This window comes from Leuresthes tenuis, unplaced genomic scaffold (assembly GCF_036924035.1).
Source record: "Leuresthes tenuis unplaced genomic scaffold, fLeuTen1.0.hap1 SCAF_7, whole genome shotgun sequence".
Lineage (NCBI taxonomy): Eukaryota > Metazoa > Chordata > Actinopteri > Atheriniformes > Atherinopsidae > Leuresthes > Leuresthes tenuis.
The window spans coordinates 4,059,140-4,177,721 of NW_027325361.1; the positions used below are offsets into that span (position 1 = coordinate 4,059,140).

The 118,582-nt window shown below is 42.9% G+C and overlaps 9 protein-coding genes and 1 long non-coding RNA gene across 11 annotated transcripts; 7 read left to right on the forward strand and 3 right to left on the reverse strand.

Moving 5' to 3' along the window:
* Nucleotides 1-1,274: 1,274 nt before the first annotated feature.
* LOC140311545 (PH domain leucine-rich repeat protein phosphatase 1-like) lies at nt 1,275-18,242 on the forward strand. Its single transcript, XM_072388938.1, has 17 exons — nt 1,275-3,213; nt 5,994-6,190; nt 6,457-6,582; nt 7,640-7,788; nt 9,162-9,308; nt 10,761-10,988; nt 11,388-11,590; nt 11,671-11,731; nt 11,812-11,907; nt 12,779-12,934; nt 13,049-13,249; nt 13,450-13,612; nt 13,841-13,971; nt 14,062-14,178; nt 14,463-14,657; nt 14,751-14,988; nt 16,448-18,242. Exons 1-17 carry the CDS (start codon nt 1,623-1,625, stop codon nt 17,606-17,608), a joined length of 5,160 nt encoding a protein of 1,719 aa, XP_072245039.1. The 5' UTR covers nt 1,275-1,622; the 3' UTR covers nt 17,609-18,242.
* A 525-nt stretch (nt 18,243-18,767) lies between these two features.
* Nucleotides 18,768-22,404, reverse strand: LOC140311546 (MARVEL domain-containing protein 3). The gene is made up of 5 exons (XM_072388939.1): nt 22,323-22,404; nt 21,810-21,853; nt 21,613-21,683; nt 20,461-20,579; nt 18,768-20,113 (listed from the first exon to the last, which is right to left on the reverse strand). The coding sequence occupies exons 2-5, from the start codon at nt 21,849-21,851 to the stop codon at nt 19,455-19,457; spliced, it is 891 nt and encodes a 296-aa protein (XP_072245040.1). The 5' UTR covers nt 21,852-21,853; nt 22,323-22,404; the 3' UTR covers nt 18,768-19,454.
* Nucleotides 22,386-27,598, forward strand: cunh8orf82 (chromosome unknown C8orf82 homolog). 2 transcript variants are annotated; one of them, XM_072388940.1, is made up of 4 exons: nt 22,386-22,474; nt 24,052-24,417; nt 24,497-24,545; nt 25,623-27,598. In XM_072388940.1, exons 2-4 carry the CDS (start codon nt 24,253-24,255, stop codon nt 26,099-26,101), a joined length of 693 nt encoding a protein of 230 aa, XP_072245041.1. In that variant the 5' UTR covers nt 22,386-22,474; nt 24,052-24,252; the 3' UTR covers nt 26,102-27,598. The 2 variants fall into 2 exon arrangements, with proteins under 2 accessions (XP_072245041.1, XP_072245042.1); XM_072388941.1 differs by having other exon boundaries at nt 22,441-22,474; nt 24,055-24,417.
* A 1,379-nt stretch (nt 27,599-28,977) lies between these two features.
* Nucleotides 28,978-39,886, forward strand: naprt (nicotinate phosphoribosyltransferase). Its single transcript, XM_072388944.1, has 13 exons — nt 28,978-29,301; nt 31,544-31,671; nt 31,761-31,843; nt 34,372-34,502; nt 34,605-34,720; nt 35,139-35,335; nt 35,866-36,006; nt 36,125-36,209; nt 36,296-36,376; nt 36,468-36,570; nt 36,739-36,896; nt 37,284-37,391; nt 37,502-39,886. The coding sequence occupies exons 1-13, from the start codon at nt 29,055-29,057 to the stop codon at nt 37,586-37,588; spliced, it is 1,665 nt and encodes a 554-aa protein (XP_072245045.1). The 5' UTR covers nt 28,978-29,054; the 3' UTR covers nt 37,589-39,886.
* A 2,755-nt stretch (nt 39,887-42,641) lies between these two features.
* LOC140311549 (1-phosphatidylinositol 4,5-bisphosphate phosphodiesterase gamma-1-like) lies at nt 42,642-77,130 on the forward strand. Its single transcript, XM_072388942.1, has 32 exons — nt 42,642-43,891; nt 53,704-53,853; nt 55,960-56,053; nt 58,965-59,012; nt 62,228-62,312; nt 62,429-62,509; nt 62,973-63,007; nt 63,353-63,425; nt 63,518-63,613; nt 63,695-63,813; nt 65,221-65,306; nt 65,492-65,612; nt 65,753-65,921; nt 66,012-66,131; nt 66,221-66,328; nt 66,568-66,752; nt 67,926-68,126; nt 68,471-68,590; nt 68,702-68,885; nt 70,218-70,295; nt 70,628-70,731; nt 70,805-70,901; nt 70,998-71,064; nt 71,635-71,801; nt 73,262-73,358; nt 73,437-73,661; nt 73,763-73,908; nt 74,000-74,114; nt 74,201-74,362; nt 74,478-74,566; nt 74,785-74,969; nt 75,171-77,130. The coding sequence occupies exons 1-32, from the start codon at nt 43,630-43,632 to the stop codon at nt 75,229-75,231; spliced, it is 3,930 nt and encodes a 1,309-aa protein (XP_072245043.1). The 5' UTR covers nt 42,642-43,629; the 3' UTR covers nt 75,232-77,130.
* Nucleotides 77,131-78,147: 1,017 nt separating this feature from the next.
* On the forward strand, nt 78,148-83,374 carry LOC140311399 (alanine aminotransferase 2-like). The gene is made up of 11 exons (XM_072388774.1): nt 78,148-78,240; nt 79,106-79,195; nt 79,485-79,593; nt 79,694-79,827; nt 80,078-80,327; nt 80,398-80,477; nt 80,552-80,688; nt 82,008-82,182; nt 82,267-82,422; nt 83,030-83,139; nt 83,222-83,374. Exons 1-11 carry the CDS (start codon nt 78,148-78,150, stop codon nt 83,364-83,366), a joined length of 1,479 nt encoding a protein of 492 aa, XP_072244875.1. The 3' UTR covers nt 83,367-83,374.
* Nucleotides 83,375-89,871: 6,497 nt separating this feature from the next.
* Nucleotides 89,872-112,288, reverse strand: LOC140311401 (uncharacterized). Its single transcript, XM_072388775.1, has 11 exons — nt 112,017-112,288; nt 111,259-111,666; nt 110,494-110,907; nt 106,859-109,448; nt 104,193-105,186; nt 102,346-102,438; nt 100,984-101,097; nt 99,023-99,103; nt 95,683-95,763; nt 91,139-91,397; nt 89,872-90,685 (listed from the first exon to the last, which is right to left on the reverse strand). The coding sequence occupies exons 1-11, from the start codon at nt 112,201-112,203 to the stop codon at nt 90,012-90,014; spliced, it is 5,895 nt and encodes a 1,964-aa protein (XP_072244876.1). The 5' UTR covers nt 112,204-112,288; the 3' UTR covers nt 89,872-90,011.
* LOC140311552 (uncharacterized) lies at nt 92,354-95,083 on the reverse strand. Its single transcript, XM_072388945.1, has 2 exons — nt 94,854-95,083; nt 92,354-93,913 (listed from the first exon to the last, which is right to left on the reverse strand). The coding sequence occupies exons 1-2, from the start codon at nt 95,053-95,055 to the stop codon at nt 92,952-92,954; spliced, it is 1,164 nt and encodes a 387-aa protein (XP_072245046.1). The 5' UTR covers nt 95,056-95,083; the 3' UTR covers nt 92,354-92,951.
* LOC140311554 (uncharacterized) lies at nt 95,602-98,212 on the forward strand. Its single transcript, XR_011916908.1, has 6 exons — nt 95,602-95,818; nt 96,279-96,475; nt 96,583-96,823; nt 96,916-97,192; nt 97,275-97,886; nt 97,978-98,212. It is a non-coding gene; the product is annotated as an uncharacterized lncRNA (long non-coding RNA).
* On the forward strand, nt 98,765-101,685 carry LOC140311553 (uncharacterized). The gene is made up of 7 exons (XM_072388946.1): nt 98,765-99,158; nt 99,607-99,803; nt 99,910-100,153; nt 100,246-100,522; nt 100,605-100,751; nt 100,885-101,215; nt 101,307-101,685. The coding sequence occupies exons 2-6, from the start codon at nt 99,635-99,637 to the stop codon at nt 100,915-100,917; spliced, it is 870 nt and encodes a 289-aa protein (XP_072245047.1). The 5' UTR covers nt 98,765-99,158; nt 99,607-99,634; the 3' UTR covers nt 100,918-101,215; nt 101,307-101,685.
* Nucleotides 112,289-118,582: the final 6,294 nt, after the last annotated feature.

Sequence of the window (118,582 nt, forward strand, 5' to 3'; positions counted from 1 at the left end):
TTTTGTTCCGTTCTCTGTCAGATGATCCCAATAATGTTGAGGTCCGGGCTCTGGGGAGGATTCATCCCTCCATAAGACCTGTTGCCACTGATTTTCAGTCCACTTCTTGTGTCATTTGGGATAGCTCAGCCTTTTCTCCCTGTTTTCATTCCTTAAGAATGGCTTCAATGCACATACTGCACACCATGCTAAGATATGTCAAGTTTTCAGCAAATAGCTCTTCTCAAAAATACAATTTTCTGTCTGTCAAACTGTGTTATCTTTGGCATTTTTCATAGATATAACTAAAGAAATGGGAATAAATTATGTGTATTATGACAGACCTCTAGTAATAAAGTGCCTAAAGATACAATTTTTCAGTCCAGGTACAAGGACTGGACTGTTTTATTGCGTTAAACACAATAAAATCAAATACAATACAATAAAAAGCCCAAAAAAATTCAACAATAGATGTAGCGCAATTAAAACATCACATTTGTAAAATTATGATAAATTGTTTATTCGAAACAACTTTCAATAAAACAATACAATGGTTTTTTAAAGTTTTTTAATTCTTATTTTTTATTTAACTAAATGAAAAGTGGTGATACAGTCTCTGTCCCATCAGGTGGCGCCAGAAGACGAGTTACACGTCATCTGTTTCTACTGATAAATAATAATCAAAGGACAATAAACTCATTTGTTTATTTACATGTGTCTGCCTGTGTTGAAATGTTTCAGATAACTGATATCAGGAATCAAAACAATTTGCTCAGTGTTTTAATTTACGACTGTAAAGATTGTAATAGATATACAACCAAGTACTGTAACTGCAGGATATGTTGCGTTCATTAACCCGTTTAAGCTCGTAGATTTCAAATGCGTTTTAAGAAAATAACCGTAAAGAGGGCACTGTTTAAAAAGCTTACCTTGTATAATAATAATTTTATAATTTAGCTAAATACACTCTAATGTGACACAGTCGATTGAATAAAACTATAAACAAAACTAACAGGCTAAAATGTATCTCGCTGATAAATAATTACAGAGACACATAATCTTAAATTCTATGTGTTTGCACTGTAAACAGACTTTAGAAAGGCGTACGCTATTTATGCCGTAATATTTCACGAAGGGATACAGAGTTGTTTTCGTAATTACCAAAACAAGTGGCGTAAAACTCATTGGTACTTTCCCCGTAAAGTCCCGTGAAATAGCCAGTCATGTGATTACAAGAGAAAATCCCGAGCATTCTGGTATCTCATGAATGTGTCATAATTCATATCCAATGAGACCCCGCCCTGTCCACAGTGTACCGTTGACCGTTCGTCTCTTCGGGCGTTACAGTCGCGCCTTCTCGCGTTAGCTTCTATGGTGACCAGCTAGAAAACCGTTCTCTTTACTCCGACCGGCCGGTTAGCTCCCGTTAGAGAGCTAACGGGCGTCCAATGAAATGGGATGATGTAGCGGGATAACTCCAGGGAAGAACTGCGCAGTACCATAGCATGCTAAGCTAACCTGGAGCCAAAAACATTTGCCGGGAGAAACTAACGAGTAACTACACCGAGCTAACGGCTCTAAGCTAACGCAGGCTAGCGTTCACCTGCGGGCTGTTCCTGGCGTTGCTGTTGCTAACTAACAGAATGGAAAGTGTGAAGGAAAACGAGTCTGGAGCGCTTTCGACTTCATCAACACCACAGGGTATACTTGAGTTTAGCAGTGACAGTAACTCCGTGAAGCCAAGTGGATTATCGCCGCTGCCTGCTGGAAAGAGACCCTCCATCGGGGAGGATGAGGGTGGGGGCGCGGAGGCGAAACTCTTTGGGAAGGGACTTGCAGCCACCTCCCTTCTCCAGATTGCGATAAGAAACGGGATATATCAAAACCAAGTTGCCAACGCAATCGGCGGTGCGGCGAAAACTATGAACATGCCCGCAGTCAGCAGCACCACTTCGGTCAACTCTTTGCTGAACAGGAGGCGGCACAGACACAAGAGGAACCTGTCTCTGGGGGCTCCGCCGAGTGCCAGCTCGCCCGGGGCGTCCCCCGCCGAGGCGGCCGGCCCCGCTCCCTCAGCTTCGCCGCTGAGCACTCTCAGTCTGGATAGAAAGACCTTCCTCCGGCAGAAGCAGTCCAAGCAGCTTCAGGCCTCTGATAAATCATGGGTGAGATCGGACCTCCGACGGGGCTGCATTCATGTTCACGACTGGCTCACGCCCTCCTACCCGCGACCCGTGCTGTGCACCGTGGACACCACCGCTAAAGAGGTAGCGAGTAAGCTGGAGGGAAGTAAAGCGGGGGCTGTGCTGAGAATAAACTGCAAACCTAATGCTGTAACCGACTTAAATGGTCTTAGTAAAGATATCAATGGACATTCTGATGACATTAAAAGTCTTGATGACAGTATGGATGTTAAAAATCCCAGCTCAGAGGGGGGTGAACACACAAAACAATGTTATCCTGATGCTAAACTGCCTTCTAACCTGCTGCATGATGATAAAACTGCTAGTGACTCTTCATCTGAGATCTATCTGAATGACATTGGCATGGATTTGAGCCTGAGCGTGGCAGACTGTTACGGGGTGTACTCTGGGTCAGACATGGAGAGCAGCACCTGTGAGGACTTCAGCCCGGGCGGACCCAGAAGCATGGAGCACAGAGACTCGCTCAGCGATGGGCTGGGTTTGGGTACCGACTCCTCAGTACAGAGTGTAAACTGTGACAGTGCCACAGAGGACCCTGACCTGTTTGAGAGCTCCTCAGATGAAGTGGAGCTCGCCTCCTCCCCAGCTCATTCACCTGACAACGCTGCTGCAGACCAGCAATCGCACCTGCCTCCCTCAGACACCAGCAGGGCTTCTCGCCAAGACAGAAGGCCAGATGATGACAGTGAAGCTGGGGCTGGTGATACCACAGATACCACAACATTAATCAAACCTGCCTCTAAGTGCTCCAGCAGCTCTCTGGCTCGGCCCCTGACCAGCCAAGCACCTGCCCAGCCTGACCTGGAGATCCCCGGGGGCAGCAGAGAGCGGTCCGAGCCCATCAATCCCAGTCCAACCCCGGCTCTCTTCATCCAGCTGCACGGGGGAGCTGTGCGGCGGCTGGGAGATGATGAACGGCCTCTACAGATCTTATACAAGTACCTCACTAACCTGGGGTTTGAAGATGCGTGGAGGGTGCAGGAGGAGGGAATGAATCCAGAAATTGGCTGCCTGATACGCTTCTACTTTGGTGAGTACTTTGTAAAAAGTTCACAATACAAATACTGGAGCTGCAGATATGTCTTTAAGGTGTTTCGTGAAGTCTGGTCCGGTGTTTGACTAAATTCATCACAATTCTTGGTTTCACTGAGAGCCACAAGCTGTTGCAGGCCACTTCAGCAGAGCTTGGCTCGTCTCTGCTCAGCCGCTGTTCATCCATTCTCAGCGTACCGTGAGTGCTGTCATTGTGTTTGGTCAGCCGGAGTGTTAAACGAGTGTTTTCAATTGTCATGCATGCACAATACCCGGTGTTGTGCCCGTAAAACCCTCTCCAGCCCCTCTGTGTGGAGGCCAGTAAGACGACACGTCAGGAGGTAGCAGGTGAGCTCTTTCAGCTCCCCCCCGACCCAATCCTGAGGCTTCACAGATTCACTTTCTCCTCTTAAAACTGCTGTTGTTGTTATCGACAGTGATCCTGTTTAGCTGACGAGCAGTTTAAGAGGATGGAAAAACACCCATGCTCTCTTACGGGATTAGTACAACTGGATATTGTTTTTGACCTTGTTTTGTACCCCATCAGCAAAGACAGGAGTGGGGAGGGGGGTAAAGAGTTGGGAGCTAAAGGCTCGGCTTAGATTTATGCTAACATTAAAGCATTTTACACACATTCTCAATCCAGTTTAAAACAACTCAGCTGGGCTTCACAGATCTGTTTTTAAGGGCATCCGAGAACACTTTTTTTTCTTGTTATTTTTATTTTTTGCATCAATAGATAAACCAAAACACTCTTTATTTCTATTTGCTCTAAGCAGGCTTGACTCTCATGGTAAAAACACAGGAACGAAGCATGACGTCCAGCCATGAAACAAGCAGCGAGAGGCTGGTTCATGTGACTGGCATCAGGAGAAGTGCTGCGATTACACGAGGTGACATCCAGTTCATCACTTCTTATCGCGGCCTCTTCTTGGGGCATTTATGTGCTTTCCTGAACGCTTTTAAACCCTGAGGGATTAAAATCCCCCATAGATTCGCAACAAAGATCTCACGGTTTGTACACCAGGAGTTGTTTGATATTGTTAGTGTCTCGCCAAAGGAGTTTGACACAGCAGAAACGCACGCTGCCACGTGCACACATGCTCTGTATTACACAGACTGGCAGTGTGCTGACGGTAAGAGAAAAGTGGAACTCAGATTTCACCTCCTCAGTGGTTCGAGTCTCTTTGAGACGGTCGCCAGCCTGAAACTGCAGCACCCAGAGGTCACTGCCTTGCATTACAAAGTCAGACGCTCGTCGCGTTTAAGGACGCACGTGCGTGTTCGAACAGGATTTAGTTGAAGAATGAGCAGGGCGTGACCATCAGCTGCTCGATGAGACAGGATGTTACCCATTCAGAGAAACTGACGGAAGGAAAGGGCATGTACATTAAGCCACTGCGGCTCCCTGCGCCGCCCAGGGAAGGACGGGTGTCGACAGCACACATTCCACATTATTGTGTAAACTAAAACTGGATCGAGTCAGTCGTGATGCTTCTGTCAAACATTTGGACTACATGTCACTCATCGTTTTAGTTACCTTGGGAAGACTACACCTTGTCCTTTAACCAGCAAATCTTGCTTTAAAGCCAATTTTTGTTCATGTCGCTGCATCGTCAGAGTTGTTGCTCACAGCAGCGTGGCGTCTCCTGCGAGTAACAACAGCGAGGGTTTGCAAAGCGCTCGGGAAAGAGGCTTTCATGTGGGCCCATCTTAAAATGAGCCTCAAATTATAGATGGCCGCCTCCCAAAGGGATTTTAAGCAAAAAGGACGACTGACTGAAGAGTTGTTTGGTGGAAAGGGTTGAAAGGATGACACCTGCTGTCATTGGGATTAACATTTCAAGATTTAAATGTAGTTAAAAAATGGCAGGAATTAGAGGGAGGAGGTCTATTTCAAATGCCTGGACCCAAACAGGAAGAAAAGACATCGCTGTAGTCTGGATTGGGACATTTTTGGGTCATTATTGCGAGTAGAATTAAGTTTTTAAATGGCTGATATATTCATCATTAGCTGAATAACAGGAAATGACTCAACACCTCAAAAAATAGCTTAAAGAATATAACTGTCAGCTGCAGCCTGAGAAAGAATAGTTTGGTTCAGAGGACTCTAATTATGCCTGATTTTGGGAAATATGAACATTATTTTACGTAACAAAAGAAGCCTAAACCCAAAAAGTGACTTTCAGCCTGAAATCTTTTCTAATAACCTGACAAAAAAAGCACTGAAGTTGTTTGAAGGGGTCCCGCTGGGGCTGCCCCCTCCTGAGGCGACGTCAGGGGAAACACAAAGTGAAGTTGTGTGTAAGCCACTGCAGGATGAAGGTGCTGGTGTTGTAAGACGTTACATAACCAGCTAATCTGATTCCAGGCCTCTTTGTGGTTCAGACTCTTCATGTGTCTCCCTTTGGTGGATGTGGGCTGACAGTTTTAGTGGAGAACACACAGTGACTGTAACTTAAAGCCACGGGGCGGTGAAGAGGACGGGGGGAAACGCAGCAGGAGCGCTTTCTGGCCTGGAACTGAACTGCAGTTAATTTTGTGTTAGCGAAGGGTTAATAATGTAACAAATCACGCCTGAATGAGTGCTCGTTTTGGCAGGGCACAGGATACCGCTCACTTACATAACCCCACAGCTCTCACTTTCTGAAAGAGAAACCCATGGAGACGGAGCTGATTCCCAAAGTCCCGCAGAGCTAAAAATAAAGCCGTCAGTTGCCCTCAAGTCCATCATAAAATGCACAGAAATAAAGTGATGCTAATCTGTCTTCCTCACAGGTAAGCCTCGCAGCGTGGGGGGATCTGAGCGCGTGCAGCTCTCCGGGGTGTTCAACGTGCGGAAAGGGAAGCTGGCGCTGCCGGTGAACCGCTGGTCAAAGCGTCAGGTCACACTGAGTGGAACCTGCCTCATTGTCTCCTCTGTGAAACACGCCCACACTGGCAAGATGCACATCCTCCCCCTCATCGGAGGAAAGGTACGTGTGAGGCGTGAAACCCTGTTTGTGTCTGTGAGGAGGTGGAGATCCTCTCTGTGGTTGAGAGGCCGAGCTCCTCCTGCTGCGGGATGCCTCCTGACCTCCAGCTTTACGTCAGGCCTTCAGTGAGACTTGGGCTGAATGTTTTCTTTAACCAGCAGTAAAATATGTAGACCTGTATCAGCCATCTCTAACAGACAGAAAATGACAACTAAAAGCTGTCTTTAGCATAGATGGGGGGAACTAAGATGTCTTTCTGTCTGCAGGTGGAGGAGGTGAAAAGGCACAGCCACTGTCTGGCTTTAAGCTCTGCGGGTCCTCAGAGTCAGACCTACTACATCAGCTACGACTCGTACCCTGAGCACCTCCGCTGGCACAGGATGGCCTCCAAGGTACAAACTGCAGCTTTGGGGCTGTGCACTCGTATCCGAAGCTGTCCTCGGTGTGTGAAGCTACAGTCCGGCTCCCTTATGAGCATTTAAATGGATTAAATGGATCTATTCTTCTCCACTTTTAACACCTCTGACAAACAAATGCTCCAGCCTGGTACTCCACTTTAGTAATAAACAATTTGCAGAAATACCTAAATGTAAATAGTCTTTTAATGATCAAAGTCAGTGTATTTGCATGCTGATTTAGGCTGAATAATTCGCCCACATTGTGCATGAAATTCACCTGAACTTGGCTGATGAGTCGCTTTCTTCCTGTTGTACATTGTTGAGAGTTCCACATTTAAATTTTGTGGTCATGAACTAGTTTTTAACCACAAATTGAAGCCCACACTGAGAGTGAGACATGGGTTTACTTCCTTCCTCTGTGTTGCATTCCAGCCACATCAACATGAAATCACTTCCTCGGTAATCAGGCTCTGAACTGTCACAGGAGAATCTGAAGGATCTCATACTGTGCAAAATGAAATGATACTAAACGGGAGAGAGTCGCCGTTCGCTGCTCGCTGACCTGACACCGATTCAGAAGAGTCCCCACGGTGCCTCTGTTTGCTCCTTCTCTCTTCTGATGTTTCCGGTGTTCCAGTTTAAGCACAAAATATGTCAAAATTGTTGCAGTCCTGTTAATACGCTTCATATTTATAGTTTCTATATTTATAGCTTTCAGTTTAGAGCTCATTACAGAACAGAGACTCTTTATTTTGTCCTGTATCACTTCCATTAAAATGCATCTGAATTTAACTTTTAATTATGTGAGCAACAGAAATATGTTTTTACTGCAATTAAAATGTGCCAATAAGACAAAGTATATCCTGTTTCAGCTTATAGATCTTATACCAAAAGCATTTTAACAGCAGAGTGAGATTTAACTTTATTGTTGAGGTGTTTTTGAAGGGTATAAAAGCCATAGTGTTCGTCCAGGAGTCCTGCCTTTTAAAACGGGGCCGACGTCGACTTGCTGTCGAGGTTTAACCGCTCGTTGTGTTGTCCCGTGTGTCAGATCGCCTCTCAGAGGGTGAACTCGGTGGACCTGTCGTGCTGCAGCCTGGAGGAGCTGCCCGCTCAGCTGTTCTACAGCCAGGACCTCACCCACCTCAACCTCAAAAACAACTTCATGTCCCCTCACAGAGGTGTTCCAGCACTCACCAGGTGAGGTTCTGTCACACACCTCTCCATGTCTGCCGTATTTTCCTGCCTGTGGGTTTAACCGTCTCAGGTAGCTAAAACAGGAAGCAGCTCTGATCAAATTACGGATGAGGTGCATTTGTGGGTGGTCGCGTGTTTTGAATGATTAAACGAGAGCGGTGCTGATGAGAGAATTGACATCACCCGACCTCTGAGGCAGAGGGCTTCTCCAGGTCAGTTTCTTGAATTAGGTGCTGATGTCATGGTCTTGTGATGTCCTAAAGTGGTGTTTTACCACCCAGAAAGAGCTGGATGGCTTAATTTAGAAATATTTCCACAAAAAACGTTCCTACTTCAGACCACGCACTGACTGCGAGGCGCAAGTTTAGTTGTTTTCTGACAGAGGAGGAAAACATTTGCGCTCTGCCCCTCTGTGGCTTTTGCTGTGGTTCTGCTCACATCTCAGACTGAGCAGACACCGTGGGGATGTGGTTTCTGAAACTTCGCTCTGTGGTGTCACAGTTGAGTCATCGATCGCTGGTAATGAGCTGATTAACAGTTTCCTAACCCTGTCGTACTAACGGTAAAATCTGCGTGGTGTTTGGACTTGAAACAAATGTGGGACTGCTCGCCGAGTCGAGCTGCTGACGTCATTCTGCAGTTTGTGTTGACAGCTGCCGAGCTGAGTACAATATGTCCTCAAACACTTGTTTAGTGCAAAACTGAATTCAGCTGAAGGTATTTGCACAGACTCCTCTGGAGATCTGAGGGTCCTGTGTCCTGATCCCCTGCGTGGTCGGCTGTGGTCAGATAAAGTTAAGAGGCTGCACTTGCTTAACTCACAGCACTGTTATCCAAAGACAATATGTACTCTGACTCGGCTAAAAGATCAGCAGCGTTCATCGGACGAGATGTTTGTCAGTCTCTCCGTTTTTCACACAGCATTTCCTTCATATTTCGTAAAGAAAGCCTGACAGCGACGCGATGGAAACGTACACGTATAGGCCGTGTATACACTGCCATTGTTTCTGCATAAACACATGCTTCCCAGGCAGTGTTTTTCCTGTGGTTGCTCTGTGACTTTCCCTCGGAAGGACGTGGCTCAGCCTTTCACCCTGACCGCGCTGTGAACTGGATAAGTTGAGCGTGTCCTCTCACTCAGCTCCCACCTGCATTGTTGCAGCTGTGCTGCTATATTCCGACAGTTTTCCCTGTTTACCAAAGAGGTGTTGTGTCATTCAGAAAGTTTGTTTTTGTTGGTGCCCAATTTAGAAGAAGGCCAGGATCTGATTATAGTACAGAGATGAATATCAGTGTCCGTCTTTGTCTGCCCTCTTCCTGCCGTCCCTCCCTCTGTCACTCTCACTCAAACTGAGCGCCTCTTTCTTTCCTCTTAGGTTCTGTAAGCTGAGAAGCCTCAGTCTGTCGAATAACGCTCTGTCTGAGTTTCCTCTGGCCTTGTGCGACATCACCTCGCTCACAGAGCTGAACCTCTCTGGAAACCGTCTCTCCTGCCTGCCTGTGGAAGTTGGAACTATGCAAAAGTAAGTGGCTTAAGGAAAATGACAGCCCTGCAGGGATTAATGATGATAATGGCAATGATCACTTTTCCAGCATTTGACTGAGAGCAGAATGTGTCCTCCGGAGACCTCCATCAGATTATTATTATCTCTCTGTATTAAATGAGAAACTGGCGGTGTACCAGACTTGTGTCCTGACAATGCAGAGCTTTTTGTCCAGGTGCCCACAGTGCAGAGTCATGCTGACACCGCCCCTGCATGGTGGAGTCAGATGCTCAGCCACTGTCTCCTCCTAAATGTGGGACTTTTATGCACACGAGACATTTTTATAAACGGAATCTGAGAGCATCAGAAATGCACCTGCAGTTTTATCTTATTTCACTTTATTTGTGCTGATAATGTGTCGGCTGTTTAGTAGCTAGACTTAACTCTCAACCAGGTTTATGGTCACAGCATTCACACGTTTTCCTTTTTAATCTGAAGTTTCTTTTTTAGTTGTGTAACGCCCACAAAATACTGATCAACAGAGTGTTTAATTTAGCCTTAGTTTGTCGCGATTATTCATTAAGTTTGTTTACATCGTCCATGTAAAGACTTGAAAGCACAGTATGAGACCAAAAAATACCCCATTTCTGATACAGACATGGTTTCTTATCTAAAAACACCGTTGATGGCTGCTACTAATCCCTTTCTGAGCTCATGGTGCTCATATTTTTCGAACAGAACTTTTTCTGTCACTCTGAATGACTACACCTCCTCAGTGGCTCGGTCCAGTTGTGGTGTACCACAGGGCTCAGTCCTGGGACCCCTTCTGTTCTCTGTTTACATGCTACCTCGTTTTGTTTGGTCCCCCAAACTCTCTTTTTATACTCTGGTATTAATCAGGGCTCCCTCCAATTAATTCAAAGGCTTTGAAAAGCCTTAAATGGCCTTACCCTAAAGTACACATCAGACTTATTGACCTGGTATGTGGCCTCCTGACCACTGAGATCCACTTTATGGAACTATTTACCTGCTGCACTCAGACGTACAACTTCTCTTGAGCTCTTTCAATCCCGCCTTAAAACTTTCCTTTTGCAGAGGACTGTTGGTAAAGTCTGATATATATTGTATTGCTGCCAGATCTGTGTCTGTCCCCACTTTTCTTTTTAATTCTGCTGCTATGTTAAGCACTTTGTAACACTGTTTGGTTCTATTTATTATTTTTTTTACAAGCTTTACTAGTTTGAAATAATTAGTAACTCGCATACAAATTCACTTGATCTGTCTTCTAAAGATATTTTAGTCTCAGCTACGATGTTGTTTTTTAGTTATATTCTGTCAAACGAGGTGGTCAGCCAGGGTTCAGTAGTTCATAGTAAGTGTAGTTCAGAGTTCAGGGTCCTCATAGTTTTGGCTGTTGGAAGGTTTTTTCACACCGTCTGTGTACAGTTGGAAAATTGATTAAGGAGTTCTCATTAAATTCTTTTCCCCCAGCCTGCAGACTCTCCTCCTGGATGGAAACTTTCTGAGTTTGCTGCCTGCTGAGATGGGCTCTCTGGAGGGTCTGACCTACCTTGGTTTATCCTTCAACTGTTTCAGCTGCGTCCCCCCCGTCCTGGAGAAGCTCAGGGGCATGGAGAGGCTGTGTCTGGCAGGGAACCAGCTCTCTGTCCTGGATCTGGCTGGGCTGCAGTGGCTGCCTGCTCGCTACGTAGATCTCAGGTAAGAATATCCACACAAGCTGCGGCATTCTTGGATGTTTTACTGGAACCAAGCTTGCTTGAAATCTAATATTTCCCAAGATGCTGCAGGGAGAATCTTCTTTCTGTCTCTGCGTCACGGCTCTTTGTTGCACCAGGCTGATTTGGGAATCTGTGGAGTAAATGTTCAAATATGCAGCTGTAGAAACTGGACTTTTTCAATTATTCACTTCAGAGGTGAAGCTATTTGGTAATCTATTATGTAATCTGTCATCCTTTTTTTTTTTCATTGGGGACATTTTAATCTTGATAATCCTATGAATTGATATTTGCAGCATTAACTGGTTGCAGCTGTAACTCAGATGTTGAATATATACCACAACTTTTCTGATTTCTCCCCTGTGGCGGCCATCTTGTTCAGGCTGAACCGGCTTCAGACGGTGACGGTGGCAGATACAGAGCAGCTGGTTCACATCAGCCAGCTGGACCTGAGGGACACCGGTCTGCAGGAGCTGGATGTCAGGGCTCTCTGTAACCTGGAGGTGCTCCGCTGTGACAGAAACTCGCTGTCCCTCCTCAGAGTCAGCGGGCACGCCCTCAAGAGCCTGCACGCCTCACGAAACGGTACCGGCAGTTATGACGTGTGGTTTATGGTAAAAAACTGATGAATCCTGACTTTATACATGTTGTGTTTGTGTTTGTAGAGCTGAGGCAGCTGGACGTGCAGCCAGTCCCAGAGAATCTGACCGTTCTGGATCTGTCCAGGTATGAACACTTTATAATCCCAAAGAGCAGAATGTGTCCTTCGACCAAGCTGTATGCTGACTGTGTTTCTTCCCTGAAAGGAACAAGCTGGGATGCGTCCCAGACTGGGTGTGTGAGAGCAGCAGGCTGGAGGTGCTGGACATCAACCATAACTGTGTCACTGAGCTGCCTGTGTGGTGAGCAAATCTTTTCTTTGGTTTCACTTCAGACACCAATGGGAGAGCTGATGTGACGCAACAGCAGCCAGGGGTTCAAGAACAGAAACTCTCTGCTTCACTTTGCTAAAATGAAGAACTGTTGCTTAGATGACCAACTTTGTACTAGTGCTTACATCCTCTTTTTCTTTTTTAAGTTGGGTTGCAGTGCCGTAATTGTTCGTTCAACCAATCATTTTACGCTTAAGTTACATAGTTTTCACCTTCCAGGTGTTTCTCGGACCCCACAAAGCTCACACTCTGAGGCAGGAGCTAAAAAAAGACAACAATCAGCCTCATCCTTTGGTGCAGACACAAAAAAGAAGGGGAACTACCTCCTCACCTTTCTGCACTAAAATCAGGCCTTTTCAGGGCATTGTACAGGCGAGGAGGGATGATTGGATCCGATCTGCCTCACAGGAGGACTTTACAGCAGCAACAGAATATAGAATAAATGAATTCTTATACCAGACCTTGTTGTAACCAAACCGTTCTTTAATGGAGTTAGTTTGGAAGTTCCTACTCCACTCTGGATGTAATAACTGGTCGTTTCACAGGGATTAGACGGAGGATAATCTGAGAGTTGTCTTTAGTTTTTAGACTTTAGAGTTGGATTGTATTTCACCTTTTCATCTGCACCTTTAGCAACATGGACATGCACACATCTGAGCTTCCAGCTGAATGTGAAGCATTTCTCAGTTCTCTCCTGTTCCGTCATGAGTTAAAAGTTGCTCGAACATTCGGTGAACTTACTGAACCTCAGTGAAAAGCAGAGGGCGTTCAGTATGCAGATGTGTGTTTCCGCTGATAGATTAACAGTACACACACTGAGCTGGCTGTGTTTGTGTTGTAGGCTGTTATCCAGTGGGAGCCTGAGAAAGCTGCTGGCAGGCTGGAACGATGTGTGTCGGCTGGCTGAGAGGCTGGAGAGGTCTCAGCTTGAAGTTCTGGACCTGCAACACAACCACCTGACAGAGCTCCCACACAACCTGTTCATCAAAGCACAGAGGTGCACTCCTTTTACTCCTTATTTGTTCTTTCTACCTGTGGTCCTGGCAACTTCCTGCACAAGTCCCTCTCAGTTCTGAAGTATTAAGCTTTCACTCTGTGTATTACATCACAGCTTACGCTACCTGAATGTGTCGGCCAACAAACTGGATGACCTCCCTGCAGCCAGCCTGTCAGAGGACGCCTTCAGCAACCTGGAGGAGCTCTATGTGACCAACAACAGCTTGACAGACAAGTGCACCCCTCTCCTGACTGGACACAGCCACCTCAGGGTGCTCCACCTCGCCTACAACCAGCTGCAGACTTTCACTGCCAGGTGAAACGCACAAACACCTCCAAGTATTTCAGCAAGAACAACAAAATACTGATGAAGTGCTGCAGTGAATGAGAAAATGGACGTGTTGTCCTGCAGAGCTTCACCAAACGTCGTGTTTTTCTTCACGCGTGCAGATCAAAACGACTCATTTCCCTCACATTTCTGAAGGGATTTTGACTTTGTACCTCCTCATCCTGCAGTAAACTGGCTCGGCTGGAGCAGCTGGAGGAGCTGGACCTGAGCGGCAACAGACTGCGAGCTGTGCCCACCACCATCCTCAACTGTCAGCGCCTGCACACGCTGTGCGCCCACTCCAACTGCATCAACACCTTCCCCGAGGTCCTCCAGCTGCCTGAGATTAAGGTCCGTCAGATTTATGCAGACACATTTATGCTCTGTACTTATTCTTGTCCAGCAGATCATTATGAGGTTCTGTCAGAGTGCTTCGGTTCCTTCTTTCAGTGATTCATCTCTTTTGGGCCAAATCAGAAAATCCTTTGCAAATCAAGTCTTAGGAAAAATGAAACCCATCTAGATGTAATTTGTAGTATCGTAAGTGTTGGAGATTCTCAGCTCTCACTCTGTCATCAGTGTGTTGACCTGAGCTGCAACGAGCTGACCGAGGTGACGCTGCCGGAGACGCTTCCTCCCAAACTCCAGGAGCTCGACCTCACAGGAAATCCTCGACTCAACCTGAACCACAAGAGCTTGGAACTCCTCAAGTAGGAACCACAAGCATAAACACACCGCAGTGGAAGCTTTCAAAGAAAAAGGCGGCTGTCTGATCTTTGTTTTCCTCTTTCTCTCTGCAGTAATATCCGCTGTTTCAGGGTGGATCCGTCTCCCTCGGCTCCGTGTGCGAGTGAAGGCCACGGAGCCCCTGCTGTGTGGAGCCACGGCTACACTGAGGCCTCCGGATTCAAAAACAAGTCAGTCTTTCTCCATTGGTCCCATTTTCTACCCACGCTCTGACACTTTTTATGACTGGGGATAGCTATTTACTATCAAAAGTCTTCATTCGGTTGGTATTGAAATTAAAATGTGATTGTTCAGTGTTGATGCAGCTCTGACTGATCCGCTTCTGTGCGTGAAACATTAATAAGGTGTCAGTGTCCGTGATAATCATGTTTTTAGCTGGAGGTCCAAAGCCTTCAGACACGCAGACGCTGCTTGTTCTGGTTCCCAGCTGACGGTTTGTTGCTGATGTTCTCAGGTTGTGCGTGGCGGCTCTGGCCCAGGACAGCTTCTGCGGGATCCGTGAAGCTCTGTACGGGGTTTTTGACGGAGACAGGAACGTCGAGGTGCCTTACCTGCTGCAGTGCACCATGGGAGACGTGTTGGCCGAGGAGCTGCACCGAGGCCAGAGGCAGGAGGACTACATGACCAACACTTTCCTCACCATGCAGAGGTAAACGCACACCTGAACACGACTGCAGATTCAGGAGGAAAACAGCCTCCCACTCTCCCGATCACACAGCATGTCTCTGCTGCTCCGCTGCAGGAAACTGGGCACGGCGGGCCAGAGGATGGGCGGTTCAGCAGCTTTGTGTCACATCAGACACGACCCGGTGGCTGCCGGCGAGCACGGCGGCTGCTTCACTCTGAAGGCCGCCAATGTCGGCAGGTGTCAGGCCGTGTTGTGCAGAGACGGCAGAGCTATGCTGCTCTCCGACATCCACACCGTCAAAGAGGAGTCTGAGTACCAGAGGGTCCGGCAGCACAACGCCATCATCACTGAGGTATCAACACTCATCAGCGCTGAAAGGATCACTGATGAACGAATGATTAATGAATTCTCTGCTTTTAAGCTTTTCAATGTGAGGCTTTGCTGTTGTTTTCTGGTCTTTAAACAGAATATCTTCAGGACTGTTGGCAGAACAAAACAAACAAAACAAATTAAATGACTGTCAGATTCACTTATATGCAGATGACACTGTTATATACTCCTCCAGCTCAGACATTTCACAAATTCAATATTCAATACAATCTGCTTTTAATCTAGTCCAAAAATGGCTCTCTGCCAATAAGCTTCTTTTGAATAAGAATAAATCACATCTTATGTCGTTTTGTACAAGACAAAATTCTTTGCCTTTCATAAAAAACCTGGTATATCAATGACCTGGATGGTACAGCATATAGGCCTTTGGCTAGACTCTCAGTTATCTTTTAAACCTAATCACAAAGAAAATTTATGGTCGTCTTTGGTCACTTTACCGGTCTGTTGAATGTTTTTCTTTGCAAGTCCGAAGAAGAATTGTGACACAGTTGGTGCTGCCAACCCTTGATTATGCTGATGTTATTTAAAGCAACACCCCAGAAACAGATCTTCGTCCTCTAAATACTTTATATAAGTCTTTGTAGATTTGTTCTGAGGTGCCCATACAGGACACTCCACTGTTTAACGTATGAGTCCTTGAATTTGAATTGGCCGTCTCTCAAGGCCAGAAGGAAATTTCATTGGTCATTATTTACTTTTAGATACTGAGGGAGATTAAAGTAGATGCACTTAAAACAATATCTTATATCTTTCTGTTCACAGTACAGCCGAAGGCATACTGATCAAAAAAATATTTCCAATCTGGAAAGAAATTTAAGTTTAAATCTACATCAGACTGGAATAAACTACCACAATCACTCAGATCTATCACCTCTTTTTATAGCTTTAAATCATCTTTATTTACTCATTGACAAACATCCTGCTCTTGTTTTTCTGTTGGACTGAGTCTGTCTGGACCTGTTACTTGTGCTCAAGTACGTGTATATATATATATACATACACAAGTCTATATATAGACTTCCCTTTAATCATGATTTCATACTACTTATGGTTATATTTATGTTTTTTTAAGGACCCCCTCGAAAAGGGGCTATCCTCTAAATAAACAAACAAACAAAAAATTTAAATCATAGAAATTTTCCAGAGTTGGAAAAAAAAAAATCTCCTTAAATTCAAAACTTAAGCCAAATTAAATCTTCATTTTCTCTCTTTAATAAATGAAACTCTTTTCAAAAAGCATTTTAAAGCCTGAGTTTTGAAAGCCTAAATGTTCATGTTTTACTGTAAAATGCTTTGTTCCCAGTTTTATGATCCTTAAACGATGTCATGATGTGAAACATGTTTCAAACACGCCCTCCGATTGATGATCATTATCACAAATGATCAATTTAAAAAACTGTTTCCCTCTTCTTCTTCTGCAGGATAACAAAGTCAGTGGCGTAACAGACTCCACCAGAATTATGGGTTACTCCTTCCTCTGTCCCTCCGTGACGCCCCGCCCCCACGTCTCCATGGTGACGCTAACCCCGCAGGATGAGTTTTTCCTTCTGGGCAGCCGGGGATTGTGGGACCTGTTGTCTCCGAGTGAGGCGATCGAGGCCGTCAGGAACGTTCCGGACGCTCTCGCAGCCGCCAAGAAGCTGGTGACGCTGGCCCAGAGTTACGGCTGCTCCGACAGCCTCAGCGCCGTCGTGGTGCAGCTCAGCATCACCGAAGACTGCTGCTGTTTCTGCGAGCCGCCGCCCCCGCCGCCCAGCCCCGGCCCGGGCGCTCACACCAGCACACATCCCTACTCATCCAGCAGCGACGGTGGGATCCCGCTGCCGCCGGCCTCCTCTGGCACTGCGAGCGAGCTGAGCAGCGAGTTCAGCACGTCCGAGATGAGCAGCGAGGTCGGATCCACGGCGTCCTCTGAGGAGCCGCCACTGCAAACTGAGCCGCTCACTTCCCACCTGAACCCGCAAGGCCGAGCCGGCGTGCGCAGACCAGCCTGTGGGGGGGGCAGCTTCCAGAGACAGTTCTCCGGAGCGCTGTCCGACAACGGGCTCGACAGCGAGGACGAGGAGCCCATCGCCGGCGTGTTCTCCAACGGCAGCCGTGTGGAGGTAGAGGCTGACGTCCACTGTCTGCTCCGCCACAACTGTGCTCACACCAGCACACTGAGTGCAAACCAGCCCCATCCGGTCCCGTCTGCAAACGAGCCCTTAACTCTCGCCATGACCTCCCCATCTGCCTCCCCCGTCGCTCCCTCCTCTCCCTGCCTCAGCGGGGAGGCTCGCTCGGGGACTCTGGGCCGCCGGGCTCGAGCTAACGGCTCCGTAGCCTGCCAGGGCAGGAACCAGGATCTCATCGAGGAGGCCGCGGACGCCCCTGTCAGGAAGCAGGGGGGTTACTTCAACGCTCCAGCCCAGCCAGACCCGGACGACCAGCTCATCATCCCGCCAGAGCTGGAGGAGGAAGTCCGGCAGATCATCCAGCAGCAGCAGCAGCAGCAGCAGCAGCAGCAGCAGCAGATGCAGACACACAACCAGCAAGCACACGCCTACCAGAAACCTGCGGATTATTTCGTCACTCACCTCTGACACTCTGGCAGCTGGGATCAGCCCTGCTCACCAGAACCTCAGAGGACTGGGCGTGATGTCGGATCAGAAACAGTTTTCTTATGGTTTTGTTACTCACTTTATTTTCTACTGTTAACTCATTGAAGCGCAGCGCAGTTTTTATAACACCTTATGTTGCTAAAATCATCACGTGTTATTGATTTTTATCATATCTATCATTTGAAGAAGCACTTTGCTTATTAGACTTTTGAGGCTGATTCTATGTGAAACGGTACTTTAAGATTCGGACCACTCTGTTTTCGTGTTCTAGCGGACATTTCCCCAGTTGGTCGCGGCTGATGGCCTTACAGTTGTCGGAGTTAGTAACTGTTTAACTAACTCCTAGGAGTTTAATACTTTAAAGTGACTTAGTCACTGAGGCGTACTAATATTCTCTGAGAGAAAAGATGATTATTTCTGAAGGCTGATATTCCAGGTTTGTGTTCTCTGGGTGTGCAGAGTCCAGAGTGGTGCTGCAGTGGTGGGTCAATGCTGATCGTAGTTACTACCAGCTCAATGAATGTTCTCAGAACAGTGTTACAGACTTCTTGGCAACAGCAAACCGCACAAGAGAGCTACTTTTGCTATGTAATAAATTAAAGTTTTCAGATAACCGCACTATGTCGACCTGGACTTCTTGATGAGGATGTTTGGAGGAGTGTTTAAAGACCTCCGAGGAGACAGAAAAAGCTATTCTGAGACTCACACTTTCAGCCTAATGTAGAAACTTCAGACTAACTGGAGCTTGTTTCTACTTCAGCTGAATGGAATAAAACAAAATGTTCCACCTTAAGAACGGCACAACAAGCAACAGTCGTCACATTGTGCTGTTTGTGCGACACAATCGCTGCTTTGTGCTCTGAAATGGTCAATTTAGAGGTTGTGTAATTACGTCACTGTGGAAACGGAGAAATTCTTTGGTTTGTAATTAAGTCTTGAGTGAACGGTTACATCACTACTGTACTGTGTGTGTGTGTGTGCGTGTGTGCATGGTCCGCTATGTGACAGCAGTGACGTCATGGCAGGCAGGAAGCCACCAAAACGGGACAGGTCAGTGCTGTAAGAAGCCACGACGCCCCCTACTGGTGGGTCCGTTTATCACAGTAATAATAACAAAAGTGCCTTCAAATGAAATCACAGAATTTTAATTTGAGTTGATAAAAAGTGTCATTATGACATCACATATAAAAACACACTAAATGTACAAGTATACGGTGTTAAAAACAGTCATGGCTGTCATCCCACATACAAAAAAAGGTCACTTGATTCACTAAACCTCCCATCACGGAGGATGATGATCATCATATTAATGGTTCAGATATAATAAAATTATGTGTCATTCAGCAGGATTAAACAAGATAATGCACAGAATTTCAACCCCTAAAATAAAAAAGCCAGGAAATATGCACAAAGGGTCAGAATCACATGAAAATCGAGGCTCTGGAGTGACGGTCAGGACTGAAAAAGAGACAGAAGTTCTGTTTCAATCCCAGAACTAAATCCTGGTTAGAATCTTCTATCATTAACATAATTTCAATGGAACAGAGCTACTTCTATTTCAGCCGTGGTGGTTTCAGATGAGAGCTGCCTGTTCGCTTCGCAGCTCCTGCTGAATCATTGTTAGATGACGGAGCATCAGAGGACCCGGATCTTCTGTGCCCAGCATCCCTGCTGCAGTGAATCACTGAACCGTGGGACCACTGGTGATCAAACTGGGGCTGTGTTGTGAAGGTCAACACTGCGACCTCTGATAACCTGCCCCCTTATTGTTAACAGTACCTGTGCAGAATTCAATTGTCTCTCGACCCACCCGGGTCCTTGGTTCCCCTCACACAGACACGGTTTCGGCCGTAAGCGGGTCTCGGTGCGGGCTGGATCGGGCCTGCTGTTTCGCCATCCTGCGCCGCTTTTGCTCCTTCAGGTAGCCCCTCACCTGTCTGACGGTCTTGACTGTGAGCACCGTGCCGGCGGTGTACAGGATGGCGGTTATGAGCCCAAACAGCGCCACGGCTGCGTCCGCCCCGCCCACATCACAGTTCATCCAGGTGTAGCCGTTTCGAAAGTAAATTCTCTCGCGCTGCTTGCACACGTCTGTGGAGTTGACGCTGATGACGAAGTGCAGGTAAAGGCCGACGGCCACCACATAGACCACCGCTCCCACCGCCTGAAACACCAGCGCCCCCAACAGCAGCTTCTGGGACATCAGGTGGGGGGGTTTGTTCCCCGCAACCACAAACAGCAGAGAGATGACCCCGAAGGTCAGGCTGAAGGAGATGCCGCCGTAGATGCCCGGCGCCCTCATCTGGCTGTACTGCATGTCCAGGTCTCGTGCCTTCTGCAGCTCGGTGCCCTGCAGGTTGAGGTTGGTGTTGATGTTGAAGCCGCCCAACCCCCCCATGGAGGTAATGCCTGACATGACCATCTGAGCTGCGACCACACAGATCAGCACCAGGGCGTTGGTCAGCACGGCGCAGATCAGCACGATGCCTGCAGAGAACGTGGAGCAGGTGAGGAATAAAAGCAGCAAAGTGTGCTGGTTTCTGGATGGGACCAAAACAAACCGTTTAAATTTCCTCTTCTGGCTGCTCTGAGGTGCGACACCAGCTGCACTATTATTAACATTCTTATAAAAATCAGTCCCTAGTCTTTGAGACCAAGATATCAAGTTATCAGCCTCCTCCCCCCTCAGAGGATGACGCTTTTCTGCCTAAACTGAGACCAACAAACAGCAGAGAACTGGTTGGTCCCGTTTATAGCAGGAGGAAGGAATGAACCACTTTGTTGCGACACATTTAAATGAGCTTCTGCTTTATTTCTGAGAGAAGCGGGCCTACCTCTCCTGGAACATATGTTTGTACAACTGGAGTTACTCTGCTCCACCCGAGGGACTTCCCGACTATATTTGGGAGCGGGATCTGCTTCCCTGGGGTAGTATGGGGGCCGAGAGGACGACCTGGAACAGAGGAATATAAAACATGACAGAAAGCACTGATAAGGCATTATTGCTCATTTATTTTTTCAGTTAATCAACTACATAACTGATATTGAGAGCCTATATGAAAGGAAAGCAAATGAGTTTAAACCTCCCACTTTGGAGGAGCAGCGAATGCAGCATCATCTGAGGTTGAAGCTACGTGGAGATAACTAAGAAATGGGCTGGATAACTTTATAAAGTGATGTACCTGCACCCTGCAAATCTGAACAGCTCACTGAATGACGCATTTTCAGATACACGGGGCTGTTTCCTGAGTTTTTGAGTTGATAGTGACTGCAAACAACAAATATAAACTCTCAGGCCTGCAAAAACTGGATTTTGCCATCATATATCCTCTTTAAATACCTAAATGTTACGATTAAGTTAGTTCCTGACTTCTTGAAACGACATTTTTGAGCTTATATTGCTGATATTCATTTGTCATTTGTCAGCTCAGGACACAGAAAGGACATCAGGTTGTAGATTTGATGATATTTGACATACTTGGACCTTTAAATAATATAAATGTATGTTATTACAAAGTCTGATATCAGACATCAGGTTAAAGATGTGAAAACAAAGTTTAAATGACTTCTTATAAAAAGGTATTAACTTATTTATCTTTAATAACCTCATTTGTAAAAGCTTGGATGTGAAAGAGGATGTATTTTCCATTTCTCACATCGTTCTCAATGATTAATAATTATCATCATCACCATAAAATTGAAGAAAATGCAACAAATAATGTTTTGACACAACAGCAACACGTTTTTAAAAATGTCTGAGTGTTAAAATAAGACAAAAATATGTTTAATGCTTAAAAAAATGTTAGATTTAGCTGTATTTAAAACTGTCTATGAAGTAAAACTAAGTAAGTTAAATTAATACCTCTTTAGAGTCACTGTTAAGAGAAATTAGTTAAGAAAACTTATGTAAAGGAGTATTTTTATGTCGCTATTTTGATGTCCTGCTTTTAAATATTGTGAATGTTGCAGGTTTACACAGTGCACACCTATCGGAAGAGGACTGTCGGTCATCCCTGGGAGGCCGGTGATCTCCGTTTCTGGGCCGGTGGTCTCCGTTCCTCTCCCGGTGATCTGCGTTCCTCTCACGGTAGTCTCCGTTCCTCTCCCGGTGATCTGCGTCCCTCTCCCGGTAGTCTGCGTCCCTCCCCCGGTGATCTGCGTCCCTCTCCCGGTAGTCTGCGTCCCTCTCCCGGTGTCCCCGGTTTGAACGGGGCGGTTGGCTCATACCTGCTGACCGAAAGTGACACAGAAACAACCTTTGAACAACATAAAAATTAAACCAGGTCACTGAGATAAAAAAAAACAACTATATCATTATTAAATATTCTACTGTTATTTACGATTAATATTAAACGTATTTAATATTTAAAACATTAAAATAGGATTCGAATGTTTCAGCAACCGTTGACGCATAAAAACGTACCGTTCACGTAGTTTACGTCAAAACGTAGAAAACCTTAATAAACTACACGTATGCTCCTCATATTATCAATTTAAATTTTAAAAACATACACTTAATTATTTAACCAAACATAACGAGGCCTTTTCAACTTTTACGTCACGGAGTGGCAGGTTGAAACCTCGAAACCAAAAAGGAGCGCTTCGCAGGTTGTACGATACTTTAATTTAAAACTTATTTACGTTAGCTAGTTGGCTAAAACATCAGAATAATTAGCACTATCGAAGATAAACTTACCGTAAGGTCGATTAATGCAGTCTAAAATCCAGTTATATTATCATTTCTGAATCCTTGAATCACCAACTTGTTTGTTTTTCCGTGTTCAGGTAGAAATAACTCCACCCTTTTCGGAGAGGGACGGAGAAGGAAGGCGGAAGAGAAACATACAGGTAAGCGGAGCGGCTGCCTTTGGTAACAGCTGGGGCTTCTCTAATGAGGTTTCTGGATGGAGTTCAAATCATTACCAGCGTTTGTGAATCAGCCGCTTTGTGCGACGACAGTCCCGGCTGTGAAGCCAAAGAAGCCTCTGTTTTACACTCAGTTTTAGGGGGTGTTGGCCTTTAAACATGAGCAGCAGTGTCTCAGAGGCATCTTGTTGTTTATGGGCTTCTTTTATTGAAGCTCCCCTCTCTGAAGAGCCTTTTGTGCTCTCCCACAGCTCTCCCACAAGTTAAAGCCTACACTATTAGCCTATACGGTTTATGTTTATGAGTTCATGTTTTCTAAGTCAGGAAAGCCTGGAGCATGTTGGGAACAAATGATTCAATTCTTATGCATATATGTTTAGTAACTGATTAAGTCATTTAGTCATGATCTGAGTGGCTATTTATCTAGTGTGAAGTCTTCATGGTTTTGATTGTCATATTTTAAAGTGAAATAGATGTACAGTGCTGTACAAAAGCATTGAGCCAATCCTCATTTCTTTATATGGTGTCAAGAAAACGATAAATAGGTGCAGCAATGTATTGAAATGCGTTCAAACATAAATGTAAATACAGTTCATGAGGCAAAAACAGAGTTTCAATGGAGCTTGAGAGTCAATATCTGGTCTGAGCTCCTTTATTCTCCAACACAGCCTGAACCCTCTGAGACAAGCTTTCTGTCATTTCTTTAAGGAGTCTTCAGGAATAGTTCTCCAGGCTTCTTGAAGGACATCCCAAAGCTCTTCTTTGGATGTGGGCTGCCTTTTGTTCCGTTCTCTGTCAGATGATCCCACACTGCTTCAATAATGTTGAGGTCCGGGCTCTGGGGAGGATTCATCCCTCCATAAGACCTGTTGCCGCTGATTTTCAGGCCTGACACTTCTTCTTTTGTCCTCCACTTGTCCAGTTTCCTCAAATGTTTTAAGGACACACTGCACACCATGCTGAGATATGCCAAGTTTTCAGCTAATAGCTCTTTGGGAATCACCTTGTTGCTGCAGAAATCCTATTTTCTGTCTGTTAAACTGTGTTATCTTTGCTGTTTTTCATAGATGCAGCTAAAGAAATGGGAACAAATGATGTGTCTTTGTGACAGACTGCTAGTAACAAACTTAACTTGTTCATCCCTTAAGTTAGGAGTTTTTTTTTTATGCTTGAATGATTCATAAGTCAAGTGGCTGTTCAGTGGCTTACCAAACAAGAAACGCACTCAGGTACAAGGACTGGACTGAAAAAGCAGCCAACGTCAGGATAAAAACGTTGAAAGACTTTCAGAAAGCCTGGAGAACTATTGCTTAAGAATAGGCACAAGATTAGGGAAATATAAAGAAGTGAGGGGTGCACAGAGACTTTCTTTTACAGTACTGTATATACAGACAAAATTATCAGTGAATACATTTGTTGAAATATGCCACTTTGATTGTTTAGTTGAACCAAATGGCGTTTTAATTTAGGAATATCTGTCAATTTAGTATGCTAAAATGAATACATAAAAAACGATTTGTTGAATATAAAGCACCTGCTGTATGAAACATTCCGTCCAGCAGGTGGCGACATTTAAAATGTGATGACGTTTTTACAGTGAAACTCTTCCGGGTCGCTTCTCTGTCTTTGTAAACAAAAACATGAGGACACAACCGGAGTTTTGTAACGTCCTCTAACCACTGAAGCTCTCTGGTTTCCATTTGGACGGACCTTCCTCTGTTTTCCGTGTTTAATCCGGAACAGATTTACTCTCCACGGCCATGTTGTTCCTCCGGACTGCGGCTGTCAGCTGCAGAGCTCTGACCGCTTTGCGCTGCCTTCCCGCCGGCTACATCGCCTCCAGAAGCGCCGCTACTTACGTCCAGGGCCAGAGCCCCGAACCTCGCATTCGGGAGTACTTTTACTACATAGACCATCAAGGACAGGTGAGAAAAGCCGGTCATATATACAAATATTATGTAGATTTTTCTGCTAGTAAGACACTGAGCGCTGTGATTTTTGCAGCTTTTCCTCGATGACACTAAAGTGAAAAACTTTGTCACCTGCTTCAAAGGTAAGGTGTTTTTATTTTACTCACATTGACAGTTGTAAACATGTTCGGGCCAAATAGAGAAATTGGTATTGGTCCTATTGGCATATTATGGGGGAATAAATGTGTGTCTAAAGTCACTACTAATTAAAAACAAACGAACAAATTAACAAAAAAATAAAGGAAAGAAAGACAACCATGGCTATTTTTTTGCCTCCTTCCATCTGAAAATGTGCCACTTAGTTTTTATGTGTAATCCAGCCTCCTTTTGTATCTGCCGAATGCGGTTTATAATTGGCGTCATTTCCTATTTATCCTATTTTGGGAGTTAAAAATTCCAATTTACCATTTGTCTTTGAATGCACCTTCAGTACACCAAGCACAGCAACGGTTATAAAAACAAGCTTCGGTAAAATGTTGCATATATGAGCGATATTTCTTTACTTTATCTGATATTGATGCACGTGGCTTCTTGATCTTTTTAATTTTGTGTTTATTTTCTTATGTTTGGTCCTGATTTGCTGCTGAAGCGGTTGTACACTGCTGTTTTCCCACAGATTAGAAAAGCCCTCAATTCTGCTGTTATTCATCACATCAAATATTCAGTGAAGAATATTTATCAATCTTTACTTAAACATAAGAGCTTTTTTTTTTATTATGGGACATTGTCAGGGATGAACAGACTTATTGGGAGTGTAGTTAAAGAGCTCTCTGTGAGGCAGACGTGTTAAATATAAACAGCAGGCAGTGAAATCTCTATTAACTTATGGATTTACATGAAAAAGCGATGTTCTGTAAGCAGTCCTCCCTTACCTCATTTGAAGCAACAGTGTTGCAAACACATTTCCATTTAAAGAGTTATTTTTTTGACTGAATTAAGTAGCCTGAAGTGTTTATCCTCTTCATCTTGCTTTCCACATTTAAGGTTGAACTTTATATGTGCAGACAGACGCACTTTTAGGCAGAATTATCCCACGAGGGTGACTCTAACTTTCATGGTGAGGGAACTGCCGATGCTTTTATTATTGTCACATCTGAATCGTGAGGTTTATTCTTTTATCTTATTGCTCAGCAGCTCTCTTATTTGTTTAATTTTTCCAGACAAACAGTTCCTCGTCTTCTTCTTCAGCCGCCTGCGTTCAAATCACAGCGGGCGGTACGAGGAGGACTTCCCCTTCCTGTCCCTGTGCGGCAGGGAGAGGAACTTCCTGCGCTGCGACGACCGACCTGTGGTCTTCACTCACCTGCTGCCAGTAACCACGGGAGACCAGGAGGTGCTGTCGTACTGCGGCGGCGCGGAGAAGCTCTCTGCCCCGTTCCGCCCGGAGGCGCTGTACATGCATCCTGTCAGCGGGCGGGTTTACCACCCCTGCCACGAGCGCTGGGGGGGGGTCGGCCTGGTCAGGTCGGCTCTGGCCATCGAGTTCAGCTCCTTCTTTGTTTATCCACCAGAGAGCGGCCAATCAGAGCAGCCCACGCACTTTCTCTGGAGAGGACAGAAGCACACGCTGACCAATGAGCTCGCAGGATGCTTCCCAACAGCAGAGGAGGGCAGTGGGCAGCAGGGAGAACTGGGATAATGTCCAGAACTGCTCATGGGTGTATGTTATTTCATGTGTCTGTGAAATGCCCTCAAAACACCATCAGCTTTTTAATGAAAAGGGCTTGAAACAGCAACTTGGATTCAGTCTTGAACAAGCGTGTTTGATGTGCTTAAATTAGGTAAAACCTCAATGATCCTAAACCTTTTCACTTGATCCAAATCAAGCGATTTCTCTCCGTGTCCTTCAGCGTTTAACTCAGTGATTTTGGTCACGGGGACAGTTTTGATTTTAGCACCGAAGAGATACTTTGATCCAGAAAGTCATAGCATTCCTTCTTGCCCTTTTGATTAGTAGTCTCCTAACATACTAGATATGTTATGTGACAAATGGAGGTTGATTTATCACAGAAAAGGGGTGAGAGGCTTTTTTCAAGACAAACTGGAGGGATCAAACACTTACTGTATTAGCTGAGTTAAAGGAAGTCGTGCTGGGTCTCTGCAAGCAGCAAACTGTGTGAAATGACAAGTAAAGCCTGAAATGCATCTCAGTGAGGCGTAAAACGGAGGCATGTTACCATTTAAAAGTTGTTTCTTGTTGGTTAATGACACAGAAAACAGTTTTCTGGTGAACAATGCAGAGATTTGAAACTTCGGCAGCACCACAGCTGGTTTTCTCTTAGAAAGGAGATGGTAGAACAGAGCTCAGAGTCAGGTAAAGTATGTAAAAACTAACTATTCAAGCAATGTAAAATGTTCAAGGTTTACCTTCCTCACGACACCGGATGTCTCGGGGAGATGAATGAACTGTGAATATGGTGGCTAAAAAGATGTCGGTCAGGGATCTAAACCATGTCCAAAGTGCTGTCTCTTATAGCGCATGTGAAGCAGGCAGCACAATATTCTCACTTCAGGATAGTGTTTCTGTGCTCAAACAGTAGTTTTGAGTAGATCTCAGTCCATTACTAATCCTCAAAACCAGATTTTTAAACCCATCTGTTCAGTGCAATTCAAATAAATCGCATATTTAAAGAGCTTCATCATCAAAACACATATCTACTGTCTATGTATTGACTCATAAAATCCACCACTCATGACTATATAATAAAGACATCGCTGAATATATTTGGTAGTATTATCATTTGTTTGCCCTGAGGGTGGAGCAGATTTTGGGGTAAATTCTGCTCAATAATCAGCAGATGTTGCATTCAGGGGTGCGATTCTTTACTCTCAGTGAGGTCCATGTTCTTCCTCCTTTTTTTTTTGTCTTTTTCCATCTTTTCTCCGTTGGATTTGACTGTTTTTACACAAACTGAATAAAAGTCTAACCAGGAAAGAATGTCTTTGAAAGGAGGTAATAGAGGAGGATTCCTCACAAGATGGCGCAAACGTCCCAGCATGCAACACGGCGTGATGAACCTTAACTTTCTCATTTTCACACTCATTTCCTCCCTGCTCTCAGTCTGTTTGTGATCTTTCATTTAGAGATTAAATTGATTGTAATACATTTTATGAAATGGCAATAATCCTCAAACAACATGAACTTTCCAAATAAAAAAGAGAAATAAGTCATTTATAAAATGAGAAGTGTGTTTGTCCAGTCTTATTCTGAATAAATTCAAGTTTTGTTGACAGAAACCATAATTCATCTTCTGCATTTCTGCGGGAAAAATGCTGAATATTCCCTTAAATTCTTGTGTTCAGGTTCTTCTTCAGTTCTGTGCAGCTGCCGTCAGAAAAATGGGAAATGGATGCAGTGATTTACTGTAACTTGTGGAAATTCTAAAGAGCTCTAAAGTGAATATCTGGTCTGAGCTCCTTTATTCTCCAACACAGCCTGAACCCTGTGAGACGAGCTTTCTGTCATTTCTTTAAGGAGTCTTCAGGAATAGTTCTCCAGGCTTCTTGAAGGACATCCCAAAGCTCTTCTTTGGATGTGGGCTGCCTTTTGTTCCGTTCTCTGTCAGATGATCCCACACTGCTTCAATAATGTTGAGGTCCGGGCTCTGGGGAGGATTCATCCCTCCATAAGACCTGTTGCCACTGATTTTCAGTCCACTTCTTGTGTCATTTGGCACAGCTCAGCCTTTTCTCCCTGTTTCCCTTCCTTAAGAACGGCTTCTTGACAGCCACCCTTCCATGGAGACCATTTCTGATGAGGCTTGGGCCAACAGTAGATGGATCAGCTGAAGGTCCAGATGCATCTCTCAGGTCCTGTCAGGTCACAGCTGGATTTTTTCCTCTTTCTTAAGGACATCACTTTCAGATCCTGTTCATCTGCTGTAGATAGTTTTTTAGGCCTGACACTTCTTCTTTTGTCCTCCACTTGTCCAGTTTCCTCAAATGTTTTAAGGACACACTGCACACCATGCTGAGATATGCCAAGTTTTCAGCTAATAGCTCTTTGGGAATCACCTTGTTGCTGCAGAAATCCTATTTTCTGTCTGTCAAACTGTGTTATCTTTGCTGTTTTTCATAGATGCGGCTAAAGAAATGAGAACAAATGATGTGTCTTTGTGACAAAGTGCCTAAAGATCCAGTTTAAAATGGCTTCTTTGCTAAGTTGTCTGTTATGTGTCGACACAACACTGGTTCATCCCTTTAGTTCCGAACCTTTTGGAGTTAAGTGACTCTTAAAATTGTCAGCTACAAGGACTGGACTGAAAATGAGTGAAAAAGTAGTCAAAATTTGAAAGACCTCCAGAAAGCCTAAAGAAAGGAGAACTATTGCTGAAAACCACTTTAAAATGATGATCAGAAAGTCTGGCTGCTTGGAGGGGAGTGAGGGCAGGATCAGGACTGTAGCTCGGTGTCACCACTTTGTCTAGTTTTCTACTCTGCCTTACATCTTTTTCATAGTATTTGTATGTAGATTGCACGGACTGTTTCCACCTCAGTACATGACATGAGGTGGAGGACTCAGCGGGCCTTTAAGGAACTGCAAGTCCCAGAGATCACAGCATCGGTGAACCTGGAACCGCCGCTGGACAAAAATGGCAGCGGCGCCCAGAGACACATGTGGGCTTCTGGAGCGGTCTGTCCGGGAGCGGGTCCCGCCGCTTCTCACCGACCTGTACCAGTTCACCATGGCGTACGCGTACTGGCGGGCCGGCCGGCACCAGGAGCCCGCCGTGTTCGAGCTCTACTTCAGGGACAATCCGTTCGGCGGCGGCTTCTCGCTGTTCGCAGGTCAGCACGACTGCCTGCTGTTCCTGCGCAGTTTTCGCTTCACAGAGGAAGGTGAGAACAACTTGAACTGTATTTTTCGTGTTAATGGCGTTTCCTAAAACCCCTTTAAACTCATGAAAGGCGTTTTTTTGTGGATCAAGGCTTCTCTGCTGTGCATACCAAGCCGGTTGCGCAACACTCCACTAAGCGACCCCGGCGAGGTTGTCAATGAACGTGCAAATGCCAGCGCGGTATTTGACAGTTTTGACCTTTAACTTTGAACTTTAGCACCGAAAATAATCCCAACCGAACTGAGTGCCGTAAAGATCGAGAGGCCCACTTGGAGCAGCATTCCGTTCAAGTCCAGGGAAATGAAACAGATTATCCTGCGCGCAGGAAACTTCTGAAAGCGGTGATTTAAAACAAGACCCACAAAGTGGAAGTGCTCTGCTACACATTAAGGCAGCTCTCACAAATTTACTCAATTCAAATGATTTAATTTAAGTATTACATTTAATGTAATGACTTACTTCCAACTAAAGTTGACAAGTAAAGTAGTGAAGAAAATCATGCTTTGTGGACAAAGTGATACATTGACTCAAAGTATAATGTTTTGCTGAGCTTTAAAGGTCAGATTTGCTCCAGTGTGACAAAGTGCTTAGACATTAGTACAATATTAGCATTAACTGAAGTGAAGGGAATGAAATGTTCTCAAATGCAGTGAAACCTTAAATATGTTGTGTTGGTTTGTTTTAACCTTCGTAAAAGTACAAAGAAATGATTTTCAGCGTCTTGACTGACCAGAAAAAGGAGATTAATGTAAAGTTTGATGTCAGTGATTTTAAAGAAAAAAGAAAAGAAAGATATATTGTTTACACTGTTTTGGAAGTCCAACAATTGGCAAATAAACCGGTGACAGGTGAGGGTGTCAGGATTGGGTATAAAAGGAGCATCCGTCAGATTCAGTCTGTCCAAGTGAGGATGGGTCTTTGCTAACAACTTTCATCACTAAGTCAGCACTGCATGAGAAACCGTCAGGCCACCATGATCAATACAGCCACATGGGCTCAGGAGGAGCTGGGAAAAGCATTTTCACTCAACACAGTCCACGGCTGCATCCAGAAATGTGAGCTGAAGCTGTATCACACCAGGAGGAAGCCATATATCAGCTCTGTGCAGAACCACGGCCCAGTTCTCTGGACTCCAGCTCATCTCAGAGGGACAGAAAGACAGTGGACACGTGTTCTGTGGGCAGATGAGTCCACGTTTCAGCTGCTTCTGGGAAAAACTGATGAGAAAGAGCATCCAGGCTGTTATCAGAGAAAGGTTTAAAGCCAGCGTCTGTGATGCTATGGGGCTGCATCAGAGTCCATGGCATGGATGGCTTCATCTGTGTGAAGGTACCACTGAGGCACAGCTGGATGTTGGAGTTGCTGCCATCAAGGTGACTTCTGTGGTTATTTCAGCAGGACGATGCCAGACCTCATTCTGCAGGACTTCCAGCAGCTTCATACACACAGAGTGTGTGAACTCGGCTGCCTGCCTGCAGTACACATCTGTCTCCTGCTGCAGATGTTGGAGCATCATGAAGAGGAGAACCAGACAACAGCAACCAGGGACTGTTGAGCAGCTGAAATCTGGGATTCAGCAGGAATGGACTCAGATTCCTCTGAAAAACTGCAACTCTTAGTGTCCTCAGTTCCCAAAGTATTACAAAGTGTAAAGGAAGCTGATGGGAAACACGACTCTAATAACTTGTGTGCTGAAAATACGTTTGTTCATTCACTCAAATCGGATATTTAATGCCGGCCTCCTCGTTTATTTTTAGTAGACTTTTTCTGTTTTTGATTATGGACTCGGGGCCTTTAGTGAAGAGAAAAATAGCTCCTCCACCAAGTGGTGAAGTTGAAAGTAGCATGGACGGCTCAGTTAAAGAAAGTTAATACATTCCTGTTAATTTATTGAGTGAATCTATTCCTCACTGAGAATGAGGTCAGTTGGGCTTCAGACATAATTGCCAACATGCTTCTGATGTGCATCACTAATGATGTCTGATTCAAACTGGAGCTTCAAACATGTTTCTCTGAGTTTTATAAGAGTGAGAGCACTGATGCCTGCTGGATTGGATTAGCTGAACATCAGGTTTACTCCTGTTGTTGTAACTGTGTGTGTGTGTGCTGATGGAGGACATGTGAGGCAGCGGGACACATGGAGGACGTGTGTTTGTGTAAGAACACGTGTCTCACGGTGCACTTGCTTGTTGGTCTCATTGACAGAGTTCCAGCTGTTGTGTTAACTCTGTTTGTGGATACAGATGTGGAGTTCCTTCGCTCCGTCCTGCCCTGCACCACCGACCCCGCCTTCTTCCAGTTCCTACGAGGCCTCGACTGTTCGGGCGTGACGCTCCGCTCCGTCCCAGAGGGCACCGTGGTGTTTGCCAGGGTGAGCTGCGGGTTGTCAGGGTGAAACTGTCGGTCTGAGTGTGAAGGGGTCAGAGGGAGTAACGGGTGCAGCATGTCTAACCACTGCAGGTGCCTCTGATGGAGGTGGAGGGTCCGCTGGCTGTGGTGCAGCTGCTGGAGACCAGTTTGCTGTGTCTGGTGAACTACGCAAGGTAACAACTCGCACACAGTTGTGTTTCTGTCATTTCAGAGGAGGAGACGTTGAATGAAACCTCATCTCATACTCACAGAAGCTCAAACCAAGTCCCCTTAAGTTTTATTTAATGACAGCTTTGTTTTTATTGCTGAAAAATATCTTTATTTGTACTGATTTATCTCATTTTACTCCAAACTTTTGTTCCTTTTTGTCCAAGGAGTCAAATACGTGATGTAAGTTGAGGTTTAATCAGGATTCAAACCACTAAAAATCACTTTTAAAGTGCAGCATTCACTGACCTCTAACTGTGTGGGGAAAAAGGCATTTGCCGTTGTTCAGGGGTGACTCAGGGGAGTATAAGAAGAGGAAGCGGCTCTTTTTGGAGTGGAGATTGTACCTTTACCTCAGGTCTTAAAGCACAATGATGGGATATTGAGACCTGTTGTCGCTTGTATTTGTGTGGAACTTATCGGTCTTTGCAGTCAGACCCGTATCCAGCAATGGCACCAGAACTGGTGGCTCCCAAACATCCGCAGTGTGATTACACGATGCAGTGATGTGCAACATGTAAAACTGCTGAAGCAGATTATTAAAGGTTGTTATTCCACATTGTGTGAAGGATCTTTACTCCCAGAAGGAAAAAAGTCTTGTTTTGTTCAGATTGAAAGCAGAGGCAGCTGTTCGGGGTCAGCTGTGGTAACAGAATTGTTTGCCATACTTCACACAGACTACTTTTCTCCCCCTAAACTCTTTCTTTACATAGCTTTAACAAAGGCATTGCAGCACAGTGACCTGACCTTGGTGGGCTGCGTTTCAGCCTCTTCCTCGTGATGACTTTCCTACATGGAACTGTAAGAATCCTGAATATCACCCGGATCCAATCCCAGTAGCTCTAATGTGCTCTCCTGATTTAAGGTGATGTTATGACCAAAAGACACGAGCCTGATTGCGTCATCATTTGAATTTGAGGTGTGATAAAGAAATGTATCGAGGCAGGGATGTCCACATCCGATCCTGCAGCTTTCAGACGCTCCCCTGCTTCAACACACCTGAGTCAGATCAGTGCATCATTAGCAGGTTTGTGCAGAGAAGAGATGCATTTCATCTGAAGCAGGGAAACATCTAAAACCTGCAGGACAGCGTCCCCTCGAGGACCGACTTTGGACATCCCTGTTTTAAGGTCTTCCAGCTGAATTCTCTCCACCTTTTGGAGCAGGTTGAGGATGTCCTGCATGTGCCCATCACCCTCTGACATGTCAGTGTTTGGCTCTTTTTCCCTCTGCAGTTTAACTGACAGCGTGTTACAGCCACTGCATTTTTGCAAGCCCTCATACAGTTTAGCAACAGTTTTACCAGGGATGCACGCCCTTCTACGCAGCATTAAACGGGTCTATAACTTTATTCCCTCCTTGAGAAATTCGAGTTTTTCAAAGGACACGATGCCTTCCATCATTGTGCACACAGCTGTTTTTCTCTCCATCTTATAAAAGTATGATCTGCTTGTCTAGGTTTAAATTTAAATCAGAAGTTTACTGTCTCTCAGGCTACATTTTGAGAGACTGGGAGAATGGATAAAAGCATTCCTGTCTGTGCACTTCGCTTTACAGACTGTTGGGTTTACAGTTAAAGTTTTGACCAAGATAATTACTGCCTGTCAAACATGAGAGTAAATTCAACAAGAAATCACATTTTCCTCAAACAGTACTCCTCCAAGAGTGCTATGATCTGCTGCAGAGTGTGTTAAGGTCATTTAGTTTGCTGGCTGTCATCATCCTCTGCCTGCTGGTGCTCTTTTCATCCTTCCACACATTTCTGGGAGCTGTAACAGATGGTTGGGTCTGATTCGGTCACACAACACACACCCTGACGGGAACAACACACCTGAGGCTGGAAGCAGCAAATTCAAAACAAAAAGCTCTGTTTCTGTAGCGATCCTCACCTTCATGTTGACACTTTAACACTCAGAAAGTTTCAGTAGCAAAGTAAAGAAATGTTATTAGCCATTCATGATTGCCTGAGGTGTTATAATGCTGTTCAGTTCATAACATTTCTCTCATTGTGTGTCAATATTTACACATAAATATGAATAAATCACAAGGAAATGCAAGAGAAAGCTCAAATATTAGTTTAGAAATCACTACAGCTACATGTTTGGTATTTGAGTGTCTTTTGATTTGTGAAATCATGTCTTTATATCATGTTTTTAGCTTTTAGTCACCTTTTTTACTGTCTTATGTTCACCCAGAGGAACTTCACATAAATATATCAATATTATTTTAAGGAATTTCTGTTTGAAATGTCGAGAACTGAATATCTGAGCCTCATGAAACCTGTTTCTTTTAACTAAAACATGCAAAGAAATATTTGTTTTTTTTTACTTAAAATAAGGAAAAGTGATGTATTGATGAACCTAAAGCTGGTACACAATGATTTATCCTCTGGTACATACTCTTCCTCCAGCTTTGGACTGAAACTGTGCTTTTCATGCTGCTGCTGTGTGTGTGAATGCAGTCGAAGTCATGACCTCGCTCTCCCTGTTGTCAGTCTGGTGTGCAGTAACGCCGCTCGTTTCCGCCTGGCGGCCGGGCCTCAGAGGAAGCTGCTGGAAATGGGCCTCCGGAGGGCTCAGGGCCCGGACGGAGGACTCACCGCCTCACGATACACGCACATCGGAGGTGAACGCTGTGTGTCTTTCCAGGATGCACGCTCCCGCACTCATACTTGGATTCTTTTGGATTTCACATAACCACAAGCTCACGGTGGGTTTCTTCCTCCAGGGTTTGATCTCACCAGTAATGTCCAGGCTGGTTTCCTGTTTGGGATCCCCGTCGCAGGGACCATGGCACACTCCTACGTCACCTCCTTCACCTCCCTGGAGGAGGTGTGGCCACAGGTGAGGATGTTTGCAGATGTAGAGAACGTTAATTTCTGTGGGAAATAGGCTCACCTAAGCAGACGTTTAAATGCTTAAAACACATTTTAGCTCAGCTAACCGTGACAGCTATGGAGCTCATTGACTCGTAATGCATGAGTGGTAATTGTTGAGTGAATACAAACAGAAATAGATAAGAGTGAAAGTAAAGGGATGCAGCCGGATAGAAGGAGAGAAGAAGTGGAGGGTAAAACTCTGAAGAAGAAGTTGGTCACAAACGGTTCGACCAGTAAAAAAAAAAGCATTAAAAATGAGTAAATGAATAAACCAAAAGTTCTTGGAATCGATTTATCGAGTCCAGCTGCAGCTCTTCTGTCTCAAGCTATGATGTAGTTGATGATCTGTGTTGTTATGTTCTTCATTTTTTGTCTCCTCTCAGACCCTGGTGGCGGCGAATGGGGATACCAATCACTTCGACATCATTTCCCTCACGAAAGGCTTGCTGAGTCGAGTGTGTGAGCTTCTGGGAGCGAAGCCCGGGAAGATCCGGGAGGGCGAGTTGGCTGCTTTCTTGTCTTACGCCATCGCCTACCCTCACAACTTCCTGCCTGTGATCGACAGCTACAGCGTTGGCTGGTAATCCTCACATGTTCTCTGGAAGTGGAAACAGAATGTGTCTTATTGTTTCTGTGAATCGATTTGATGCCTCCTTCAAGGTTATATTTAGCTGACATTTTAAAAGGTTATATGACATAAACGCCTACTTCTCTGCATCTCTGTCTCTGTTGTTTGTGTGGATTTTGGTACACGAGCATCAGAAACCATGTTTAAACATGTCGAATGTTTTCTACAGTTTATGACATTATCCATCCATCCATTTTCTATACCGTCAATCCGTTAATCGGGTAGCGGGTGGGCTGCTATCCCGGCAGAGTTTATGACATTATGAGCATGTAAAATACTGTGTAACCTTCCTTCAACCTGGATTTAATCACTAGGTGTCACTATTTTACTGTGGATTTGATTAAGAGAGCATGTTTTTCCAGAAAACCCCGGTTATCATCAGTCCTGATGGCTTCACAGATGCGGTCGAGGCGTTTTCCATGAAGCTACAGAGATCTGTCTGGAATCCAGGGTGACGTATGTCTTTGTGTCTGTGATTGCAGTAGCGGCCTGCTGAACTTCTGTGCCGTGGCCTTGGCGCTCTGTGAACTCGGCTACAGACCTGTAGGAGTGCGTCTGGACAGCGGGGACCTCTGCAGGCAGTCCATCGAAGTCCGTCGTGTCTTCAGACTCTGCAGCGAGCAGTGAGTGAGGTGCCATGCTGCATGTGTGCATCACTGTCACTCCTCTGCAGGTGTGGACCTCTAATTTCCCATTGTTCCCTCTCCACTCTCGCTCTTTTTGTTCACTTCACATCTGCAGTTTTTCCGTCTCTGCCTTTGACTCTCTGATCATCGTGGGGACCAATAATATCTCAGAGCAAAGCATGACTGAACTCAACAGGAAGGTAAGTGGAGCAGAATTATTCTTTATGAGACGCTGTTATTTTGAGACTTCCTTATATTCGGGATGCTCTGGTTCTTATTGTCTCAGGAGAATGAGATCAACGTGGTTGGCGTTGGAACACATCTGGTCACCTGCACTAAACAGCCCTCTCTGGGCTGTGTGTATAAGGTGATTTATCAAACAGAAACATACACATTCAGAGGTGTCTCAGTTCATTTGTCATGTTAATATTTGCCTTGTGTTTGTGTTTGTGCACAAGCTGGTGGAGGTGAGAGGAAGGCCCAGGATGAAGATCAGTGAGGACCCTGAGAAAAGCACAGTTCCAGGGAGGAAAGCTGTATACCGGCTATTAGACACCGACGGTGAGAACCACTTTGTTTTACCAGTTTTCACACCCTCATTTCTTGTTTTTTTCTCTTCAGCTGCACCCTCTCACAATCTGTATGTCCTCCAGTAGTGCTAAATCTCTAAGAATAGATCTCATCCCACACTTTGGTTGGCTGATGTGTGCTGCTTGTTCTCCTCTGCAGGTCATCCTTTTCTCGACCTGTTGTGTCTGGAGGTGGAGCCTCCCCCAGAGGCAGGACGCCCACTGAGCTGTTACCCTATGGGCTGCAACAACTCACCTGCCTCAGTTACTCCAGCTGAGATCACCTGCCTGCGCCTGGAAGTGTTCACCAAAGGACAGGTGAGGACGGAGTGTGAAATCACAATGTCTGCTGTCACCCACCTGATTCTGTTTCTGATTCTGTGATTATTCCTTTTAATTCCACACAAAATCACCTGAAATGAACACAGAAACAGCCTCTGTGTGTTTTACAGGAAATACACCCACAGTTTGGATGTATTTACATTAATAAGGTTTTATTGGGCCATTGTAAGCACTTAATAAATGTTTTTCACCTCATGTGTCAGTGGTCATGTTGATCAAAGACTGTTACTGTCTAAAAGACTCACATCTAAAGAAAATACTAGTTTTTCTTTGTGTTCTGGAGGGTTTTGAGCATTACGAAACAAGACATTATGATAAGACTTTACCCTTTGTCTTGATGAATGTGTGTTCGTTTTTTTCTAGGTCACACAACCTCTGTGCAGCGCTGCAGAAACTAGAGCAAAGGTCCAGAGCTCCCTCCAGACTCTGAGCCCTCGACATAAGAGGCTGCAGGAGCCGGACTCGTACATAGTGAGTCCCAAAAGCACAAAACAACTAAGATTTCCTCTAAGACACAAAAACAGATTTATAAACCTTCTTATGTGGAAAAATGTCAAGCCTGTGGTCCTGTCTCCCTCCAGGTGGCGCTGTCAGAGAAACTCCACAACTTGGTCAAAGAGCTCCAAAAATGCAGCAGTGACAGCAACAACTTTCTTTTAGCCAACTAAAGATTATTTTTCATGCATATTTTTTCCCAAGTGCCTCACACTAAAAGAAGAGTTTATGTTTGTGTAGCATGGTCTTAATGAAGCTCCTTGGTGCCCTCCAAACACACAGTGTGTTCCTCAGTCACTCACATTTAATGCCTCTGAAACTGGGTTAAAATAACCACAATGTCTGAGTTTGTCAGCTAGCAATCAGATAGGGATAGACAACAATAACAATAACTCCAATCAAATCATTTTTGCTGTTTTTATGAAGAAAACGTTCAATCAAGCAGCAGAAAACAGGAGTTGTGTGCTGCTAAAAATGCAATCAAGTTGCACCCGGTTTTATTCTCAAATGCGTTAATTTAACGCATTAAATGAACATGAGACAAAAATAAGCTCAAATCTGTCCTGTTTCTGGACTAAATTAAACGTACAATCTTGATTATACAAATCTCTTCAGCAGAGGAAAATAGCTTACATTAAAGAGTCCATATTTTTGAGATTCCTTCGAATCATTTTGAACATGTTTTAATGTTTACTTGCATCCCTTTCCTCTTTTTTCTGTCATGTTTCACTTAAGGTCTTGTCTCTTTAAGGCCCAATCTGCTCTAATTGACCAAAAATGGCTGAGTGGAGGCAGGAGCTCAGTCTTTAGATAAAGTAAATTGCCAAAAGTATTCACTCCCCCATCCAAATAATTAAATTCAGGTGTTCCGTGGCCACAGGCGTATAAATCCAAGCACCTCGACTGCTTCGACAAACATCTGTGAAAGAATGGCTCGCTCTCAGGAGCTCAGAGAATTCCAGCATGGTACCGTGACAGGATGCCACCTGTGCAACAAGTGCAGTTGTGAAATTTCCTCGCTTGGACACGTCAACCAGGAAGTGGTCGGCCTCGTAAAATGACAGCGGGGTCAGCTGATGCTGAGGCGCATAGTGCGCAGAGGTCGCCGACTTTCTGCAGAGTCAGTCGCTGCAGACCTCCAAACTTTATGTGGCCTTCAGATTAGCTCAAGAACTGTGCGGAGAGAGCTTCATGGAATGGGTTTCCATGGTAACTGCATCCAAGCCATGCATCACCAAGTGCAATGCAAAGCGTTGGATGCAGTGGTGTAAAGCTGCCGCCACTGGACTCAAGAGCAGTGGAGACGCGTTCTCTGGAGTGACCAATCACGCTTCTCCATCTGGCAACCTGATGGAGGAGTCTGGGTTTGGCGGTTGCCAGGGGAACAGTACTTATCTAACTGTAAAGTTTGGTGGAGGGAGGATTATGGTGTGGGGCTGTTCTTCAGGAGCTGGGCTTGGCCCCTTAGTTCCAGTGAAATGAACTCTGAATGCTGACGCTGTAAAGAGGTCGTTTCCTTAAATTCAGCTGCTGGCTACCTGCTGAGCCTTAGGGGGGGACATCTGAATCCCAAGTTTGAGGAAACAGTTTGGGGATGGCCCCTTCCTGTTCCAACATGACTGCGCACCTGTGCACAAAGCAAGGTCCATAAAGACATGGATGAGCCAGTTTGGTGTGGAAGAACCTGACTGTCCTGCACAGAGTCCTGACCTGGACCTGATAGAACACCTTTGGGATGAATTAGAGCAGAGACTGAGAGCCTTCTGTCCAACATCAGTGTCTGACCTCACAAATTAGCTTCTGGAAGAATGGTCAAAAATTCCCATAAACACACTCCAAAACCTTGTGGGAAGCTTGCCCAGAAGAGTTGAAGCTGTTCTATTCATATTAAACCCGATGGATTAAGGATGGGATGTTACTTAAACTCAAATGTGTGCAAAGGCAGATGAGCCAATACTTTTGGCAATATGGTGCATGTTCAAGTGCAGCTTTGGCTCACTACGAACAGCTGGGAATGAAAGAGCTGGAGTATAAAAAAGACTGCATTCGAGTTGGACACAGAGGCTAATCTCATCAAATTGTATGATCAAGAAAGTCAGTTCAAAGGATAAAAACATGACCCTCAAAGGTTGGAAATGGAGACTAGTGTTTGGTGTGCATATTTAAGAAGTGAGGACTTTAACTTAACTCCACAGATCTTTTAGATGCACTAAACGCTGAAGGAAATGGAAAACTAAAAAAACATATGAGCTCTTTAAGTTAAAGCTCATTGAAACTCCATCTGCTGAGGAATGGTGATCAGAAACCACGAGATTCTGGTGTCAGACGAGCTCAGATTAGCTTATTTTTTTCCCATCATTACTTAAAAAAACTCAAATTCTGTCTGTGAACGTACTTCAAATATACATGTCTGTGTTGTTTATTTTCATGTTTGTAGTCTATAACATCTATTAAATATGCTCACGACTTTACATCATGTTGTTCTGGACTCGTTTCTGTTTTTAAGCAAATAATTTTTCTGCCTTGGCGCCCTCCAGTGGTGGAAGACGGAACACTGCTTGACTCATGCATGTCAGTCTAATTTATCTGCCTCTACAAATGTTTTCAAAAAGAATAGTTTTAAATATGCTGCTTAGAGCTTCCTATCAGACTTTATTGTTTAAAAAGAACATGTTGCTACAGTGTTGTGTGTCATCTGCTTTTTTCCTGTGTGTGTTTGACTTAGTTTGGATGGAAAATCTGAAGGCTTTAACGTCCCTCCCCCTTCTGCCATGAAGCTCTCCACCTCCCTGGATTTCCACTGCACCACATGTGAGGAGTTTGCTTGAACTTTGATTGGCTGCCTGCTGACCAGTGGTAGTACAAATGCAGATACACCCAGAAGACATATGGAGCTGATTAGACATGGAGAGGCTGTAATATCATCCATGACCGTCTCATCCCTCTGAGGTGGATCAGGCAGCACTCGCATACTACACATGTGGGCTCTTTTACAGCCTCCTCACAACTTGGCAGATGGTCAGTGCAGGGAGGAGTGTTCAGATCCTTTTTTAAAGTTCAAAATGCTGAAAATGGAATATGAAAACTCGCATTTAAAAGCAGAGAAGTATAATTTATGTAATTTGTTGTAGCAACAATACTCTCTTTAAGGTAAAACCACAACTTTTCCGAGTGAATTTATGTGCAACTAGACAGATTTTACAGGATCTTGTTTTTGTCTTGTGGTTTCCAGCGTTGGGTTCTCACTCCTTTCACTAGATTCATTCTAGAGGTTGTCACATTATTTCTGATCCACACATTTATTAAAAAAATCTTATGCACACATTCCAGCAGATGTCCGGTTATAAATAAATATTGATTGTTGTGTGGACCAGGACTGACTCCCAGTCCTTTTGGAGTTAGAGGCTCAAAAGGTTCAAGAGCCACTTGGTTCATAATAATTATAACTTGGGTCATTTTTATTTTGAATGGGAAGTCCTATCTAAATAATTAGATCCTGTTCATGAATGATGGGAAGTTGGAGGGAGAGACAGATGGAGTGGCGCTGCTCCGGTCCGTTGTGTTGAAGAGGGAGCTGAGCCGGAAGGGGAAGCTCTCGGTTTACTGCTCCATCTTTGTTCCAACCCTCACCTGTGGTCACAGATCTGGGTAGTGACCCAAAGAATGAGACTGTGGATACAAGCGGCTGAAATAAGTTTCCTTTCTGAGGGTGGCTGGGCTCAGCCTTAGAGATAGGGGGAGGAGCTCCACCATCCGGAGGGAGCTCGGAGTAGAGCTGCTGGTTTGGATGGTCGCCTCCCTTTGGAGGTTTTTCAAACTTGTCCAACTGGGAGGAGGCCCCAGGCCAGACCCAGAACTTGTTGGAGGATTCTGACCTGGAAACCTCTTGGGATCCCCCAGGAGGAGCTGGAGGGTGTCGCTGGGGAGAGGGATGTCTGGGTTTTCCTCCTGTATCCCACCTTGGATAAGCAGAAGATAATGAATGGATGGATGGGAGGAAGTCTTGTCCCAAGTAAAATGCTCATATCCCTCTGAAGTATAAAGCATCATAAACTGGAAACAGTCAACTCAATGTCTAGTTTGTCAATAAATGTCTTATTGAACTATTTAAAAACAATGTTCCTCAAATAAAGATTGGAAGGGATTTTCATATCATGAAAGCATTCAAGGAATATGGAGCAATTTCAGTGTGTAAAGAACAAGGGAGCAAGCCTAAGATGGACACCCGTGACCTCTGACCCCTCAGACGGCACTGCATCAAGAACCGTCATTCATCAGCAGCTGATAGAAGCACATGGACAAGGGATTACTGTGGAAACCTTTGTCAAGCACCACAATACAGAGTTCCATTCACAAGCTTTACTGTGCAGAAAAGAAGCCTGATGTTAACCTCGTCCAGAGGCGGCGTCCACTTCTCTGGGCTCGGAGGCGTCTGGGATGGACCGTCACACGGTGGAAACGTGTGCTGTGGTCAGACCCATCAGTATTCCACATCTTTGTTGGAAGAAATGGAGCAAAGAGCAAAAGCAGCATCCAGCCTGCTGTCAGCAGCCAGTCCCTGCAGCCAGGCTCTGTGGTGGTATGGGGTTGGATCAGTGGTGGACGCTCATGCATTTTTAAACAAGACAATGTAAAACCACATTCTGCACACATCATAAAGGCATGACTGAGGAAGGAGAGGGTACAGGACTGGCCTGCCTGCATTCCTGACCTGATTGTGGATAAAAAGTGTTGTAATTTCTACATGGTGGAACTGAAATGTATGAAAATGACTTTAATCACGTCTGAACTGTTTGATTTTGATGATAATCTGAGTGCAGCTCAGTCTCCACACAATTTATACCGTTTCTTTTGCTGTATGGTATGAATTACATCTAATAATTATCTGTAACTATGTCTTAATCTGATTAATATTTGACATAAAATATTAATTTACGCCCTGTAAATTTAACTTTGCAGCAAAAGAGAATGAAACATTTTCATGTGAAAAGCAGGACTAACCACAGCAGCCGATAAATGGCTGACATGTGAATGACCTCTGTTATTTGAACCCCACTTGACCTGCTGGCACGAGCAATCACCCGCGGAGGTGAAGGTGCGTGTCGGCCCAGAGGAAGGAAAAATGCTGGCCAACCTTCCCCATGTGAGCTGCAGATCTCCTGCAGGCCCGCGGAGGTCGCTCTGCTCTGCACCTCCTCTCCTTCCCCGGCTTTCCCTCAAACCACTCTCCCTCCACTCCCCTCATCCTCCCTCTGATACACTAAAGAAAAAAATCTGATCAAGCTTTTCCGGTCTGCTAGCCCTAATTTCCTCTCAGACCTCTGGCGTTGGAGCGGAGGGGACGCGCAAGCACTGACAGGGGATCCTGGGCGAGGGGGAACTGGAGCTTTAAAACGCCTCTGCACGGTTACTCCAAGCAGCTCCTAACTGGCTCATCCCGTCGGCGGTGTTGTGCTCGGAGAGGAGGAGCAGATTGTGAGGGGAGAGCAGCAGAATGCTTCAGCCGATGGGAGCGCACACGGTTGTCGCCGCGGCCGCTTCGTGCTCTCCCGTCCGCGCGTCTCTCCGTCTCCCCGAAGCCGCCTCCCGCCGCGGCACATCCCACTCTCCGCCGGCCTGCTGCTCCCACCTCCAGTTGTTTGTCCGATTCTCCGTTATATAACTCGGGGTCTTTGTCGCTCGCACTGACTTCATTCTCCCGACGCCAGGAGGGGATATCTTGTTTACCGCCTCAGCAGCAAGCAGGCGGCGACGCGGCGGTCCAAGAAGGACTGTGCTCCCTTTAGCTGTCGTGGACTTTAGGACGAAGAAAAGCATAAAGGGTGGAAACCCGAATCCAGCGGTGATGAGAGCTCACCCGAGTGGATTTCACTGGTGTTCTGCCAGAAGCATCTGGAAAGGATAACACAGGGATACACTCCCCCTCCAGAGGACCAGAGCATAATTCACATCTCAGACATTTCAGGTTTCAGCTCTGCGGCTGCTGAGTGATGTGTTTTTAGCCAGTGTTTTATTGTTAAATTGTTTAAATTACACTGGCTGCACTGAGTGGCACAGTTTGGACTCTCAACCAGATTTCCTAAAGGCAGCCGTGGCTTTGGACATGTTGGATTACCCTGTTCCTCTGTGCATTGACTGACAGACAAGCATCCTTCTCAAGAAACCACAACAGATTAGTAATCCTGCGAGGTTCACTTGTAATTATGCAGTGAAGATGTGTGCAGCCAGGTTCAGTGGCTGCCTCAATGGCTGCGCCGAGGAGGCCGCCTGTGGTGCCGCTGGTCCGGTCATGGCCTCCAGGATGCTGGACTGGACAGAGGCCGGTCCCCGCATCCTCCACAGCCTGGAGATGGGCACGGTGATGACCATCTTCTATCAGAAGAAGTCCCAGCGGCCTGAGAGGAGAACATTCCAGATAAGGCAGGACACAAGGCAGATAGTGTGGAGCCGAAACCCGGACAAAATAGAGGGAGAAGGTGAGTAGTTTAATCCTGAGCTGGGCTCCAAAGCCACAGAGGCTCCGGACTTGTTTTAGATCCAGTTTTAAAAGTGAAAATCAAACTGGAGATGCCAGATGGGAAATATCCAACCTAACCAGTTTTTATGTTTGAAATCAAACTGACTGTACAGATTAGAATCTGCATTTTAGGCTTGATGGCGGTTCCTTACTCCACTGAGTCCTGTGCCTTCATTCTTGGTGTAAATGATTGTCAGCATGAATGTTCAGATGACCATAAACTGAGCACAGAGACACAAAACGACAGCAAAGACTTGCAAACACATGACAAAGATCCAGATATATCACCTCAGATCAACTAAAAGATTGAATCTGACTATGAGGAAACAGTGCTGCAAAGTGACACAAACAGAGTGTCTGTGAGGCGCGATATGACCACAGAGTGGCTACACACAGACACGAAATGGCTACAGAGACAAATACAAAGAGCGTGTGACAGAAATCCAGAGCAGCCAACAACACAACTAAGAGACACGGTGACAGCAAAGTGGCTATGAGACACAGAGGGACAATAGTGCGGCACATTGTGACTCCAAAGTGACAAGTAGTGATTATAAAGACACAAAGAGGCAAATGGTGACTTCAAAAAGACACAAAGTTCCTGTAAAAAACATACAAATTGAGTTCAAAGAGACAAATAATGGCTACAAAGAGAAAAGGTAACACTTTGTGATTTTGGGTGGTTGGAGGGTTCTTGCATATCTGTCTTTAGGAGTGGATTGTCTCACTCTTTAGGTATGAATCCCAACATACTAATCAGCTCCTGTACATTACGTGACAGTGCTGCTGTGCATCATTTACACTGCAGGTTCAGAATGGCTGAAACATCCGCCGGGGTTAAAGAGGCACAGAGCGTGCTGACAGAATCAGAACACTTTTCTACTCGTGTGTTCACGCTGTAAAGAGGTCGTTTCTGTAAAATCAGCTGCTGGCTACCTGCTGAGCCTGAGGAGGGGACATATTGGCAGGGAAAAGAGCAAATGTCAGAGAAAAATCTCATGTTGTGTGAGGCAAACCTTTTAAAATATGCACATACAGTCAAATAAACTATGTCTCCGTTCATGTGAAGAACTGAAGTTCCACACACGGTGAGATATTGATTTGGTTTTCAAACCCAGCTGGGTAAAACTTGAGCTGGTGGAAAAATATCTGGTTTTGTATTTTGGCCGATCTGTCCCTCTAAAACAACACATTTCCAGGGTTGTCCTTCCTCTGCGTGCATCTGCTGTAAAAGTTGATATTTTGCTGTGGTCGGCTGGTCCCATCCCAACCTAAACACACAGCTGAGGCGCTGTCACGGCCTTCTCAGCGGACAGACGGATCACAACCCCGTGACCTCTGCTTCCTCCAATTTGGCTTTGCAGTAACTCTCCAGACAGAGCGGCGTGCTGCTGCCACACGGATCCTCACAGCTCTGAGCTTCCTGTCTGTCTGAACGACTGTCCGTGCGCTGAGCCGACCGGCAGCAGCGGAGTCCAGTGCTGGCGTTGCACTGCAAGCAGCAGGCGACTGTCGAGCTGCTGGTGCAGCACATGTAGATGTGGAGGCTGTTATCTGCTCCCTGGATTTTGTGGCCCGTGGGAGGATTTGTTGAAGTGTGTGTTAGCACCGAGAAAACTTAGAAAATTCACAACTGGCATGATAAAGTTTCCTTCTGCCTGCCATGTGTCTTTTTAACTTTATGTGAGCCTGATGTGGAAAAAAAGGCCCCTGTGAGACAGAAGTAGTTTTGCTCAGTTCTTTTTTTGCAGGTGATTCAGTACAAAGTCGATAGAAAAACAAGCAAAGAAGTCATGTGTCTGAGATGGAGAGACTCCACATAGCTTCAATCAGTTATTGCTTACGCTGACTGTGGCTTAATTTGGGTTCAGGTAATCAGAAAATGCTGTTTATGTTTACATGCCAGTGTCCTATTCAGAGTAAGGTCTTAATCAGGTTGATGCTGGATTATTATCCATTTAAACACAGCCACTGACTGCTCGTAACTATTCCTTACGACCCCACTACAAATCAAAATCAGAAACACTTGCAGCCACAACAGCTGAGTGAAATTAAAGGAGGACTGTAAGCAGGTTTTAAGCCCTCTCAAACACACCATCGTTTCTATCTTGGACTCACATTGTTGTTTGCACTGATCGTGTCCCATCCAGAAGCTGGATTTAGTAGATTTACTTTGATTTAGTAAGTAAGCACCTTTCAAGGTAAATATCACCAAGTGCTTCACAATAAAGTGACAGAACAAACCAAATTTAACCAAAAGCAAGCTTAAAAAGATGAATTTTTAGCTGTTTTTTAAAAAGAGATCAGTGTTGCCACTGTTGCAAAAGCTCTGTCTCCTTTAGTTCTCAGCCCCGTCTGATGCACAGACAGCAGGTCCTGATCAAATGACTGCAAGGACCTGCGAGGGACGTTTGAATGTACTGCAAATGTGACATGTGAGCACTTACAGGACTGTACAGAGCCTGCAGATGTTCCAGGGAGTTTTACAAAGAATCACAATAATCCAGACGTGATGAAATAAATGTATGAATAGCAATTTCCAGTTCAGAGTGAGCGAACCAGAGATTTGACATGAGCATCCAAAGTGAAAGCTGAGGCGAAAGAAGCAAGAGTTTCTATGACCTTAGACACAAATCTGTCGAGGGCTCAAACAAGGACTTCTGTTTGTTGTTAGCCATCCAACTTTGATTAGAGTGTAAGCACCTATAAAGGATCTGTAGCATAGAAACAACTTGAAAGAGATATACGGCTGAATGTCATCTGCATAGCAGCGATAGGACCTCAAAATGTGCTGGAGAGGGAGCAGATCTAACAGAAACAATCAAGGCCCCAAAGCAGAACCTTGTGGCACACCGTACGCAACGCAAGAGAAGTGGAAGAGGAGTTTTACTTAGAAGCAGCCACAGAAAATGATTGTTCAGATACATATGAGGCGAACCACAGACCCAAATTACGAAGTGTTGGAGCCTGTCGAACACGTATTGGCAGTTGGTTCCATTGCTTTGGGGCCACAACAGCAAAGACCCTGTCTCCTCTGTACGCTAGGCTTGATCATGATTTTAGTTAGGACAACTACTTATTTCATAGATTTTCTCAATTATTTTGGAGAAATGGTGTTCCTCATGGCTTTGTCCTGCACCCTCTCCTGTTTTCTTTAAACTCTTAAACGTGTTGGCTTCATATAATCAGTCCTTTGACTTCCTCTTTGTGACAGGGTGATTTTTTTAAGGCTCTAAATGGTCTGAATAAAACGTATCCAGAGGAACTTTTACATTTTTACAGATAGCAACTCAGGCTGTACTGCCACACTCTGTCGACATCTTTGAAAATGTGTCTATTACATGTTTTTTTCTGCAGATTTGTAAAAGATTACTCCAGATATGCTTCATTAGTGAATGGAAGCCGGAGACATTTCAGGTTTTGTCTGTTTGTGTTCCTGGTGATGCTGCAGTTTCCTCTTCCCCACTTGTGTATGAAGACCAAACGCAGCTGTAGGTGTTGTTTTTAAGGAGCCTCGTCAATTATTAAATGGGGCCTTTTGCTGATCCGGGGGGGGGGGGGGGCTTTCAAATGAGTCTGAGTTAAACCACAGCAAACACCTTCTCAGCTCAGCCATCTTCGCATTCCCAAACTGGTGAACACGATGCTTTTACAGAAACACACACATGCTTTCATAACCCACAAAACGCCCCTTTACAAACAACCTCCCACCGGACGAAGCCTCCAGCAGATTCCTGGAATTCAGCGTGTCTCTCCTTCACTTTATCTCCCACAGCTCTATCTCTCAACTCCCCCTTTTCTTCCTCCTGCTCCATCATCTCTCCGTTTTCCTCCTCCAGCCGTCCTCTCTCATCTTCCTGCTCCCACACATTCACCTAAACAGCCATCTCATTTACAGATTTCCCGGACCTCCCATCTCATTCTCTCTGTTTTCCTTCACTTTCATTTTGAGATTCAAGGTCGTTTATTCATATTAATGGGACTGACCTCGTCTCTGTCTCCTCACCCCCCCCCCCCCCCCCCCCCCCCCCCCCCCCCCGCGCTGCTGCTTTTCCGTCTTTTGTTTTTGTTGCCTGCTACTTTTTTTTCTGCTGTTGCTTTAAAATAGTTTATCCCTGCACGCACATGCTTGGATTCTGTTTTTCTTTATGAGATGAGCACTTTGGCAAACAGTGGAGGTATGAAATCCTGAGGCACGGGAAGTGCTGGGTTATCAGGGAGTGTCTCACTTCCTGTCTCAGATTAAAGGACTGAAAACAAAAGCTCAGTATCTTCTGCAGGAAACGCAGACATCGACCACAAATGAGGCACCAGCTGCCTCAGACCCTCTGAGTGGTTTGACCCAACAAGGAGTAATTTAAGGCACAATTAGGATTAATGAGAGCTTGGTTAAGCTTGTCTAAATATTGAGTAACTGTTGTTGAAAATAGTTTTTTTTATGGGTTTTAAAATAGCTATCAGATGGATGCACAGGGAATATTGCTGCCAATTGACGCCATTTTCCTCTTAATTTCAAACTACTCATTCTTCAAAGCTTTCCGTCCTCTTCCATGAAACTTGGCTCAGAGGTCCTGATCTCACTCTCATGGCATATTTTGTGATTTTAATGAATTTAAACAGATTAGTCTCTCATGTTTTGTCCATGTTTCTTCTCCAGAAGCAGAAACAGCTGATTGTTCGCGTAGTTAATCATTTGAGTGACGTGTTTGTTCTATCAGAAGGGTTTGCAAGGGGTGTTTCCTCTCAATCTTATGTGCTTCACCTTATTTAAGATGGCAAAAGCGAGCAGAAAACTTTTGTCATTGTTTCCCTTCCGATTTGATGCTCAACTCTCCGTGTGCCCAGTTGAGGCAGATGGTTTCTCTTCCTGGTTCTGGTTCTCATGGAAGTTTCTTCCTGTTCAAAAGGATTTTTTCTTTCCACTGTCGTCTCTTGCATGCTCTGGACAGCAGATTGGCTTCGTATGAATAAGAGTTTGTATGAGTTTGATACTTGCTGGATTAAGATGATGAAGCAAGGTATTTTGAATCCACAGTCTTTTCCTAAACCTAACCAAGTAGTTGTAATGCCTGTAAAAGCTGGGGCCGCAAGCAACTGTGAGACAGAATTATCTCTGGTTACTATTAAAGGATGGTCCTGTGTTTTATCTGCTGAAGGTAGAAAATTAAGGAAGAATTGGAGCTCCTTCGCTTTGTATTTAAAGAAGTTAAACAGCTCTCATCATGGCTGCCACTTAGACACTTCCAAGTCATTTCACTCATGAAGGTTCATAAGCAAAATAGGCCATTCAACCAGACCCTAAATGACTGAAAACAGTGGGTCCTGTTTTCCAGCTGCCATCCTCTGTCTGCGTTATGAGGACATTGTCACTTCTTCTTAAGTAAACACTTCAGATTGATTTTTATTTTTTTTTTCTGTTTGCTGTCAGCAAAAAAGCGTCTTGTTGACAAAAGAGGGCTTTGACAGGACAGTATTTCATGTTCTGGGAATGAAAACAGGTTGGCAGATCACATTATAGGAGCCCTTTGAACTGCTTAACCTTTATCAATATCTGCAGTCTAACCCAAAGCATAGCCCCAAACATCGTGTATTGCTTTGTAACACTCACTGGCTGCCAGACAACCACAGACAGTTGAGAAACTCCCTCTTCTGCTGAGACTTTTACTTGATTTGTGTCTCCTCTTGGCTTTGAAGCAGCTGGAGTCTCATGAGATTTGAAAATTTGTAAGAATCCATCTTTCCAAGCTCCATGCTGAAAGTTCAGACCAGTCGGCGTCCAGTGCTGGTAGTTGGAGGGGAGATTAGGTGTGATGGCAATCAACAACTCCTACTCACTAACTGTTTTAACAGGGTTCAGTTTGCTGGTAGGAGTGGAAGGGGTAAAAACTTTAAAATGCATTCAAAGGTGCATTTTAAAAAACCCAAAAAGAATGAGTCTAAAAGTTCAGAATGTTTTGTGAAAGCTTGCAGACACTGATCCCGGTCCAGAACCAGCCCTCCTTTCAGGCTTTCAGTCGGAATCTCCTGCTGTAGCCCGTCCTTCACATTTCTTGGACTTGCTGTAAACTGCCTGTGCCATTTGGCAGGGAGTGATGTCACCAGCTGTACCAGGAACAGTTTGTTTCACTGGAAGCACACAGCAATTATCAGCGGCTGGTGTTTCCAGGTCAGCAGTGCACACAGCTGCGTTCAGGAGCTGTCGTTCAGTCCAGCACCGGGTTAAGGGAGACGGCTGGCTGTCGAGCTGCTCAGTGTCTTATGCTTTTGTCCCTTTCTGCTCATCAAAGTTAGCATCCACACTGAAGCAGTCGTGGATCCTTTTTACAACCATGTTACAGCCTGGACCAGGATAAAGGCTGCTGTCTGTATCAGCTGTATCAATATTAACGTACACTTTACTGTTTTAACTGCTTTATCTGGATGTGTTGGGCTGTTTTTAAGACTGGACTATTTTGTATGATTTCGGTCGGACTAAGACGTTTAATATTTTAAAGATCTGGTTTCGGTCGGACTAACAATAGGTCTTTTTTTTGTGTAGTTTCATGTAAACTTGCTTAATGTTCATGCACAGAGTTGAACGAGGTATTTGTTAGACGTCAAACAGACGATACTGAACAGTAAACCATGAGAAGTTATGGGAGCGCCATATATCTTTGTGACACCCCATTAAAGATTGACGGGTATCGAACTGATGGCAGGAACAAATGGAAGTAGTTCTGCAGGTTTTGGACAAATTAAAATTTTGACTTGATTAAGCAGTGCAAGTTGAAAACTTGTTAAAGTTTGTCTTTTTAGAGCCTTAATTTAACTGATAAATCATTTGCGGGAATCAATCAAGCAGATGTTTTATTAAATTTGAGTCCTATGATTCATTTTACCAAGCAACCAGAGTCAATTTCCTTGCTTCTCTTTGAGTAACCGTGAGTATAAAACCTTGCAAAGCCTAGTTTTTGCATTGTGCTTTCTCTCAGTTTGGTTGAACAAAAAGAATAAAACGCTGCGTGACTGCCTTCATCTGTTTTGTCTCTGTATCAGATTTAACTGCTCTGGATGCATCTGCTACGTTTTTAGGGTAGAAGGATGATGTTTTGTTGCTGCCAAAAGACCAAAATAGACAGAAAGTTATCACTATTTATTAACTCAGCTTATTGTGGCCACTGTCTCGATGATTAACTTGAAATACTGGATGATAAACAAGGCTGATGAATTCCTCCTGCTGTCACAAAGTTTGCTCTTATCTTTAGATGCTTTATTAGCTGCTCTTGTGTTGTGCTGTTTTGCAGAACCCTCTCATTGAAGTTCAGACATGTTTCCATGTGTTCAAAGATGACTTTTCTCTTAATCTCATGCCAGACCCTCTATCTGCCATCTGCACATGCAGGACCCTCAGATCAGAACCAGATTCTCCTCATGGCTCTTTGATTCAGGATAATTTACAACCTGCTGAGGGTGGCTCGATATAGTTTTCATCACCTTGTGCGTGTGTGTGTGTGTGTCCACTGTTGTCCATCTTTTGGACAGATAACTTTGTCCAAGTTGGGACTTTTAATGTGAAATAACTGACTGCCCCAGTTATTTTTAAGAAGCTCCTCTGCGGTGGAAAATGGTGTCCAGGGTTATAAAATAGACATTCAGTTCACGCATGTGTGTCACAGTAGGTCTGTGTCTGGACTGGAAGTATCTATGAGTGAATGCTTGTGTGTGTTTGCACAGGACATCTGCTAAGTCAATAAGCCAGAGTTTTCTCTGTGGGTGTGTCGACCGCTGCAAGTGTCAAAGTAGAGTCCAGAGTTTACATCACATTCTGTGGTTACCCAGCGGAGTCCATTAACCCTTCTGAGGCAGGAAGAGACTTTCTTTTTCTTCATTTGGGTTTATGAAAAAGCTGAAAATAAAGAAACTTTCTTTGGCCGTTGTTGAGCAAAAGTTAGTGAATATCCACCTGCAGGATGACGTTGTTGAAAAGGCTCCCTCAAAGGAGTAGCAGCTTAGCGAGTTAACACTGAGCTTGGTTACATGCACAGCTGTTCTTGCCTCAGTATACATGCATGGGAGCTGAATTCCGACACTATGATGCTTTGGACCGTGTTAACGGTTCAAACCCTGTGTTCGAACCGTTAAAATTGTTCTGCTGCTTCTAACTTTTCCTGTTGGAGATCACGGTACATGAAAGTAAAGCTGAATCCACAACATACACGTCTTTATAAGTCACTTGGATGGTGATTTGTGTCAAATGAGGCTGCGGTTACAATATCAGGATATTATTAGAGCAGAGCGACAGTCTGGAAATGCTTTTTCATGGCGGCCGGTTAACACGTAGTCTTAATGGGCTGATTTTCAGTCCCAGTTTCTGATGCATGCAGCCTTCTGACAAAGGAAACAGAAACATGTGAATGAGAGCAGTTTTATCGGGAATTCAGCTGTATTAATATACACTAGAAGTTTTCATTATTCAAGCCTGAATTTCTGAAGCTGTTGGCATAATTCGATGTAGGTAATGCAGTGATTCTCAACATTTTTTATAGTTCAATCTTTCTTAGAGTTCCCCCTCTACTCCTCAGAGTAAAATTCTAAATCAAACAACTCAGACTTTAATTTGAAGTAGGTTTCATACATTTCAGTTCCACCATGTAGAAATTACAACACTTTTTATACACAGCCCCCCTCACTTCAGGGCTCCATAGTGTCTGGGACAGTTGGCTCCCCAGGTGTTTGTGGTTACTCAGGTGTGTCTAACTGTTTCAATGAAAGTCAAGGAGGCTGAAAAATAAGAATAAAACCATCAGAGATATCAGCCAAACCTTAGGATTACCAAAATAAGCTATCTGGAAGACCATAAAGAGGAAAGGATGCACTGGTAGGCCAAGGAAGACAGAAGAATCCTCACTGTGGTAAAGAAAAATCCTCAAAGGCTCGTCCAACAGATCAGAACCAGTCTTCAGGAGGCAGGTGTGTCTCTGTCAGAGACTATTTTCCACAGAAGACTTCATGAACAGAAATACAGGCTACACTGCTACATGCTAACCGCTAGTTAGCCACAGAAACAGGATGGACACATTACAGTTTGCGGAAGAAGCTACAGAAAGGAGTTAAAATATTGTTAATGGGAGACGCCACAGGTGATAAAGTTAGCTGGCAGATAATACAATGATTGATTTAAAAAAAACAAAACTTTTTTCTACACTTGGAGTTTTAATTTAACAAGTAAAAGGTTGACAACATTTTAAAGTAATGACAACTGTACATGTGCCCTAGATCTCTGTAAAAGTGCGTTCATGATGATAAATAATTCCCAATATTTCTCCTTCCTTGTAGATTGATAGTAGAAGAAAAAGGCAAATGTCCCTTATATCCTCAGCTTCGTTTGACTGTGTGGTTTCTAATTTATATTTACGGAGGGTGAGGATTCAGATCTGATAAAGTTTATTGGATTGTATTTATCATTTATTGCACCACTCTAAGCTCATGATGACCATATTCAGTTGTTTTATCCTTTTAAAAGGACTTATTCCATTAAAGATGTCACTGTGAACTTAAGTGTTCCTGCAGTTCAGAACGTCTGCAGACGCCTCGAGCGTCCTGCAGCTGACAGCTGAGTTTATGTGTCTGTTTTTGGGCTCCTGCACACACAGTGAGCATTTGTTCAGCTCTCCAGCAGCAGATTTCTGGGTGTTTGGCAGGGAAATGAACAACGTGCCAAAATGGGATTTATGGTTTCGCATATTTGTGTTCATGCAACTCTATCCTTCCTTCCTTCCTCCCTCCCTCCAGTCGACATACGAGAGATCCGGGAGCTGCGGTTGGGGAAGGGCTCCCGTGATTTCGAGCGCTACCCGGAGGAGGCTCGTAAAGTGGACTCCGCCCACTGCTTCATCGTGCTCTACGGCCTGGAGTTTCGCCTCCGGACTCTGAGTGTGGCAGGTCAGTGTGTGTGTGGCGCTTTTGTGTTGTCACAGACACTTTTCCATGTCCTAACGCTTCTACTTGCCACATAATTAAAGGTTAAAGGTCACAGAACATCCCTCTTTTTATTTGTTCTCGTACTCTCTGTTTATTTCTCAACCTAATTCCCTTAAAGGATCACGTGTGCTTCACCGTATATTTTTCTTATTGTACAAATCCAACAAAAAGACCAAAACCAACAGTATGTTCCCCACCATGATCTCACAGCTGAATTAACCCTCTGAGGGGCTCCTTCTGTTCCTCATTATCCCCAGAAGTTCCATTATTTACCCAGAAAACAACCCGTAATCAAAAGCTGAAATTTTTAGTTGACTTTAATTATTATTAATCAAAAAGTTGAAAAAAATATTTTTTAAAGAAAAAAAATGCAAAAAGTCTGCCTGTAACTAAATGTTTCTGCTTTTATATGAAAATCAACATGTTTTTCCACTGTTGATCAGATAAAACACAAGTGTTAATGTGGGCTAAGCCTAACCAACTGTTTACTAATTAAACCTGCAGAAACACCTTCATTTCCACAGAAAGGACTGCTTGAACCATCTCGTTTGCTCTTCTTTTTGTCCTTTACTTTGATGACGTCACCATGAAATGTCATTCCTTCTGGTTGTCTGGTGGGTAGCTTTGCATGCCCCAAAATAAGAATGAGTTGCGCCATCGCTGGCAAACCAGCTGACTTACAAGAGAAAACGTACCTTAAAGCGACAGGAGTTAAAGCAGCACTGGAGAAGTGTCTGATTCTTAAAGGTTTGAGCCTCTGACTTGTTTCTGATTAACTTGTTATGCCTGAAACTGCCCAGCAGCGGCTGGGAGCTGAGATCCAACCTTTGGTTTCGAGCCTGGCACCAAGTCATCCACACATTTTGTCTTAAAAGAGACAAAGCGATAAAGTGTTTGAGTTTCTGCTGTGGTTTCAGTGCAGGATAGCTCAGAGTAAAAACTGAACAGATGGATGCAGAGTTAGCTTCGTTGTTGCTATCAGTAAGTAACAACTGATCAGATCTCCGGTTGAGTCCCGTTCGCTTCGCTTGGATCTGTCGGTGAGGTCGCCGATGTGCAGGTTTATGATCATGGAAAGAATACGATCGCCAACATTTCTCCTGCTTTGTTGGCTGTAAATCTGAGGAGACTGAAGTTGGGGTTGACTCCTGTCATGAAACCAAGTTCATATACTCCACACATGGAATGAGAGATGCACAACGTTTCGTTATTTCTCAGAGATTTAAATGTAAGTCTTATCGTTAATGTTGAGGTTATCATGATGATCTCAGTTTAGGAGGATCAGTCTGGGACATTCCCGCCGTGACGGGCGGATCACACATGGAATCGCACTTCTGACACCGTTTTGTTGTGGACATTTCCATATGTGACTCAGAATAAACAGAAAAACAACTTTACATACAGTATAAAAGTTTCCCTTCATGTTTTAAGCAGCCACTCTGTGCTTTTCTGTGACCTTAAATAGATTTGAAAGAATTGACTACAAAGGAATGCTGCAAACAAGCTTGTGGGCAAAAAAAGGAACTTGGTCTACGAGGCTTTGGTCCGTTTGGTGAATCTGCAGCTTTACTGGTTTAAATGTACAATTGCAGCCTCGTGTATTAACTTTAAAAGTTAAAGAAACTTGAATAAATAAAACAAAGACAAGTTATGCTTTCACATAGAAGAACAAAAAGACATGTTGTATAGATTTATAGCGAATGTTCTGTGAGCCCAACTTACAGGAGGTAACTCATCTGGGCCAAATGAGGCCCACTGAGGACCTAAATCTGAAAAAGATATCAGGTTTCAGTAAAGTCACAGCGGGACACTGTTGTTGTTAGACCAGAGCAAATAGTGTGTTTCCTGGGGACTATTTTCTCAGGCGGATTGATCTACATTTGGTCATCTGGGCGAGTGTAAACAGCAGAATGTGTGTTTCTGGTAATAAAGAACAAGATGAGCTCATTTTTATCTCCTCAAACTATCACCCAGACACTTCTGATGAGGATGTAGTTCATTTTAAGATAAAACGATCTCAGTGCAACTTGGAACAAAACTTTTGTTTCTGTGTCTGTGCTTTTGCAGCCTTTAGTGAAGAGGAGGTCAACATGTGGATCACGGGACTCAACTGGCTGATGATCGACACCCAGAGAGCGCCGGCGCCGCAGCAGATAGACAGGTGTGGTTACCCGAACAGATCCTGTCCTGAATCCTTAGTGAGACTCTGATTATTCCTGCTCGAGGATCGAAGAGGTGAATCCGTCTTTTATCAGACAGACTGAGGTCTGATCACAGGATCCCTGTAGGTTTATCCCAAAGGGACAAATCGCTGATCTTCTTCATGATTTCTGATCAGCACCTGAGCATTAGAGGGTGTGTAAGACTCTTATAACACTGAATAATTTATTTTTTAATCCACAAAATTAAACCACTACTCAAAAACAGTTTGTTTTAGCACATTGATGTGGCAATAATGGCTCCACAGCACCCTTTGAAAATCCCAACAGAGCGTTACAGCTCCTAAGAATCCCAGATAAGAGCATCTTGAGCTGTTTAACATGCATCTGCAAAAATAAACTCCACCTGGATTTAACAAAGAGCCTCCTTTTGGAAAAGTACTGAGTTAAGAACTGTCCAACACAACCTGGAAACCCTCCAAGGATAGTGGTGAACCATCATCTTTGAGGAAGAAATGTGGTCGGGAGACAGTTTTTGTGTTTCATAGTGATAGTAAGAGCATTTCTGCACAATGTGGAAGTAACTCGAGCTGTGTAGCCTAAAGAAAATCACTTATAAGTGAGGATAATCATAATTTGAGAGAGCTCAAAGTTTGGACCCTAAAGCAGTGGTAATGTCAGCTGACTACCTGAATATACTGTTCAACCAGCTCTTTCCAGTCCAGACCTTAACTCTGTTGATAATCTTTGAGATGTTCTGAACTAGACTTTTCCACAGTGGTCTGACTATGCAGCGCTGCATACGCTCATCAAAATGTTGCCATAGTGATGAAAGCTAAAGCTGGTCTCAGGTGATGAGGATACAGAGGCTCGGGGACCAGCATCCATCTTCAGTTAAATGTCAGGAGAAGTCAAACTTCACATATGTTTTTAATACAGTTTGATTGAATTAACTCAAAACTGAAAGGAAAATATTTTAGTTGAAAGCATATCCTCATATAGTTGAGGTGTGGTTTGACTATTGTTCTCCTTGTTATCTCTGCCTCACATCCCCTCTGTGACTCGAGAGGTTTTCTTTATTTACATGGAAGGCTGGACAGAAAGATGTTGGACAACGAGCATGAATGGCTTCCCATCTGAAGGCTTCATTGACATCCCAATAAAGATCATTTTGGCAAAACATATTTTTAGCCGTCTCATGTGTCACCTGAGCCACCCTCAGGGTATAAATACAGACAACTCACATGGTCCTTTAATGCAGCCCACCCAGATGTTAGACAGCTATTACAGCACTTATAGTTGTGATGATTATTTATATAGCAACTTTAAAAATAAAGCATTAATAAATCCAATAAATCAGCCAGTTAAAAGTTGAAAGGTGAGTCTGAACACGGCGCAGTGGCGTGACACGTGTGACTGCACTCACAGACGAACATCTGGCTGCTGAAGAGAAGTGGCGATCTGGGCGAGGAGTCGGAGGAGAGAAAAAATATTTGTTTTGGGATGAAAATATTTACTGCAGATGAACGTGCGGAGGCTGTTTTTGGCTTCTGTGGTGAAAACAGCAGAACACAGCGAGGTTGTGAAGGAGAAAGACAGGTTTGTTGCAGCCAGAATGTGAGAATGGTCGGAGGAAATGAAATGGCTAATTCTGTCTGTTTACGAAGTTGTGTAAACCGTCGGGGGAGAGGCTTCATCAACTGAACCGGAGGTCGTTTTTGCTGAATGTTAAAAGAACAGACGGGTTTTATTCAGACTCTATCATTTCAAATAAAGCTGCTCACGTTCTGTGAAAAGAAATCTGAACTCTTTTAGGACTCAGGCCTGTTTGTGGGTGTTTCCAGTGAGATTAGTTACATCCTAATTGGTCTACTGTGATTAAATAGTGTGGCCTTCCAGTGTGTGTGTGTACTGTTTTTGCCATTTTCCATTAACGATTCACCACATGTCTTTACAACAGTCAACCTTGGGTTGACTTTGGGTGCTGTCCAGTCATAAAGTGGAGGCTTATTAGTCTAATGTCACTAAATTTCCCACCAATTTTCCAGGGGTTTGGTTTCTCATGAATACCAGATATTCATCAGTGATTCAGGACACTTGAATTAAAAATGCAGATTTAATACTAAAGTGCTTTGCACAGGTGTACAAAAGTCCTTTATATTTTCCAGACTTTCTTGTAATCTTTTAAAGTGATCTCAAACAATAGTTCTCCAGGTTTCCTTTGGACTTTGGCTGCTTTTTCACTCATTTTCAGTCCAGGAAAAAGGCTCCTAACTCAAGGGATGAACCAGTGTTGTGTCGACACAGAACAGACAACTTAGCAAAGAAGCCATTTTAAATTGGATCTTTAGACACTTTATTAGCAGCAGCCTGTCACAGAGACACATCATTTGTTCCCATTTCTTTAGTTGCATCTATGAAAAACAGCAAAGATAACACAGTTTGACAGACAGAAAATAGGATTTCTGCAGCAACAAGGTAATTCCCAAAGAGCTATTAGCTGAAAACTAACAGAAGCTAGTTGTGTTTGTCAAGAGCTTAACATTCTTAACATAATGTTGGGAAAAAAAGCATTTGAGTTTACTGAGATTCTGTCTCAGAAAACAGCCTAAAAGTTGTGATTTCAGCCAACAAAGTCAACAGCTTCAGTATATTAGAAGATGCTTTTTTCTTCTGTGAAAGATTGACTTATTTCTTGCCGGCTTTATTGAGGATTTTGTCATTTTGTTGCTTACACCCTAAAGTTTTAAGCAGTAAACAAAAAAAGAGTCATTATTTGTAAATGCTGAGAACTTTGGTTACACTTCATGTTCTGCTTTAGTTTCTGAAATGTCTTCTAATCTGTTTCCAGCAGAGCCTTTCAGCTGTGAGCAGTCACTCGTTTACTTCTTTTAACATCCTCTCCCTCTGCAGGTGGCTCAGGAAACAGTTTGAAATCATGGACAGGACTCACGAGGGCAGGTGGGTGACACACCACAAACATCCATAACTGCTTTTTACAGCCCGATCAGCACCACAACCGACTCTCAGAAACTTTTTCTCCAACCTTGTTACTCAATCCTCCGTCACTCTGAGCACTCCTGACATGCAGCAGTACTTCTTTATGTCTGTTGGACTCGGTTCCCAACATTTCTGCTTAAAAAGCCTACTCTGTCTGAACTCTGGTCAAGTTGAGAACTCGGTTATCTAAACGAGTCTTTGATTTACCCTCATTGAACTATCTTTTCTATCCAAATCAGTCCAGCTTTAAGAGTGGACTCCACAGTGACAGCTCAACTGTTAGATCTCTCTTCAGCTTGTGACTTGTAAGTCCTTTCCATCCGACTCTCTGTATTCTCTGAGATAGATCTCAGATATGGCAGACACTTGTTTTGAAACATTCCTGACTGGTCATTTGTTCAAGTTGTCATGGTAAAGAAAAATGTCTGATTGCTTCTCCACAACGAACTGGGACCCGTTTTCAGCCTTTCTTTCTGACACCACTCTAACTAAACCTCTCCAAGACTGAGCTAAAGGTCATCCCAGGCAGCCAGTCCATCCAACACGATATTAACTCGAAAATGTCCTCAACTTTGTTCCCAACAAAGGCTTTAAAACTTGTCCACTTGTCCTTTTCTGATTCAGCTTGATTACAATCGGCCTGACGGCACATAGGATGCACATAGAAAAGATATATTTCAATTGCTTAAAATATTTAATCACTGTTAATCACATGATAGTCCATAGTTAACTCGTGATTAATCACATAGTTTGTTCATAGTTAACTGTGCATATTTAATTCATGATTATTTGTATGTTTGTCCATAGTTAACTCATGATTAATTGCATTATTGTCCAGTGTTGTTACAGTTAATAGCATGGTTGTCCATAGTTAACTCGTGGTTAATCACATAGTTCGTTCATAGTTAACTTTGCATATTTAACTCATGATTAATCGCATCCATATCAATCATTGTCCATAGTTAACTCACAGTTAAACACATGAATGACCTTAGTTAACTCACAATCTTCTTTTATCTTTCATTATATTTTAAATGCACCTTAAAGGAATATTTAATACCTTTATCAACATAGGAGCAGACAAACTTTCTTGCTTTATGTCAGTGCCAATTATATTTATTCTTCCAACAATCCAAAACAAATTGTCCCGACAAATCCTGTCCAGAACATCCGTGAGCATTCTCAAAAAAAAAAAAAGTGTGGGAAAATGAAGCCCTACAAGCAACAACAGAAGAGCTCCTGGATGTAACATTCACACAACAGGAAACCGTTACTTTTGAAGACTAAAATGAGGGTTTTTTGACACATTTTTATTAAAGAATTATTGCCCATTCAAAGATTGTGTGATGAAGCGCTGAAATACTTTAAAACTGTTCAGTTATTTTCATTATGCACATTTCATTCCTTCCCTGGAATTAAAGGGAATATTAATCAAAAATAATCATTATTAGCCATCAATTAAATTAGTGAACATTGAACTCCACTGTCAACCCATGGCTGCCTGAATTAAAGTCATGTGACTAATGCTGCCTACAACGTGGCCTCTGGGTCTGCTGTAAGCTGTTTAATCTCAGTCCTGCAGTTTGAGGCTCCTTCTGGACCTCTGTGTTCCTCTCAGTAACCTCGTCTGGTGCAGCTTTCCTTACAAACAAGGCTGTCTGAATCCAGAATGCAATCAGAACAGGGGTGTCCCTCTATAAAATCTCTTCAAGACATCTCTTTAAAGAACACCTCCTCTCCCAACACATCTAAGCCACACTTCATTAACTGCTCTACTTCTATTCTTTCCTTTTAAAAACAGTTACAGCCTACACCAGGGTTTCTTACTGTACTGAAACTTGAATGCTGTTCCTCACTTGTAAACGCGTCACAAAGCCTTTTAAAGTGTGGCCTGTGATGGATGCCTTGCAGGAGTTGGGATGTGCAGGTGAAACCAGATCCAGGTGTCTTCAGAGAGCGTCCTACGCTCCTGTCAGGGAGCTGCCCTACACGTGCACGCTCTCATGTCCTCGTGCTTGCATTGGTGAGTCCAGGCTTCTGTTTGGGTGGTGGCCTTTCCAGGACAAACAGCCTGCCACCGCCTGATAAGAAGCAGGAAGTGATGCGATGGGCTGGGAGAGGGCAACTTCCTGTTTCTTGTGAAAATAGTAACGGCAGCCAGACAGAGAGGAGTGAGGTGGCGCGGCTCAAACCTGGCAGAAATGGCGGTCGATGACCCCAAAAGATCCTCACCTCAGATCTCCACCTGCTTTTCTTGCTTCCTTCCTTGTTCTGTTACTGATGGTTCCATGTGTTTTGTTAATCATGGAGTAATTATCCAGAGACACAGACGGCAGCTCAACAGAAGCAACTGCAACAACCCACCTGCAAACATCCTGTTGGGTCCAAAGAGTTCTCAGTGTTTAAAAGATTAGGTTTGAACTAAATCTTCCTCTCGGAAACTCTGTATCTGAACTCAGGCTGTTGGAACGTGTCGCCCCTCTGATGCCTGCCATCACTCAGATGTATTGAGATGGACAGATACAGCAATGCTTCTCACATCTGAAATATATCCCTCATGGCCTTCTCATGCAAAGTTTATGCATGACGTTTCTGACCTTGCCCAGTGCAAACTGACGGGCACTTTGAATTGGTCGTGCATCTTCTGATTTATTTATTTTTTAACCTGTCACGTACTATACAAGTGAAAAACAGGAAGAGTTGGAGGGAAGGGTGTGTGAGCAGACTTATCTCTGCAGGCATCTACAGGCTAAGCTGATCAAAACCCCTGAAGTCTTTGGAAATGCATCCTTAAAAGAATCCTGAGTGACTTCTTCTAGATGTCTATATTAATGGTTGTCCATAGAGTCCAGCGCCCTTTGATTGCCGTTTTAAACTGGTGTTTAGCTCCTGTAACCACAGACGAGTCGAGCATTTACCACCAGTTTCCTTAGAACGACTGATGGGACACCTCCAACTGCAAATATTGTTCCTAAACTTCCTGTAGTTGCAGATAGGTTCATTTTATTTAGTTGCTTTTCGTGCTGGTTGTGCTCTTTCAGTGTTTTGCTCCTTTTATGCACTCGCCCTTGAACAGTGAAGCCAAGGGACAGGAATGATCTTATGTTTTACCGTCATCCACACTGCTAATGCATTTTGATAAACTGTGTTTCTTTTCTTTTTCTTCTCCTCACCAGCATCACAGTGAAGGAGGTCAAAGCTCTGCTGCCTCAGATCAACTTCAGAGTTCCAAACATGCGCTTTCTCAAAGACAAGCTGCAGGTCAGAAACTTCTTTTTTAATGTTTTTCCCAGATGCAGCTCCTCTTCCTCTGTGAATTTCTAATCCTGCGTGTTCGACTCGCCTCACACTAACTCACGTCTTCTCGGTTTCCGCAGGAGGTGGAGGCAAAGAGTGAACTGTCCTACCCCAACTTTGCACAGCTCTACAGAACACTTATGTTCGATGCTCAGAGGAGTGTGAGTGTCAGACTATTTCCGATGGTTTCTCCGATCATGTGAACAATTTCAGATGACGCTGTGCTTTGTAGCTGTCTTTGATGAAGAGCAGTTTCTTTTAAAATGTCACATTAAAGAAGAAGTTAGTGGAGACTGGCAGCCTGCAAGTCATGTTTTTGTCTTGAAGTTAATGGAAAACAATGACTGTGAAAAAGATTAACGTTTTACTTGGCAACCAACTGTTTTAGAGGTCATTTCAGGGTTTTGTCCTTTCGATGACTGTTTTATTTTTCTTTGAAAGCAACGTTTCAGTATGTCAGAATTACCCTTCAGTGCTTTGTTGGAGGAACTTCACCATCACTTGTATGATAGTTTTCACCTCTGCCCTCGCAGCACACCACGCTCACTTTGTCCTTTTCTGTTTATGCTTCACCTGGCCCCCTCCCACCTGTCCATCACCTGGTTCCTCCCCCTTTTTCCTCAGATTATTGAGCAGCTGGAGCTCTCCTTTCCCCTGCGGTGAGTCCCTCCACCTTCACTTCCATCCTCCTCTGTGTCCAGTCCTCCCTCCTCACATCCCCACCGTTGCCCGTCTACCTGTCCAGCCTCTCTTTATCAGTTTATCAAGAAGGCTCTGGCTTTCAAAAAATGTTTCCATGTGTTTTTGCCATTTTAATAGTCCTTAAATGTTTCTTTTTTTGGTTGAATGAATGTGAAACATTTTCTTAATGTTATGGGACATTAACCTTAAAAAATGGCACAATTAGTCAGCTAATGTATCACGTCTCCATTCTCATTCAGCTTTACTTGAGCACAGCTTTCGCTCCTCTGTGATTTAACAGCTTGAAATTGGTTTTATTTCAGAAATGTAGACCGACCTGAGCTCTGTCAGATCTCCCTTTATGACTTTCAGAAGTTTTTACAGATGGACCAGAAGGTACCGTGGAAATTCAGCACGCATAAGCACAAAACACGAAATGCTCCCTGAAACGGCGTTGTGCTTACTTTTCTTTTTCCGGCTCGTCTCAGGAGTCCTGGGCGTCGGATCTGAGTCGTGTCAGAGAGTTTCTCATGGGGTACATGAGGGCGGGGCCCCAGCCGGAGCCGATGCTACAACTGGATGAGGTGACACACTGCTGAGAGGCGCAAAAAACTGACAGAAGCTTTGAAGATTTTCACCTACCTTTTTTTCCTCTGCTTTTCCAGTTCCTGACCTTCCTGTTCTCCAAGGAGAACTCTGTGTGTGACGCCCGACTTTCACCCGTCGTTCCAGAAGACATGAAAAGGCCGCTGTCTCAGTACTGGATATCCTCCTCGCACAACACGTAAGTCTTTGAATCTTTCAGTCCAGGTACCTGTGTCCAGCTCCTGGAACTTGGGTGTGACTGATGCTAAGAACTGAGCCGATAGTCACTCCTTGCTGTGGGAGGGAGAGTGAGAACCTTCTTTCTTGTTGTGCCTTTGTGCAACAAAATATAACAAGTAGATAAATTTTTTAATGCTAACAGCTCATATTTCAGACCCAGAGCAGGCACAGGTTTGTACTCTTTTTGTACAGGTTTTTTTTATTGTACTGAAAGGAACTTCAGTTCTGTGATTAGAACACTAAGAGCAGATGTATCGACACAAATCTCATCCAATCTTTGCTTTATCACATTTAGCCAAGCCCCATCAGATCCAGAAGAGGCTCCAGATCGTTCATATTGCAGCTTGTGTCTGTGGCATTAACTTGTTGTTAGCCTCAACATCGCTTCATGTTAAAGTCAAGTTCACTTCAGCGTATTTTCTGTGCTCTGAAATCCTCAAAACATGGTTCAAATTTTGCTTCTCGCTCTCCATCTTGGTCTTTTTAAGTCAGGGTGGAAAATAAAACACTGATGGATGAAAATTCACATTTTTGAAGCCTAATAACTGTTTGATATTGCAGTTGTTTTTTAAATGGTCACAATCAGGAGTTAATACATCTAATTACACCACAGACTAGACTTTCTTTCTTTTCTGTTGGAGCTAACACTTTGTGGCTTTATTTAGCATTTTAAAGCAGTTCAACATTGGCCTCACTGAGAACAGTACGTTGAACACACATGAACACATGAACACATGAACCTAGGAGCTGTTAACTAGCTAACAGCTTAGCCAAGTCTCAGCCGCTGAACTGAATAATTCATTAATAACTTTTGCTGCATAAAGAAATTAAATAATTCCTTGTAACTGAAGCAGCCTCTGCCTGAACACACCTCAGTGTTTGATCAATGTGTTGTGTAGTATTTTTGATCATACTTTTGATCATCCAGGGGCTTCAAAGCAGTCTTCTTTATCAGTTTGTTAAGAACCGCAGATTAACAGTGAAGATGGGACTGCTTGATGTTTTTCAGACACATATTGGCCTCATTTAGGCTACTTTACTCACTTACAGTTACAGTTCCAGCACTGTCATGGGTTATGTAGTCCAGATGTGTTTGAGTTCCACATGTATCCCAAAGGAACATGTGGAAACAGGCCGTGCTTCATGGATATGTAAACGCGTTTGGGCAGCCACACTCAGCATGAGTCAATGCCGTCACTTAAGGTGAAATGTGGTCAACTGAAGATTTGGGCTATAACCTTCTTTGCTATCTATGTCTTTCCATTTCATTTAATTATTTCGACCCGTGCAGACATGAAGTCATTTACCACTCTGAAAAAGCAGTATTCCTCTACATGATTAGTCTTTCGTGGGTTTGTTCTTTCAGCTACCTGACGGGTGACCAGTTTTCCAGCGAGTCATCTCTGGAAGCCTACGCTCGCTGTCTGAGGATGGGCTGCCGCTGTATCGAACGTAAGACAGACAAACGCACTTTGTGATTTTGGAGGTTTTTGATTTGTTTCGTTGATCTTTACCACAATTCACGGGCAGTGTTGTCTGCTGATGCTTGAGGACTTCTTCTTGCTCTGTGACAACAGCTAAGTTTCAACAGAAGCTCCAAGCTTAACTCTGTTTGATTGTGTGTTTTGGGATGTCAGTGGACTGCTGGGATGGTCCTGACGACCTGCCAATCATCTACCACGGCCACACTTTGACGTCAAAAATCAAATTCCTGGATGTATTGTACACCATCAAAGAACATGCCTTTGTCACATCAGAGTGAGTTCATGATAACTCCATTTATTTCACGACAGCTTTTTATCTGCTCACGTTTCCTCGTGAAATCACACTAATCTCTCCAAAGTGAATGCTGTTCTTCAACTGACGCATTTAAAAGAAATCCTGCTGCACCTGTGCAGGTATCCTGTGATCCTGTCCATCGAGGACCACTGCAGTGTGGTCCAACAGAGGAACATGGCCACACACTTTAAGAAGGTTTTTGGAGACCTGCTGCTCACCAAGCCAGTCGACAACAGTGCAGATGAGCTTCCCTCGCCTTACCAGCTCAGGAGGAAGATCCTCATCAAGGTGCGCCCATCAACACAAACTGGTGTATGAGGCTTATCTGCCAATAAGTGACTGCTGCAGCTCAGTGTGTCTCCTTTTATCGTGTCACAGCACAAAAAGCTGGTGGAAGGAACCCTGTATGAAGAGGTGACGTCAGCCAGCTATTCTGAAAACGACATCAGTAACTCGCTGAAGAATGGCATCCTTTACCTGGAGGACCCCATCGACCACGTGGGTGTCTTACATGAGAAAATATTCAAATAAGTGTGGATTATCTGAAGTTAATGTTACTGAAATGTGTTTCTGTGTGGGATTTACAGACATGGACGCCACACTACTTTGTCCTTACCAGTAATAAGATTTACTATTCAGAGGAGACATCTCACTACCAGACAGCTGATGAAGAGGAAGACGATGACGGAAAGGAGGTAAGCAGATGAGAAGGGGGGGGGGGGGGGGGGGGGGGGGGGCTTTATGTCGTATAGCCTTCTTGGTTAAGGTTAATGATCTAAGTTTACTCCAGATAAACAAACAAAATGAAGACCTAGCTTAAAATATCCTGAATATAATTTGCACAAACACATTAAGCATACTGTAGGAGATCCTTTTTAACTGTGAAGTAAAATGATCCTCATGCAGCCGCTTCTCCTCCTCTGCAACCCATCAGGAGTGTAACAACAACGAGCAGCACTGTGCAGAGCGCTGGTTCCATGGAAAGCTCGGTGGAGGTCGCGACGGTCGGCAGGTGGCTGAGAAGCTCCTGCAGGAGTACTGCGAGGGCGGAGCCAAAGACGGCACATTCCTGGTGCGGGAGAGCGAGACGTTTGTCGGAGATTACACCCTGTCCTTCTGGTCAGTATTTTCTGCCACAACCAGTAGGAAAATATGAGTATAAAGTGTGACGTTTGGCACAAAATTAATTCTTAATAGAAAATCAACCTGTGGCTGCAGAACCAGCCCCGATCATCAGCCCTCCACCACCGTGCTTGACAGCTGGTATGAGGTGTTTGTGCTGATATGCTGTGTTTGGTTTCCTCCAAACGTGCTGCTGTGCATTAGGACCAAACATCTCCACTTTGCTCTGGTCTGTCCAAAGGACATTGTTCCAGAAGTCTTGTGCTTTGTTCAGATGCAGCTTTGCAAACCTAAGCTGTGCTGCCATGTTCTTTTAAGAGAGAAGAGGCTTTCTCCTGCAGCCCTTCCAAACAAGCCATCCTTGTTCAGTCTTTTTCTAACTGTGCTGTCATGACCTTTAACCTTTAACATGCTAACTGAGGCCTGTAGAGTCTGAGATGTAGCTCTGGGCTTTTTCACCTTGGGGTGAACTTGCTGGGACGTCCACTCCTGGGAAGATTGACAGCTGTCCTGAATGTTTTCCACTTGTGAATAATCTTTCTCTCTGTAGAATGATGGACTCCAGATAGTCTGGAAATGGCCTTATAACCCTTCCCAGATTGATGGGCAGCAACAGTTGCTTCTCTAAGATCATTGCTGATGTCTTTCCTCCTTGGCATCGTGTTAAAACACACCTGAAAACTGACAGAACTTCTGCTTTTATAGAGCTGCTCACACTGACTGATGATCAGTTAATCAGAGCATTGATCAGCAGCAGCTGGCTGCTTCTTATCGTCTCAATCTCTATGGAAGCAGTAAGGATGGAGTTAGTTTTTCATACACTGCATTTATGCTTAGCTTTTGTTAAATAATGACAGTGTAACATGTCAGGTGTTGTTGTCAGGTTATATAAACTTTAATTTTAACAGCTGGAGAGGATCAGATGATGTCTTGTCATGTTTGCACTTGTATATAAAACCTTAGAAATTAGAGAGGGTGTACTTTCCATTTCATATGACTGTAAATAAGGTACGTCTAAAAGGATAATGTTTCTTTACAGCCTGAGTGCCCACAAACAGAAATTTATTTTTTATTTTAGATAATGAAAAAACATCTCAGCTTAAAACAAGTCCAATGATTGCTTTTCTTCAGCAGAACAAAGCTCTAAACTGTCTCCTGTTCCTCCTCCAGGCGTTCTGGTCGAGTCCAGCACTGCAGGATCCACTCACGCCAGGAGTCTGGCTCCACCCGCTTCTACCTGACGGACAACCTGGTGTTCGACAGCCTCTATCGCCTCATCTGCCACTACAGAGACACGCCACTGCGCTGCAATGAGTTTGAGATGAGGCTGGGCAGCCCTGTGCCACAACCCAACGCACACGAGAGCAGAGAGTAAGTGGAAACTTCAGTGGTGGAGGCATCGTGCAGATTCTGTAGTCAAAGCTCTGTCAGAAATATGTATTTGATATATAATATTATGAAATGGTCAATTTTTAAAAAAAGTTTCACTATTAGAGGTTTTTTAGATTCTGTTATGAATTAAATATTGATTTATGAGATCTTGAAATCATTCAATCATGTTTTTATTTGCATTTTCCCAACTTTCTCTGGGATTTGGGTTGTAAGCCACGTCAGAACGAAGCTGCAGTCTTTGTTAAACTCTCAGGAAGCTGAATTCAGGCCTTAAGTGAAACCGATGATGCTGCTTTGTGAGAAAAACGTTTCCTGTTCCCCAGGTGGTATCACTCCAGTCTGTCCCGCGTCCAGGCTGAACACATGCTGATGCGAGTTCCCAGGGACGGAGCTTTCTTGGTGCGAAAACGCAGCGAACACAACTCCTACGCCATCTCCTTCAGGTAGGACACTACCACACCCTAAAAAACACAAACTCACCTTCATGAGTTTCCTAAAACTCCCGACAGGAACGGTTCTTTTTTTGTTGGTAATTGTTGTTTTCCGGGGTGAAGGGCGGAGGGAAAGATCAAACACTGTCGCATCCAGCAGGAGGGCCGTCTCTTCATGTTGGGCAGCTCGGCAGAGTTTGAGAGTCTGGTCGATCTGGTGAACTATTACGAGAAGCACCCTCTCTACCGCAAGATGAGGCTCCGCTACCCCATCAACGAAGACACTCTGGACCGGATGGGCACCACGGTGAGTCATTTTTAAAGAAAATGTGGGTGTTTAATCATGTTTTCTGTGTAAGAGCACAGCTGCTGCTTCGGGTGTTTCATCCAGCCCGTGGTTTCCATTAATCTTCCTGCAGCATCCGACTCGGGTGTGATTTTACGTTCCTTTGGTCATAACTGAAAACATAGTTATCCCCTTCAGCAAATAGGCATAAATGACTTTATATATCAGCATGAAAGATTATGGAAAGTAGAATTTAAAACCTCTCGTTGGCGTGTAATCTGAATGGGAGCTGTTTTTTTCTTTTAGGTATGGCAAGTTGTGAAATTTTTAGAAGCCTTTTTGTGACTTTTAATACACAAATGAAGCAGCCAGGATTAATAAAATGCTGCTGTTTAAGTAACAAATGTCAGTAATAAACAAAGAAAGAAGGAGACACTGTTTTAACTGGGCAAGTTTATGGTCTGGAAGTTTATATAGCTGACCGAGTTCAGCCCAAAAATATCAGACCACTTTGAAATAATGATAAAATTAGCCAATATGGCTACCAGCGGCACAGTTCTTCTTGAAAAAGGCAAAAATAACTGAATCAAGCTGTTTTGATGTTAGCTTTCACTAAAATGCAACTTTAACAGCTTCTCCATGTTTGGTTCTAACTGAGGACAGAAAGCAAACCTGAACATACCAGAAGATCTGAGAGTGAGGACTCGAGCAGCAGATCAGTTAATCCACTGTTATAGGGATCAAGCCTGCTGGAGTCCTTTAGTCCTTTAAATCTTTTAAATATTCTTCAGGTGATGGTCGGATGATTTCAAACGGCTGTGGAAGTTCGGGTCTGTTTGTGGTTTTTAACATAGCTGAGGTTGAGCTCAGAGTTTTAACCGTTCTTCTTGACTCCAAAAACATTGACTTGTGATTTGTTTTTGTTTAACTGAAGGACATTTTTTTGTTCAGGGCACTTAATGAGTGTGCTAGGTGCTAACTTCCACCCACCAGTGGGCGTTAAAATGAAAAAGTACACCAGAGAGAGCAATGTTTCCATTTACAGTTGCATTAATTGTAATTTAATCATATAAATGATCATGTCTGCATCAGTGTGAAAAGTCAAAAGCAGTTAAATACGAGTCTACATATTATATTATTTACAGTATTTACAGCTTTGATGGTGTGAAATGAAAGAATAAATCTGTGAGAAAATGAGAAAATAATAATGAATGAAAGGAAGAATCTAATTGTATAAAAATGTCCACGTTCATTTCTCTCTATATTTCCACATTTATTATTCTTTTAAGGATGTATTCTCACTCCTATCACCCCACAGTTTGGAGAAGAAACTTGTTTTCTTCTTGTTTTCAGGAGCTTGACTACGGAGCGCTGTATGAAGTTCGCACCCCTCATTTCTACGTGGAGGCCAATAAGATGCCAACAGCACGGGTCAGTGACAGCTCATCGCTGTTTTGGTTTTTATCAGATTCTGTACAGATGAAAGTCCTTAACTCGGTATTACAAGTGCAGATTTTCATTAACCCTAACCCTGAAAGATTTGTTTGCTTCAGAATGTTTAAAAAGCAGAAAAAAGTGTGGAAGTGTTGTGAAGGCTGCTTTGAACAGAGTCAGAGCAACATGCGAGAAGCTGATGTGCCTCGACACTTTGTCTTATTTTCTTCTTCTCTAAGATGTTTGAGTCATGTCAGGTCTGCACACAGTCTATAAGAAGGTATTTTAGGCCTCCACCTCTAAAGTATCTCCATACCTGCATGTTTCAGTGTACGGTCAAAGCTCTGTACGACTACCGAGCTCAGAGAGAAGACGAGCTGTGCTTCCCCAAACAGGCGCTCATCCTCAATGTGGACAAGCAGGAAGGCGGCTGGTGAGTTCCCACTCATGCAGCTTCCTCTGTGTTCTGTACAAAAGCCCTGCGCTGACGCCTGTGTTGCGTTTAGGTGGCGAGGCGACTACGGAGGAAAGAAGCAGCTGTGGTTCCCTGCAAACTACGTGGAGGAGGTGCCCAGCTCTCCCACCAGAGAACTGAATGAAGTGGTGAGCTTGGATTTACAATGTGGCTGTCAAAGGCGCTTCAGGCTTCTTTAATGCAGAGAATGTTAAAAAGTTATTTTTCTTTTTGTGTTGTTTCAGTCAACAGAGAACAGTCCTCTGGGAACTTTCCTCAAAGGCTTCATTGATGTACCCACCTGCCACGTTGGTGAGTAAAACAGACAAGATAACTGGGGAAGAAACCAAAGTTTCTTCAGCTAATCAGATCCAAAAAGTAAAAACTGTCAAAGTTTTAGAATGAATCTTTCTCATGATGCAACAATTTCATTATCTTCAGTCAGATGCTACAGTTTTTCATTTATTTAGGGCTGACTCACAATTTCAGTGTGCTTACATTGCACATCTTGCAAATTTGCTTATTTAATTATTCTCTGTCACAGTTTTTAAATCTATTTCTTCAGAATTAGGGATGCACCAATACAAATTTTTTTAAACCGAGTACAAGTATTTACCTTTTTGTACTTGCCGATACCGATATGAGTACCAATCAAGGCCATTACAGTCCTTTCAATTAAACGTGTTTTGTTTTCTTTCTGCATATTTAACCCAAATACAACTGCACTTTGTGCACCGATACCGATGTCGATATCAGTACCGATATTTGTACTGATGCATCCCTACTCAGAATTGAAATGTGTACAGTATCATCCTCATGTAAAAGCTCAGATTTAACTTGTTTGCTGTTTAAAAAACCACTCTTCTTCATGGATCCCTCCAGTGGTGCATAAAGACGGGAAGAATTCTCGGTCCTTCGTCTTCACGATCCACTCCCAGCACCTCTCCTCTCACCCGGTCCAGACTCTGGACGTGGCAGCCGACAGCGTTGAGGATCTCACGGGCTGGGTCGGCAAGATCAGAGAGGCGGCACAGAGCGCTGATGCACGGGTCAGTACGGGTCAATATGGACAACACACGCTTAAGACTTTTAAAAAGGTCAACTCCGGTTAAAAGAGGGTTTAACTTTATGACTCGCTTGTATTTTCACTTTACCCTAAAACTATGGCAAGTTAGGAGTGCCACAAATAAGAAAATGAATGAGGAAACATAAAGGAATATAGTGTAAATGTGTAAATAATTAATGTAATTTATTTGTTTCATTCATTTCATTTAGCCTTTTCCCTGCTTTGTGTGCTACTCTTTAAAAGTTAAAGTATTGTTAGCATGTCATAGACCTAAAACTGCAACCTCAAGACCACCAGATGGTGACACTCCTTCTATTCCTACCACAAGATCATTTGTACCAGGATGTGCTTTAAAACCTTGTTCATATGAATCTTTTCCAACTCTTGTAAATAATGGGTAGCATGAACAACCGGATGCAAGACAGTCTTATACAGAACATGCATGCAATGAGCGACAGTAGTAGCCGTCCACGAGAACCACAACCAAATGCTACTTCCTCCGTTTATTGACTTTTAATAGTAGGCATAGCCTGCAAGTTAGTTTCACAGACTTGTAATCTTCAGGTTGCACGTTCGAGACCAGATGCTGGCAGCTACATTTAAATTTAGAGTAGAGAACAGAGTGAGGAAAAAGCTCAACAACAAATGCTAAAGTACAGAAAAATAAAAGGATAATATTTTAATCACTCTCACAGATTTATTCTCTGCTGTGGCACATCATTTTATGCCACAACATAACCTGGAATCCACAATGTTTGCTTTTAGATTGAATTCATTTGGCAAATTGGTAAAAAAAAAAAAATTTACTGAGTTACATTACAACAGTTTGAGCCTACAGCCTCAGTTGGATATCAGTCTTTTAACAAATAGATGTTTTAGGGTATATTCCATGAGGATGTTATACAGTGTTCATCCTCACATGTCTTTATATCCACAGCTACTGTAAAGTCATTGAGATGCAACTGAGTCGTGATTGTTTGCAGGATTTTTGACAAATGTAAAAAGAGCTATAGATATTCAGGGTTGGCTGTCAAGATCCTACACATGTGCAGACTGATTTCCACCATGACGAGAAGTAGGACACCAACTACTCTTTTCATAAAGGAGAACACCACAGAGGACGGGGTTTGAAAATTAGTGGATAAATAAATGCAACTTGGGCAGCAGCTGGAAGGACTCAGGCAGAGAAAACGATGATGGAATTGACCAGATTTTTTTAACCTTAAACTTCAAGGGTCTGACTTAGAAAAAGGAGGTTTTTTACTTAAATTCCCTCAATTTTAAGATTCCAAATGTGACAATAAGTCTTTTAAAACTGAACAAGATGATTTGTTAGACCTTAAATTGGGCTAAATTCATTCATAATCTGTCCCTGACTTAACATTTACATAATTTTATAATTTCACTTTTGATGGAACTTTTATCTGATCTCCATGGTAACAGATGCAGGAGGAGAAACAGATGGAGAGGAGGAAGAAGATTGCGGTGGAGTTGTCGGAGCTCGTGGTTTACTGCAGACCTGTCCCCTTCAATGAAGACAGTGAGGCTCAAACTTCTTTGTCCGCCATGAACAGAAAAAAGACTACATCTCACTTCCTGTTTGATTTGCTGTTCGCAGAGATCGGGACGGAGCGAGCGTGTTACCGGGACATGTCCTCCTTCCCGGAGACGAAGGCGGAGAAGTTTGCGACTCGCAGTCGAGGGAAGCGCTTCCTGCAGTACAACCGCCGCCAGCTGTCCAGGGTTTATCCCAGAGGACAGAGACTGGACTCGTCCAACTACGACCCGCTGCCCATGTGGCTCTGCGGCTCCCAGCTGGTTGCACTAAATTTCCAGACTCCAGGTCAGCATCTGAAACATTTATATGGATGAACTACTTTTCACACATGTAGATCGATCCAAATTAAAAAGAAGAAAACAAATACAAATGTCTTCTGTGTGTAGATAAACCCATGCAGCTGAACCAGGCCTTGTTCATGCTCGGAGGCGGCTGTGGCTTCGTTCCTCAGCCTGACATCATGAGGGACGACATCTTCGACCCTTTTGACAAAGACTCGCTGCACGTTGAGCCGATTACTGTCCAGCTGCAGGTCAGATGAACCAACCAGCATCGTCCCAGTAATTTAGGACAAATATAAGGCCCCTGAAAATCTTTAACGATGCCCTTTCTGACTTAACCAGGTGCTGGGAGCTCGACATATGCCCAAAAATGGCCGCAGCATCGTCTGTCCCTTCGTGGAGGTGGAAATCTGTGGAGCTGATTATGACAGCTGCAAGTGCAAGACGGACGTCGTAGGTGAGATGAGACGGCTGCTGCGTGGTGGAGTTTCAGCTGTTTTTGTGAGCTGGCAGCATGTTAAACATCTCCTCTCCACCCTTCAGCTGATAACGGTCTGAATCCCGTGTGGGTGCAGAAGCAGTTTGTGTTTGACATCCACAACCCCACCTTCTCCTTCCTGCGCTTCACCGTCTACGAGGAGGACATGTTCAGTGATCCGAACTTCCTGGCACAGGCGACGTATCCGGTCCGTCTGCTGCGAACAGGTGAGCACACACTTAAAATGCACTCAAACAAAACCTTAAGACAAATATTCAAACTGCTTTTTCTTTTAATCTTCCCATTTTATCCCAATTGTCTATATTCTGTTTCATCATTTAGGCTACAGGAGTGTGCCTCTGAAGAACAGCTACAGTGAGGAGCTGGAGCTGGCTGCACTTCTGGTTCATATAGAGATCGTCAACGCAAAGGTTAATTTTTTTGTTTTCCCTCCTTACTGCCCGTTGTTAGATTAAAAAAAAAAATTATTAATCTACTATCAATTCCTGGTCTTCAGACTTACTTTCCACAAGAAACACTGGCGCTCCTAACTGAAAATTTGAGTCTCGCTTTCTCCTAAACATCCATCTGAACACTCTAATCCAAACTTACCTGTCTGACTGCCGGACTCTTCATCCATAAACTACAGGAGGAAGACGACGAGAACTTGTACACATCCATCCAGCGACTTCGGGATCGAACCAGTGAGCTGTCCACCCAGGTTTCTCTCCTTGAGAGGTCGGGCTCTGCAGACCTGAGCTACCAGCAGAGTTTGGAGGAGCTCAGAGCGGCTCAGGACCAGCTGAGCGAGCTGGTGGAGGCTCGAAACCGCAGGTGACTGAACATGTGACACCTGCTGGAAGAAGGTGTTGTTTTGGTTAGAGCTGAAATCTCTGATGAATGTGCCATAAACAATAATCCATCTGAAAATTCATTAAAAAAAAACGATAATATAGAGGACAAAATAAAAATAATCAAATAAATTCAACCCTCCACATGTCATCCTAAAATGAATCTCCTGTCACTCTTTTCCAGGCTGATGGAGAAGAAGAGGAGGGAGAAGCTGAGGCAGCAGGTGGCAGCAAAGCGTAGCTAATCCTCCCGTCCACCAGAGAGCGCTAACCTGCAACACAAACGGTGCCTGACATGCTGTGCAGTTTTGGCCTCCACAGCAGCGACGTGCAATCTGCAATTTGTAACTGGAAGATTTAAAAAAACAGCAAAACAACACACTTTCTTCTCAGTGAAGAGTGACAAATTCAAACGGAAAGCATCTCGTTGACTAATGGCACTAAATTAAGCTATAAAAACAATCAGGACCGAAGGCTGAGACACAGTAAGAGCAAACTGGAGAGGCTGACACGGTTAAATATACAAATAAAATGGATTATTTTGAAGTTCCAGAATGTTTGAATGACATGAAAATGAATTAAAAACAGACATTTTACACTGTTGTTGGACACATGTGGATCAAACTACTCGTCAGGTCTGTAGGAGATGGGTCCATCATTAGATAAATTGTTAAATTCATTATTTTCAGTACAAAATATGAGTTGTTTTGGTGGAATTTTACAATGTTGTTGCAAATTCAGCCTTAACAAAAACCTCTACAAAACTTAGCTAAAAACTATTTAATAAAGATATCCAGATCAGCAATACTGGGTTCTTCATTAGCCCTCATTGGTGAATTATTATGTAAATCTTTCCACAATTCGACAAGCAGCACCTTTGTGCAGGAATGCAGAGAACAAGCTGTGTTTTATCTCACGTTTCGGTAGAAAATGCCACAAAATGAAAGAGAAAAAGTTTCATTAAAGTTGCTTTTTACTGTGTTTCAGACTTTGGGAATTAAAACAGGATAAAAAGGGAGAAGAAAACTCAGGTTACACAAATGTAAAGGGTGACAAAAATATTGATAACTGGATGGACGGAGGGAGCTGTGGGCACACGTAGCAAAAGGAAAGTATCCTGTCTGTGCCTTTGTTGCGCTTTGTAGAGCTTCGTTACTCTCCAGAAGGTGAAAGAAAACTGGCTGCTTTCTCTAAAACTGGAAAACTGAAGGAGGAATGGCTCACACCACTACTCATGAAGGGGTTTAAGACTGAAATCTGCTCCTCTGAATCATCTTTTTTGGGTGGTCACATGAACTCTGCCCCCAGGTGTCGGGGGCTCCTGACGCTTCACTTCCTGTTCTGCCTGGAAGAGCACAAACTGTCCAACGAATCCTCAGCAAACCACACGAGAAGGTCTTTTAATACTTCTAAGGGCTCTAAATTTATCCTTACTACCTTCAGAGAGGCACGAGAACAGGGGAGGAGACGAGTGCGCCCCCTGGATGTCACCTGCACAGGAGCTTAGGTGTGTTCACCTGCCAGACACACACTTACAAGAAATAAGGGCTATCACAGAGAATAAACGAGCACTCTTTTCTACCCACCGGATCCGATTCCACACCTCACATCTGAACCACGTGACCAGAATCAGTTTCCATCGTCTGTCTCTAATCAACAGGTGTGGCTCAACTGGTCCTGGATCTGCCAAAACCAGGTGCGATTCTGCCCTCTGCATGGCTTCATGTCTAACCCCCCCCACCCTCCTGTAGCTATATCCCCTCTCATGTCTATTTTCTCATCATGTATATAACTTCTTTTATTTATCAGGCAGGTGTAGACCCTGTTTTAGTAGATGAAAGAACATATTACAAGAATGATGACAGTCTCAGACTGAAGATACTGTAACTTTATGTAGGAATTAATATCGTGTACCTTGAGCTCCCTTTAAATGTCCCCATAGACACGAACCTCTCTTTCCCCCTGCAGTACGCCGCACTGTGTAGGGACTTCTATGCAAAGGTCATCTTGGCCTACAGCCATTGTGTATTAGGCGATTTGACTCAAGTTGTGTTTTCTCCCTGTACCTATGCTAACTGTCCAGTATTATTACTCTGCATTACAAACCCTTTGCAAGTTTCCAGTTAATAAAGCTCTTTCATGTACTCCAGAGTGTGCACTTTTCTGTTTAGAAGCCAGTGAAAGATCAGCCTCCTTAAACTTGGTTAAAACTGTACATTTTATGTTAAAATTTGGTTCTACAGGCACATTTTAGATAAATCATTATGTTGTTGAACCAGCTTGTAATATCTCCATGGAGGGGATACTTTCTCATATTCTATATATGAAGCAGTCGAGGAAGGAATTAGGCCTTGAATACAATTTTAAATCCAAATGTACAAAGTTAAGACTTTCCTCACAGTAAAAAATAAAGGATCCATTAATATAAAGTCAACACAAAACACTATTAAGTATCCTCTTACTCAAGACAAAGCTTTTCAAATTAAAACTCACCTTCACTATCAACAATAAAAAATAAAGTCAGAGTTGCTCTGACATTGGTTCTGAATCACTCTGAAGCTCAGACTGCTAGATAGAAGTTTCCAAGCAGAGTTAGGAGCTCTCTGGGAGTATTTTTACAATGCTTATTAAAACAGACCCAGATTTCAGCTTCAGACAGCTTTTAGGGTTAAAAAAACCTTGCCTGATCTGAAGATTGGCTTTATAGCTATAAATAGACATTTTTTACTTAGGGCTAAAAGCAGCAGGTTTGTCGAAGTCAACCGTACCTGAATGCATCATCTGAGACTTTCCATCCTATATGACAGGACAGCTGGACTTACATTCAGTATAACCTGCATGGTTCTCCCTCAGAGCGGAGCACTACAACCAGTTTCATCTTGTAAAACTCAACATAGAGTAACAAAGTTCCCCAAAAAGTTGTGTAATGGTGAAGTTTCACATGTACAAAGTCTGCCTCAGAGATGAGACATTTAGCATAGAGTACAGACAAAATAGAACACAGAGGATTAAACATCAAACCGGGGGTTAGTGGTTGTCAAGTAGTCGCCGCTTTCTCTGCAGTTCATGTGAGAGTTCTGCAGGAACCTCTCCAGAGTCCGTCTGACAAAAATCCTCAAATTAAAAAAGTTTTACTGAAGAGTAAAATCAAACAAAGGGCAATGACTTCCCTGCGAGACGTGAATCCCAGAGTGAGAGCGATCAGAGTCTGCACACAAAGTGCTCTGCTGAGTCTGTCTGAGCACATCACACAGGTAAGTCCAGCACTCGACCTCATCTCACGTTTATACAGCTTCAGTTATATGACAAAAATACAACACCTGCAGGTAACAGACATTAAGGAACCAATGAGCAGCAACAATTTTTGCAGCTTAGCCTGGGAAAGAAGCCTCATTTTACAAGACATTTAAACAATCGACACATTTAATATTCGAGACAGACTAACTTAGAAACAGTTGTTCTTTTGTTGTGACAAGGAACAGAATTTCTTTTACAAATGTCCCAAATCAGCAGTGACACATGCAGGTGAAACTGGTGTAAACCTGATGGCAGCACCTTTTTTCCTGGAAGCAGACCTTTTTCTTGAGGAGAAACAGTTTAAAGAAGAAACATCCTGCTGAGTTACAAAGCCTAAAGTCCCCACCAAAGATGGTTATCACCCAAAGAAGACGCTGCTGATGAGAGTCCTGAAACACCTCTGGATTTCCTTCTGTAACACATCTGCGTAATGCCTCGTTTGTGGTCAGTTTAGCACAACTCAAAGGAAGACTGAACGGCTCCTTCACGCACCACTATCAAGCAGTAGTCATCTTTCGATTAGAAGGTTTCTGGTTCAATCCCCAGTTCATATGTTGAAGTGTAAAATGGGCAGGGTGCTGAGCCCCAACATGTTCCTCACTTGTAAATCACTTTGGATAATGAAAAGAGAGCCTGATACATTTTATCTTCATATTATATTGTGGTTATGTTATGAGGAAGGGCTTAAAGAGATGTTTTCACACCAAACAGTGTACTTTAAACTCAGATTTAAGCACATGTTTGCTGCTTTAAACTGGTGTGAAAACGGTTTCATGGATCTACATTAGGTCCCAGGCTGTATTAACACATATTCTCCTGCAGGGAGCACAACATCCCTTTAAGGAAGTGATTGATGTCAGCTCAGGTGATTCCCACAGAGCAGGAATGAAACCCATCTCATTTGTCAGACAGGTCAGTTATTTGTGCTTTTAAGTTACTTCTGGAATACTTTTCTTTAATTTAGCTGCCTCCATTAATTTATTCACGTAATTTCTGTAGGCAGTGTCATGGTCTCCCGATTGCAATCTTTTGACCCTTAAAATATTTAATGTTATCAGAAATCTGTGGGGTTTTTTACACATGTCATCTAGTTAAATTATTATTATGTCTATTATGATTATTGTGTCGAAAGAAACATGCATCGCATATATTCAGAGCTTCTTGCTGACCCGTCTCCTCTGAACCCGGCCCGTTTTCTCAGGTTCTGGCGGTGTGTTTGCACCCTCAGCTGCTGAAAGACGACAGTCTTCCTCTGGATGTCAGGCGAAGAGCTCAGAGTTTCCTTCAGGCCTGTGATGGCGAAAGTGTGGGTGAGGATTTGGAGAAAAATGCTTTTTTTCCTGAACAACGTGCATGACTGTTTCTCCAGACATGGAGAGAAATGATGATGCTTCATAAACTGATCTGCAGGCTCCTACTCTGCCTCCTCTGGGCTGCTTCATGTCAGACAAAACATCGCAGAGTTCATCATGAAACGAGACGCTGGAGTTCCTGCATACAGCAAGAACGTCTTTATCTCAGCAGGTGCTCAAAGAGCTCTGATGGTACTGATATAAACACACAATCAATATTACCATTAGTTCATCCTATTTACAATATCAATAATTATTAGGCCTTCATCTGGGTATTTTACATTTATAAGAATATTTGGAGGTAAAAGCTTGAGTAGACTTAAGGATTTTTTCCATCTAATCATTTCATTATCATCATCAAAATCTGAAAATAGGGTTGGAATAAATCAAAATGATTCTTTCAGTACAAATGAGAGACTGCAGTTTGGATTCTTGTGCTCAGGTGATTGTGAAGCTGTTGTCCAGTGGGGAGGGGCAGGGTCAGAGTCAGACAGGTGTGTTGACCCCCCTGCCCTGCCCACACACGCTGCCAATGCTGCTGGATGAGGCCGGGGTGAAGGCGGTGCCGTACCGGTTGATGGAGGAGCGAGGGTGGGCCGTAGACCTGAACGAGCTGCACCGAGCTATTCTGTCCTCTAGAGGGCGCTGTGAGCCCAGAGCCATTTATATCAGCAACCCAGGAAACCCAACAGGTACACAAACACAGCAGCCAAAATAAAGACACCTTGTTGCCGTCACTAACGCTGCTGATTGTGACTTTAGGGCATGTGCAGGACAGGAAGTCCATCCAGGATGTGATTAAGTTCGCAGCAGCTGAGAGGCTCTTACTGTTGGTCGATGAGGTGATCACAAACCATCTCCTTAGACTGGCCTTTGATTCAGAATCTGCATCCACGACTTCTTCCCTGCTCTCCAGGTGTATCAGGACAGTGTGTACGGACAGAACCGAGAGTTCATTTCCTATAAGAAGGTTCTGTTTGAGATGGACGAAGAGTTCAGAGAGACTGTGGAGCTGGTCTCCTTCCACTCTTTATCCTGCGCCACAGCGGCCGAGTGAGTTCTGTCTCTTTTACTCAACAGCTTCAGTGTATTTTCATCTATTCAATCCAACAATAATCCCACTGACACACAGGTTAAAATGTTTTTAATAATGCGAACACATCCCTCTCTTTCCTGCATCTGATGTGACAGGAAGGGACAAGGCAATAATTTACCATAAAAGCTTCAAACGTCAAACTTCTCTCTAGTTTCTTTGACTACTACAGCCAGGCACCAGGAGGTCATCCAAATGTTTTGAATTTACATCTTATAATCAGTCTTTGTAATAATAATGTTAATTGTGTTACACAATAAGGTGTTTGGATGTGTAAAGTTTCAATAAAACATTTCCGATGTATAAAATATCTAAAACCTTTATCCTTAGCAACCAGTAATAGCTGATAATCCTGCACCAATCCACCATTTTCCCTGTAGCAGCTTTACTTTTTTATTGCTGATGACAGTGACAGATACTTTAAACTTCTCCATTTCGGTCTCATTCCACCTCCACAACATCTCTTTTTCAGCCAGTCTGGTTGTGGAGTCTTATTCCAGTTCAATCAACTGCTCCAGCATGTAAAAAGCTTTCCCGTTGCTGCGGTTCTGTCTCATAACAGATGTAAAACATTGCCAGTTCGCAGCAGAACTTATTCCAGCAGCACAGCATCCAAACCAGAATAGAAAAATGTTTATAAAAGTCAGTGTTTTCCCAGAAAAAAGAAAATCTTGAGAAGATGCAAAGAAAGACACAGTGTGTTTCGACTGTGGTCCCGCTGTAGAACATAGATGCAGCTCAAGTTTTGTTCTTACGCGACGTCCATTTTCAAGTCTGAGACATCACTGGTTCAAGACTTTGACATTTTACGTAGTTAAAGCTACATGTTTAGGTTTAGATAGTTAAACGGTTACGGCTCATCTCTTAGTACACACATGGATTACGATTCCCTCAACCTGTTGTGATTGTGAAACTTTAGATAAGTGGACAAACTTACTTCTTACATATTTTCTGGTGGGACATGGCTGTTTCTTTCTCTTAACAGATGTTAAGTGTAAGGTTTGGGTTTTCCTGACTCACTGTGAAGTCCCTTCCACCTCGACTGCTTGTTTGTGGCCTGACCTGCCAGTCACCAATCATAGCAGCCTGAGCTGAAAATTGGCCGACTCTGTTCACCATTCAACTGATCTGTGCATCTTTGAATTTCCTAAAATGATGACAGCAATGAAGAAAATGTCCAAAACTTAAGTTTTGATTTATTATAAGCTTAAGATGATAAACAACAGCACCACTTGTAGCCTTGAAAACTAATCTCTGCAGCTCTGATATCTGTGTCCAGGTGTGGTCTGAGAGCAGGGTACATGGAAACTGTCAACATGGACCCAGAGGTAATGCACTTTGTTGATACCATGCTGTGCACTGATATCAGTACTCCAGTCACAGGACAGCTCGCTCTGGATCTCATGCTCAACCCACCCAAACCTGGAGACCCCTCATATGACACACACACTCAGGTGAGAACACAACAAAACCCTTCAAGAGCAGCTGACGAAGTTTCACTTCTAACAGTCGACTGTCTGTTGTGGTGCTCATTGAAGGAGATGCTCCTCACCCGGACCACTCTGTTCCACAATGCTCAGCGGGCCCTGGAGCTCCTGAACAATCTACCAGGGATGAGCTGTCAGCCGGCAATGGGGGGAATCTACCTTTATCCCCGTCTGGATCTAACAGCTGAGATCAGGGAGCAGGCCGAGGTTGGGAATGTTAGAGTACACAGACCTGTACAACAGCTATGCAAAAGCCGAACTGTCAGGTGGCTAAAAGAGCCACTTAAAAAGGACCAGACCAAAGTGTTTGCATGCTTTGGCTCTTACACCAAAACCTAACAACCATGTTCAAATATTCTGCATGCAGTGGATTTGATCTTCTATCATTTTCTTTGCTCTTTATGGCATCAAAGTAATAACTTTTGGTTAAATTAAATCGTCAGGTCGCAGTCATATGAGCTAAGCTGAAAGCAAACTACAGAAATAAGTAGCTTGTATCTGTAGAGGCTTTTTCTGCCTGATTTAGCACATTTCTGTTTGATAAGATTCCTCTTAGATTTCACAGAGCCGTGGCCAAAACTAAAGAACTAGCATTTAACATTAGCAGGACCATTGTTGTAATAAAATTCAAGGGGTTTTGGTTCATATTTTCACTAAATACAGCAGAGTCTGTATTTTTGGGTTAATGAACAAGTAGTTTTACGAGTAAAGAATGTGCAGACGCCTGCTTCCCTAAACCTGGAGGCTATATAGGAGAGGAATTGAGTGTAAAGTCTTTAAGTTATTTTGTTTATGAGTTACATTTCTGTTTTAGATTCTCGGGGTGGAAGCAGATGTTTTGTACTGTCAGAAGTTACTGGAAGAGGAGGGTCTGTTAGTAGGTGCAGGTCAGCAGGGTGGGCCAACTGGCAGCCATCATCTCAGGTGAAAGACAAGAAGTCACCTTAGTCTGACATCATGTTGTCTTTCGTCATGATGCCACTCTTTATTTGTTTCTCTACTTAAGGTTAAGGATTCTTGTTCCTCCGGACACGCTGGAGATGGTCCTGTCTCGCCTCTGTTCCTTCCACATTCGCCTCATGAACACCGACGTTGGCAGAAGTTTGACGGACAAAGACAAGAAGGAAAATCTCCACCAACTCAAGAGTTGATCAGATAGTCGACAAAGCTAGCTCCATTTCATGTTGGCTTTTCTCATTTCAAATGAATGTGAAATAAGATTTGTTGTGGCAGCTTTTACTGGAGGAGAAATGTAAAGTTTGATCAAAGAAGTCATCCTTTGAACCTCCACAGTTAGATTCTTCTCATCCACAGTCATTAGGGCTGCAACGATTCGTCGACGTTGTCGACAAAAATCGATCATAGAAATAGTCGATAATGAGTTCCATTGTCGACTATTGTCACCAGACGTGTATTTCCAGAATGAGGCATCGCATTGAATTACAATCTCTGCCGAGAGTCGCACAAGCACAATAGCGTCTCGTAGTAACGTTCACAGAAATGGCGGCGTCCAACACATTAGCTACTTGTACCAAAACCTATAAAGTTTGGGAGCATTTTAGCCTGGATACGGCGCGAATAAAAAGATTATTTGTAAGGTTTGTAAAGCAGAGTATGACGGCAGCACCTCTGTGATGCACGAACATTTAAAGAGAAAGCACAGTTGGGTCGGGGAGTTGAACGAAACGGAGCCTGACTCCTCGGTAAGATTCAAGCAACATTCAAGCCAATACGTTTTGGTTTTGATGTACATTTTATAAGCGTTTTTTCGCTTTAAAAGAGAGCTTTAACGTTAAGCCTGACAAATATTTTTTTTAATTAAATGCATGCAGTCCGAAGAAGAGAGCCACCATGAACTCTTTCTTGTATTTATTATCATTTGCCACATAATTAAAGCAACTTCATGCTAAATTTAAGAAAAAATGAATAATTATCCGATTAGTCGACGAATCGTTTCAATAGTCGGTGACGAGTCGACTATTAGTTGCAGCCCAAACAGTCATAAAGATGCATTACAGTTCAGATATGAGCAGATCGAACTCTTTGAGGTATTCCATCTTTCAGGAGGTCCTGATGTCTTTCTGCCTCCCCCCCTTCATTCAGTTCAGCTCATCTGTGGATTCACACAGAAATCTAATTTGATTTGTTCCAGGCAGCTTGTTTCTTTGTCTTTCAGTCACACAGAAATTTTGCCTTGATACATGTTGTATGTCTATTCTGTGCAGCTCCTCGGTTTCACGAACCCCTCCAACAAAGTTAGAATCTCTCAGACAGACACTAAAGAATAATTCTTTAACTCTGTAGAATTTTCCCCTTTTCGAGTAATGTGCAAAAGAAAGATCTCCCTCTTAAAATAAGGTAAATACAACCTAAAATGAACAACAACACATGACATGTTAAACTATCATCATTATTTCACAAAAACTAACGTCCCAGCAAGTTCAGCCCAAGGTCAGACCGAGCAATGCTCAGAGAAACTGAGATACAAACCCAAGAGATACATCTCAGACTCTACAGGCCTCAGTTAGCATGTTAAAGGTTAAAGGTCATGGCAGCACAATTAGAAAAAGTTTGAAAGGATTGCAGGAGAAAGCCTCTTCTCTCTAAAAAGATCTAGATTCAGAAGGGCATCATTCCTCTCCACAGTTGCCTCGTGCTCAGGATGGGGGACTGGACCGAATAGAAGTTTCGGTGCAACCTGTTGGTTTCCTTAGCCAGGAAATTGTTTTTTGAATTGGCTCTGTATGTAAAGATGTGGGGAAATGGTATGCTCTGGTGTACAACCACACAATTTATCCAGGCATCGTCCAGGAGGTGAATGAGATGTACTCCCAGGTGAAATGAATGCACAGAATGGGGAAAATCATCTTTTTCTGGCCTTCGAGGGCCATTCAAAGATGTGCTGACCCTCATTCCTCCAGCAGAGAATGTTACCTCACGCTACATGGCTATTGCAAGAGAGGCGTGGGTTACATGGCAGTAGCCTCACATAATCATTCTCTATAATGACTTTGCTCTAATTTAGCATTTCAATTTTAACTCGTGTTTTATTTTAGTTGTTTGTTAATACTGCAAAAAAACAGTTACCTTCTTAGATTCTTAAATTGTAATTTTGTTCGATTCTGTTTCAATACAATTCAGTAAAATTCTATGACATTCTTTTCTTTCTATTCTATTGGAGAATGCTGTTTTTGCATGCATGCATGCACATGATTTGCAGCTGTAATCGGATCCAACAGAAAATGTCACTGAACTAGTTTTCGTCTAGTTCGTCTCAAAGGAATTTTTCCCTCATCACACACCGTGTGTGTTGTACTGCATCACTGAGTTCACGGACTGTCCAGTTCTGATAAGGAATGGTCTCACATTGGGGGTCCTCTCCTGTTCTGTGGGTGTGGCTGAGGGCGGAACCTGTCACCTCTGTTGCTGTGCAACATCTGAGAATATAGGTGGGTGATGTCACAGTGTCTGTGATGTCACCCATCACTTCAACTGATTTTGTATCCCTCCAGAATTCAGTCTTGCAGCTTACCAGGAATTTGGCATTTAGATCTAATTTGATATCTTTATTACTCTGAATTGGAAATTGAACATGGAAAAATCGTCAAAATTCCCAAAGCCCAATTTCACAAAATGGTTGAAAGCGGAACATAAAATAGATTTAGATCAAGAAAGAAAGATTTATGATGAAAGACTCCTTGCTCTGATGGTGGAAAATACTACCCTGAAAGAGCAAAATGGCAGTCTTAAAGAAAAGCTGAAAACTGCCAATAAGAAGGCAGAAGATCTGCTTGTCACTTACAAACAGGACACTGAAAAGAAGGATAAAGCACTGGTGGATCTTGAGAAAAGAATCGAAAGGCTGATACCATTTGAAAAGGAGGCCACCGAATCCAGGTCTACAATAACCCGACTTGAACAAGAATTACGTGAGTCTTTGTCAAGTTTCACAGTGACTGTAGAGGAAATGAAACAGAGCAATAAAGACACTGCGTTAAGTTTCAAAGATGTGAAAGTGGAAAAAGAAAATTACAAACAAGCGGAGAAAGTCTCTGAAATGACCATAAAATCCCTGAAAGAGAAGGTAGACAAATACATAGAGATGAAACAGAACTATGAAAAAGAAATAAAAAGACTGGAATCGAATGTGACTGAAAACAACTTGAAGGCCATAAATGTAGAGAAACTGATGGCAGCGCAAAAAGAAGTCAGCGAAAAAGAACGGGTTGAAAGCAATAATGCCAGAGGGAAGAGCCAAGAAATAATCAATGAATTGGAACAAAAAATACAAAACATGAAAATAGAAATGGATGATATGAGATCTAAGGATCTCTCTCCGGCAGTGGTCAAGTTAAAATCCAGAAACTTAGATTTGATCAGTGGAATCAAAAACAAAAACAGGGAAATTAATGCTCAAAACAAAAATATCAATAACCTGTTACAAGACACAAATAAACTCCAATCCAAAACTGGCTTCCTCGAGATGACATTAAGTATGGCGCAGGAGCAAATTAAAGAAAAGGAAGAGGAAGAACAAATATATGAGGAGAAACAAGAAGCCCTGGAACAAAAATTGACTGAATTACAATCTAAATACATCAAATTAAATGAAAAGCATAACTTTGAAACAGCCCGTTTCCAGGCCAAAAATACAGAGGTTCGAAGGCTGCAGGAAAGTCTTGGACTCCACACTCACAGGTACCTGCTTCTGCAGCAAGATCTGCAGGACTGCGCCAATGTTTTCAGTCATCCAAAGCCATTTGGAGTCCGATTTAAAAAACTGGCAGAAAAATACATAAACAACAAGAAACTGTCTGAATTCATTTCCATTGAAAAGCAGTATGAACACAAGTTAAAAACTGTAAGAGACATGTTTGACAAGACCTTGCAGCATCACAACTGTGAGAGGAAGCAAATGAAGAGGGCCAAAGAATATGTTTCCCACGAATATTATACTGATGCTCAGCTGGTTGCACTGAATGAAACAATTCAAGAAAACGTGAGTTTGGTGCAGGAAAATGAAAACTTAAAAAAGGAGCTAGAAGAAAAAGACAAGCAGCTTCAGAAAGCAATGAAGCCGGAGCATCTGAAGCTTATGTCCTGGTGGCAAGAAAAAGCTACAAAGTCACTCCAAAAAGCCCCGGCATGGCCAAAGGTTCCACAGGACAGTCCAGTTCAGGGCGTAAACCCCTTCCAGCTTTCTGCCAAACATGGATCACTTCCATCAACCAGCCAGCATGAAGATGTCCCTGATGCTAATCGACGCCACGATGAAGATTTTAAACCGAAACACCATATATCGGCTCCCCCTCCCTCCGTTGCAAGTGACATTTTATCAACCAGTCAGTCACAGGATTTCAGTGACGCTGAGTTTCAGGAGGATGAAGATTCAGTAGTGGAATACAATACGAGGCGGTGCCCGCCCTCCCCTGAGAGTGACATTCCATTACCCAGGGAGGATCTCTCTCAGAAAAAGGCTGACGCTGACTGTGGTTTACCCAGTGATGACATTTAAATATCCCCAACGCTCCTGGTCAGCATTTCAAAGTTGTAAAAAATTCAATAAACAAATTGAAATTCAATTCTCAGAATTGCTTTTTTCTTCGTGTAAAAACAGACCTCTCAGAGTTGAACGTAACGAGGTACTTCGACTCATGTACTGCACTCAGATTTGTACCTTTGTGTTTTACTTTGACTATTCTTTAACATTTATCTATTAACATTATCAACGGTTACTGTACTATTTGAATTATGAAAATAAAGGATGAGCAAATGTGTCTTGAAAGTTGCATGAATCTGTTGCCACTTAGAAACATAAACACCAATAACTTCTGGTTACATATGAACTGACTGCCAGACCACAGCACGTCAGGATGGGGAGATGTGTTTCTGGAACACAGGAATGCAGGACTGGGGCTCCGCAGGGTACCGTTTTGGCTCCTTTTCTTTCCATCCTGTACACATCGGACTTCAGGTACAACTCGGAGTCCTGCCACATACAGAAGTATTCTGATGACACGGCTGTTGTGGCATGTGTGCAGGATGGACAGGAGAAGAAGAACAGGGACCTTGTGGAGTCCTTCAATGGCTGGACCAAAAAGAACTGAACAGTACCAAGACCAAAGAGCTGGTGGTGGACTTCAGGAGATCTAAAACTCCATGCCAGTCAGTCTGCATTGATGGAGGGGAGATAGAGACTGTTCAGACCTGCAAATACCTGGGGGTGGTGCTGGATAATAAACTGGAGTGGTCTGCCAACATAGAAGCAGTGTACAGGAGATGTTTTATCACGCTATCATTTAGAGTGCACTGTTCTACGCTGTTGTCTGCTGGGGGAGTTGCACTACAGACAAAAACTGTAGGAGCCTGGACAAACTGGTGAAAAAGGCCGGTTCTGTAATAGGCAGAAGGCTCTCAGTGCTGTGGTGGAGCAACAAATGAGGAGGAAATTATGTTCTGTTATGGAGAGCAATAAACATCCTCTCCACAGCATCCTGGCAGGACTGAGAGGTTCAGGAGGTCCTTTGTCCCCCCACTGGGGGGTGAATAAAGTATTTTTATATTCTATGAAAACAAGTCACACATTTCTAATTTGGTACCTTTTTCACTGATGCTTTGTTGTGTGACTGTTTGCTTTTCATTGCATTAGAGAGAATAACTGTGAATGATAGTCTTCTTTACAGCATACAATATTTTCTTAACTGCTGATGGTGCAAATCAAGTCCAAACTATAACATTTCCACCACTGTGTTTGCACAGTTCTAGAACGATGGGGAACTGTTGAATTAGTTCTAGAACTCACTTTTGAGTTCTGTGTTTTTTAATGTAAAGAACTGTTGATTCTGAAACATCTCTTAAGGCTCTTATAAGGCATGAATATACATCTAAAACACTGAAGTGGAACCTTCAAAGTATAAATTGCTTTAAATAAGCACAGGCAGCTCTTTAAATAAGCATGATGATGATACATAATGAAATTATCATTCTGTTGATGTTCAGGGTTTAAGTAAGTTTGGGTTCCATCCTTTCACTCTTGATTCTTTTCATTTCAAATGAATCACAGCTGTTGGACCTCTAGTTTTCCCGCATGGAGGATGTGCAACACCCTGGGTGGAGATGAGATTACTTGTTTTTATTACTGTTTTGATTTGTGTGGGTCTGTAAGCTTTTTGATGATTAAAATAGGAGGGTGTCACAGGTTGGAAGACACTGAAGTAAAGGAAAAGACCATTTTTAGACGACTGGGATTTATTAGAAGAATTTCATGCATTTGCAAAGTTGCATATCTGATCCAGTCAAATCCAGAAATTGGAATACATACAAACATTGTTTGCTGGATGCCACTGAAAGAACAAGAACCATCCTGATAGCACACGTAATTTCAGCTCCTTTACTTTTATAAGGAGCTTTTTCCACATTTGCTAAGAACAGGAAGATCAAAACGTAATAAATTTTCATTCCTTTTATTGAATAAATCAAGGGAAACAAACCTGGTAACTCCAGTTTACTCAGGACTACACCTTCCCACCTGTGTGAGTTTTCAGGTAATAATTCAAACTACAGCTTTGAGTGAAACTTTCCCCACAGAAGTGGCAAGAATAACGCTTATCCGCTGTGTGAGTATGCATGTGAACAGACAAATGAGAAATACATGTGAAACTTTTACCACATATGTTACACGTGCATGGCCTCCCACCTGTGTGAGTGTTTAAGTGGTTAGTAAAGGTACCCGTATGGCTTATAACCAGTGTGAACTCCGATGTGGCAGGTGGGAGCAGTATTACGTGCGAAACCTTTTACCGCATATTTATTTCACAGAAGTACAGCTTCTCACCAATGTGAATTTTCGTGTGGCGTAACAAATTGATCTTTCGTCTAAATACTTTCCCACACTTCTCACAAACATAAGGCCTCTCAATTGTGTGAGTTTTCATGTGAGTAGACAAATTACAGCTAAGGGAGAAACTTTTCCCACATATTTTACAAGAATGGGACTTTTCGCCGTTGTGCACTTTGTAATGATTCTTCATCTGGACAGTTTTCTTAAAAGTTTTTCCACAAACATCACATTTGACACCTGTGTCGGAATCACAATGACTGTTGGAGACAGTTGTCTTTGTCTTTGTCTTCTGTTCTGAATTCATTATTGATCCAGGGTCCAAATGCTTGCCTCCCATCTGAAACTGACTTTCAGCTAAAGAAGACTTGGGAGGACAGAGCTGCTCAACTGTAGAGTCTGGTTTACTGTGGTCTCTTTCTTCATGAAAAGGAGTCACCATATTGGTATCAACCTCCTGCTTCAAAACAAGCTGCTGTCCCTGCTGAATGGTGCAGAGTTCCTCCAGTTCCTCTTTATTCTGTGGAGGTGCCGGTTCCTCCTGATCCAGACCAGAGTTCCCTTTCTGGTCACACATCCCCTGGTCAGCAAGAACTTCCTCATCCTCCTTTAAGACACGTTGCTGTGCAAAGTCTTTGGACAAAGAAACAAGTTTATATGTGATTCTTATTATACTGATGAATGCAATGCTGACCTGGGAAGAACTGTATGTATGAGGACTACGTTGCTCTAAATACGCCTCCGATCTGTCTTGTCGGTACATTTTATTGAATTTATGGCAGATTATCTTTAGATTTATTGGTGTTTCAAACAATGCTCACATTATGAAACGGTTTCTTGTTAATTTTGGGGATATCTATAAACTTTTCTCAATTTCCCTCAAAGTTCAAGAGAAAATAAAAAGGTTTATTATGCCATGAATAGATTAGCCACAAAGACAAAAAAGACTATGCCCCATTCACTCCCGTCACTCACGTTTTAAAAATATTGAAATTAAACCTACTTCGTCGACATGCAAACCTAGATGCCTCTCAAAGAAAAATATGCTATTCTCTCGTTCATTAAGGTCATTATTGTATTCCAAACCTATTTTATGGAGCTTTATTTGCGGCATCCACGTCTGCAGCGTTTCGGAGGTTTCCAGCAGTTTGCGCTGACGATCGATCTCTTTCTCGTATCTTACAGTTATTTTTTCAAACTCTGAGAATATTTCCTGAGCAGCAAATGTTAGCCGCTCGCTTATAAGATCTCTTAAATACTGAACTGAAGACATTGTCCCAGAAGCAACTGAGATCCAAGAGCAAATTCCGCACAAACTTATTGGGGACTGATTGTTTCTGCTTACTTTTCACACTACTTCTTCTTCGTGAGTTGTATAGGCGGTTGGTAAATAATGAATTGGAACATTACTGCCACCAAGTGGTGTGGAGGGTGGGCGTGTGATACGTTTTCAAAAACTATTCTCCTAACAATTATATTTCATTAATAAACCTCACCTCCCCGTAAACTTTTGAATCCTCTTTTCTTTCTACCTAATTTCTCTAATAATGTAACATAACATATTCTACTTATTCTGACGCTTGTAGTCGACTGTTTAGTCCAATGTGTCCCAATCTAAGTCTAAGCTAAAGATACAGCTATACAGTTATAGCACATCCTTTGTAGCTTATACTAAGATAAGATTCTACATTAAGGCCATCATGTGAACTCTGTACAGTGTTTTTCTGCATTTCTACCAGAATATCTGCCCTACTATCTGAACAAAGTTGTAAAGTAAGACAGACAGTTAAAATAACTTTAGTTTTGCTCTCGATTAGAAACAGCATGTTTTCATATAGGAAGTTAAAGTAGTTATTTCATTTAAACGTGGTTTAACTCATTCAGCAATGCTTCACTTAGATATGTAATTGAAATCTTAATTGGCATAATAAATAACAGTGACTCAATTGATTGCATGCAATTAAATAAAATCTTAAATTGTAATATTTCCTTGGCTAAGAGGCCCAAATGGCCAACACAATAAGCACCTGTTATATATTTCTGACAAGACGTTTGCAAAGCCAACGTGGCTGTTAGTCTTTTTAAATAAGGAATATCACAGAGAGGGGATACGACGCGGTTAGGGAAATTATTCTTTTGCCTTGCGCATGTCGATGTGCTTTTGGTAGATATGAGAATTTGATAAGTAAAGGTTAGAAAAAGCTGATACACAGGAATTACTGAGAAATCAAATGAACACAGGCAGCACACATCATTTCCACTCACTTGTTTTATAGAAATGATTTTATAAAGGATCTTTGTCGTACCGTCAGATGAACTGTTTCGTGATTTCGCGCGACATAAATAAAGCAGAAATGAATACAAGCAGGGCTGCACGGTGGTGTTGTGGTTAGCACCGTCACCTCACAGCAAGAGTGTCACGGTGCGAGAAGGGACCCAGATGCAGTTCTTCTCAAAAATCAAAAGGTTTATTTACAAAACGGGGAGCAGGAACAAAAGGCGCGGCAGAGCCGGATTATCCAAAAATACTTAACATGAAAAACCACTAAACAAAACAAGGCTATCTTAAACAGGCTATGAGGCAGGCAATCAAACTTATCTTTTGTCGTGGAAGCATGAAGGGATAGTGAGGTAAGGATTCTGCCGTGACTGAAAGGAAACCAGAAGACTAAATACTGTGGAGGGAGTGATCAGTGAATGAGGTGCAGCTGTGAACAATTAACCAGGTGACTTGAGTGAACTGAGGTGGCAGGGGAAAAACAGGACAAGAACATAACTGAAACCATTATCAAACAAACTGACATTACATAAACTTCTAGAGCCGACTGTGACAAAGAGGGTGTGTGTGGACTCTGCATGTTCTCCCCGTGCATGCGTGGGTACTCCGGCTGTTTCATAATTACACTTTCTGAGCTAGGTGAGTTTTAATGTGACATTTAATGCTACTTCTGTGAGTAAAACTTTTCCCACAGACATTGCAAGAATAAGGTCTATGCCCAGTGTGAATTCTCTTATGAACAACAAGAGTAGAACTACTCGTAAAACTTTTACCACACGTTTCACAAGAGTATGGCCTCTGCTTGGTGTGAGTGTTTAAGTGGTTACTTAAGGAAACCTTATATGAGAAACTTTTACTGCATATTTCACAAGAATATGGCTTTACGTCTGTGTGAATTTTCATGTGTTTCAATAAACCAGATCTTTGGGAGAACTTTCTGCCGCATTTCTCACAAAAATAGTGCACTCCAGTTGCATGGTGATGTTTGAAGTGGGTAGACAAATTCTCTCTGAGGGTAAAATTTTTCCCGCATGTACTGCAAGAAAACGGACCCTCACCTGTGTGAGAGATCATGTGGTGATTCAGTCGCCAATTAAAGAGAAAGCTTTTATGGCATACTGTGCAAGTATAAGGCCTTTCACCTGTGTGGATTTTGCAATGACGATTCAACTGGTATCTTTTCCGAAAGGTTTTTCCACAAACATCACATTTGAGACAGATTTTAGCTTTGTCAAAATCACAATGACTGTTGAACAAGTGAGAGTTGTCTTCATTGTCAGTGGGATTTTGGAAACGGTCATTTGTTGTCTCTACTTTCAGTTTCAAACCATTTATCGTTCCATGCTTGCTTCCCAACTCATCTTGACTTTGAGCTGGAGGAGATCTGGGAGGGAGGAGCTGCTCACTCATAGAGTCTGTCTCACTGTGATCCCTTTGTTCTACAACTGGAGACGCCGCAATGGTATCGGCCTCCTGCTTCAGAAATGGCAGTTCTCCCTGTAGGGTGGTGCAGAAACTTTCCTCCTGGTTACACAGACCGGCAAGAGCCTCCTTTTCCTCGAAGTCATGCTGCTGGGAAAAGTCTTTAGGGACAAAGAAAGGCATTTATTAATGTAGAAAACAGAAATGTAAGCAAATATACTGTAAACCACAAGTCGGAATCTACAGTGTTGAGAGCCAAAGTCTGAGGAGATGGAAACAAACAGTCAATACAAGCCATCTATCTCATTGTGTTGGGTCATGCTAATCTGCTAACAAACAACACGGTGATTAGAAATCTGTGGAAGTGTGAAGGCTACATGGAAATCCTGATTGATCCTATTTGACGAGGATAAGATCCGACACCTGCAGCTCCACAGTCCCTTTCTATATGAAATGCTGCATGGATACAACAATGCAGCAACGCCAGGTCAGAACTGAAGGAGGGCACCAGGGGCGCCAAGGAGAAGTTCAGAGGAAGTGGATTTAGAGCCACTGTGGCAGCTCAGACCCCCGACATGTAAACAGAAATTGGAGTGACATGAAGGCTCATTCAAAAGATGATTGTGAAAACTAAACTGAGATGCTTTCACTTTCCATGACTGCCAAATGCTGCAAATGTGACACGCTAATATATTCAATATTAAGAGCATCTGGTGAAATATGGGGGCTGCACATGATGCACCTGGAAACCAACAGAATTCTTTATGTTCAACTTGTACAGGTAAGCTTTTCACTGTGTACGGTGAGCAGCCTCACATCTTTATGTGCAGCTGCAGTTAATTGGTTTTCCTCTGGAGCAATGAGGTGGGTGGCAGTGTCCATATGAAGAAAGAAGGACTCAAAAGAGAGCTTCTAGATCTTCTCAAGTCCAAACACTTAAAAGTGGAGTAGGTGTAAAAAAAAAAACATTCCTGCATTGAAACAGAAATCGGAGAAATGCAATTTATATATTTTTCTACTTCGATTACATGTAAACTTAGTTGCAACTCAAAGAAAAGATGCTATTCTCTTGATCATTAAGATCATTATTGTATTCCAAACCTATTTTATGGAGCTTTATTTGCGGTATCCACATCTGCAGCGTTTCGGAGGTTTCCAGCAGTTTGCGCTGACGGTCGATCTCTTCTTCGTATCTTACAGTTATTTTTTCAAACTCTGAGAATATTTCCTGAGCAGCAACTGTTAGCCGCTCGCTTATTAGATCTCTCAGATTCTGGACTGAAGACATTGCTCTAGAAGTCATTGAAACATTTACTTAAGAGCTCATTCCACACAAGCTAACTGTTTCTGCTTACTTTTTATTCAACTCCCTCTCCGTTCACATTCTCTTCTTCGTGAGTTGTATAAGCGGTTGGTAAACAATTAATTGGCACATTACCGCCACCATCTGGTGGATAGTGGACGTGCGACATGACATGATTTCCTTTGTAGTATTAAGATCTTTTTTTTTTACACTCTTTTCACACATACGTCACATTTTGGGAAGTCCTTTTATTGCAAAGGCGGGGCGCGCCCACGGGAGCTGAAACAGATATGTTTTCCACTGCGGTCATTTTAAAAGCGGAAGCTATCACACCATAAGGAATCATACTTGTGCTTTTCCAACAAGGTGCTTTGTTTGCACCGCAGAGATGTCTTCCAGGAAGTGCGTTTTTGGTTGTGAGGACTCTTTTTAGCTTTCCCAAAAATCCAGTAATCTTGGATCAGTGGATGCAGTTTGTTTTTCCTGAACAAAAACGCAGTCGGGAAAATGTTTGGATCTGTTCGCTACACTTTAGATGACAGTTTCACAAACAAAAACGCAGTCGGGAAAATGTTTGGATCTGTTCGCTACACTTTAGATGACAGTTTCACAAACAAGAACCAGTACGATGCTGGCTTTGCGGGGAGACTTAAACTGAAAGTCGATGCTGTTCCAGCATTGAAGCCAGAAGTCGAGACTGATCTGCCACTGGAGGTGAAAGTTGAGGATGTTCCAGGGCTGAATCAAGAGACTGAACCACAAAGTGAGTGAAACTGTTTCAGATGTCTGTGTTGTGTTGACATTAATTGTAAAAATGCATTTTAGCGCAAAAATTATGGTTACACAGAGTGAAAAGGCAGCTAAGGGGACTAACGATACTTTGTGTTCACAAATGTACACGCAAGACAACTGAAAGTATCCATTTGTTGCTTCTACAACAGCTTAGATACACTAAGTTAATCATACGAGCAATGAGTTTGCATTTACCGAGCTGCCACGCACTTCACATATCGTGCACAAAGAAAAGCTTTTTTCGTGAACTTTTTCGTGCACATTAGCCATTTAGCTTCAGTTAACAATGGAGTATGTAAATAAAGCGGATAATGATATGCATTCTTTTACCAATATCTGATGCTTTATTTTCTAACAACTTGATAACAGCAAATAATCTTAGTTCTATTGACTTATTTTAGTCTTTAGTGAGTTTTTTTCTTCCATTTCAGATAACATCTGGACAGGCTCCCACTGGGAATGTCATGCCCAGCTTCAAAGATGCCTATTGCCAAACCTCTTCCTTCGTTCATACTGTGTCGGCTACAACACAGACCTGTGTACCAAAAATATCTATTGGCACTCAGTTTACCTCCTTTTGCCACTCAGTTATCCTTTGGTACATTTAAGCCTTTTGTAAGAAGCAAAGGTATGTATGTATTTTTTTTTTACAGGTAATGCATAGTTTGTATAGTTGTTTCCCCTTCAGAGTACCTTAAACAACTTTACAACAACTAAATTATGTTTCTCTATCAGCCACACAGGCAAAAGTCAAGTGCACAAGTACTGCTACTGAGACCCCCAGAACAATAACATGGATGCAGCTGTCATCAACACATGTAAAGGCATCCACATCTGGTCTCCGTGCCAGACCTGCAAAAAGGCCCCGTATGGAAATGGAGGAGAGAGAGGAAGAAGTCAGATTTTCTGATATTCCATCGCCTCATGATTCCTCTTCTGAGCCAGATGATTTTGTCATGGAGCCCACTGAAAATAGGTAATATAGTTTCAGTGCATCATGTTGTTCATCAGTGAACCCGTGGTATTACATTTTTCAATGACTTGCCAAACTTTGTCCTTACTTTTTAGAGCAATGGGCGCCAGCTGTGATTACAATGACAAAAAGTACATTGTCTTTGAAAGTTCTCTCCGGGAGCTTTTCCAAACATGTCCAGTGTGCAAATGTGCTTGTGATGTCCAGCAACAGCGACTTGGGACGTTTGTCTCCGTTGGACAGATCTGTAGCCACTGCCAATACTCCAGAAAATGGCAGAGTCAACCCGTTAAAGGATGCACCCCACTTGGGAACTTGCAGATGTCTGCTGCAGTATATTTTAGTGGTGGATCATTCATTCAGATGGAAAAGGTATATCAGAGATGAGCGTTCCACAGTGAATTTTCATTGGCCACAGAGAAGGCCTACATCTTGATTTGTGGTTTGTTTTCAGATCTGCAAAGCTTTGAAACTCCAGATACACCGTTATGAAACATTCAGGAAGCATGCCCGGATGTATCTGGAACCATCCATATTTCACAAGTGGAAGACAGATCAGCAGGCCACGTTTCAAGAACTCCAACAGCACAGAGAAACTGCAGTGAGTGGCGTTATGGGGGCTCATTCAAAAGGTGATTGTGAAAACTGAAATGAGATGCTTTTACCTTCTACTGCCGTGACTGCTAAATGCTGCAAATGTGACACGCTAATTTACAAATGCATTCAATATTATGAGCATCTGGTCAAATATGGGAGCTCCACACTGATGCACCTGGAAACCAGCAGAATTCTGGATGTTCAACTTCTACAGGTAAGCTTTTCACTGTGTGTACGGTGAGCAGCCTCACATCTTTATGTGCAGCCGCAGTTATTTGTCCTTCCTGTAGAGCAGTGAGGTTGGTGGCAGGGTCCACATGAAGAAAGAAGGACTCAGAAGAGGTCTGGATCTTCTAGTCCAAACAAATAAATGTGGACTACATTGTGACTGACAGCAACACCCAAGTGCAGAAGTATCTGAGGGACAGGAAAATCCCACAGTACTGCGATGTTTGGCACTTTGAAAAAGGTAAATCCAACAGAAAACGTTTGTTTTGGAGCACTGGTTTGGTGAGTGCTGTCCATCAGTGTGCTCACTCTATGAATCTCAAACTTTTCAGGGTTATCCAAAAAGCTGGACAGAGTGGCACGAAACAAAATGCAAGGTACTGCGAAAGTGATTGCCCAGTATAAAAAACCACATCTACTGGGTGGCCAAATCTTCCAAAGCAGGTGCAGAAAAAGTTGCCAAGTGGAAGAGTTTCGTGAACCACGTCCAAAATATCCACACTCATGATGACCCGCTGTTCTCAAAATGCCTGCATCCTGACGCAGAGTCCAGAGACCCAAGTAGATGGTTACAGCCAGGTTTGTGGAGCAGATGGCACATTTTAGGTCATGATTGGGAGCAAGCGGGATATGAAACGACCTGTTTTCCTTTGTAGTACTAAGATAAGTTTCTACATTAAGGCCATCATGTGAACTCTGTAGGTAAATATCAATGATAGTTACGTCTTGTGTTTTTGCTGAAAGTAGAACATATATCAGTCGGTATTAGATCTTTTTTACCAAGGTAGCCCTAGCTGTGTCAAAAATGTGTTTAAATAGCACAGCATCTTTTTCCGGCAAATGGTCAAAAATCGCAGTTATTTCCCCCTGTTTACACATATTAAGCTTGCCCGCCGATTACTTCCTGAAGCTGTCCGAAAGCTCGGCGAATCAAGTGACCATTGGAGCGTTTGAACTTCCGTTATCAGTATTCTCCGGAAGTGTCGAACTCTCGTTCGTGAGACTTTTTTTTTACACTCTTTTCACACATACGTCACATTTTGGGAAGTCCTTTTATTGCAAAGGCGGGGCGCGCCCACGGGAGCTGAAACAGATATGTTTTCCACTGCGGTCATTTTAAAAGCGGAAGCTATCACACCATAAGGAATCATACTTGTGCTTTTCCAACAAGGTGCTTTGTTTGCACTGCAGAGATGTCTTCCAGGAAGTGCGTTTTTGGTTGTGAGGGAAAGTTGACTCTTTTTAGCTTTCCCAAAAATCCAGTAATCTTGGATCAGTGGATGCAGTTTGTTTTTCCTGAACAAAAACGCAGTCGGGAAAATGTTTGGATCTGTTCGCTACACTTTAGATGACAGTTTCACAAACAAGAACCAGTACGATGCTGGCTTTGCGGGGAGACTTAAACTGAAAGTCGATGCTGTTCCAGCACTGAAGCCAGAAGTCGAGACTGATCTGCCACTGGAGGTGAAAGTTGAGGATGTTCCAGGGCTGAATCAAGAGACTGAACCACAAAGTGAGTGAAACTGTTTCAGATGTCTGTGTTGTGTTGACATTAATTGTAAAAATGCATTTTAGCGCAAAAATTATGGTTACACAGAGTGAAAAGGCAGCTAAGGGGACTAACGATACTTTGTGTTCACAAATGTACACGCAAGACAACTGAAAGTATCCATTTGTTGCTTCTACAACAGCTTAGATACACTAAGTTAATCATACAAGCAATGAGTTTGCATTTACCGAGCTGCCACGCACTTCACATATCGTGCACAAAGAAAAGCTTTTTTCGTGCACATTAGCCATTTAGCTTCAGTTAACAATGGAGGATGTAAATAAAGCGGATAATGATATGCATTCTTTTACCAATATCTGATGCTTTATTTTCTAACAACTTGATAACAGCAAATAATCTTAGTTCTATTGACTTATTTTAGTCTTTAGTGAGTTTTTTTCTTCCATTTCAGATAACATCTGGACAGGCTCCCACTGGGAATGTCATGCCCAGCTTCAAAGATGCCTATTGCCAAACCTCTTCCTTCGTTCATACTGTGTCGGCTACAACACAGACCTGTGTACCAAAAATATCTATTGGCACTCAGTTTACCTCCTTTTGCCACTCAGTTATCCTTTGGTACATTTAAGCCTTTTGTAAGAAGCAAAGGTATGTATGTATTTTTTTTTACAGGTAATGCATAGTTTGTATAGTTGTTTCCCCTTCAGAGTACCTTAAACAACTTTACAACAACTAAATTATGTTTCTCTATCAGCCACACAGGCAAAAGTCAAGTGCACAAGTACTGCTACTGAGACCCCCAGAACAATAACATGGATGCAGCTGTCATCAACACATGTAAAGGCATCCACATCTGGTCTCCGTGCCAGACCTGCAAAAAGGCCCCGTATGGAAATGGAGGAGGAGAGAGAGGAAGAAGTCAGATTTTCTGATATTCCATCGCCTCATGATTCCTCTTCTGAGCCAGATGATTTTGTCATGGAGCCCACTGAAAATAGGTAATATAGTTTCAGTGCATCATGTTGTTCATCAGTGAACCCGTGGTATTACATTTTTCAATGACTTGCCAAACTTTGTCCTTACTTTTTAGAGCAATGGGCGCCAGCTGTGATTACAATGACAAAAAGTACATTGTCTTTGAAAGTTCTCTCCGGGAGCTTTTCCAAACATGTCCAGTGTGCAAATGTGCTTGTGATGTCCAGCAACAGCGACTTGGGACGTTTGTCTCCGTTGGACAGATCTGTAGCCACTGCCAATACTCCAGAAAATGGCAGAGTCAACCCGTTAAAGGATGCACCCCACTTGGGAACTTGCAGATGTCTGCTGCAGTATATTTTAGTGGTGGATCATTCATTCAGATGGAAAAGGTATATCAGAGATGAGCGTTCCACAGTGAATTTTCATTGGCCACAGAGAAGGCCTACATCTTGATTTGTGGTTTGTTTTCAGATCTGCAAAGCTTTGAAACTCCAGATACACCGTTATGAAACATCCAGGAAGCATGCCCGGATGTATCTGGAACCATCCATATTTCACAAGTGGAAGACAGATCAGCAGGCCACGTTTCAAGAACTCCAACAGCACAGAGAAACTGCAGTGAGTGGCGTTATGGGGGCTCATTCAAAAGGTCATTGTGAAAACTGAAATGAGATGCTTTTACCTTCTACTGCCGTGACTGCTAAATGCTGCAAATGTGACACGCTAATTTACAAATGCATTCAATATTGAGAGCATCTGGTCAAATATGGGAGCTTCACACTGATGCACCTGGAAACCAGCAGAATTCTGGATGTTCAACTTCTACAGGTAAGCTTTTCACTGTGTGTACGGTGAGCAGCCTCACGTCTTTATGTGCAGCTGCGGTTATTTGTCCTTCCTGTAGAGCAGACAGGTTGGTGGCAGGGTCCACATGAAGAAAGGACTCAGAAGAGGTCTGGATCTTCTAGAGTCCAAACAAATAAATGTGGACTACATTGTGACTGACAGCAACACCCAAGTGCAGAAGTATCTGAGGGACAGGAAAATCCCACAGTACTGCGATGTTTGGCACTTTGAAAAAGGTAAATCCAACAGAAAACGTTTGTTTTGGAGCACTGGTTTGGTGAGTGCTGTCCATCAGTGTGCTCACTCTGTGAATCTCAAACTTTTCAGGGTTATCCAAAAAGCTGGACAGAGTGGCATGAAACAAAAATTGCAAGTTACTGCGAAAGTGGTTGCCCAGTATAAAAAACCACATCTACTGGGTGGCCAAATCTTCCAAAGCAGGTGCAGAAAAAGTTGCCAAGTGGAAGAGTTTCGTGAACCACGTCCAAAATATCCACACTCATGATGACCCGCTGTTCTCAAAATGCCTGCATCCTGACGCAGAGTCCAGAGACCCAAGTAGATGGTTACAACCAGGTTTGTGGAGCAGATGGCACGTTTTAGGTCATGATTGGGAGCAAGCGGGATATGAAACAACCTGTTTTCCTTTGTAGTACTAAGATAAGATTCTACATTAAGGCCATCATGTGAACTCTGTAGGTAAATATCAATGATAGTTACGTCTTGTGTTTTTGCTGAAAGTAGAAAATATATCAGTCGTATTAGATCTTTTTTACCAAGGTAGCCCTAGCTGTGTCAAATGTGTTTAAATAGCACAGCATCTTTTTCCGGAAAATGGTCAAAAATCGCAGTTATTTCCCCCTGTTTACACATATTAAGCTTGCCTGCCGATTACTTCCTGAAGCTGTCCGAAAGCTCGGCGAATCAAGTGACCATTGGAGCGTTTGAACTTCCGTTATCAGTATTCTCCGGAAGTGTCGAACTCTCGTTCGTGAGACTTTTTTTTTACACTCTTTTCACACATACGTCACATTTTGGGAAGTCCTTTTATTGCAAAGGCGGGGCGCGCCCACGGGAGCTGAAACAGATATGTTTTCCACTGCGGTCATTTTAAAAGCGGAAGCTATCACACCATAAGGAATAAGGAATCATACTTGTGCTTTTCCAACAAGGTGCTTTATTTGTACTGCAGAGATGTCTTCCAGGAAGTGCGTTTTTGGTTGTGAGGGAAAGTTGACTCTTTTTAGCTTTCCCAAAAATCCAGTAATCTTGGATCAGTGGATGCAGTTTGTTTTTCCTGAACAAAAACGCAGTCGGGAAAATGTTTGGATCTGTTCGCTACACTTTAGATGACAGTTTCACAAACGAGAACCAGTACGATGCTGGCTTTGCGGGGAGACTTAAACTGAAAGTCGATGCTGTTCCAGCACTGAAGCCAGAAGTCGAGACTGATCTGCCACTGGAGGTGAAAGTTGAGGATGTTCCAGGGCTGAATCAAGAGACTGAACCACAAAGTGAGTGAAACTGTTTCAGATGTCTGTGTTGTGTTGACATTAATTGTAAAAATGCATTTTAGCGCAAAAATTATGGTTACACAGAGTGAAAAGGCAGCTAAGGGGACTAACGATACTTTGTGTTCACAAATGTACACGCAAGACAACTGAAAGTATCCATTTGTTGCTTCTACAACAGCTTAGATACGCTAAGTTAATCATACAAGCAATGAGTTTGCATTTACCGAGCTGCCACGCACTTCACATATCGTGCACAAAGAAAAGCTTTTTTCGTGCACATTAGCCATTTAGCTTCAGTTAACAATGGAGTATGTAAATAAAGCGGATAATGATATGCATTCTTTTACCGATATCTGATGCTTTATTTTCTAACAACTTGATAACAGCAAATAATCTTAGTTCTATTGACTTATTTTAGTCTTTAGTGAGTTTTTTTTTTTTCCATTTCAGATAACATCTGGACAGGCTCCCACTGGGAATGTCATGCCCAGCTTCAAAGATGCCTATTGCCAAACCTCTTCCTTCGTTCATACTGTGTCTGCTACAACACAGACCTGTGTACCAGGTCTGTGTTGTTTTTTTACAGGTAATGCATAGTTTGTATAGTTGTTTCCCCTTCAGAGTACCTTAAACAACTTTACAACAACTAAATTATGTTTCTCTATCAGCCACACAGGCAAAAGTCAAGTGCACAAGTACTGCTACTGAGACCCCCAGAACAATAACATGGATGCAGCTGTCATCAACACATGTAAAGGCATCCACATCTGGTCTCCGTGCCAGACCTGCAAAAAGGCCCCGTATGGAAATGGAGGAGGAGAGAGAGGAAGAAGTCAGTTTTTCTGATATTCCATCGCCTCATGATTCCTCTTCTGAGCCAGAGCAGTGACAACAGAGCAGACAACCAGTAAGTGCAAAATATGGTTTATTATAAATTGTATTTGTAAACAAAATGTCAGCCTGAAATCACTGTAACATACAAATAAACATTAAAAAATATATATATTTACATACTCACAAGAGTAATTCTAAGTAGTACAGCTGACAAAGTCAACACATTTTGCAGGCTACATCTGTGAGCTGAGGAAGCTGCTGTTTGAGGAGGTGTTTAATGACCCCACTCCATTTGTGGAGGAACTCAAAAACGTTCCAGTCCCCGACGACATGTGAGGAAGTCGGCACCCGGCACGCATCAAGGATCAGTCAAGGTGAGTTAATGTAGTTCCCTGCAACATCGGGAAACTTCTGTCGTAGCACAACACCACATAATACACAAACCAGTCTCACGTGTGTGCCAAGATGTTCCCGGCTGACAAAGGCCAGCATGTAAGAAACAACTAACAGGGCGAAAAATACTGCGGAACACATCAGTGTTTTTTCCAGCATTAAAGAAGTGCAACTTGTAACATTATGGACTTTGCTCTGAATAAAGCATGTCTTTTTTATTTTAGTGGGCAGAAGAATCAACCAATGGGATGATTTAGATACTTTTAAGAAAAACCTAAAATCACAGCTTGAACATAGAGAAGTTCCCACCATGACGCCAGCCCACAGCCTTAAAAGCAACAGAATAGGAAGCACTGTGTGAATATTTGAACTGAAACGCATTTTAAACCACGATACGGTTCAAAACTAAATCTTTTAAAGCTACTGAGACACGTTGATCTCTGTAGCCGTTTCAGAGCTTCAACTTCAGTCATAAACAAGTTTTCAAGTGATTATTTAAATGGCGTCTTTGTGAGAAGTGTTTGCCACAGCTGTTGCAAGAATAAGGATTATACCCTGTGTGAGTCCTCTGGTGGACAATCAGATTAGACCTGGCCCTGAAACCTTTACCACACATTTTACAGGAGTATGGCCTGTCACCTGTGTGAGTGTTTAAGTGGTCATTGAAAGAATTCTTAATTCTGAAACTCTTCCCACAGATTTCACAGGAATATGGCTTCTTGCCTGTGTGACTTTCCATGTGCTGTACTAAGTTGGATTTTTCTTTGAAAGTTTTGCCACATTTCTCACAGCAATTGGGCCTCTCAGCTGTGTTGTGACTTTTCAAGTGTTTAGACAGAGTACCTTTAAGGGTAAAACCCTTCCCACACGTTTTGCAAGAAAATGGCCTCTCACCTGTGTGAGTTCTCATGTGGTAAGTCAGATAGCATTTAAACATGAAGCCTTTGTGGCATATTGTGCAAGTATGCGGCCTGACATCTGTGTGGATTTTGTAATGGTTATATATCTGGGATCGGTTCTTCAAGGTTATTCCACAAACTTCACATTGTGTAGCGTTTTCACTCGCACCAGACTCACTATGAATGGGAGTATGTTCGACACTGTGACTTTGGAGTCTGTCGTGTTTTGTTCTCGTCTTCAGCTCTGAATCTTTTATGGACCCACAGTCCGCATGCTGGCTTCCCAGCTCAGCCTGCCTTTCAGCTGGAGGACAGCTGGGCGGGAGGAGCTGCTCTCTGATGAAGTCTGATGCACTGTGACCATTTTGTTCATCAACAGAAGACACCGCAATGGTATCGGCCTCCTGCTTCACAGCTGGCAGTTTTCCATGTTGAGTGGTGCAGAGTTTCTCCAAATCCTCCTTAATTTGCAGGGGTCCTGGATCCTCCTGGTTCCACAGACCCTGGTCAGCAAGAGCTTCCGTTACCTTTGAATCCTGCCGCTGGGGAAAGGCTTTAGGGACAAAGAAAGGCATTTATTAATGTAAGCAAATATACTGTAAACCACAAGTTGGGATCTACAGTGTTGAGAGCCAAAGTCTGGGAAAGATGGCTTGTGTTGACTGTTTGCTTCCATCTCCTCATTGTGTTTGGTCATGCTAATCTGCTAACAAACAACACCTACACGGTGATTAGACATCTGTGGAAGTGTGAAGGCTACATGGAAATCCATATTGGTCCGAGGATAAGATCCGACACCTGCACCTCCACAGTCCCTTTCTATATGAAATGCAGCATGGATACAACACGCCAGGTCAGAACTGAAGGGCACCAAGGAAAGGTTCCCAGGGAGTGGATTTAGAGCCACTCAAAGAAAAGATGCCATTCTCTCGTTCATTAAGGTCATTATTGTATTCCAAACCTATTTTATGGAGCTTTATTTGCGGCATCCACATCTGCAGCGTTTCGGAGGTTTCCAGCAGTTTGCGCTGACGGTCGATCTCTTCTTCGTATCTTACAGTTATTTTTTCAAACTCTGAGAATATTTCCTGAGCAGCAAATGTTAGCCGCTCGCTTATAAGAACTCTCAGATGCTGGACTGAAGACATTGTTACTGAAATACTGATTTAAGACTATATTCGAGCTAAATACATCCATAGAGATGCTAAATGTTCTTCTTCTTCTGATCATTATCGGTGGTTGCAAACAATGTCCGGGCGCACTACCGCCACCAACTGGTAAGTATGGATCGGGGCAGCCAACTCTTTTATCTGCTCTTTCATTTCCTTTCAACAATGATTGCTACTCCTCCACTACTTGATGTATTCTTGATTGCATCTAAACTGTATAAATTATCAATGTTAGCCTGACTGAGACCTGGATCCTAAATAAAGGCCTTATTCCTATTTCTTCTCTCCAGTAAAATGAGAATAAGATTAAAGATATAAGTACAAAGGAGATTTAAAGGAGATATTATCAATGGTTGGTAAGTAACGAATTAGCACATTATCACCATCAAATGGCGTGGCGATTGGCACCACACAACAGTAAAGGTCAAATAAAAGCCCCTGACACACAGTCCCTGGCAGTTTACCTTTTCCTGACAAGAAGTTTGCAAACCCAAGGTGGAATGATTATCTTTTCAGTTTTGCAGCTTTGGAGAATAAAGGCTGGGAACCACCAATACAGAGAACACAAATCTTTTGTTTAGAAAACACAGGAATTAAGTTATGTATGTAAGATATGTATTGCCACAGCTGCCATTTTGATCCACACTCAAATGAAAATGATTAAACCACAGTGATAGTTTTGCTTATTTTTAATTGAGTAAATCGAGAGCAACAAGAAATACAAACCTACTTGAATATATCATTAAAAACAAACAAAAAAAAACAGACGCAGTAGAATCACCCCGTCTAAAACATCAACAAAATAATTCTCAAAAGCTTCTTACTATAATCATTAATCAAGGAAAGTCCCATTTTCATTTGCCAAGTAGAAACTTTGAACATCCTCCAATGTGCCTGCAGTGAGCCTAATGGGCAATTAAGGAGCGAATTTGGTTGAAATGTTTTTATTTGTTTCCCTTTTTTGTTTTTCTGGAACACAGAAACATAGATAAACTTATATAAGAACAGATTCAGTTTTCAACCTGTGCATTTTTACTTGTTTGACCACTCAACTACCTTCAGACCAGGGCTATTCAGCAGCACAGCATAGTCTGAGGTGACGGTTATAACATTTTTTTCTAGTGAAGCGCCTTCCACATTTGTCACAAGAATGAGGCTGATACTGCGCGTGAGTTATCATGTGAAGAGACAGACCAGAGGACTGTTCAAAAGCTTTACCACATATTTCACACAAATGTCTTTTTTCAGCGTGGCATTTGTTTACATGCCGAAAAAGGGTCAATTCAAGCTGGAAAGATTTTCCGCATTTGTCACAAGAATAATGCTTAGACACATTCCTGCTAGAATGAACAGCTAGAGCAAAATAACTTTTGAAACTTTTTCCACATATTTCACATGAATGCTTTTCTTTAGCCTCGTGTGTTTTTACATGTACAACAAGGCAACTTTCAAGATGGAAAGATTTTCCACATATTTCACAAGAATACTGCCTGGGAACCTTACACTTCTTATCCAGGTGAAGATATAAAGGAGATTTTAAACCGAATCTTTTCCCACAGACATTACAAGAATAACGCTTGTGATTTTTCATATGAGCATACAGACGACAACTACTTCTGAAACTTTTCCCACACGTTGGACACATGGACCGTTTTTTACGGTCTTTGTAAGGTTTTCCATGTCCAATCAGAGAACTCCTATGTTTGAAAGATTTACCGCATACTTCACAAGAAAATGGCTTCTCCTTTTTGTGAACCATCATGTGTTGTAACAAAATGAATTTTTGTGTAAATCCTTTGCCACACTGCTCACAAATGTGAGGTCTCCCATCTGTGTGTCGTTTCATGTGGCAAGTCAATGCCCTTTGAGAGGCAAACCTATTCCCACAAACTTTGCAAGGAAACTGTTCCTCATCTATGTGCCGTTTCATGTGGGGAGCCAATCTATTTTCAGAGGTAAAACTTTTCTCACATATTGTGCAAGAAATCGGTCCCTTATCTCTGTGATCTTTCATGTGGTCAGACAATGCCCTCCTACAGGTAAAACTGTTTCCACATGTTTTGCAAGGAAATGAACGCTCATCTGTGTGCCATTTCATGTGGCCAAACAATGCATATTCAGAGGTAAAACTTTTCCCACATATTGTGCAAGAAATCTGTCCCTGATCTGTGTGCAGGTTCATGTGGTCAGCCAATGCATTTTCAGAGGGAAACCTTTTCCCACATATTGTGCAACACATCTGTCCCTGATCTGTGTGCAGGTTCATGTGGTCAGCCAATGCATTTTCAGAGGTAAAACTTTTCCCACATATTGTGCAAGAAATCTGTCCCTGATCTGTGTGCAGGTTCATGTGGTCAGCCAATGCATTTTCAGAGGGAAACCTTTTCCCACATATTGTGCAAGAAATCTGTCCCTGATCTGTGTGCAGGTTCATGTGGTCAGCCAATGCATTTTCAGAGGGAAACCTTTTCCCACATATTGTGCAACAAATCTGTCCCTGACCTGTGTGATCTTTCATGTGGTCAGCCAATGCATTTTCAGAGGGAAACCTTTTCCCACATATTGTGCAAGAAATCTGTCCCTGATCTGTGTGCAGGTTCATGTGGTCAGCCAATGCATTTTCAGAGGGAAACCTTTTCCCACATATTGTGCAACAAATCTGTCCCTGATCTGTGTGCAGGTTCATGTGGTCAGCCAATGCATTTTCAGAGGGAAACCTTTTCCCACATATTGTGCAACAAATCTGTCCCTGACCTGTGTGATCTTTCATGTGGTCAGCCAATGCATTTTCAGAGGGAAACCTTTTCCCACATATTGTGCAAGAAATCTGTCCCTGATCTGTGTGCAGGTTCATGTGGTCAGCCAATGCATTTTCAGAGGGAAACCTTTTCCCACATATTGTGCAACAAATCTGTCCCTGATCTGTGTGCAGGTTCATGTGGTCAGCCAATGCATTTTTAGAGGGAAACCTTTCCCCACATATTGTGCAACAAATCTGTCCCTGACCTGTGTGATCTTTCATGTGGTCAACCAATGCATTTTCAGAGGGAAAACTTTTCCTACATAGTGTGCAATGAAACAGCCTCATATCTTTGTGAGTTCTCATGTGATACATCATATAACATTTAAAAATGAAGCCTTTATGGCAAATTGGGCAAGTATGTGGCCTGTCACTGGTGTGGATTTTTTTATGATTGCTCAACTGAGCTCTGTTCTTCAACATTTTTCCACAAATATCACATTTTTCGGGCCCTTGAACTGGCTTTGACTTGGGAGTATGGACTACATTGCTACTGGGACTTTGGAAACATGCAACAATGTCGACATGTTTGGGGTCTGAATTTCTTAATGTTCCAGACTCCACATTGTTTTCCATCTGAACCTGACTTCGAGCTAAAGGTGGGGTGAGAGGGAGCACCTGCTCATTAATAGAGTCTGGTTTACTGTGGTCACTTTCTTCATAAATAGGAGTTACCATAACAGCATCAGCCTCCTGTTTTGGTTGCTCAGCCTGCTGACTGTTGTAGAATTCCTCAAGGTCTTCTTCAAAATACGGAGGCTGTGGTTCTTTCTGGTCCTGACTGGAGCACCCCTCCTGGTTCAAGGGCTGTTCATAAGTGAGAGTTTCATTTTCCTTCAAGTCTAGTTGTTGGGGGAAATCTTCAGGAACAAAAAAGTGATTTGAAGAAAACAGAAATGTGAGCAAATAAAATAGAATAAAATCTTCAAACATCAGTGATCGACAATGACTGCAGTTACATGCACAGTTGAGTCAAGCTAGGTTTATACTTTGACAAAACAATTCAAATGGACCATCAGAGTTTATGCAAAGTAGAGTGATTGATGACCATTTCTAAGGTATGCCTCACATTCAGTGGGTCTACATGATGAGATTAACTGGATTATAGCTACAGTTGGGTTCTGCTCCTTATCTGAGGGTAATTATCCTTGCATATATGGCGGTGAATGAATGGAATCACTGGCACAAAGCATGTCCTACCCCGGTACGATAGGTGGCGCTGTCCCCATTTCAGCTATCGCTAATAGAGCGTGTAACCCGATCCGATTTCTTGTCAGATTAAGGTGTCTACATGAACTGAATAAATCAATCTTATTGTAATTCAGCCATTAATCCGATCCAATGGCACTCATATAACCGCACTGGATGTGGATTACATAAAAACTATCAGGACATTCTAATGCTTCTAGTCTTCCCTGTGAGAGACCATCACACATTTAAATATGGCTGCAGTTATAAAATCAGGACTTTATTAGAGCAGAGCGACAGTCTGGGTATGAGGTGAAACATAGTCCTTATGGGTTAATTGTAATTTCTGATGTGCATCATCTTCTGACAAAATAAACAGAAGAATAAGTGAATGACAGCAGCTTCATTGGGGATTCATCTGTATCAACATGTACTTATAATTTACTGTTTTTACAAAAAATGCAAAGCTATTCCAACGTTGGGGATTGTGCTGTGTGCCTAGGCTAGCTTGACTCTAGTTCTGCATCTACATGCAAGAGTTACTTGACCATCAACTACATTATTTTGGGTGTGTTAGTCTGGTTTTAAGAGCTTTTTACATGTAAAAAATATGTAAAAGTCTAACACAAACATTTTTCTAATATGATTTAAACATGGTCAGAGTTGCCCTCTGCTAAAACAAAGGCTGAGCAGAGGAAGCATGCATGCAATACTTACTTAAGTCAGATTTGCATTGACTGCTGGATATAGGAGAGTCGTCTGCATTGTTACAGTGACTTTGTAGACCGTAATATTCTGTTTTCTTCTTCAGTTCTGAATCATTTATTGATCCACAGTGTGCACGCTGGCTTCCCAACTCATCCAGAATTTCCGTCAGAGGACAGGGGAAAAGGAGGTCATCACTGAGAGAACCTGATTCACTGTGGTCACTTTCTGCATCAAATTGAGTCCCCATAATATCATCAGCCTCTAGAACAAGCTGCTCTGCCTGCTGACTGTTGCAGAGTTCCTCAGCGTCTTCTTTAATACATGGAGGCTCTGGTTCTTCCAGACTGGAGCACCCCTCCTGGTTCGAGAGCTGTTCATCAGCAAAAGCTTCATCTTCTTTTAAGTCAAGTTGCTGTGGAAAATCTTCAGGAACAAAAATACACATTTTCATAAATGGGATTCAAAGAAAACAGAAATGTGAGCAAATAACAGAGATATTCAACCGCTGGCAGTGATCGACAGTGATTGCAGTTATATATACAGTTAAGTATAACCTCTTAATTGGACCATTAAAATGCATGCAGGGTAGAGAAAACATGCCAACTATATTATTTTGGGTGTGTCAGTCTGGTTTTGAGAGCGTTGATTTTATACAAAGAAATACATTTTAAAACGTGTAACAGAATAATTGTTTCTAATATGATTTAAACATGGTCAGAGTTGCTCTCTGCTAAACCAAAGGCTGAGCAGAGGAAGCATGCATGCAATACTTACTTATGTCCGATTTGCATTGACTGCTGGATATAGGAGAGTCGTCTGCATTGTTACAGTGACTTTGTAGACCGTTACGTTTTGCTTTGGTCCTCAGTTCTGAATCCATATGCCTGCTTCCAAACTGATCTTGACTTTCAGCTGTCGGAGAGTCGGGAGAGAGAAACTCCTCATCCATAGATTCTGATTCACTGTGGTCACTTTCTTCATAAATAGGAGTCATAATGGTATCAGCCTCCTGCTTTAGAGGAAGCTGCTCTGCCTGCTGAGTGGTGCAGAGTTTTTCCAAGTCCTCTTCAGTCTGTGGAGGCTCTGGTTCTTCATGGTACAGACTGAAGCTCACCTTCTGGTTACAGTGCTGTTGATTAGCAAGAACCTCCTTTTTCTTGAAGTAATGTTGCTCTGGAAAGTCTTTAGGGGTACAAAAAGACAACCTTATCAATGTGATTATTGGAAAATAGAAAAGTTAGCAAATACATTGGAATTTAAATGAATACCTTGTTCCCCAAACAAGGAATTAATGAATCTAAAGCCTCTTTAGAATAATTCCATCCAGATTTGAGCAGTGTAACTATTGTAGTTTCCATACAGTACCTAGTGTAGAGCGATCAGATTGCAAAAAATGAAGTGAAATGGCCCTTTATACCCATCCCTGTAAGCCGCGAATCGGAAGCCAACTTCAGCATAGACTGCGCGTGTCTATAGAGGCGAGCGTAAATCCAGCTATATTCAACAGAAAACATCATTCTTGTATTACTTACCTATTCTGTGTAGCTTTATTTGGGGTTTACACGTCTGAAGCGCTGTAAAGGCCTCCAGCAGTTCGCGCTGACGGTCGATCTCTTCCTCGTATCCATCTGTTATTTTTTCAAACTCTGCCAATATTTCTTCGGCTACAGCAGTTAGCCGGTCTCTCATAAGAACTTTCAAACGATAAACTGAATACATAGTTAGGTAACATACTAAAACACAAATAAGCTAACAAGTCATTTTTCTTCTTTTTCTTGTTTTCCCTAGTTCTTGTTCTTGTTCTTGTTCTTGTTCTTTGATGTTTAATGGCAGCTGGCATCCTTGGTGTTGCATATGCCGCCATCTACTGGACTAAATTTCTTTTTTTCTTTCTTATTTCTTCTTTTCTATATTCTTTTAATTATTGCAGTATTTACCAAGAATCTTATTGTTATTCTCCTCCCTTCTTTAGACTTAGCAGATTCTACTATGTTTTTCAAATTATGATCTGTTATTCCTGCCCTCTGCAGCCCTATCTTCATTACTTCCCTCTCCCTTCCATATCTGGAACATGTGTTGATAGACATGTTCCACTGTTTCCTTCTCCCCACAGCTACACTGCCCAGTTGGATGTTTCCCCATTATCTTAAGTGTATTATTCAGTTTACAATGACCTATTCTTATCCTGCTAATAATGACTTGTTCTGTCCATAACACCCTGCCTCTCCTGCTACACTTTGTAATTTATATAAATGTCTTCCTTTTTCCTGATTCTGCCAATATTGATTCCACTGATTGTTTATTTCTTTCCATACTAAACTTTTCCCTTCTGTTTTTGATAATTTTACTTTCATTTCCACCACCTCTTTCTTTACTGCATCCTTAGCAGCTTTGTCTGCTTTTTCATTTCCATTTATTCCTACATGAGCTGGTACCCACATGAACACTATTTCCCTCCCCTGTTGCATTAACCTGGATGTTTTTAACTGTATTTCATATAAAATTTCCTGATGTGTTTTTGCTGTTCCGCTTTTAATACTTAAGAGTGATGAAAATGAATCGCTACATATAACTATTCTCCTATCCCTCACCCCCTCCATCCATTCAATTGCTATCAATATTGCACATCATTCTACTGCATATATACTTAAATGATCTGATGTTCTTCTTGAAATTGTTCTATTATAAATGGGAACCACCATTGCTGCTGCTGTTACTCCTGTTGCCTGTTCTTTGGACCCATCTGTATATATATACACATATTCTCCATATTTTTCCTCCACATAGTTATAAAATCCTGCTGTTTTATTTCTTTCCTTGATGTTCCACATGTTTAAGTCTACATTTGTTTATTGTAGCATCCATTTTGGTATTACTATCCACAGAACTGTCGGGCTGAATTCCATATGATGTATTTTTAGTTGTTCTGCTAAACCCTCACTGACCCACCCAAAACTCGTTTTTTCCTCCTTCCCCTTTTCCCAGCACATCTCCAGAACTCTCTTGGCTGGATGTTCTTCTTTGTGTCCTTTTAAATTTACCCAGTAGTTGGCTATTAGCTGTTTTCTTCTGAGCCCTAGTGGCATTTCTCCTGCTTCAACCTGTAGTTAACATATTGGTGCTGTTTTTATTGCTCCGAGACAAGTTCTTAATGCTCTGGCTTGAATTATATCTATTTGCGAGAGCACTGATTTTGCTGCCGATCCATATCCCACACAACCGTAATATTTTCCCCTTGTTTTTCTTCTTCGTGAGTTTTATTGATGTTTGTCAAACTATGACATTACACGGTATCGCCACCCCGTGGTGAACTTGGGTTTTCCCTTCTGTGTACCTCATCTCTCCTACTTTCCTTTTGATTTTTGTGAAATCAACACCTTTTGTCTCCTTTAATTTCGTTTTAGCTCTCCCAGCTTATTTGACAGTTTTTTCTGCAGCAACTATGAGGAAGACCTTTGCTGAACTCAGTGTGTTAAGACACACTTTCACATATTGACTTTACTATATGAATATTTACCACTAGCTGTTGTAAACTAAATCACTCATTGTCGAAATGTTTCGTACCAACTATTTGTACCAAAACTGTAGATATATTTTGTATTTTTGAGCAGTAGAAGTTACTTCTCTCAGTCACTGAGCTGAAGGCATTTTTACTCGTATGTTGATTGAGAAAACCTTCTTCTGTGTGAGTTTTCTTGTGTGCAGGCAAATGACAACTCACAGCGAAACTTTTTCAACATGTTTTGTAATTAAAAGACTTCTGTCCTGTGTAAAATGTCATGTGCTCAGTCATATTACAATTGATTGATTTTGTAATGATTATTATGGTATCTTCTTTCAAAAGTTTTACCACAAACATAGAATTTTTGTAAACATTTTACTTGTATCAGAATCACTATAACATTCGGACATTGGAGGGTTTTCTAAGTTGTTCCTGGGACTTTGGAAACTGTCATGTTTTGGTTTTGTCTTCAGTTCTGAATCTTTTATCAATCCAGAACCCACATCCTTGCTTCTCATATGATCTTGGCTTTCAGCAAAATGTACTTTTTGAGAGCAGGGAGTGAGGAGCTGCTCTGTAGTAGAGTCTGGTTCACTTTGGTCACTTTCTGGTTAAATAGTTTTGTTGTTGTTGCACTATTTGAACCATTTAACCTTTTTATTTCACTGGTTATTGTGAAGTTCTTGTGTAGTGGTTGTTATGTTGCCTCTTACGTTTTCATGTAAACTTCAAAAAATGTACTTTTAGCCCCAGATAACTGCTAAAGTGATACATAGACAAAATAAGGAGATTAAATCACTGCTTGATCCCTCAACAGACCTGAGTGGTTAACAGTGAATGTGGTGTATTGTCAGCTCATGACCACCAGATGACGCTGTAAGCTCTCATTTCCTCTGAGCAGGACTGATTGTACATGGCTGAATGCTTTTTGTATGAATGCGTGATGATCATACAGAAATACGTAAAACACGATTGACTTATCAAATTACTTCAGTAAACCTGCGCATAATTGTCTAAATACTGCACAAAATACTGCTCAGTCGCAGTAAAAACATCCATTTAAGATGTATTCGCCCTAATTCATGTATGAAATTCTGTCATTGGAGACTTACATGTACATCCACACAGATTCACAGGCACATATGTAATACACTTCAAAATAATCAAGTGAAAAACAGCAGAGGAAGCTGGCTTTGATTCCATCTGGATGGACTCCTCCAGGCGTTTTCTGTCTGGAGTTCAGCCCAGTGAGTAAATAAGTGAGATGGAGATCACAGGCCTGCTCATTACAGAGCGATGCATTAAATCCTGAGCTGTAAATAACGTGATAGCTTGCTGTGCAGGGCTCAGAGTTATCCACTGGAACTGGCATCTGTCTTTTTTATATTCTACTTCATTTCTCTCTTCATCACTCACTCTATCCTCTCACAATGAGTGAACTTCCGTTTTGGACATGCTGCGCGATTATTACACTCAAGTTGCACCGGTGAAAGAGTGAGACGGTTCATTCCTCAGAAGCAAAGCTCTACAACACCTCCCCACCCAACTTCACAGCTCAGCTCAGGGTGCTCCACTGAGAGGCCGAGGGAAACCACAGCATCACTACCGGGGCTTCACAGTAGCACACAATCAGCAGCTTTATAAGGCAGGAAGTAAACACTCAAAAACACACGAGAGGTTTGATACAGGTACAGTCATCTTCCAATGATGACTTTTTGTCAAAACATTTTAAGAGAATCAGAGCTTCTGTATAAATAAACTGCTCTGCAGACATTTACATTCAAACTTCTCATAAAGATATACCAAACATTGTGGAAAAACTTCAGGCAAGGCAAAGAATTGTTTGGAGTAACAGGCAAGGCAAATAAAGTGAGAATAAAATATTCTATTTTGTGCGTTTATCCAGGCAAAGACGGATATGGGAGGGTTTTGATTCCATCAAGACTTGATACTCTGGGAAAAGCTAAAGAAATTGAAAAACATCTACTAATACTGCCTGAACACAGCGTGAGACGGGAGGTTGCACAACGGCAGAGAAGCCAAAATTAGAAACTGCAATCAGATAATAACAGAAACAATTTAGTTAACATGCAACATATTCCAAAAAGTTGGAAAGAGAACAATTTAGAGCTGGTAATGAGTTAAAACAAAGTACGATAATGATTTTCATGGGTGCTAATGACTTTCTCACACATTTGTTTATCACCAAATGTGTGAGAAAATCATCAAATTGTTCAGAAAGAAATATTAAAAGGGATTAGCATATTTCTCCCTCTACGGTTCAGAATATCCTTGCAAGGCATTTGGAGGAGAGGGTGCAACTGCTGGTCCAAACTCTCTGATTTAGCCGACGGCTCTGCATCAATTGCTGATGCTATTAAGAATAAGAGATTATTGTGGGAAACGTTTGTCAGATACAGAGTTACATATGCCACTTATAACGTGTACTGTTAAAAAAAAGAAGCCTTATGTTAACCTCGTCCACTTCTCTGGGCTCGGAGGCATCTGGGATGGACCGTCACACGGTGGAAACGTGTGCTGTGGTCAGACCCATCAGTATTCCAGATCTTTGTTGGAAGAAATGGAGCAAAGAGCAAAAGGAGCATCCAGACTGCTGTCAGCAACCAGTCCCTCAGTGATGGTATGGGCTTCTATCAGGGCCCTCGGCAAAGCTCATTTCCCCTTCTGTGGTGGGAGCATTAATGCAGAGATTTTACAGCAACATATGCCGCCTTCAAGACCAAATCTTTTTCAGGGATGTCCATGCATTTTTCAACCAGACAATGTAAAACCACATTCTGACACATTCCAAAGGCCTGGCTGAGGAAGAAGAGGGTACGGGTGCTGGACTGGCCCAAAAATGTGCCAATACATACTTCTCATCAAACAACTGACACCAGATGACGTCCAACGATTTCTTCTCAAAGATCGTACCAAAGAGCTGTCTTCAAATATAAATTCAATCGTGTGTGATAACCACAGAACAGCTTGAGAACAGCACAAGAAACAGGGCACCTCAGGGCTAAACCTCAATTATTATGACATGTCTGCGTCCAAAGCACAGCCCCTGTCAGTTCACCTCATCCAGTGGGAAACCAGCTTTTTTCAGATCAGTTTTCAGAAGCCATAGAACTGTTCTATCAGTCAGGAAAAACAACATAAAAGATGAACAAATAATAAAAGAATAAACGCTTATGTCTACACTTGGAGTCATGATTATAAGACCACCTAAACAAACTAAAGATTTGACAGCCATGATAAAGAAAGAACCAGTTGAGAATACAAAAAATACTCGTGTGTAAAGTCGAAGCAGCAGGGTAAGCACAGGAAGTTGTTCCTCATCTTTAGTGTTTAAATATTGCTACCGTCCCTACATGCAGTACAGAGCAACATTTACAGTTCTTTGCGACTGCATTTGTATTCTGCATAATCTATCAGTTTAATACCAGCATCAAGATTTTCCCCTGGGGTTCATGTATTCTGCATTGTTATATTGAAAAAGAGTGGACACTCCATCACCAGCTGCAGAACCCCACAAGACTGTGATCTGCAGACGCGCTGCTTGTGAACAGGCAAGGCAGGCAACGGCTTGGGCCCCGAGCCGTTAGGGGGCCCCCGAGACTCGGTGCCAGAGGGCTGTTTTTTTTTACCGAAATGTCTCAAAAATAAAAACAATGGGCGAGTTGCAATGACATCTCAGGAAACCTCCCGAAAGGGGCCCCAGGTCAATCCCATCTGACGTTGACCTGTGTGATGCTGGTTGGAAATAAAGCTGAAGGAAAATGAAGAGGAGCTGTCAATCAGGTAGTGAGAAGAAGAAGAAAAAATAGAATGAAGAAAAAAGAAAGAAAGACAGTGGTGAGTGGAGATAATGATATAAGCATAACATGAATAGTAAATGACTGCTGTTATTGAACAAATGCTGTAACTTTGTCTAACTAACAGGGGGGCAGACTTAAATAGCAGCTAACATTAGCGTCAGACGTATATATGTCAATGGTGACCACTGCGTTAAACTGATGCTAACGCTAGCTTACGCAAATGTTAGCTGCTGTTCAAGTGTCTCCCCAGTAGGTTCGTCTAACGTTAAGTTTTAAACGTAAAAATGGTATCATTGTTACGTTTATTACTTCACGTTGTGGCCAGTTAGCCACCGGAGCTGGACCCGCACTCCGTTGGCCGCGACCGACTCCAGTGCGGCTCTGGCCAGCAAGCTACCCCCCCAAAAAAACTCCAATTCCACGTTAGCACTCTGTTAACTTGTTAGCTATCAGGTTAACAGCAAGTAAATAAGCTACCTTATAATGTTACACTATTGAAACGGTTCAGTATTATAATATCAGTATTGACGTCCCCTAAACAGCTATTTATATGCTAAAGTTTTTCTTAACTTTTAACTTGTTTGTAACTTTTTATGCAGTATTTATGTAAGTTTACTTGTTGTATCATGCTTGCTGTGCTTGTGTGCTGTGTGGACATCGGTGTTTGTTGAAGGTACAAAAGGTATTGGAGTGATTTGGATGGGAAAAACAGACTTTTCTGCTATGATACCAACAAATAAAGAAAGCTATGCCCAACAATTAAAAATCTCTCTCA

Coding starts and splice junctions, on each gene's coding strand:
- LOC140311545 (XM_072388938.1), top strand. CDS start 1,623: ATGGAAAGTGTGAAGGAAAACGAGTCTGGAGCGCTTTCGACTTCATCA. Junction 11,732..11,811: donor ACCGTTCTGGATCTGTCCAG/GTATGAACACTT, acceptor CTTCCCTGAAAG/GAACAAGCTGGGATGCGTCC. Junction 13,250..13,449: donor CTGCAGACTTTCACTGCCAG/GTGAAACGCACA, acceptor CTCATCCTGCAG/TAAACTGGCTCGGCTGGAGC.
- LOC140311546 (XM_072388939.1), bottom strand. CDS start 21,851: ATGAGCCAACCGCCCCGTTCAAACCGGGGACACCGGGAGAGG. Junction 21,684..21,809: donor ACCGGGGACACCGGGAGAGG/GACGCAGACTAC, acceptor CACCGGGAGAGG/AACGGAGACCACCGGCCCAG. Junction 20,114..20,460: donor AAACATATGTTCCAGGAGAG/GTAGGCCCGCTT, acceptor CGTTCTCTGCAG/GCATCGTGCTGATCTGCGCC.
- cunh8orf82 (XM_072388940.1), top strand. CDS start 24,253: ATGTTGTTCCTCCGGACTGCGGCTGTCAGCTGCAGAGCTCTGACCGCT. Junction 24,418..24,496: donor ACATAGACCATCAAGGACAG/GTGAGAAAAGCC, acceptor TGATTTTTGCAG/CTTTTCCTCGATGACACTAA. Junction 24,546..25,622: donor CTTTGTCACCTGCTTCAAAG/GTAAGGTGTTTT, acceptor TAATTTTTCCAG/ACAAACAGTTCCTCGTCTTC.
- naprt (XM_072388944.1), top strand. CDS start 29,055: ATGGCAGCGGCGCCCAGAGACACATGTGGGCTTCTGGAGCGGTCTGTC. Junction 31,672..31,760: donor GCACCGTGGTGTTTGCCAGG/GTGAGCTGCGGG, acceptor TAACCACTGCAG/GTGCCTCTGATGGAGGTGGA. Junction 34,721..35,138: donor TGGAGGAGGTGTGGCCACAG/GTGAGGATGTTT, acceptor GTCTCCTCTCAG/ACCCTGGTGGCGGCGAATGG.
- LOC140311549 (XM_072388942.1), top strand. CDS start 43,630: ATGTGTGCAGCCAGGTTCAGTGGCTGCCTCAATGGCTGCGCCGAGGAG. Junction 65,307..65,491: donor GGGCTGCCGCTGTATCGAAC/GTAAGACAGACA, acceptor TTGGGATGTCAG/TGGACTGCTGGGATGGTCCT. Junction 70,296..70,627: donor ATAAGATGCCAACAGCACGG/GTCAGTGACAGC, acceptor TGCATGTTTCAG/TGTACGGTCAAAGCTCTGTA.
- LOC140311399 (XM_072388774.1), top strand. CDS start 78,148: ATGACTTCCCTGCGAGACGTGAATCCCAGAGTGAGAGCGATCAGAGTC. Junction 78,241..79,105: donor TGTCTGAGCACATCACACAG/GTAAGTCCAGCA, acceptor ATTCTCCTGCAG/GGAGCACAACATCCCTTTAA. Junction 79,828..80,077: donor GTGCTCAAAGAGCTCTGATG/GTACTGATATAA, acceptor TCTTGTGCTCAG/GTGATTGTGAAGCTGTTGTC.
- LOC140311552 (XM_072388945.1), bottom strand. CDS start 95,055: ATGACTTCTAGAGCAATGTCTTCAGTCCAGAATCTGAGAGATCTAATA. Junction 93,914..94,853: donor AATAAAGCTCCATAAAATAG/GTTTGGAATACA, acceptor TTGTCCCTAAAG/ACTTTTCCCAGCAGCATGAC.
- LOC140311553 (XM_072388946.1), top strand. CDS start 99,635: ATGTCATGCCCAGCTTCAAAGATGCCTATTGCCAAACCTCTTCCTTCG. Junction 100,154..100,245: donor ATGGAGCCCACTGAAAATAG/GTAATATAGTTT, acceptor CTTACTTTTTAG/AGCAATGGGCGCCAGCTGTG. Junction 100,752..100,884: donor AACAGCACAGAGAAACTGCA/GTGAGTGGCGTT, acceptor TTCAATATTGAG/AGCATCTGGTCAAATATGGG.
- LOC140311401 (XM_072388775.1), bottom strand. CDS start 112,203: ATGTATTCAGTTTATCGTTTGAAAGTTCTTATGAGAGACCGGCTAACT. Junction 111,667..112,016: donor AATAAAGCTACACAGAATAG/GTAAGTAATACA, acceptor GTACCCCTAAAG/ACTTTCCAGAGCAACATTAC. Junction 95,764..99,022: donor CTCCCCGCAAAGCCAGCATC/GTACTGGTTCTT, acceptor TTTCACCTCCAG/TGGCAGATCAGTCTCGACTT.